General features: G+C 44.4%; 1 protein-coding gene across 3 annotated transcripts; it reads right to left on the bottom strand.

The window, feature by feature from the left end:
- Window positions 1-43196: 43196 nt before the first annotated feature.
- Window positions 43197-128735, bottom strand: NOL10 (nucleolar protein 10; the record flags this gene model as incomplete). Of its 3 annotated transcripts, XM_079721527.1 has the most annotated exons (21): window positions 43197-44032; window positions 49968-50070; window positions 59622-59869; window positions 60134-60307; window positions 68451-68540; window positions 69600-69698; window positions 69899-69978; window positions 73790-73916; window positions 101569-101621; window positions 104171-104237; window positions 106737-106886; window positions 108087-108165; window positions 112998-113083; window positions 115026-115086; window positions 116527-116592; window positions 117550-117686; window positions 118903-118940; window positions 120183-120260; window positions 122981-123079; window positions 124667-124712; window positions 128670-128735. In XM_079721527.1, the coding sequence occupies 21 exons, from the start codon at window positions 128733-128735 to the stop codon at window positions 43913-43915; spliced, it is 2067 nt and encodes a 688-aa protein (XP_079577653.1). In that variant the 3' UTR covers window positions 43197-43912. The 3 variants fall into 3 exon arrangements, with proteins under 3 accessions (XP_079577653.1, XP_079577655.1, XP_079577654.1); XM_079721529.1 differs by lacking the exon at window positions 106737-106886; XM_079721528.1 differs by lacking the exon at window positions 120183-120260.
- Between the last annotated feature and the right edge of the window lie 15444 nt (window positions 128736-144179).

The raw sequence follows: 144179 nt of genomic DNA, 5'->3' as shown, positions 1-144179 counted from the left end.
CAGCAGCCATGGCTCACGGGCCCAGCTGCTCCGCGGCATGTAGGATCCTCCTGGACCGGGGCACAAACCCGCGTCCCCTGCATCGGCAGACGAACTCTCAACCACTGTGCCACCAGGGAAGCCCGCTTTTTGTGTTTTGTTTAAGAAATCCTTGCTAATCCCAAGACTGTGAGGATGTTCTCCTATTTTTTTCTTCTGAAGACTTTACTGTTTCACCTTTCACATCTAGATCTGCTGTCCAGTTGGAATCGATCTCTGTGAATGTATGGAGTGAGGCAGGTGAAGTTCAACATCACTGGAGCCTCTGAGGGTGGGAGAGACAAGGCCCCACCAGGAGGGAGTGGACTCGGCCTGGTGTGGCCGGGCAGAGTGAGCTCTTTCAGCTCTGCGTGGGTCTCCGACTAGACTACGCTGTTGACCTGGCCACTACCCAATGTGACGGAGGCTATGAAGAGGTGGGAGGGGCTGGGAGCCAGATACTGAGGTAAGCATTGGCACAGGTGGCCTTGGTCTGGCACACTGCTGAGGGAGGCCAGGGTGCCCATGTCAGCAGAGAGGCGAGGGGCGGTCACAGTTGAATGGATTCAGGCAAAGACCCCTCCTCCCTCCTGTACCCTATGGAACTGCCTCCAGGTCAGCTGAGGGAAAACCATTGGACTGTGTGAGACCTGTGCTTGGCAATGATCCTTCAAGGCCATGATGAAACCACTGTAGGGGGAAACTGGGTCAGCTCCTCACTTCTCTACAGCTGGAAGCAGAGTGTCCAGCCCTTTCAGACTGAGTCTCTGAGGCTCTTGGGAAATTGGTTAGATGCATGCTCAGTTGACTAATTTGAATATTAAAAAGAGAGGGCTTCCCTGGTGGCGCAGTTGTTGAGAGTCCGCCTGCCGATGCAGGGGACACGGGTTCGTGCCCCAGTCCGGGAAGATCCCACATGCCGCGGAGCAGCTGGGCCCGTGAGCCATGGCCACTGAGCCTGCGCGTCCGGAGCCTGTGCTCCGCAACGGGAGAGGCCACAACAGTGAGAGGCCTGTGTACTGCAAAAAAAAAAAGAGATATGCCTGAGGAAGTGGGTCACACAGTAATGTATATAAATAAGTGAATCACCCTTCAAGCCATCAAAATAGTTGGTTTTTGATGTGGCCCAGCTGGCAATTCCTGAGGAAGAGGTAATTCTCCATACCAGGCCCACCAATGGAACAGCTGCTTTGAAAAATGTTATTCTGGGTGAGTTTCCACTACGTGGCATAGGCCAGAGCAGGGGATTGCCAGGAGACCTCCCTCTAAGTGCTTCTCATCAGTGTTGAATTGAAGATTGCCTTCCAGAACTTTCCACATGGTCTCGGATGGCTAAGTTAAAACATGGTCTACCAAAGGACTGACAGATCAGTTTAAGCCTTGCTCTCCACTGAACAAAAAGTCCTCCTCCAAGAGACACACCTGGTTTTCTTCCCCCACCTCAACTCTTCCAAGCTACCAAAGGGGAAGCCTATCCCTCTTGCATAGTCTTTGGGAGTACGGGGTTGGGGGAAGGCAGGGCCCTCTCCACTTGCTCTCTCTTCTTTCCTATGACACCTTGGGGGTCTGCCTTTCTCTACCTCACAAAGGCAGTCATAAGACTGGAGGAGTCCTTCTGCTCTGGTAGAAAAAGCGTAGGCCTTAAGATAGATTTGCCTGGGATGAATCCCACCTCCATCACTTCCTATTAACTGTGAGATTCTGGGCAGGTTCTTAATCCTTCTTAGCCTCAGTTGTCCCATCTGTGAAATGGGGACAATGCCTATCCCATAGAGTTGTTATGAGGACTAATCAGGATGATGAATCTCAAGAGTCCATGCATCTTTTTGGAACACAGTAGGCACCCAATAACATTAGCTATTATTATTACATTTTAAACTACCATCTCCCTTGGGTGTAGGTGCAGAGCCCACCCATCAGAATAGTCCAGAGACACATTGTAGAGCTTTGGCCCAAACTTCTTTGGAAATTTACTTCACTTGTGAAGTTCCATTGTGAAATATCGAAACATCGATGTGGAAGAAAGGAAGACAAAGCCCAGACTCTGAATCAACCAGTAGGTGTAGTGTTTCAGAGACTCCACAGGAGGGTGAGCCCAGTGACTCACCATAGTGATCCTTTTACTTTTCCTAGTGACCAATCTGATTTTTCCATTACATGGCAATGATTCACCATTTGCTGTTGCAGTTATGTAACTGGGGCTGTTTTGATCTGGGGTGTCTATATCTGTATTTCGATGTCACCCCGGGAAGCTTTGGGGAATATTCTTTTTCACACACCCTGGTACATGCTATAACAAACCATTGTTGAAATGCCATCCCTGAGAATGAAATCACCTGCCTCCTTGTTCTCTGAGAAGGGAGCAGCTGAATGGTGGATGGCACCCTGGACTGGGACTCAGGAGATCCCGGCCCAGGCTGGCCTTGACACAGATTCCCCCATGTTGCTTACCTTCTCTGGCCTCAGTTTCTCCACCTTAAAGTGAGATGTTGGACTACATCAAACCTAAGCTTTGACATTCAAAGAATTTACAATATTAAACTTTTCTCAATGAGTCTTCTTGCTAGGCAAGAGTTCTCAGAGTGTTTGCTATCAAATCCTAAGTGCATGGCACTACAGAGGTGGACATGGAAATTAAGTTAAAGGGCAGGGTGTGGGAAACAATGGATTCATGCTAGATGTCTTAATAATAAATTATTCTAGCCTTGGAGGAATGGGGTCCCCACAATTTTTCCCATCTCTCCTGTGTTATAAATAATAAACGGGAGAGGATCTGCTGTACTGACACCTCAGCTGCCATGCTGATCATGGCCCTCAGCAGACCTAGGCCAAGAAAGAAGTGAAGGGCTTTGCAGAGGCAGTCACTGTACTTGCTTTGCTCATTCCCTGGCAGGAGCTCCATGTCTTAGGACTGGCCAAGTAATATAAGCCCCTTGGACACATCATTGGGCTACCCTGCCAGTAAGAGACAGGGCTGTCCTGGGCCCTCAAAATCTAAATTTCCTTTTTTACTTTTTTTCTCATCTTTAGCATTTGTTGGGCTTCTTAAATCTATGGATTGGCATCTTTCAACAGTTCCAAAAAATTCTCAGGCATGACCTCTTCAAACAATACCCTTGCCCCTTCTCTGTTACTTCTCCTTGAAGAACTTCAGTTAGATGTATTTGGCCATCCTCACGCTATCTGTCTGGTCCCTGTGTCTCTGTTTCATGATTTTTATCTTTTTGTCTCTCTGTGCTGTCATTTGGACAATTTCTTCTGACCTACCTTCCAGTTCACTGATTCTCTCTTTGTCTACATCTAATTTCCTAGTAAACCCATCTATCAAGTTTTAAATTTGAGTCATTGTATTTTTCATTTATATTTTTAAAAGATCTATTTGATTCTTTAAAAAAATCTGGCAGATCAGTTTTTTATAGTTCTCTATTTCCTGCTGATTTTTAATCTTATATTTTATTTAACATAATAAGCAGTTTTATAATTTTTTTCTATCATTCTGTTATATGAAGTATTTGAGGGTCAGCTTAGCTGTGTTTTCTTCTGCTTATTCTTGCTCTTATTGCCTCATTTCCTTGTGTGTTTCATTATATTTCACTGAGTGCTGCTTACTATTCCTGAAAAATTACTTAGTAGGAATTTTTTTGAGGACCGGGATGAATGTGACTTCTTCCAGAAAGGAGTTGCACTTGCTTCTGCCATGTACTTTGGATCATGTCCCCTCCAGGATCACTTTATTCTAAACTTGCTTCTTGAAGTTTTTTGGCCCCTTCAGATGATGTGAATGTAGGCTACCAGTCTGCACAAGGGTTAGCATGTGGTTACAACTTCCCAGAGATGAACTTTTCCCCTGACCTCCTCCGTGTCAAGAAACTGGTCCTTGTAGTCTCTAAAGTGGGAGAAGAATGGAAGATTTGCTTCTGGTCACACTCATCCTGGGTGTGTAGCCCTTTGAAGATGAAGTCTGATGGGCATCAGTGGTTGTCTTCCCCTGCTGGGTAGATACAGTACCTGTCTTTTACAGGATTTATAGCTGGGCCTGTCCTTGGAGACCTCAATCTGGGAACCCACTGGCGATTGTGCAGCAATCCACCCCCAACCCCCTTTCCACATCCCAACATGGACAAAACATCTCTGGTCTTCAGTCCTGGGGGTCTGGTGAGTGACAGTCAGGACTTCCCAAAGTTGGTGAGTTGGGGTGGGGGGTGGCAGGGTGTGTGGATGAGAAGAAACCCATCCCTGTGAGGATGTTTTAGGGAGAAGGGGGGTGGCTTTCTCCATGCTGGCCACATGCTTTTCTTCTCATTCCTCCTATATGCCACGTACTTCCCAGACCTTGGGCTACCTGCCTAAAATGTTACCTCCCAGCCACACCCTGATTTAAATACTTCCCCACAGCCTTCAGATCTTAGTTTCAACACCAGCTCCTGACGGAATCTCCTGACCAGGTGGGCACTCCTCTCGTTGGCACCCAGAGCAATCACACTTCTCCTTCATAATGCTTGTCACCCTTCAAATGACCATTTACCACCCGGCTTTCCCATTGGATGGGAACCTGCTCAGGGGCAGGAACCACATCTGTTTTATGGCTTCTGTGTTATCAGTGTCCGGCACATGCACAGCTGGCCCGGAATCTGCATTTGCTGAATGAATGAAAGAATGAAAAATCAAAATCCACAAATGGAAAAATAGTTACTGACACGTTAAAGATACTCATGATACAGTGTTAAGCTAAACAATCACACCAGGACTCCCCTGGTGGCACAGTGGATAAGAATCCGCCTACCAATGCAGAGGACACGGGTTCCAGCCCTGGTCCGGGAAGATCCCACACGTCACAGAGCAGCTAAGCCCACGCGCCACAACTACTGAGCCTGTGCTCTAGAGCCCGCGAGCCACAGCTGCAGAGCCCACATGCCGCAACTACTGAAACCCGTGCGCCTAGAGCCCATGCTCCACAACAAGGAGAAGCCACTGCAATGAGAAACCCGTACACCGCAACAAAGACCCAACACAGCCATAAATAAATAAATAAATAACTTTATTTAAAAAAAAATAATAATCACACCAGTAAATGAAGGGGCATGAAATTGTATCTATAATGTGAAACCATTTTGGGGGAAAGGCCCATAGGAAAATACTGGGAGCAAAATGGAAATAAATACAGCAAAATGTTAACCTTAATTAATTCTGAATTGTGTGACTACACGTGATTTTAATTTTTTTGGTGGGGGGGAGTGCCGGGCACTCTCCGGGCGTCCCCTGCGGGTCCTCCTCAGCCTTCTGTCTACACGAGCCTCTGTCCTTCCGCTGTGATGGTACAGCGGCCAGTCACCGTCTCCCCCATGGTCACTGTCTCCACGGATAGTGGATAAACTAATGGATAACCACACCGCGGGTGAGGATGCAGGCTTCCACAGACGTGTTACCGGCCCTGCGGCACACAGTACTGAATTCCTTGCAGGCCCCAGACCCCCGTCCCCCTCCCCACCGCCACGCTGGGAGCTGTTGGACTCAGAGGAAAAGAGCGGCCCAGGCAGCTGGGAGCAGGGCAAGGGGCTGCTGGTCTGACCAGAGGCCTCGGCCCCCAGAGAGGAGTCCTGCGGCCCCAGGACCTCCGTTTAAACTACCGCACCGTAACTTCTTTTCTTTCCACGTCCAGGAGAAACCTCCAGTTAGAGAAGCTCTGACTCTGTGCCACTGACATCTGCAAATCTTCCCCGGCTCCTGTCCCACCAGGTCCATCACACGCTGGGGAAGCCCTGGAGAGAACACCCCTCCCCCTCCCCCTGGCAGACCTGCTGAACAGGATGAAGATACCCCGAGGGCAGAGCTCAAGGGCTTCACACTGCGCCTGGCATCTCCAGCCCACGTGGGCTTGGTCTCGTTCCCAAGGTCATTTAGGCTCACATCCTGCACCCCTCTTCCACCCTCACTCCCAGGCACCTGCACCTTGAAGCGCAGACCCTTTCTTGGTTGCTGGCCTGCAGTTGGCTCCTCCTTTCGTTCATGGGTCATTCTCCCCGGTCCTGGGAGCCACAGAACGCGGGCTGCTCGCTGACTCACGTCGGGGAACCCAAGGCCCAGAGAGCTCCGGTCCTTCGCCAATCACACGACTGGTGAGAAGCGAGGGCCCGTCCTGCCCAGCACCGGTCAGCTGGCCTCTTGTGCTGCGAGCCTGTTTCCCTGGACCCGAGGTTCTTGCCTGGGGCCTCATTTTGGGACCTCTCAGCGGGCAGATCAGGACCTAGGCGGGGCCCACGCACTGGTGTTAATCCTTCAAGCTCCCAGGAGGTGATTCTCGTGTGGGCGGCCACCGTCATGGGCTCTGCTGTCCCCACAGGGAGGATAGGGGTAAATGAGGTTTTATTTCGAATCACCCACAATCGTGATGATTTAGGAACATATTGTGTGTGTGGAGGATGCCTTTGGAAGGACTGGGGGCAAATTGGGGCCGGGGAACCCTGAGTTGACCTGGGGACACGGGGCTCTGTCTAATCAGACAGAAACGAGCAAGACAAGACACATAAGTACTCAGGGCTTTTTTCTTTTTCTTTTTTTTTTTTTTAACATCTTTATTGGAGTATAATTGCTTTACAATGGTGTGTTAGTTTCTGCTTTATAACAAAGTGAATCAGCTATATGTATACATATATCCCCATACCTCCTCCCTCTTGCGTCTCCCTCCCACCCTCCCTATCCCAGCCCTCTAGGTGGTCACAAAGCACCAAGCTGATCTCCCTGTGCTATGCAGCTGCTTCCCACTAGCTATCTATTTTACATTTGGTGGTATATATATGTCCATGCCACTCTCTCACTTCGTCCCAGCTTACCCTTCCCCCTCCCCATGTCCTCAAGTCCATTCTCTACCTCTGCGTCTTTATTCCTGTCCTGCCCCTAGGTTCTTCAGAACTTTTTTTTTTTTAGATTCCATATATATGTGTTAGCATACGGTATTTGTTTTTCTCTTTCTGACTTACTGCACTCTGTAGGACACACTCTAGGTCCATCCACCTCACTGCAAATAACTCAATTTCATTTCTTTTTATGGCTGAGGAATATTCCATTGTATATATGTGCCACATCTTCTTTATCCATTCATCTGTCAGTGGACACTTGGGTTGCTTCCATGTCCTGCTTATTGTAAATAGTGCTGCAATGAACACTGTGGTACATGACTCTTTTTGAACTATGGTTTTCTCAGGGTATATGCCCAGTAGTGGGATTGCTGGGTCGTATGGTAGTTCTGTTTTCAGTTTTCTTGTTTTTTTTTTTGCGGTACGCGGGCCTCTCACTGTTGTGGCCTCTCCGGTTGCAGAGCACAGGCTCCAGACGCGCAGGCTCAGCGGCCATGGCTCACGGGCCCAGCCGCTCCGCGGCATGTGGGATCTTCCCGGACCGGGGCACGAACCCGTGTCCCCTGCATCGGCAGGCGGACTCTCAACCACTGCGCCACCAGGGAAGCCCTGTTTTTAGTTTTTTAAGGAACCCGCATACTGTTCTCTATAGTGGCTGTATCAATTTACATTCCCACCAACAGTGCAAGAACTTCCATCCCTAAAAGTTTGGTCTGCAGCCGTTCAGAGGGTGACACCTGTGACATCCCTCCTAGGGCTTTGGGTGTTGCCGCCTACTGCGGCTTAAACTCACCTGATCTCTTTCCGGCCACAACGTGATGTCTCACTTTCTGCTCCTGATATATGGAACCGACACGCCCTAGGTTTCGGGGGTACGATGAGGTCATGGGTGTGCAAACGTCTTCCACAGGAAGGAATGGCAATGGGGAAGATGAGGAGGCCACCAGTTTCCTTTCTGCAAAGCCCTTCCCAACAAGGCAGACAGAGGCCAGGACTTGGGCCCAGCCCAGCACTGGGGGCAAACACAAGACACCTCTATCTGCTCTGACTCTGGATTTTGGTCCAAGACCAACCTCGGTTCAACCCCTGGTTTTAAGCTCAGTCATTATGTGACTTTAGAAAGTCCCCCATCCCCTCTGAGCCTTCACCTCCTTGTCAGTAGAACTGGGACAATAATCTCCAGCTCAGAGGCTTACTGCAAAGAGCAGACAAGACAGTGGGTGTACAGCGCCTTGCAAAAACTCAACGCAGAAAACGGCATCCCCGGGGCTTCCCTGGTGGCGCAGTGGTTGAGAGTTCGCCTGCCGATGCAGGGGACACGGGTTCGTGCCCCGGTCCGGGAAGATCCCACATGCCGCGGAGCGGCTGGGCCCGTGAGCCATGGCCGCTGAGCCTGCGCGTCCGGAGCCTGTGCTCCGCAACGGGAGAGGCCACAGCAGTGAGAGGCCCGCGTACCACAAAAAAAAAAAAAAAAAAAAAAGGAAAAAGAAAACGGCCTCCCCAGGTGAGCAGCCCCAGAGTGGCGCTGGCTCCAAGGCTGCTGCCTCCTCTGATTGGCTTAGAGCTGCCTGTAGCACCATCGATCAGTTCTCCTGAATAGCTGCAGCCCCAGGAATCTCCACTCTTTGCAGAAGGTGCCTCTAATGTGGAAATACCCAAAACGAGTCTGGTGAGGTACACAGGCAGTTGCGCTGGGTAGGATCCAAATCTGGGGGCCTGACGGTAGGAGGACAATCCTCTCAAGGGGCCGTAAACTGCCCCTGGAAGGGGAACGATGAGAAAATGATTCCCAGCTGTGCTTCCATCGGTGTGTGTGTGCAGGGTCCACGTAGCGTGTCCGTGCAGGAGACAGAGCTTTGCCCATGTGGTACAGCCAGGGCCTCTCCAGGCAGCCCCCGGCCCCCTTCTCCTGCTTCCGGGCCCCCTCCCCAGGCTGCCTGCTAATGAGCGAGCAAGGGAAGGACCCAGGAAACTCCACGGAGACCCCATTAGTAAACCAACTCCTTACATGTTAAAATAAAAAACAAAAAAACTTGTGGTCAGTTTTCATTGTGCATAGAGGCCCTGATGGGTGGAAGGACACCGATGTGCCCCCAGGAGGAGCGGGGCCAGGGCCTGGAAAGGCACCAGAGCGCCACCGCTGAGTCTGGACCCAGAGAAATGAAAACACACGTCTGCACAGAAACCCATACACGGATCTTCACAGCAGCATCACGCCTAATAACCAAAAAAGTGGTTTACTTAGTGTTTATTGTTTAAAATGAGGTTTCTCTTAATATTGAAAACACTTCCATCTGCAGTGGACAAAATTCTCTCCGGGGTTTATTTGTATGATGGCCACACAATGCTCTTTAAGTTAGTGACACGAGAATCCAGAGAAGCAGATACGAAAACTCTGGGACTGCTGGCTTATTTTAAAAGATAGTCTCTCTTTTACTAAAGGATTCAAAAGAGGCTATCCCAGGGCCGTGTGCTCAACCACTGCGTGTGCAGGAGCTTCAGAATTATTTCCAGGGGTCCTTGCTTAGAGAAAAGAGTAAACCAAGGCACGTGAGTGGGGCCCTGGAAGTCCACCCACTGGGACTCCAGGTAAAGGAGGGAACCCAGCAGTGTGGTCTCCGGAGGGAGGTCATTGCCAGGCTTCTGGACTGGAAGGGGTCAGAGAGCACAGGAGAGGGGAGAGCCCTGACCATGGGGTCAGGGATCTGGTCGGCCCTGGGCTGAACCACGGGCACACCCCTGGTCTTCTGGACCCCCATCTCTTCACCTGTGCAGTGATAGGGCTGGACCACCTCAGGGGGCCTCACCCTCTTACACGTAGCCATGGAAACCTTTCTTCCAATGCGCTCATGCCTGGCAGGCTGATAGTCAAAATTGGGGCTTTCGGAGCAAAGCAGGAGTGAGGGTAGGAGCCATCCTTGTTGTCCCTGTCCCTTATCTCCCAGCTCTTCCAGGCACCTCAGTGTTGCCCCTGGGGTCTCTCTCAGAGAGCCATGGGCTCTGACTGGCCAGGAGGTCTGAGCACATCAGGAGTCCCCAGGAGGCAGACTGCATGCTCTGAGTTGTGTAGACCTGATGGGAAAAGTATGTTTGGGAATAGGGCTTCCCTGGTGGTGCAGTGATTAAGAATCTGCCTGCAAATGCAGGGGACATGTGTTCGAGCCCCGGTCCAGGAAGACCCCACAGGCCGCGGAACAACTAAGCCCGTGCACCACAACTACTGAGCCTGTGGTCTAGAGCCCGCAAGCCACAACTACTGAGCCTGAGCTCTAGAGCCCACAAGCCACAACTAGTGAGCCTGTGTGCCACAACTACTGAAGCCCATGTGCCTAGAGCCGGTGCTCCGCAACGAGAGAAGCCACAGCGATGAGAAGCCCACGCACTGCAACGAAGAGTAGCCCCCGCTCGCCGCAACTAGAGAAAGCTCGTGCACAGCAACGAAGACCCAATGCAGCCAAAATAAATAAATAAAATAAAATTTTTAAAAAAAGGATGTTTGGGGACTAAGAAGTAAAACCAGGATAGGAGATTGGGGAAAGAGAAGGACCTGGCAGGAAGCCAGATGACAACGTATTCAGAGGCCAGGGTCCAGGTCCTCTAGGGGCCGAGCAAGGCTTCATGGCTGCAAACAAGCGTCCCTGTAGTCCGTCCCTCCCTCCAGGCCAACCCAAGTGTTTTCCAACATCCACACCTCCTTCGCAAATGTCCCAGGCCCTGGTGGTCCTGCTGCTATGTCTGGTCTCCTGGGCACATGGCAGGAGCTCTGAACAGACCCGAGTCCCCAGGGGTACTTCTGCCTGGGGCAACTGGGTGGCGTTCCTGCAGGCCACCTCTGCTTCTCTCCCGGGCAGGGGATGAGAGTTCAGGCTCTGCTCTCCCAAGAAGGTCAGAAAGAACCTGTTCATACCAAGGATGGGCGCCGAGCTGAGCAGCGGTCTCAGGAACAGAACGGGAGGTTTAGTGGACAGTCAACCAGCCCTGCAGGGCTTCAGAGGACAGAGGTCGGTTCTCCGACTACAGGCCGCAACACCGGGCAAGGGAGTGAGGCCGGACCAGGTCCAGTGCCCACCCAGACCGGCCAAATGGGCCCGAGCAGGACATGGACACGCCAGAGGGCATCCACGAGGGAGCGGCCAGGTGGGGAGCCGTGCGGCCCTGCAGTCACACCGGACCCTGCTCTGGTTTAACGCTCTGTTCCTGAAATTCGTAATAATTTCTGAATAAGGTTTGCACTGGTGTGAGATAGTCTGGTTCCTGGCACACGGGTCCCGAGACCTTTGTGATAAGAGCTCTAGAAGAGTCTTCTGTTCTAATATTTGGCCTTTGATCCCGGTTCCTGGCACGAGTTCTTAAATCCCTTGGAATTTCCTGGGTGATAGCAGGTGTGTTTTGTTCTAATGAGGTGACTCTGGACGACTCCTGGGTGGCTCCTGGTCACCACAAAGGCCAAGCCACAGTGAGAAGCTTGGAGTTTTCATCCCCGCCTCCCTCCACCCCTCACCCACCGTCTCCCAGAGAGGGGAGAGGGAAGATGGTGTGAACGATCAATCGTGTCTGCATGATAAAATCTCCATAAAGATCTCAAAAGTACAGGGTCCAGAGAGCGTACGGTCTGGTGGACACGTGGATGCTGGGAGGGGCAGGGCAGCTCCACGCCCCTTCCCACACACCCCGCCCCACGCGTGTCTTCCATCTGGATGCTCATCTGTATCTTGTATCCTGTCTCTTTATCATACACCAGTAAACATCAAGGAAACCGTTTTCCTGAGTTCTGTGAGCCGCTCTCACAAATCAATCAGAGGGGAGGGTCGTGGGAAATTCCCCTTTAGAGCCGGTCGGTCAGAAGCACACGTGACAACCTGGACTCACAACTGGTGTCCAGCGGGGAGAATGAGTTTTTCTTAAATTATGAAATTATGACATTTTTCTGCAGAGTCTGCAGCTGGGCCTGAGCACAGTGGCGAGGGGCCTGGTCAAAGGCGGACCCCTCGCAGGGCCAGGCCTGTCAACTGGGAGAACGGGGAAGACTCACGGAGAGGAAGGTCGTGTTCATATACCTGGAGCGCCCGGCAGAGAAAAGAAGGATCCGGCTTCCTCCGAGCAGCCCTGGAGGATGGAGCCGAGGCCGGTGGCCGGAGCCGGGGTGGGGAGGAAGGTGCTGCAGGGCTCAAAGCTGCGAGGGCTTCGCACCGGAGGCGGGGACACCTGGCAGGCAGATGCAGGGGATGTTGTGAGTGAGACCTGGGTCCTGGATCTGATACCTGGAACAGCCTTCCTGGACCTTGAACCTCAATTGAAGGCCGTGAGCCACCTGGTGATGGAGAAACCGCCATCCAGCACCCAGAGGGAGGTACGACGATGATGGGGTCTCCTGAGCACAGGCAGCGCCACCTGCCCCGGCCCGGTTCACAGACAGGAGGCCTCGCCTCTCCCAGGTGCTCTTCCCACTGTGGGAAGCTGGCGAGCTCCCAGAACAGGCGCTGGTTGAGCCCAGCTGAGCTGCAGCGGCCAGGCCTCCCAGCATACCCCCCAGTCCCGTCATCAACGTCTTGGGCTGCCGTTTCAGGTTTGGCACCTCTCGGCCCTGGGACTTGACAGGTGCCTCCTGTCTGACCGCTCCTCAGGTATTGAAGATGCAGCCAGCTTTCCCCTTGCTGCCCAAGTCAAGCCCCAGCGGTGGTTCTTTAACCAAGCCTCGCTTGCTAGCTGCTGCTTTCTGCTGTTTGCTTAGCTCTGTCATGACTGGTGGTCCAGCAAGAAAAGAAAGGGCTTTTTCCTACCAAGACCTGTGAGATGCAAAAACAATTGAGCCCAGTTGTTTGGAAATTCCTTGCCTTGGAACCTAATATTCTTTTGGCTTTTCACTTTGATCTTGTGTCTGGAAAACCTTTCTTTCTTGGCCTGGTGAAGGTTATTCTAGCTCGAGTAGCATGTTTGGAGCAGAGAGGCTGTGCGGGCAAACTGGAGCTGGGGATGGTGATCTCCAGAATAGGAGCGGCCTCCTTCCTTCATTTCTCGGGAGTGAGTTGGTGCTGATGCAGGGGCCAAGCTGTCCTGGTTTGCCCAGGACTCTTCTAGCATGGGAAGTCTCACAGTCACCCCAGGCCTCTGGCCTGGAAGGAGGGGCTCAGCGGAGGTGGCGGGGATGGGGGAGGTTACCTCGAGGACAGGGCTCAGAATTCTCTCCCACTCTCCCCCCTCCCCACCGCCTCCCCGCAGCTCTGCAAGGTCGCGCTGGCTTGGAGACACCAGCCCACAGCCAGTGATGGGCTAAGAAAAACAGATTCTGCTTCCCAAGCCCTCCTCTGTCTCCCCCCACTGATGCCCCTCCAGCGGTTCATCCCACCACCATCACTCCGAAGCCCTCCCTTTCCAGCATTTCCTGTAGGCCTCACGTTCCCACAGGGTCCTGTGCAATAGACACCCCGACTGGCCTGTGTCCGCTCCTTGGAAGAGCATCTAAATCCGTGGGATTTCCCACATGGTGAGGTGTCTTGTTCCTGACCTCACCCTACGCAGGGTGAGGTCCTCTGGGCGGTTCTTCCTCTGGGCGGTTCTAATTCATTATCTTGCTGTAATACAAGTGTAACCATTGAGTCTAGCACTTTCCTGAGTTCTCCCAGTCACTTTAGGGAATGATCAGACCTGAGGGAGTCTATGGGAACCCCTGGATTTGTAGCCAGCCGGTCTGAGCATGCAGGTGGTCTAAAATGAGGTCTGTCTCGGGGAGGATGGGGCCCTTAACCTTGAGCTTGGCTGACCCCCGGGAGCGCCCCTTCCTGAGGCCTCATCCTGTCCACACCACCCCCCAAGTACAACATCCCTCTCACGGGGTCCCTGACTCCTGGCTCTTCTTCTCTCTGCATCATCCTTCAACTTGCTGCCAGAAAGACCTTCCTGAAACTCGCATCTTACCTTGATCCCCCGCTTCTTCTGCTCTTCACTGCCCCCCGTTACTTTCTGGGTAAGATCTAAACTCCTTGGCCCAGGGCTCTTGCTGACCTCTTTTTTGCTCAACTCAACCTCAGGAAATTTCCCTCTGGCTTCACTGCCTTCCTTGTAGTTTCCTGAATCTTATTGTCACGACATAGGTCATAACTCTACTTTAATCTTCTAAACTCAGCCGGAACGTCACCTCCTCCTGGAAGTTTATCTTCGACTCTTTTCCTAAGACGCATGACTGACGTAGGTGCCCCCGTACTGGTCCCAGCGCTCACCATCACCCCATGGTACTTACACCCGGCAGCGCAACTCTCTGTCTTTCTGAATTGATGGCTACACTGTGCACTTCTCAAAAGCAAGGAGCGTGCCATTCAACCTCGTGGCTTCAGCCACCTCACGGCATTTGAAACCCCGGAGGCTCCTAGCACATGTTTGTGGGATGAATGGGTGAATGAATCACTCAAACTTGACAATCTTCACTGACTCTGTCATCTGAAGAAAGCAAGATTTACAAATATTTATTATTCCATTGGACACTGGTCCCACGTAGCCCGTATGTCAGAAAGTTGTCCTGCACACAGTATACAGAGAGCTCTCAACCACATTTTGTCCCATATTTTGTCCCTTTTTAGATTTGTGTGACATTTGCACATCACTTGTACCCAGGGGATTCCTATGGATATTTGGATTACATCATCTGATATTAGCTAAAGTGTGTTAAAATGGAGAAGTGGTTTTGAAATATTCAGCAAAAAACCAAAAAAAAAAAAAAAACCCAAAAAACCTAAGAGTGGAAATAATCCTAATATGCAGACCCAAGTGAATAATAGATACGGTATAAAAAAATAAAGATTTGGTCTCTATCCCAGTTCCTGGCATAGAGCTCCTAGAATCCTTGCATCTTCCTGTGTGATGAGTGTCTTTTGAATGCTGATGGGATGACCCCTAGGGGACCAGCTAGATAACCTCAGGATGGCAGTTGCTCACCAGAGAGACCAAGTCGTGATCAGGGAGTTGGAAATTTCAGCGCCAACCCCTGATCTCCAGGGAGGGGAGGGGGCTGGAGATTGAGTTCAGTCACCAATGGCCAATGATTTAATCAATTGTGCCTATGTAATGGGACCCCATTAAAAACCCCTAACCACTGGGTTTGGTGAACACATCCGTGTGCCAGAGGGTGATGCACCCCAATTCCATGGGGATGAGGCTCCTATGCTTCAGGCCCTTGCAGACTTGGTCCTATGCTTGCTGTTCATTTGTAATGAACTTTTATAATAAACTGTGACAGTCAGTAAAGCATTTCCCGAGTTCTGAGCCTTTCTAGTGAATTATCAAACAAGCATTGGGGGCAGGGGTGGGCGCGGGGATGGGGGCCGGGGGCAGAGTTGTGGGAACGCCTGAATTTGTAGGCAATGGGGTCAAATCATGGGCCACCTGGGGACCTCAAGTGTGGCTGGCATCTGAGATGGGAGCCATCTGGGAATTCCCTGGCGGCCCGGTGGTTAGGACTCTGGGCTTTCACTGCCAAGGACGTGGGTTCAATCCCTGGTTGGGGAACTAAGGTCCTCCAAGCTGTGCCGCACGGCCAAAAAAAAAAAAAAAAAAAATTAAATTAAATGGGGGCCATCAGATAGGACTGAGCCTTGCGGGGTCTGACATTAACTCCAGGTAGGTTGTGTCAGAATTGGGTTGAATTCTTGGTCCCTCAGAGTTGGCATCAGAGAATTGGAGAATTAGTTATTGGTGTGGAAAAACAACACGCATTTGGTGCCACCAGCGATGGCAGAAAACACTGCACAATAGGTACCGAGCTCACAAGCATCTAGTAAAAACAGTGCGGATCTAGTGGCCTGTGACAAGAAGTCAGCCATTCTTTAAAGCTACCAAGACCATTCGAAATGTAGATTTATACTGATTGCTCTTACTGACAGGAAGCCTCCCTCCAAGTTTGTGTTCATGCATTGCATTGTGCCATGCCGCTTCAGTCAGCAGCACATTTATTTATTTATGGCCACGTTGGGTCTTCGTTGCGGTGCGCGGGCTTCTCATTGGGGTGGCTTCCCTTGTTGCGGAGCACGGGCTCTAGGTGCGCGGGGTCAGTAGTTGTGGCTTGCAGGCTCTAGAGCACAGGCTCAGTAGTTGTGACGCACGGGTTCAGTAGTTGTGGCTCGCGGGCTCTAGAGCGCAGGCTCAGTAGTTGTGGTGCACAGGCTTAGTTGTTCCGCAGCATGTGGGATCATCCCGGACCAGGGTTCAAACCCGTGTCCCCTGCATTGGCAGGCGGGCTCTTAACCACTGTGCCACCAGGGAAGTCCCTCAGCAGCACATTTAAAAACTAAGCCCCCAGAGCCCAAGACACATCTCAATACTTTTCTCTATAAACTTTAGTCAATCCGGTTCTTCACAAACTCTTGCAAATGAACTCTTTCCACTCTTGTAGTGAAAAGTGTCTAGAAGCTTCTTTTGAGCTTTATTTTAATAGAAAAAGCCTAAGAGGCATTACCAGTGTGCAAACACTTAAATGGATGAAATAGTGATATATAAGAGGGTAACAAACCAAAACACATTCCTTTGTCAACAAATACTGTTGGAAAATGCCTAGAAAACACAAGTGAAAATCTGAACAGACAATCATTAGAACACATTATTCAGTGGGGAGTTTGCTATATACAGTTGGATAAAACTACGGATATTGTTACTGTGTCTGGAAAAGATTATGTTTCAAGATCGCAGTGCACAAAGGACTACTATTTTTTTCATGAGCCACCAAAAGAAGGCATTTTCTCAACTCTAAGTGACCTCTTCAAAACAATGTGTTATTGAAAACCTCTGTGAGCAACTGGAGCTTCATTTTCCTTGGAATTAAAAAAAAAAAAAAAAAGGAATTCAGAATCAGGTTACAAAGCGGGAACTCATTGCCTCCGTCGCTGAGGAAGGCAGAGTGTGATGCCAAAGAGCAATGCGACCAGAAGTGGTTAATTTTAGAAAAACAACACTTTTAAACACAGTAGGACCTTTTCAATACTTTGCAATAAGATAGGAGTGAAGAAAATCTCTCATTCCACAGAGGTCCAAAGGTGACCTCGTGACAGGACACTTAAAAGACGCACTGAGCTGAGAACAAACAAAAAACAAGTGCTCCAAACGCAGGGAGCCTTTCTCGGATCACGTGACCATCACCTAGCAGATACTTTAAACATAGACACCGGCCCGCACACGATCTGTCCCTTCAGAAAAAAAATGACATTCTGATAATTCTAAGACAGTACTTGCTTTAGTTTGTGCACTGGAGCATTTGAAAAATATATTTGAAAATGTTCCCATTGTCGTGTGATTTTTTGAGGGGGACCACTGGTAATCAAGGTGTCAATAAAAAACTTCCATATCTGCACACTCCAGAAACTTGGGAACAACAGCAAAGACACTTGGGAACATAATTCTCTGTTTCCAGTTCATCCCAATAAAAAGTCTTGGTGGGTTTTGAATACCTTTATTAAAAATATCATAAAAACCTCTGATTAGTTTGCAAAAACAACAGGGAAGATGGAAAGTTATTAGCCAGATTTTTTTTTTTTTTTTTTTAATAGTGTTTATTTTTACTTGTTGACAGTTTGCTTTATCTATTTATTTATTTTTGGCTGTGTTGGGTCTTCGTTTCTGTGCGAGGGCTTTCTCTAGTTGTGGAGAGCGGGGGCCACTCTTCATCGCGGTGCGCGGGCCTCTCACTATCGCGGCCTCTCTTGTTGCGGAGCACAGGCTCCAGACGCGCAGGCTCAGTAATTTTGGCTCACGGGCCCAGTTGCTCCGCGGCATGTGGGATCTTCCCAGACCGGGGCACGAACCCGTGTCCCCTGCATCGGCAGGCAGACTCCCAACCACTGCGCCACCAGGGAAGCCCTATTAGCCAGATTTTAATGACAGAAAGAAGATCTTTGTGTAATTGGTGGATTTATTTATTTATTTATTTATTTATTTATTTATTTATTTATTTTGCCTGCACGGCTTGTGGGACCTTAGTTCCCTGACCAGGGATAGAACCCGTGCCCTCGGCAGTGAACGTGCAAAGTCCTAACCACTAGACCACCAGGGAACTCCCTGTAACTGGTGGATTTAGAAGAGAAGCGTGATTTAGTCAGAGTAGACAGGTGACAAGGCCCTTATTTTTTTGTTTGTCCTTTATTATTTATTTATTTATTTATTTCACTTAGCATAATACCTTCCAGGTTCATCCACGTTGTACCACGTGTCAGAACTGTACCTTCCAAACTTATCTCCCTCTAGACCCCGCCACGACCTCTGCTGTTCCAGCCAGGCTGATCTATTGTTCCCCAATACACCTTCCACATGTCTGTCTCTTACCCATAGCTCATCCTATTTCTCCCTTCTGGAATGTTCATCCTTTGTTCTCACCAACTCAAGCCCTGCTCATGCTTGGAGCTCAGCTCCAACCTAACTGTCTTTACGAAGCTTTCTGAATGACCCATTTATCCTCAGAGGAGGCTTTCTCCTGGGGTCCCTCAGCACTTACAACTGCACCCAGCACACTGGGCTGTCCCCTCTGTGTGTACCCTGCTTCCCAGCCTCACAGGAGGTTCTTGAAGGAAGAGTTGGCCTTGTGTGTCCCTGGTACCCCTATGAGCTCCACACCAGGCCACTTGCACAGCAGGTGCCTGATAAGTAACTGCAAAAATGTATGGACCGCGATGCATTTTCCTAAGTACCCTCTGCACCTGTAGGTCAATTCAGGAGCCACTTTCTGTGTCTGCCAGCCCAGTCAGCGGTCAGGACCGCCCCGGCCTGGAGCAGGCGTGGCTCAGCTTTGAAGACCGACAGGCCTCAGCTCACACTCCAGCTGGGCCCATCAGTGGCTGGGGGACCTTGGTTGGTCAGCTTCGACTTCTTCATCTACAAAATGGGCAGACACTGTGGGCTTCCTGGGGTCAGTGTGCACAACAGTTGGATCCCACGTGCGAAGCATATCGCCCACAGTATCCAGCTCTTAAAGGTGCGAGGTCCACAGTGGCTGAGGGACCTGGACACCGTCCATGGTGAGGGCATGCCTTCCCTACCCACCTTAACCTGGGTGGGTAGGGAACACGACACTCACCCCAAAGCTCTGCCGTCATTGGCCTTTTCTGACAGAAACCCCACTTAGTGGCTACAGGAATAAACTGAGGGTGGAAAGAAAGAGATTCCGTGGGGTCCTTTCACTGTGGACGGCCACGTGACGTTCATGACCCCCTGGCTTCACCCCAACCCAAGCCATGTGCCCACCACTGCCATCTGGCTCTTTATTTCACAGGAAGAAAAGAACTGGAAACAAAACTGAGTGTGAGGCTGGGCTCTGGGTCAAGGGACGACAGGGAGGTGTTGGGACCCGGGACCCTCCTGGTGCCCAGAGGACAGGAACGCCGATGCCCCTCCAGTCTGAGCCTGCGGCTACTGGCTTCCATTCTGACATTTCCCCCCAAAGCCAAGTTCTCATAGCAAGTGGAATTCCCAAAGCTTTTCTCACAAGTGACCCCTTGTCTGGTTGACCCCAAGGTTGGAAACAAGTCTCATTGTCAGAGAAGGCTGTGAAAGACATTCCTGGGATTTTATCTTTAATTGTTAATGAGTTCATATTTATTTATTTGTTTGTTTATATTGAAGTATATTTGATTTACAATGTTGTCTTAATTTCTGCTGTACAGCAAAGTGACTCAGTTATACACATGTATACTTTCTTTTTAATATTCTTTTCCATTATGATTATGATATCCCAGGATATTGAATATAGTTCCCCTGTGATATACAATAGGACCTTGTTGTTTATCCATTCTAAATATAATAGGTTTCATTTTCTTTCTTTCTTTCTTTTCTTTCTTTCTTTTTCTTTCTTTCTTTCTTTCTTTCTTTCTTTCTTTCTTTCCTTCCTTATTTCTTTCTTTCTTTCTCTTTCTTTCTTTCTTTCTTTCTTTCTATTGAAGTATAGTTAATATATAATATTGTGCTAACTTTTGCTGTACAGCAAAGTGACTCAGTTATACACATATATACATTCTTTTTAATATTCTGTTCCATTATGGTTTATCTCAGGATATTGAATACAACAGTTTCTTTTTTAGGAATCTGTTTAAAATGTTTCTTTTTCAATGACAGAAGTAGGCAAATAGGCTTTGAAGAACTAGAAATAGTACAAATGTGTACAGAGGAAAATATAAAAGTTCCTCCCTTCTCCCACCCCAAGCTAGGAGGAAACTGTCAGTGTTAGAAAAAGAGCCTCTGCCTTTCCACCCAAAGGAAGCTGGCCTCGTGGCCCCGACGCTTTGTCCTCTTTCAGGCCTGCACAGACGTTTCCTCAACAAGACTGGCGTCGGGCTGGCCCGCTCCCCAGCTCCAGCTATTCTCCTGCGTTTGCAGCGTGTGCTCACTTCTGCTGGGATGGCTCCCATTCCCAGGGCGCCGCAGGCCCCGCACCAGAAGGCCTGCTCCACCCTCCGGGAGCTGCCCAGCCTCGAACAGCTGACCCCAGTACTTCCTTCCTGGAGGCCCTTCCTCTCTGGGACGCTGACCCGCACATTGCCTGGGCCAAAGGCTTCATTCAGCAGCCTCTGGAGGGAACTTCCCATCTGGAGAGATTGGTGCTAAGAAGTGATGTCATCCAGACCTGTCATCCACATAAATTAGGTCAAAAGTGAGCTTGGCATCCCTCAAAAAGGGCCTGTCTGGAACTTAAAATAGGTCGTTTTTAGAGTGAAAAAAGAGAAGTATTCTTGGCACAGCAGGAAGTCACTGTATAGATTTTGTTACTCCTTAAGTAACAGAATTTTAAAAGGTTGGATGAAATCAAATTAAAACACTTATTACGTGCTAGATGGTGAAAAGAATAAAGACACATAAACCCTGGTCTCTCCCTTCAGGGAGATTTAAAGTCATGGATATTGCTGTCATTTGGATATATTAGTCATTTGATTTTGCACTGTGAGGCAAAGATCCAAAGCTCCATCCTTTCATCTTCCAGAAGTTCAGCCCATAGCCTTGCTGGTGTTGGTACAGGAGCTCCACAAAATCACCAGGATCTGGGCTCTTCTCAACTCTCAGTGCCTCGTCCTGGGGTGCGTGCCTTGTCCTCATGGCCCAACACGGCTGCTGGAACCTGGCCATTGTGCTGAAATTCCAGCCATTGTGGAGAAGGCTGGAGATTGGAAAGGATGCTCCCTCCATAAGAAACATTGGCTCCCAGAGTGGCACTTATCACTGCCATTTTCCCTTGTCTAGAACTTGGTGACATGGTCACACCTAGCTCCAGGGAGGCTGGGAAGTGCAGTCTTTATTCCAGAAGGGCATGTGCTAACATTTGGGATTTCTATTGGAAGATGGGGAGAGACGGTACTGGGGGTGTTTTTACTACTATGCAGGAAACATAAAGGAAGTGCTGGGCTTTGGAGGGCTGTGGCCTCGCAGAGAAGCTGGGTGGACAGGCCTCTCGACACCATGCCTAGAGTATGCAGACCACTGGGCCTGTTTGCTCCGGTTAGCTATATAGATTCTGAGACACTCAGGTTGAAAGTCCTGGAGGACACTTGTTCCCGCTTCAAACCCCGTGCTGACTTTGGAGGCCCCTCACGGGCTGACCCTCTTCTGTTTGAACAGACCCGTTGACACGCAGTCATTTCCTTCCAAGGCAGTTCTCATTTCTTGGACTTAGACGGTCCCTCTGTAGCTTGATCTTAAACCAGCTCACGATTTCTACCCAGGAGTAATTAGATTAAATTAAAACGCGAATAAGGTGTGGGTTCCTTGCCAGGCCAGGAGACGTGAAAGCCACTGAGAGGGGAACCCCCGATGTGCACACAGACCTCAGGGCACTCAGGGCACGAGTGTGTGCCCTGTGGGTGGGCAGGAAGGGACCTCCTACCCAGAAGTGAGAGCAGGCAAGGAGCGGGCTGCCCCAGATGAGGGGCCAGACACAGGCTCAGGGCTGGGCTTGAACCCGGGGCCGCTGGTCTGCGAGCACCTTTAGCAATAGCATCCTTTCCCCAGCCCCTGCATAAACCTGTGTGCAAACCCCAAGGGCAGCTCCACTGAGGGAGGCTAGACGGGCAGGGCACCCCCTGCTGGGATTCCCAGGCCCCCATATTGCTGCAGGCAGTGGGGAGCCCCCAAGCACCCCTGAAATGAGGCTGCCCTTGTCCTGTCAGGCCCAACAGCCCTACAGGTCATCCTGACAAAAAGGCCCAGAGGCGTGAGACACCCCCAATATCATGGCCACGTTCCCAGGGGCCGGCCACACCTCAAGGGTCAGGCGGGTGGCCTGCCCAGGCTGCTGGCTTTTTCCATATTTACCCCTGAGAATTCCTCCAAACAATCGAGAGGAAATACTGTCAACCCCAGCTGTCCAGGATACACGTGTCTGCAGCCTTTTTCCAGGGAGGGAGCTGCTGCTCACAGGAAGGAAGCCCAGCCCGCAGGAAGCAATACTGTGGCATCGCTGATTTCTCGGCCACTGCCTTCTCCAGGCCATGAAAGTGGCATTGCACGCATCCCTCCCCAAATGTCGGGTTTGCAGTGGTCCCTGGGGCTGCCACCGTGCTCCACCAGAAAACAAGATGCCACGGAGGTCTGCACGCCGGGCCACGCAAGACTCCCCTCCTACAGACACACAGCCTGGCTTGAGCCCCACTTTGAGAGGTTTGGGGGTCCCTCTAGCCCGGGGACCCTACCTTCTGTCATGAAATACAAGGCAAGCCTCTATCAGCCACTCATGATCTTTCTGTCCGCTATCCCTGAGGACCACGGGAAAGATCGAAAATACAACCTGAACATGCAGTCCATCCCTGTCGAGGACCCGGGCCCAGGTGGGAGAGGGAGATGGGTTCAGCACCACCCTCTCGGCCCCCAAGCCCTACTTTTTCAAACCCAGTGACTCTGTGTCAGCTGTTTGGTTCACTAGGGCTGCCATAACAAAGCACTACAAACTGAATGCCTTCAACAACAGAAGTTCATCAGCTCATGGTTCTAGGGCTGGGAGTCCAAGATCAAAGTGTTAGCAGGGTTGGTTCCTTCTGAGGCCGTGAGGGAGAATCTGTGCCAGGCCTTTCCCCCAGCTGCTGGTGGTTTGCTGGCAATTTCTGGCATTCCTTGGCTGGTAGGAGCATCACGGGGATTCTGCCTTCATCTTCACATGGCCTTCTCCTTGTTTGCGTATGGGTCCAAATTTCCCTCTTTATAAGAACACAGTCACTTTGGATGAGGGCCCCCCCTAATGAGCTCATTTTAACTTGATCATCTGAACGACCCTATCTCCAAATAAGGCCACACTCATGGGTACTGGAGTTTAGGACTCCAACATGTAGATTTGCGGGGGACACAATTCAATCCACAGTAGCAGATAAACTACAGGACCCCTGGTCATATGTGAATATCAGTGTGTCCAATGCAGGAGATGGGATGTACTTATACTAAAAAATTATTGGTTGTTTATCTGAAATTCAGATTTAACTAGGCATCCTGGACTTTTTCTTTTTTCCTTTCCACTGACAACGTTACTATGAGTAAACCCCACCTATGAAAACTGAGATATTCTCAACAGAAAAATGGGATGATTCGTCGTTTTATGAAAAGATTAATCATAGGATGCCTTTAAACAGCAAATTCCTCTGGAGGCGTTAAGGCCATCGGAGTAAAGACCGACATCTGCGCAGGCTAAGGCAGAGCCCCCCTGTCTGTCCTGCCTCTAGGGCTGGGGTAGGGTGGGTCAACTTGGGGAGATGGAGCCCTTCTGGATTTGGGCTCCCAGATGCGTGAGGGTGTCAGGGGTGAGCCAGGTGGGTGACCCTCCCCTGGGCCTGGGGCCCAGGACCATCTTGGCGCGGTCGTCCACCAGACTCTGAGCCTTGGTCTCCTCTCCCGCACACCGGTCTCTTCCTCCCCGTCTTCACAGCCCCTGTGGCAGCTCCCCGCACAGGCCCCCCAGGGCACAGGGCCGTGCCTTCAGTCCTGGGCTTTGGACAGTTCTCCAGGTAGAGCACGAGGGGGAACAAACATGCCAAACTCCAAGGCCAGGTGACAACGAGGACACCAAGGGACATGAGAGGCAGGTAAGTGAGGTAAGGGATGCTCAGGGCAGGGGCAGGTGCCGAAGCCCCCACGTCCAGGGGTCTGGGTCCCCTCGGGGACGTGAACTCCTCTGTCCTTAAGGCGAGAGGCTGAGAGCCTGAGCCCACCCATGCGAGGCTGGCAGGCTGGAGGCTCGCTTCAAGGGAAGTGCCCTTGGCCTGCACCCCCCGGGCCGCCAGGCCCTCCCCACACAGTCAGCTGCTCAGTCGAGAAGATGTGGCCGGTCTGGCCGTGGGCTGCCGGTGTTGGGAGCTTTATCCACCAAGAGAAGGTCTGAGGGGAGCCGAAGCCCATCACTCTCTCCAGGGTTCCAGAAATCCAGATTTTCCATTGTGGTGAGCAGCTCCCCAGAGGTAATGGCAGGAAAATCACTCAGACAGATGGGATCAGATGTGGTTAGAATTCACCTGGAGTTCTCGTGTGCCGAGGAGCTGAGGTGACAGTAAATCACAGGGTCCATCTAAGGGGCATTGGGCGCATGAGTCACCAGCAACTAGACAAGGGGCAATTAGCTGTGCCAGGCAGAACCTTCAGGAGAACAGGGTCCTGGAACCTCTGCCTAGTGGCTCAGGGCTGCCTCAGCCCCATCTGGCTGGCACAGCAGAGCTGAGCCGACGGACAGAGCCGGCGTTCGCTCCCGGCAGCCACGGAGGCCCCAGCATCCCCTCGAGCCGCACTGAGCGTGCCCCATTCCAGTCTAGGACCCGGATCCGTCACATTTGGCTTGCATCTTCCCTCAGACGGGCCGCTCACTACCTCTTCCCAGGTCCTATGGAGTCTCAGGTGTTCACTCCCGGAAAAGCTCAAATCCAAGTGGTGACAAGGAGGGCCTAATCCTTGGAGCCTGACTGTGGGCGGCAAACACCCGTGAGAGGAGGAATTGGTCTGTTTGCACAATTTGAGGAATCTGACAAATAGATTGGGTATGACTCAGATGGGTAAGTCTACCACCTCCTCCGAATGCATCATACCTTGTGTAATAATACTGGCATGGGTTTTGTTCTCTTTTTCCATAACTATTATTTAATATCCACACTCATCGTTTCCCTGAATGATGAAACTGCATCCACAGAGAGCCGTCAAGCATTGCAGACACAATTCCTCCCCCAGAGCGGACGGGTGCTGACGGGCGCAGGGAGACGCACGAGGTACAGGAGGGGAGGCAGGCGCCGTGCGTCTGCAGGTGGCGGCTGGGGGTCACGAGGGGCGACCCTGACTCGCCCAGTGGGCAGCAGGAGGTAAGGAGAGACCGTCCTGGGCGGGAGGGGCCGTGGCTGTCCTCTCTCACGTCACCTTGGCAACCACGTGATAGCTCCACGTATCAGGGTTCAGGCACTTCAGTCAAGCCGCAGAGAAAAGACCGAGAGTCCCAGCCCCCAAATGGGATACCAAGAAGTGGGGTGTTGGGCTTCCCTGGTGGCGCAATGGTTGAGAGTCCGCCTGCCGATACAGGGGACGCGGGTTCGTGCCCCGGTTTGGGAGGATCCCACCTGCCGCGGAGCAGCTGGGCCCGTGAGCCGTGGTCGCTGAGCCTGCGCGTCCGGAGCCTGTGCTCCGCAACGGGAGAGGCCACAGCAGTGAGAGGCCCACATACCGCACACACACACAAAAGAAGTGAGATGTTGCTGTAACAAATGCCTAAAAAATGTGGAAGTGGCCTTGGAACTGGGTGATGGGTAGAGGCTTCAGGCGTTGTGAGGGGCGGGCTGGGAGTACGGAAGTGAAGGGTGACTCCGGTGAGGACGCAGAAGGGATGAGAGCTGGGAGGAAGGCCCAGTCTTCTTGGGGAACATCAAAGCGGCCATGAACAGAACGTGAGCAGAAATGTGGACGGTGTCAGAAGGACCCACTGTGTGGCACAGGGTACTCTACTCAACACTCCGTAAGGACGTATACGGGAAAAGAATCTAAAAAAGAACGGCTATATGTACAAGTACAACCGATACACTTTGCTGTGCACCTGAAACTAACACAACATCGTAAATAAACTACACTCCAATAAAAATAAACAACAAACAAAACACACACACACAAAACAAGAAATGTGGACGGTAAAGGCCATTCTGATGAGGCCGCAGATGGAAGCAAGGAGCATGTTATCCGAACCTAGAGAAAAGGTGATCCTTGCTACGAAGTGGCAAAGAACCTGATGGAACTGTGTTCATGTTCTAGTGTTTTGTAGAGGGCAGAACTTGCGAGTGAGGGAACTGGACATTTAGGAGATCTCTAGGCAAAGTGGTGAAGGAGCTGCCTGGGTCCGCCTGACGGCTTCTGCTAAAATGCAAGAAGAGAGGAATGATTTGAACGCAGAACTGTTAAGCAAAAAGGAACCAGAACCTAAAGATTTGGAAAATTCTCAGCCCACCCATATTGTGAAAAATAAAACAGTGTGTTTGGAAGAGAACACTAAGGGTGTAGCCAGCGACCATTTGATAAGGAGTGAACTAAGACAGAAATGGAGACAGACGGGAGTCTTCTGGAATGTTCCTCGGGAATGGAAGGGACTCTTCAGAGTCTGGTTTTGTTATGTTTTGTTTTCAAGCTCTTTATGTGGTGCTGCAAAGAAAGGCTCGTGTTATTCCAACAAGGTAAGGTCAACTTGTCAACTTCAAGTCAACTTTAGGACTGAAGACATTGGCCCCATGTACTCAGAACTTCCAGATAATAGGAATTTGGCGTCTGCACTCAGGTCTTAGTAGAAAATGGCCCAAGACAACTAGGAGAGCTTGTGTTCAAAGGGCGACCTGCTGCAGTCAAAGCCGCGTCTTTGCAGGAGGTGCCCTGGCCCCTAATTCTTCCTACCTGCCCTCAAGTCAGTGCCTCTTACTGCCAGGCCCTGGGTCTGGGGACCCACCAGGGGTTCACGGCTGAGTAAGATCCGGTCCTGGCCTTGAGGACTCAGTTCGCTCCTGTGGGGAAATATAACCCCCTAGTGCAGCCCTCAGTGAACACGGGAGGGCGGTTCTGGGCACTGAGGGGGCCGCTGTCCTCAGTATCCCCTTGGAGTCCTGTCCAGTGGTACCTGAGTTTCAGAACGAGAGACCAGCCACATCCAGTCCATTTCTATTCCAAGACAGGACTTACCACGGCAGCAAAGGAAATCACCACTTTTTAGAAGGTTTTGCTAGAATGGGTAACTTTCCCCTTAGCTGGCTAGAGAATGGACTTAACTGCCCAGCCATGAGATTCTGCTGCCCCGGACACTTGCTCTCACATCTCGAGATGGAGCCTGGAGCTGGCATGACGTGGCCTGGCTGGTCCTTACTGGCAATGCTGCAAGAATGTCACCTTAGCATTTACACCCATTAGTGAGGCTTTGGGCAAAACCACAATGGCCAGAAGACTGGAGATGACAGAGGCCTTAGGAAAGAGCCTTGTACTTCTCTCGTGTCATGGTCTATAAGGAAGTCGTCTGAGCCGATGGGGCAGCCCAGCTGCAAGAAGTCACTGAGGGGCCCAGGTTCCCTCCCTCCTGTGGCTCTGCCATCTCCCCATGTACGTGGTCAGAGCTGGCCAGCAGCTTATCTGACACATCCCCACCTCTCAGGAAGAGAAAGAGAGGAGGTGCAGGAGAAGACATTTCCCTTCGATCTGGTGACATGGAAGTAACACGTGTGACTTCTGCTCACATCCACTCCCGGGGGCTCGAGGATGCAGCCTTGGGCTAGACTGTGTGCCCAACTAAATCCGGGAGTGTCCCGTGACTAAAGGAGTGAGGGGGAGAGTTAGCAGTCACCTGCACAGCCGGCAGTGATGCGTGGGGCTGGACAGGGGTGGAACCCACTGCAGCCTGGGTCACTGGCCCAGCTCTGGTCCTAACTGACACCCGGACAAGCAGCCTCTGGACTTCCACTTCTGCAAAACGGGGTGGAATTTGCCCCTGGGGTTTCCACAAGTGGAAAAGCACTGGCACAGTGTCTGGAATATTCTAGGTGCCCCGCCAGTGGCAGGCCTTGTCATCAAGCCTGTTATTTATGCTCACAACCTCCCAACTGGTCTGGGCGGTTACACTGAATTAAGATTTATTAATTGCAGGGACTTCCCTGGTGGTCCAGTGGCTAAGGCTCCGTGCTCCCAATGCTGGGGTCCCGGATTCTATCCCTGGTCAGGGAACTAGATCCTGCATGCCGCAACTAAGAGTCCGCATGTCACAAATAAAGATCCCGCACGCGGCAACAAAGATCCTGTGTCCCGCAACTAAGACCCAATGCAGCCAAATAAATAATAAGTAAATAAATATTTTTAAAAAGATTTATTACATGCATATTAATGCATGAAAACCTAGGTGCTCGGAATCTGAGGATCATCTGCAAGCCTGAACCAGAGCTAGAAAGACAACCCCGTGGCAGCAGTCAGACAGATCTGTGCTCACGTGGTTACAGTTCCTTTATACACATTACCATTCACCCCACGTTATCCTCTTTTGGGAGGGAGGAAACAGGCTCCGAGCTTGTGTGACCTGCCCCAGGTCACAGAGCTGACCCTTGATTCCAAGTCCAGGGCTCTTTCTCCACCACGGCCGCCTCCTCCTTCCAAACCAGATCCAGACAACGCTTCCCACCCGAGGGGACTCTCTCCACCCTGAGAATTTTGGGTCCTCTAGACCAGGGGTCCCTGTTAGGAACCTGGCCGCACAGCAGGAGGTGAGCGGCGGGGCAAGCGAGCGAAGCTTCATCTGCTTCTCCCCACAGCTCCCCATCGCTCCCCACGGCTCCCCATGGCTCCCCACCGCTCCCCACGGCTCCCCATCTCTCCCCACCGCTCCCCATAGCTCCCCATCGCTCCCCATCGCTCCCCACGGCTCCCCATCGCTCCCCACCGCTCCCCACGGCTCCCCATCCTTCCCCGTCGTTCCCCATCGCTGCCCATCTCTCCCCATCTCTCCCCATCGCTCCCCATCACTCCCCGTCTCTCCCCATCTCTCCCCATCGCTCCCCATCGCTCCCCATCACGCCCCATCTCTCCCCATCGCTCCCCATCGCTCCCCATTGCTCCCCATCGCTCCCCATCGCTCCCCACTTCTCCCCATCCCTCCCCATGGCTCCCCATTGCTCGCATTACTGCCTGAACCATCCCCCCACCCCCTGGTCTGTGGAAAGATTGTCTTCCACGAAACCAGTCCCTGGTGTCACAAAGATTGGGGACCACTGCCCGACTTAGTAGCCTTGGTCCTGCGGTATGAAAAGCTGCCGTAGCCTCGGCCAATGCATGTGGGTGTGGAATAGAGGGCAGGTGATCTTCCTGGAACCAGACAGAGGCCACAGTGGGAGAGGCGGGCTTCATATTTACTGGGGGTGCCTCTCTTTTTTACCATCAATTCTTCTGAAATAACTGGGGTAACAAGAAAAGCCCTGTGAGCAGAGTTCCCTTGGCTGGAGTGAAGGAGGTGTGGACCAGACAGCCCAAGGGTGTACTGGTTTTACTGGACATGCAGTTACCTTCAGCAGGACTGGGGGCCTGGTTACTGTGCTGACTGGGGTCCGCTCCAGGTGAGGCCCTGTAGACTCATCTGTGTCTGAAGAGTCTTCCAGATACTGCTTTGCAGACATCAGCAGTTGGAGGCCAGAGCTGTAAGCCAGCCTGGGTGGAGACCTCCCCACCTCTTGTCTCTGATTTTCTCTCCTTTCCGTCCATTCCCAGTCTGGCGCCTTGAGACACCTGGTTAACCCAGACATGCTTTCCTGGAGCATGAAATGCCTAAGAATAGCCCTTCCTAGACCACCCAGGTATGTGCGCACCTTGAATTTCTGCTCCCAGGTATGTGTGCACAGACAGATACAAATCAAATAGAACAAGGGGTGGATATCCAGTATATATAAAGAACTCCTACAACTTAACGGCAACAAAAAATCCCAAACAACCCAATTTAAAAAATGGGCAAAGGACTTAAATAGATATTTCTCCAAAGAAGATATACAAATGGCCAACAGGCACACGAAGAGATGGTCAGCATTAGCAGTCAGCTGGCAAATGCAAATCAAAGCCACAGTGAGATACCACTTCACACCCACTAGGATGGCCATTGTAAAAAATAAATACATTTTTTAAAGTAAGGAATAAAAACAGAAAATAACAAGTATTGGCAAGGATACGGAGAAACTGGAACCCTGGTGCATTGCTGGTAAGAATGTAAAATGGCACAGCCACTGTGGAAAATAGTTTGGCAGTTCCTCAAAAAGTTAAACATAGACTTACCATATGACTCAGTAATTACACTCCAAGGCCAATACCCAAAAGAATTGAAAGCAGGGACTCAAAATAGATACTTGGGCACCAAGGTTCACAGCAGCATAATTCACAGCAGCCAAAAGGTGGAAGCAACCCAGTGTCCATCCACAGATAAATGGATAAGCCAAACGTGGTATATACATACAACGGAATATTATGCAGCCATAGAAAAGAATAAAATTTGGATACATGTTACTGCCACAAAGACGAATCTTGAAAACACATGGTTAGTGAAATAAGCCAGATGCGAAAGGACAGGTATTGTATGATTTCAGTTATATGAGGTACCTAGAATTGTAAATTCATACAGATGGAAGGTCGAGTAGAGGTTACCAGGTCAGTGGGTATAGCGTTTCTCTTTGGGATGATGAAAAACTCTGGAGATGGATGGTGGTGATGGTTACACAACAGTGTGGATGTGCCTAATGCCGCTGAAGTGTTCTCTTACAAAGGGTTAAAATAGCAGAATGATTCTCCCCCGTGAATGGCACAGGCCACTGTTACTTGTATGAAGAATGGCATTTTCAGTGAGCAGATGCCCCAGTTCGCGGAGTGAGGCTCGCTGGGCACTGGGGCCTGAGCCAGGGCTGATGCTATGACTGAGCAGGAGCCTGGCCCGGGGCTCCCACTGTGCCGCTTGCTCCACGGTGCAGGCCCAGCAAGCATGGGGGACGGAGGGGGCAAGTCGAGTTGAGTCATCTGCAGGATGTGTAGACCCGGGGAGGGTCTCCAAACTTGGCGGCCGTGGAGGAAATGATTTTCATTTTCTCTGGACTCTCATATAACCTAGACATTCAGCTGGGACTCTGTTTCCTATTTCAACACTTTTTCATACAGTTGTGTTTGCAGAGACCTTCATAAACAGACGTCCAGGGGAAGGAACCAGAAGGAACCGGGCTTCTCTGGGGCTGCTGGTCAATCCCTTGGCCCCAGCACGCCTCGAGGGTTTGAACAGGAACACGGTGGCGGAGCCAACCAAGGGGCAGGAAGACTCTCAGAGAAGCTCTCTGGATTTGACCTCCAGCCATGAAACAACTGTAAACAGGAGTGGGAGTCAGAAGACTTACTGAGCATCTATTTACTGGCTCCTACAGAGCCCTCCACCTGGCTGGCAGAGGAGGCCTGAGCTGGTGCAGTAACGCCGGCCTCTGCCCTCCCGATACGGGTTAATAGTCCCCTTTCTCTTGTGGCTTTTCCAGGGCTCTCAGAGGGAGCTTGAGGACCGGTTTCCGGATGGGGCCTCGGATTGCTCTCTCCTGGAACATCCTTCTTGCTTCCTTCACTCCCCATGTGGCTGGGAGGTGGTCCCCGGGTGAGAGCCCCTTGCGCTTCCACCCCCAGAGCCGAAAGCCTTGAGCTTCTTCTACCTCCACACACCGCTTACCATTTTGCCTGATCTATGTTTTGGGTTTGTCTTTTATTATTTTTTTTAAATACACTTAATGTTTTTGAACAGCTTTAGGTTTACAGAAAAATTGAGAATATGGTGCAGGGTGTTCCCAGGTACCCACACCGGTTTCTACTCTTGCGAGCATCTCAGATTCGTGTGGCACATTTGTTACAGCTCATGAATCAATGCGGATACGTTATCATTAACTCAAGTCCAGAGTTTACTCACATTTCCTTGGTTTTAACCTAACGTCCTTTCTCTGTCCCAGGACCCCAGCCAGGACACCATGTTACATTTAGTATTATGTCTCTTTAGGTTCCTCTTGGCCTAAGTTTCTCATGGATTTTTGTCTCCCTCCTTAGACTGGAAGCTCCTTAAGGACAAAAAGCACTCCCAGCCCCTCACTGTGCCCTGAACGTGCTTTGCCCACCGAGTGCCCCATAAGTGAGGAAGCATCGGCTTGTAGCTGTTTCCTCCCAGCAAATATCCAAACACCAGTAAGATCAAGCGAGAAAAACTAGTGGTTGTCCCTGTAGAGACGGGGTTCTGGGGGAAATTCGCTTTCCTTGTTACATTTCTATAATGTTTAAATCATTTAAAATAATCAGCATGTATTTCTCTTCTAATTAGAAAGAATAAGGGAAAATCGAGCTGCGAGTTGGGGCCTGACGGTTTAAGAACACAGCCTGGGTGGGTTCACTCAGCACTGGAGGTGTCCGGACGTCACCCCCTCAACACACAAAGAGGTTGGTGCCCTGAGATACGGGGTGGCCACCTGGGGTGACCATCGGGTACAAGATGTGCCCAGAGCACGGTGTACTGGTTCCTTCCAGCCCTCACCCACCCACCCAGGGTGCCAGAAAAAACAAGGGCTTCAAAGTCATTTGGTATAAATGACATCCGACACATGCCCGTGACCCCCAGTCTCCTCCTAAGGCATTTAGGACACCCAGGTCCCACTTCTGAAAAGAACCATTGTTGGAATGAGCAAGGCGATGTGGGGATGGAGGAAACAGGGGCTCAAGGTGGCCAAGTCACCCTTGGGCGCAAGAAGCTGCCGGGGTACCCTTGCTCCAGAATCGAGGCCCCGCCCCTCTGGCTCCCGTGCCCCGCCCCCCCTGAGCCCTTTTACCTCCTGGCACATCTGCAGGCCGTCACTCATTCCCTGGGCCAGCCCTGTGCCTGGAGGTTCAGACTCCACTCCCCCAGCTCCCACGTTTCCCCTGCACTCCCCATCCGCTACTCCCACCCTGCATTGCCTTGCCCTGTCACACTTTTCTTGGCTGAATTGTGTCTCCATGCAAGGAGGGACCCGGTCTTATCTGTCTCTTATATGTCCCCGCCTCCCATCCACTGTCTGGGACAATGCCAGGCACACACTGGGGGCTCAGAACACATCTTGCTAAAGGGTTTGAAGAGCAAACTGATTGAACAAGTATTTTCAAGTATAATTGACATAAACCCTGAAGCCTCAAGCCCTGTTTTGAGACCATATCCTAATAAGGGAAGCTGGGAATTCAGGCAGGCGAGCCAAGTCAGGTCTCCAGGGCCTGACTGCCCCCAGCTCCAGGGCCTCCAACCCATCACAGCCATGCCCGCTTGGCTGCCTTCCCGCATTTGCCCTGACCTGGTGACCATCTGCCCAGCAAGGGCCCTGGGGGAGAAATGGGCAAACAATGAGGTTTTTCCACCAGACATTCTGCAGCCTAGAAATGATGGAAATATTTTCTAAAACTGCTGAGCTATAAGTCAGATTTATATATTGTGTGTTGTTACTTAAACTGCAGATTTGCTTTGGGAAGAAGTCAAATATTTGGTACCCAGGAAATTAGGATTCTGAAATCAAAGGCAGAAAGGACAGGGGTGAATGGGTGCAGGGAATGTTCAAAGTTCACCCAAAGCTCAGGGCTTGTTCTCATCCAGAAGAATGCAGGGCAAGGAGCAGCAGGGATGTTTCCATTAGGGGTCCTGGCAACGTCCCAAGCCAGGAAGGAGAGGCCACGGCGACCACCAGGCAGCGGGACAAAGGAGCGGGGAGAAGCAGGAGGAGTCCTCTGGTCTTTGTCCCCAGCATCCTCTGAGATGGCCCCTCAAAGATAGAAGCTGTCTGGCAGGTTGTATCGGGAAGGGGGAGTGACCATCTGGTGGAGATTTGGCTTCTATTGATGAAACTTGTGGTGCAAATGGGGTCAGGCAGTGGGGAGCAGAGAGTAGGACTGCATCAACTGTTTCCATGGTAACAGAGCCTGTGACCCAAGTGTGGAGCCCGCTTCGCTGACATGGGGGCCTGGGACCTCATTTGGGGCTGAGTCTCCACCGTGGTGCCACCTTATCACACAGTCAGATGACTGTCTTGTGGGCAGAACCCACCGGAAGGGTGTTCCTGCAGCGCCACACCTATGTGCCAAGCTGGGTCCACACTGGACCAAACGTGCTGACAAGACTGGGCAGGGAAGGGGGGTCAGATGTTGAACAAGGAACAAGGAACCTACCACTTTCTAAGCACTGTCTGGTTCTTTACACACTTTATCTCATTAAGTGGCCCTGCAGCCTTGTGAGGTAGAAGGAATTATGCCCACTTGACAGAGAAAGAAATCCAGGGGCTTTTTTTTTTTTTTTTTTGCGGTACGCGGGCCTCTCACTGTTGTGGCCTCTCCCGTTGCGGAGCACAGGCTCCGGACGCGCAGGCTCAGCGGCCATGGCTCACGGGCCCAGCCGCTCCGCAGCATGTGGGATCTTCCCGGACCGGGGCACGAACCCGCGTCCCCTGCATCGGCAGGCGGACTCTCAAACATTGCGCCACCAGGGAAGTCCACAGCCATGACTTTTTTATGTGTGTTTTTCAAACAAATCTGTTGTCATGGTAACCCTCTTAAAACAAGATGTGACCTGGTTTAAAGAACCAGAGCTAATTACAATAGTGCTTTATATTTAGTTACACCTTTCTTCTGAGGAGTTTAATGGACCTCATTCATTAAGCTCCATCCTTTGAAGTCTTTAGGGGACAGACACTATTAAACCCATTTTATAGACACAGACACCAAGGCACGGACGGGTTAAGTGACTCGGCCGCTGACTGGCAGCTTAACCACGAGCAAGTCTGGGCCAGACCCAGGTCTTCTCTTGTTTCTGTCTGTCTTCTCTACTCATCAGGCTCCATTCTGGGTTTTGAAGCCCTTCATCATGAAAGGCTCAGAGTTTCCCACAGTGTGGCTGGGGGACCCCAGATCCTGCTGCCATCCTTGTGCAGAAAAGGCTGCCCAGCCAGGGGACTTAGGGGCACAGGGAGGGGAGAGAGGAGGCCAGCCCTTCAGGGGTCTGGGGGCCAGAGGTGCTGTTCCTCCAGCATCGCACTGCGTGGGCTCACAGCCTGCAGAGCCCGCATCATCCCGCACACTTGGCCAGATGTTCCCAGGGCTGGTGGGGTGGCAGGGGCACACAGCTGACACCAGGCTGCTCCTGCCTCCATGCCAAGAGTCTGACACCACACTGGCCAACAGGCCAGCCACAGCGGCCAACAGGCTCTTCCTTCAACCTCCAGGCAAAAGCCTGCCCTGGGGCCTCTGCTCGGTGGCTCTCAAAGGGAACCCTGCTATGTTAGAAACCCGAAGTTTCTGGCCCCATCTCAGACCCGCTGAATCAGAAACTCTGTTTCCCAAGATTTCTGGGGGCTTTTCAGTATCTCTGCCTAAAATGTTCCTCCCCCAGCGTCCTGGCCACCCTTCCTCCCCTCCTTTGAGCCTTTTCTCACATCTCACCTTCTCAGCAAGGCCTATCCTGACCCAGCCTTGTTGGCTCAGAGATGGGCTCTGTCCCGTCCCACCTCCCGCTGACCCAGCCCCCATGGCCCTCTTCAGCCTCACGACGTTTGTGAGATAGTGTCTGTCCCCCCATGAAAATGGAAGCCCCATGAGAACACGGCCCTTTGCTTGGTCACTTGCACAGTGTAATCCATCGATACTGATACGAACCATGATTTTTGACTCAAGGGACTGGATGAGCAACGAGGAAGAGGAACAAGTACTTGGGCTGAGGGTTGCTGGGGGCAAGGGGTCGATGCTGTGTGTCTTGGGCGAGGTGACCCGAGGCACCAGAGAGCACACGGATGAAAGGTGCAAGAGGCGGTCGTGTGAGAGGAGGAGGAAATCCCGGGGCACGTCCGCACCTGTGCAGGTACACCAGGATCAGCCAAGGACCAGACAGCGCCCCAAGTGCAAAGGAGCCAAGCAGGGTGGGAGAAGAGGGTCTCAGATCCAGCAGACTCGGGAGGTGAGCCTCCCCATCTACAGGGCTTCAGTGCAGGAATGGGGGGAGGGCAGGAGGGCGGGGCGGGGCCACCTGTAGGCATTCAACTTGCCCTGCAGAGACCCAGGAGGCAGACCCAGCAGGGATGGGAGGAAGGGTGGGGGAAGGGAGGTTTCAACTCCCCCCGTTTTCACTCACAATTGGAGCATCTGAACCAGGAGGAAGGCCGTTTGTCAGCTGGGTATGTCAGCAGAAACTGGATGGTGAGTTCAAAGGGACAGGACAGGGGAAATCCAATCAGGCAGGTGTGTGGCCAGCTGAACTGGAAGGTCGTCCCGTCAAATCCCGAGAGTCTAGGATTCATGATGCTGTCCTGAGTCTGAAAGAACCCAAGGCTACTAGAAAAATACACTTGGCCTCCCTCCCACCCAACAGGAAAGCTTGTGGCCCTATAACTTTGAAGTTCCATCTGGGTTTACAAAATAGTCTCAGAGTCTGGAACCCAGCACCGTCAGAGAATAACGACTTCCTCCTCAATTAAGATGTGTGTGTGTGTGTGTGTGTGTGTGTGTGTATGTGTGCGCGTGCGTAGACAGGAAGACTGGAAGTGTATGGGTGATTTCCAGCCCCTGCAGGGCAGCTGGGCAGCAGGCCGCCCCACAAACACCCTGAGCTGTGTCCTTCCTGAAACCTGGCTCCAGGCCCATCATATCTTTACAGGCAAGAACAGAACGTCTTCTAATACATTTCCATTCACCCGGGATGTGCTCATGATAAAGGTTACATGTCCTGAGTAGGAGGCGGCACCCTAATTCCCAGGAGAATTCATTCAAATGTCACAGACTTTTTATTGCATAATTTTGGAAAATTTACATGTGGATAAAACATGAATTTCAGGAATAAAAATCATTAGGACTGGAATTTCCCCTACGTGTCCAAAAAGGTGTGCGGTATCCTAAATCAAGCCACTTAGATAGGCCTAACTATAAGGACACTCCAAATATAAGGCAACTCCCTATTTTCCCAAAAAGAAGACAAAAATTTATGCCAACTTGGACAGGGATGTCAAGGAAATAATCAAGTATCTACTTATAGTATTTATTTATACATATACTTTTTCTAATACTCTGTTGTCCTCTTTCAGTTTTGAGTAGAATTCAGCCACTTCAAGACCCAACAGGTTAATTTACTTTGGACTTTCCTTGGATTAAAATACATTACTTTTAGTATTCTCAGTGCAAATGAGAGATGAGTTTTCTATCAGATAAGAAATATGGAGGCAGGTCTTTTACAAAGAGTAGAATGGTTATGTAACTACCATCATCTACATTTGCTTAAGAACAGTGACAGCATAAACTCCAGGATTTTGTTTCAACTTCATGGCTACATAGGTAATGTGAGGTTTAAAAATCATTTCAAGGGGCTTCCCTGGTGGCGCAGTGGTTGAGAGTCTGCCTGCCAATGCAGGGGACACAGATTCATGCCCCGGTCCGGGAAGATCTCACATGCCGTGGAGCGGCTGGGCCCGTGAGCCACGGCCACTCAGCCTGTGCGTCCGGAGCCTGTGCTCCACAATGGGAGAGGCCACAGCAGTGAGAGGCCCGCATATTGCAAAAAAAAAAAAAAAAAAAATCATTTCAAAACCAAAAACAATCAGATATTTAATGCATCGAAAGTTTACCTAAGAACCATAAAATCTTTTAAATTTTCTTATAAAACCACCCTAACTGTTCTTCTATAAAATCTATTTTGCATTTAATTTATGCTGAAGATAGAGCTTTGAAAAAAAAGAAAAGTCACTGGGGCTTCCCTGGTGGCACAGTGGTTGAGAGTCCGCCTGCCAATGCAGGGGACACAGGTTCGTGCCCTGGTCCGGGAGGATCCCACATGCCGCGGAGCGGCTGGGCCCGTGAGCCATGGCTGCTGGGCCTGCATGTCCGGGGCCTGTGCTCTGCAACGGGAGAGGCCACAACAGTGAGAGGCCCACGTACTGCAAAAAAAAAAAAAAAAAAAGAAAAGTCACTGAAATACTCATCTTGTGCATTCTGTCAAAAAAAATTCTCATGGAAGCTCCAGCAAAATGTCTCACTACACAATTTATCACTATTAGAAGTTATAGCAACAATTACAGGTTTGGGGGACAAATTTTAGGGGGTTTTGCCAACATGCTCCTGGAGCAAGAAGACAAACCCATCTGTTAGGGGAGGTGGCAATTTCCAACTCGGCGCTGGAGCCATCATTACTGGGTCATGTAATCAATTTAATAGGTGTGAACTTATTTGGGGGAGGATGGTGGGGTAAAGGAAACGTAATAGGCCAGAACAGAAAAATGCCAGCCTGCTTTATATACTGGGAGGTACAGTTTGTAACACTTTTGATACACATGTTCTGGGTCAAGTGTATTTCTTACTGTGGGACATGGTAAAAAAAAAAATTTGAAAAACACTGAGGTAGGATTCTGGAAACTCAGAGAGGCAATAAAATCCGAGGAAAAGCAAAAGCAGAGTCCAGACTTCTCAAGTCTTATGTCCTGTGTTTTGTTACTCTGAGGAAGCAATTGGTGTTCTACAAAGATGCTCACGGTGGCTGGAGGGGCAGGGAGGAGAGAAAGGAACGGGATGGACAGTCCCTGGGGATTAAGAGATTCAGCCAGAACAAAGGGTTCTGAATCAAGGGTGAGCTTGGTGTGTAAGCACAGACGTTCAAGACGTGGTGAGCGGGGGAAGAAGCTCACCTTGGCCCAGCGAGGAAACAGAAGCTATTAGAAGAGAACGTCCACCTGCCTCCCTGTCGCCTGTCTGAACCCCAGTGGCCTCCGCCTGTGTGTCTGTGTGAGGTCGGTGTCTCTGTGCACTCTATCCCATTCCCTCTCAGGCTAGTGTGTGGGTGCTAAAATTTGTCTACAGATTCTTTCTAGGGTTGCCAAATCTAGCAAAAAAATATATATATATAGATAGATCATCCATCACATTTGATTTTCAGATGAATGATCTTTTTTTAATGTAAGTATGCCCCATGTAATACCTGGGACATATCTATACTAATAAGTTATGTTTATCTGAAATTGGGTGCCCTGTATTTTATCTGGCAACCCTACGGGATACTCCCTCCACTCAAAAGATGGTACCCAATTCCTCTCCCACTGTGAGTGGGCTGTACTTAGTGACTCACTTGTAACAAATCAAAGAAAGGGTAAGTGATGACGTGCCACCCCTGACACCAGGTCATAAAAAGCATAGTGGCTTCTGTCTTGGTCTCTCTTGCTGTCTGGGATCCCTTGCTCTGGGGGAGGGAGAACACTCGAGCAGCCCTATGGAGAGGCCCATGGGGCACGGAACTGAGGCCTCCTGCCCACAGCCATGTGTGTGAGCTTGGAAGAGGGATCCTCTGGGCCCAGTCAAGACTTTAGATGAGACTGTGGCCTTGGCGGACATCTTGATTGTATCTTCACGAGAGACCAGGAGTCAGAACCACCAGCAAAGCTGCTCCTGAATTCCTGATCCACTGAGGCTGCTGGATAACTGTTACTTTAAGCCACTATGTTTTGGGGCAATTACACGGCGATAGCAACTGTTACACCTACTAATGGATAGCACTCCAATAACTGTCCCCTGTCTCTCTGACGTCACTGTTTCCTTTTCCTGGCTCATTCCCAGTGGTGTGCAGCCATGCTGGATTTCTCCCACTTTAAAGAAACCTCTCTCTTGATCTCACGTTTTCTGTTCTCCTGTTTTCCCGAATGCCTGCCAACTGCTGTCTACAGTCACTGCTTCTGACTCCTTTTCCCCTCTTCTTTCCTGAACTGATCAATTAGGCCTTTCAGCTCTGTAAAAGCTCTTGTCAAGTGAGAACCACCCTCTGCTATTCAAGCCCAAATCTGATGATCTTCCGTCCACATCTAACTTGACTCAACTATTCATTTGATAAATACTTTATTAAGTAGCTACTATGTAACCAGGCATTGTACTAGGTGCTGGATATACAGCAGTAAACAAAACAGACCAGAAAAGAAAAGAAAAAACAATCTCCTCATCGTTATGGAAATCACATTCTGGTGTGGGGTGGAGGATGGCATAAACAATAAACAAGTAAAGCGCTACGAATATTTCTTGTAAAATGATACGATGTCTGGGATCAAAACACTTCAAAACAAAGGGCCAATGGACAGGAGCAAAGAGGAAACAGGATGAGCTTCTGTGGCTAATTACTGAAGCTGGATGATGACTGTGAACATGGAAGCTCATTAAACTGTTCTCCACTTTGTGTTTGAAATTTTCCATAGTAATACGTTTGTTTGTTTTTCTTCTCTTAAAGCACATTGTGGTGGGTATCGGTGCTGGGAGCAGGGGTGGGACGATTCTACACAGGGTGGTCATGACCTGAAAGGTGAGACAGACATGTCGTGGGCCGAGGAGAGAGTACTCCAGGCAGAGGAAAGGGCAGCTGCGGGGGCCCTGGCTTAAGAGAACGCTCTGCGTGTTCCAGAAACAGCATCCCACGGTGACGAGGAGTAACTGAAGGGGGCACAGGAGGGCCTGACCACGTCACGCCGTGGAGGCTCTGAGGATCTGGGTGTTTGCTCCGAGCGTAGCCCTGCAGGGTTCTGAGAGGAGAAGGGACCTGACCGGGTCTGGTTCGAGTGGAACCCATCCTCACCCACTCAGTCCCACACCAGCTCCGTCCTCTGGGTGAGTCAGCGACAGCTCCATCCCCGCCGGGGCTGGGGCCGCAGCCTCCTCTCCCCCTCATGCTCTGCCGCCAGCCCAGCCCACATCCTGCCAACGCACCTTCAAAACAAACCAGGTCCCACCACCGCCTCCGCCCGTCCAGGCCCGCCCGACTCACCCGAGGGCCGCGGCGCTTCTGCCCAGTCTTCTCACGGCAGCTGGAGGATAAGTGAGGCAGGTCTTCCATGAGGTGGAAACCCGTACAACTGTCTTAGGAACTTTAATCATTTCAGTTGCAGGCATAATAAGACGTCCATGAATGGCGCTTGAACAGCACGTTATAGTATGAGGACATCACAAATAGCACGATTCGTTGGTATCATGGTAGGTATGGTGAGAGTATACAGTTGTTCATAGAACAGAAAAATATTTGAAAAGATACACCTTCTACTGTTAGTAGTTACGGATTAGTTGGGAATTTGTTATCATGGGTACATGTGACTTTGATGAAATAATTCTGTTTCTTATGACTTTAAGTGAAGTATAACATGACACAGAAAAGTGTGCAAGTCATGAGAGCAGCTCAGCACCCAGGTGAAGGACTGGAATCAACCAGGTGCTATAGACGCCCCATCATGTCCCTCTTCGACCACTTTCCCCTCTCTCCAAAAGGAACCGCTGCCCCAGCTGCTGGAAGCAACTTTCTTTTAATAGTTGGACCAAAAAAAAAAAATATTAGGCATCAGGTCGAGGGTGTCAGAGAACAAAGGGGATCTGGTACAGGCAGGCTTAGAGAAGTCGTGACTCAGTAACCGCAGGGTGGTCCAGAGGTAAAACCCACACCCCCAGCTTTAGGCTGGGCCTCTCCTACTGGCTCAGGAACCCCCTGCCCTGGAGAAGCACGGCCACATCATCGGGCTGCTGAGGAAGCTATCAGAAACACAGGGAAATTATGGAGCACGAAACCCGTGTTTAACATTTTTAAAACAGAAGACTTCAAAGAAATGGGGGGATTGTAGCAGGTGCTTCAGGAATCGCCACTCTGAAGAGGTGGGGCTGTTTAAGGGGTCGCTAGGGGAACAGCAGGGCCTGGAGGATGCGCTCTGCAGCTTTCTATCTATCCAGCAAGTTTTACTCGAATGTCCCTCACAGCTTCAGCTCAGGCCCTCCATCTGCCCTTTCAGGAATCCCCCAGAACAAAAGCTGAGGGGCACCTCGCTCTAGGAACATCTTGATATTAAAGAATATATTGAGGGACTTCCCTGGCGGTCCAGTGGTTAAGAATCCACCTTCCAATGCAGGGGACGCGGGTTCAATCCCTGGCCAGGGAACTAAGATCCCACGTGCTGTGGAGCAACTAAGTCCGCGTGCCACAACCACGGAGACCACGCGCTCTGGAGCCCGCACGCCACAACTAGAGAGAAGCCCACATGCCACAACTAAGACCCGACGCAGCCATACATACATACATACATACATAAAATAGTACAAAAAAAAAAAAAAAAGAATATGTTGCGTTCAGAGGGGCGCGTGTGCAGAGGGGAGGGGGCGTGGCTGCTGGGCGAGCCCTTCCTGAACCCGTGCGAGGCACTCGTGCACGTACGGGCCGCGTTCACTCCTCACCGAGATACAGCATCAGGCCCACTTACAGGAGCAAACGAGACTCAGAGATGTTACGGTCAGTGGGTACGGAACTGGTAGCAACAGGCCTGGGACTCCACCCTGGGTCAGGCCGGCCCCGCTGCCAGCGTCCCAAGCGTCCAGAATGGGTCCACACCATCCTCCTGGCCCTGGCGATGCTCCGGACTCAGACGAGCCCTAGCTTCACAGGGCGAATGAGGCCCCTCTGCCAGCTGCAGCACTGCTTCTGGAATCTGGCACGTGGTGTACTGGCTCCCCACATCACACGGAGGACCCCGAAGAAAGAAGGAAAAGGGGGGCCCGGGAAGGCCAGGTGTATGTACGGAAGAGCCTGACCCCAGGAAACAGGTCTGGAGCACAACCCTCAACCCCTGGGGAAAAACTCCAGCTGGCAGTGTCCTTCTTTAAGTTCTTCTCAAACTCCCAGCTCCTGAAGACAGCAGCGTGGGAGACAGAAACGCGAGCCACAGAAAGCTGAAGCCCTGTGAAGAGCTTAGGGGACGAGGTGAGAAAGGAACGTACCGAACAGGTGGGGGACCCTCTGGTATCACAACACAAGTTGGGTTGGCTGCCCATGTAACCAGAGTCTCTTTCTGGTGACCGTGTCTGTGTACACACACACACACACACACACACAAACACACACACACACACACACGCCTTTTTTCTGGAAATGTACTCTCTCAGACCACAGAGGTAACAGTGTGAGCCACGCCGTTCCCTGCCTGGGGGAGCAGGCAAGTCTGCACAGAAGCGGAGGTACAACGGGGAGGGGGTGTAGAAGAGAAGAGGGGAGACCTGAGGAAACAGGAGTAATGTTGAAACAGGAGGGAGAAAAGAAGGGAGGGCAGACCGGCCTGGGTTTGGAAGGCCTGGATCCAGGTGTCCCGAGGCAGTTAAGGCTCGACAGCCTGGCTGTGTTAGTTAATTGACGCCTTTGCCTTTTTGCTCACAGCATTTCAAGTTAGATTCTATCATTTACAATCCAAAGAGTCACTATCCCAGTTGTACATAAAGAAACGCATCTCCAAAATCACATTCATACACAAAAAACTAAGGAAACCAAAGTTATTTCTCAAATTAACTCAAGGAATGGGTCTCTCTCCAAGAAGCTGTTAAATGAAAGCATTTATTTTTATAAACATTTTCTCCAGCCAGTATGTCTCTAATTACACTTAAGAAACAGAATAATAAAAAAAAAATCTGTATTTCATCCTGTGCCAAGTTAAAAGAATATCCAGTAGCTTCCACTTCTTGTTTTAGGCTGTTATTACCATTACTTTATATTCTCTTGGTATAAAAATATGTTTAAAAAAATCCCAAACTAACACATAAACAAGCAACACAGCTACCAGCAAGCATATCCTTATAAACATAAACACGACCAACGCTCACAAGTCAGGCAAGACAGGAATGGCACCTCGGGGTGGTTGATTCATGGAGGGCGGCAGGCAGTGCCAGGAAGTTTCTGGAAGACCGTCAGTCCTGGTTTTCAGCACAAGAGAACCTCTCGTGTCACGGTGCACGTTTCACAATATTCAAAGACAACCACCTCGTTTACGTGATTAAAACCGGGGAAAGCGACAATGTTCTTGGGGAGCCACAAGGCACAGAAGCGCCCTGGGGGCACCGCACGGCCAGTGGGCGCAGCCCCGCAGTCTGACCAGAGGCCTGGGACCGGCTGCCAGATGTCAACCCCTGCAGACGCAGCGAGGGTTTCCGCGGGGCTCCGGGAGCGCGCGTCCCCGGCGCAGACAACACCCTCTAACGATGGTCAAGTAGGGGAGACGAGCTCCTCTGAACCACACGTGGGATCGGTTCCAGACTCAGTGGAACGGCCGTCCTCTCCTGGGCCTGGACTTCAGGTGACCGGCTGAACGGCGGAGGGTCTTCCTCTCTTGTCGGTGCAGTTTCGCAGCCTCCTGCTGCTTCTTCTGCTGTTCCGACTAAAAGAGGAAGTTAAGTGAGGAGAGGGAAAGAGAAAGGAGAGGCCAACACCCCTTTTGTGTGACCATCAGAACGCCAACAGTACAACCACCAATTACTGCCTGCTCCGGCAGGAACAGCAGGACGAGGGCCAACCTTTACGGTCACTGTGAAACCTGAAGTCCTAAACCCCTGGGGAAGAGAACGGCCTTGACACACGGGTCTAAACCACACGGTCTGAGGCTGGCTTTCCAACTCCCCACACAACACGGCCCCTCCCAGGAGAGCCAATTTTAAGAGGACGCTATTGCTTTCAAGATATCCACGACTTCTCGTGTAGAACTGTCTTTCGTTTACAAGCCAGAGCCATTCGTTAGTTTACTCACACTGTCTTAAAGACAGAAAAATACTTCTGTGCCCTGAAAGCGTATAATAACCCACCCATGATTAAGCGTTCAGTCTCCAGAGTTGGTTCCAAAGAGTTTTTGGCTATTTCCAAAAAGTCAGACTCCCCTTGAAAGGCAGAGATCTACCATTAAATGCTGATAAAGGCTCGGCAGACACATCAGTCACAAGTTCATGGCTGGAATGGGTGCGTGGGCTCCAGGCGGGCTGCTTGAAAGGCACCGTTCTCAACACTCGGGCGAGAGCCAGACCTTCTCCAAACAGTTTCACTATGTTTAGCAGAAATTCTTAAAAGAGAGGAGTTTCAACGCAGAATCCGCGAAGAAGGTACAAGCGATATAGTTTTAAAAACACTTTTGGTGGTTGGGATAATACAAACTCCTAACCATGAAGCTCAAAAAAATATTCTTAGCCGGTGGAACTGACAGGAGGTAACTGTGAAAGCAGTGGCAGGGACAAATTTTTAAAGGTTGAAAAACACTGCCTTCTAGACACTTACGTACGCAGCCTGCCTGCCGGTGACCTGTATTTTCCATGCACCTGAAAATACTCCCTTGTATTTTAGTCTTGAAGAGAAAGTCCCTGTGTTCACTTCCAGCTGGTATGATTCAATATTTTAAAGAGTTGGAAGGTGAGGGAATCGTGAGAAAGGAAAGCAATTTATAAGACCAAAAAGAGATGAATCGCCCCTATTCTAGGAGACTCTTAGAGATTCCGAATAATCACTTAAGTTCTTTTTCTGATTCTTACCATCTTTGCAAAGAATAAAGCCTGCCCTGTGTACTCCTCCCCTCGGCTCTGCCTCGGCCCCGTCCCAGCCCGGGGTGCTACCCGCACCCCACGGGCCCCGCACTGCAGGGGAGGAGCCTCCAGCCACAGGACTTTTAAAAAATAACCACAGTATGTAGTCTTCTGCTAACTAGAACGTTTCAATCACTTTCCACGGCTCTTAGGACTGAGGTTAAAATTGAACACGACCTACTCACCAGGCCCCACAGGACAGCTCTACACGTCTTTCTAGTTACACCCGAAGCCACAGCTCCCCTCCCCAAGATGGCTGTTCCACACGCACAGGCGCCTTCAGATCCCCGAGCGCGCCTGGAACCCCGCCTGCCCCACCCAGGCTCTGACTTGACTCTAAGATCCAGCCTGTCCGTCACTCAACTGCCCCGCACTCCAAGGTCCAGGCCAGGCCCCTGACACTCACAGCCCCGGGCCTCCCTGGGGGCACGTCCCACATTACAGTGATGTGACTGTAGGTGTATCCCCCTCTATAGCCTGAGGACTGCGGTGGCAAAGACCAAGTCTGTCTTGTTCTGTGTATCCCCAGCATGTGGCACAGAGCAGGTATTTGATACATATTTATTAACGGAAAAGTCAGAAACCCCGAGGGAAGCTGCATACTCCCTAGCAGACCAAATAACGGTGTCACCAAGACCCCTGTAAAGTCAGTGAATTTGTTTTTTCATGTTAAAAAGTATCCCCAGGGCTTCCCTGATGGCGCAGTGGTTAAGAATCCACCTGACAGTGCAGGGGACACAGGTGCGAGCCCTGGTCCAGGAAGATCCCACATGCCGTGGAGCAACTAAGCCCGTGCGCCACGACTACTGAGCCTGAGCTCTAGAGCCCGCGAGTCACAAATAGTGAGCCTGCGTGCCGCAACTACTGAAGCCCGTGCACCTAGAGCCCGGCTCCGCACAACAAGAGAAGCCACTGCGACGAGAAGCCCGCGCACAGCAACAAAGAGTAGCCCCCGCTCGCTGCAACTAGAGAAAGCCCGCGCGCAGCAACAAAGACCCAATGCAGCCAAAAATAAATAAATAAATTTATTAATTTTTTTTTAAAAAGTATCCCTAAAAAAAAGTGCTTCTTGTCCAAATAACTTTGGGAAAATAAAATAAACATGAACAGGGTGTTCTGGTTGGGGCTTTTAAGTCAGGTGCTGTTATGCGTCTCTAATACAGACATCAGTAGTAGATTTCCCTTATGTGTCCGGTGGCAAAGCCCCTTTCCACGAGGCCCTGCCCACTGGTCCCCACAAGGCAGGAGCCTACGCAGGAGCTCGTATGCAAGAGCGATCGTCCTGCAGACAAACTCCTGTCCAGAAAAACCTCTCATCAGCCCCCTTCTGAAAAGAGGCTGTATTTGGAAGACGTCGCCATCATGTGACCCATTTGCTATAACCGAAGAGCCACTAGCTCACTCCCCTCCCTGTTCCCGTCCCGACTCCTTCCCCTACAGCCACAGCAGCCCTGTCACAGAGACAGGGGACGATGAACACAAAGCCACACCCTCGCACTAGCAGCGACCCAGGGCCCCTGAGGGACTGAACTACAGGACATTTGAAACAGGATTTGGGACCTAATCCCAGTTTTGCCATCTCACAATTTTAAATAATATTAAAGCATAAGTTTTCCCCCTCAATTTGATTCACATATGAAAATACTGGGAAAACTCGAGATCTTACCTGGCTATATCGTACCCCTAGTATAAAAAGATCTGTATAAACAAATACACAAACAATTCCCTAAATACTCTTAAGTAAAACTAAGACTTAATAGTTAAAATTTTGTTAGTCAAATGATAAAACAGGCATAAGCCAAACACCAACTGATGCATTCCCCAAAATAGTTTCCAAGCCTCTGCTAGACTCAACCACGAGGTTGTTTTAAGTATTTTTTACTTAGTGCTTCTTTTGTTTTCAGGGGGAAAAAACCCCAAGAAAATCAGAACCATCTTATTTTCACTTTACCACGAATACAAACTGATATTCAACTCAGTACCTTCCAATTCAGGGGAAAAAGTGGGAAAGGAGTGTGCATGCATCCTCCTTAAGCTCACTCCGTGCCACAGAGGGAGCACAGGGCCAGGGCAGCCGCGGGCCTGAGGTCCTCCCACAGCTGCCGCGCGCCTGATGCCCCCTCGGCCTCTTGGACTTCAGAGGGAATCGGGAAACGTTTGCCGGTACACAGAGAATTTCTAAGAAACTAGGTACAGGCACAATTAGTTCATCTGAACACACAGCCAGCTTTGGCTTATTTAAATGAGAAGTGTAAGAGTGCAAATTTGCTCTAAATGGAGGCAGATTTAACTGAAAAGCTTCTTACGCTTAGAATAAAGACGTTCTGGGGGGTGGGGTGGGAGGAGGGGGGACTTGGAGAAAGGTGGTCAAAAGACATAAACTTCCAGTTACAAGATAACTAAGTCCTAGGGATGTAACGTACAGCGTGGTGACTACCGCTAACACTGCTGTATTATATTATACACATGAAAGCTGTTAAGACAGTAAATCCTAAGAGTTCTCATCACAAGGAAAAAACAATTTTTCTTCTTTTTTTTTTTTTGCTTTTTCTTTTTATTGTATCTATATGAGATAATGGATGGTAACTAAGGAAAACAATGTCCTTATCATTTGCCAAGCCTCCTGATGACACCAAGAGAACTGTCAAAGAATCAGAGATGAATGGGAGAGGATGTGAACAGACATTTCTCCAAAGAAAATATACAAATGGCCAATAAGCACATGAAAAGATGCTCTACCCTCATTAGTCACCAGGAAAATGTAAGTCAAAACCACAATGAGATACCACTTCACAACCACTAGGATGACAACAATAAAAAAGAGAATAACAAGTGTTGGCAAGGATGGGGATAAAATGGAACCCTCATACACCACTGGTGGGAATGCAGAATGGTGCCATCGCTTTGGAAAACAGTCTAGCCGTTCCTCAAAAAGTTAAACACTTATCATATGGCTCAGCAACTCCATTCCTAGGTATATACCCAGGAGCAACAAAAACATGAGTCCGTGCAAAAACATATGCCTGAATTTTCACAACAGCATTATTCATAATAACAACAACAAAAAACCCACCCCAAATGTCCATCAACAGATTAAAGGATAAGCAAAATGTGGTATATCCACACAATGAAATATCAGTCATAAAAAGGAATAAAGTTCTTACACATGCTACAACATGGATTAATCTTTAAAACATGCTAAGGTGAAAGAAGCTGGTCGCAAAAGAAAACATGTTGAATGATTCTATTTATATACAGTGTTTTAGAACAGGCAAATCCATAGGCAGGGGAGATGTGAGTAGGGGGTGACTGCACAAGGGGTCTCCTTTTGGGGCGATGAGGATGTTCCAGATTTAGACAGTGGTAATGAACACCCAACTTGGTGAATATACTAAAAGCTCTGAACTGTACACTTTAAAAGGATGAGTTTTATGATACGTGAGTTAGAACTCAATCTTAAAGAAGAACCAGAGGCGGAGTCTTTGTCACTCTTTCCCTCTTGGAGACAATGTATATTAAGGAAGATTGACTAAATGAGAAAAAAAATCTGAAAAATAAAACCATGTAGCAAAAACAGAAGTGAAGTTTTCCCTCTCCTAAGAACAAAGAAAAATAAAGGGAACAGTGAACAGGCTAGAGAAGAAACATAACCTGGCCTGAAAGAGTTCATCAATCCTAGTTTTATTTTAACTGTTACTAATCTGTAGTGTCTGTAGTTAGATCTGTCCTTCACAAAGCTAACCTGTCACCCCTAATCCTGTGTAATTTACATTCTGCACCTGGTATTTGCTCCCCCTGTAACCTCTTGTAGCAAATCACCCCTTGTAGCCGTTTGCACTTCAGAAAGGAGGTCACAGACTGATAACCCAGAGACTAAGGGACCCAATTACCTGGTTGCCTGACTCCAGTGGGGACTGTTTTGAAATAATGCAAGAAGAAGAAGAATGTGAGACCTTCACCATTTTGATCCTTATCACTCCCTTCGGACTGCGAACTCCCCTATAAGAATCCCTGTTAACTCCCCAGGAAGGGGGGGCACGGTTCTTGAGGCGCTAGCCTATTGTGTCTTCCCTTTGCCTGGCAAAGAAAATAAAAAGCCTCTCTACTGCTTATCTTCCAAATCTGTCTCTGTATTTGTATTCGGCACCGGTGCACAGGGAACCAAGATTTGGCAAGAGCTTCACCCGTGAGTTACTGGCAAATATTTACAGCAGTTTATTCATCCTTCAATGGGTGCCAGGCATCATCAGAGCCGGCTAAAGAAATGACTGTTATAAGTCAGTTTAGAATAACCTACTACCGGCAGAAACTATGTACCCTGGACAAGCTGATCTTACTGCCATGAACATATCAGAACTCACCAGTTCTTGATCTCCTTTAAGTCCACGTGAGCCTGAACTATTCCATTACACCGCAGGAGGTCACGACTTGTGCTTCTATTAGAAGAGCCCATTCAGGTGGTCCAGCCACCCAGAAACCACATGGTAGCTCCTACCAACAGTACCAAGCCTGGGGTCCCTGAGGCCCTGTCTTCCTCAGGACACCAGAAACATGCCAGCTCTGCCGAGGCTAAGCAGTGTGCTTGCGGCCCAGGACGCGTCCTGGCTGCAGGAAAAATGCCTGAAGAGAACACAGCTCCTCAACAGGGGAAAAGCCTGGGAAGGCAGCTCTGAGGTCACACACACACAACACTACTGGAGGCCTATTTTTCTTCTGTAAATTAAAAAAGAACATTAAAAAGCAACTTACCTTCTTTAATGTAAATGTCAATTGTTTGCTGCCAACCGTGGTGTCCGATACACTCAGTGTCCCATTTTTCGCTTCGAGTTTCAACCGGTCTTCAAGGGTTTTACTGCAGGAAATTTAAGAGAATGACATATTAATTAGCATTTCGTTTTGATTTACCATTTGAAACAAGTTTTAATTAGAACTGATCACACGAAGAATGATCTTTCACAAATTTGGTAAAGGCAGAAAATGGCACTCGTTTAATACAATCCATGGGGAGAATTGCGGGCACTCAAACCGTCATTATTCAGACTCAGCAGATCCCTAGTAGAAACAATGGCTGCCCCAAACACCCGCTAATTTAATATTTTAAGTGGTGGTTCCACATACTTCAATGGTTGCTACTTATCTTACTAAATCACATTTCTGAAGCCAAAATGCAAAGGAGCAATATTTCTGAAGCCTGTAATTTACTGTAATGGTCAGTGGCACTTACGCTGCTAAAGCATTTTATATGTGATCCAGGCATGAGTTAGGTATGTGAGCATCTCAGCAACCCATTCACCTTCTACAAAGGACTGAACACAAAGGAAGCTCTCCAGGTCAAGCCACAGAGAAGTGCTGTGAGAATTCTGATTTGTCCTTCACTCGGTCTTAGCTCATGGACCACACTCATCAACCACAGTATGACCAACTTGAAACATGAATACTCGGCTGATTACACAGAGAAAACGAAAGCAGTTACACTGAGGGTAAATTCTATCTGATCCAGCCCTATTCACTGCTACTTCTCCAAGTGTTTTCCTTTCAATTTCTTACCTGAATTACCCTTTCTGACACAATTTGCCCAAATTTCAATTTCATTTCATTTCTTGATCATGTTTCTAAGGCCTCTTTTTATAATCTTTGTCCCTGTTATGGTTTGCTGTGCCCGGCAACTGACTGCCATCTACAACAATCAAGACGTTAAATTTGAATTTTGTACCAGTTATATAACACTTCACTGAATGTTCTTATAATAATGTATTATTATAAAATCAGATAATTGTTAAGCTGGTTTAGAGGGAAAAAAACAGAATTAAGCCTAAAGACAGACATTTTGAGTAAGTTTTAAAGTTAGCTCTAGCCCTCCTAGAAAAGGCTAAAAGCAACACCCTCATATCCCTGGGATGAAACTAGGAGGGGAAAAGAGAGGGAACAAAAAACAAGAATATAGTTTTCTCTTCTATTTGGTTCCTTCCTCAAAAAAAAGTAAATATAGGCTTTCCTGGTGGCGCATTGGTTGAGAGTCCGCCTGCTGATGCAGGGGACACGGGTTCGTGCCCTGGTCCGGGAAGATCCCACATGCTGCGGAGCGGCTGGGCCCGTGAGCCATGGCCGCTGAGCCTGCACGTCCAGAGCCTGTGCTCCGCAACGGGAGAGGCCACAGCAGTGAGAGGCCCGCGTAACGCAAAAAAAAAAAAAAAAAAAAAGTAAATATACTTCCCTTTCCAATCCTCCTTGCACCAACTTAAAACTGCACCCTTTTTAAAAGTTAATATGAAAAAACGTGGTTGAATTTAAAAGGGTGTGTGCGCACTGTGTGAAAGGGTCTTCTTTTTCCTGAAATATGATCTTTGTAACTAATTACTGAGTAGAACACAGCTCCTAAATGATCCATTAGACAAAGTGATGCTCCTTTGAAATTCTGAAGCCAATGTTTGATGTTTACACCTTTGAAAGCCCTACCTCTAGTTTATGACTACTAGTTAGTACTAAGCATACATGATTTGAGACATAAACGTGGTTAGCATAAAAGTGGCACTGTTTTCTAAGCAATAATGTTATTAAGAAGCACTTTTAAAGTACTTTTCATCTTCAAAGTTCTTAACAGACTAACTAATTAATCCTTTCAACATCCCTGAGACAGAAGCGTTTATCCTCTTATAGATGGCACAAAGGGAGGCAAGATGTTCTAGGACTTGCCCCAGGCCACAGAAGGATTCAAGCCTAAAACCAGGATTCCACGTGAAGAATTTCTGGTTTCCAGGCGTGTGTCAGACCATGCCTGATTTATAAAGGTTTGTTCAGGAAATGTGTCCACTAAGTATTCTAAATGACAAGCTTCCACATGACAAACTGAAAGAGAAATTAAGGTTTGGTTTCGCCTTTTTTTCACTTGAGCAGAACTCAAAGGTGACGTGTAAACTGACTCCAGCGCGCCTGTGACTCATGTCAGCTCTGCAAATTCCTCCAACCCTTCACTGCACTTTTGTTCTTTCCTTTCAGAGCTGTAAATGCTGAGATTTTAAAGGTAACAGGAGTTCTGAATAAGTATGGGGCCGCTGAGACAAGGTGGTACACAGAGAACACTAATTTGGGAAGAAAAAGACTTTTCAAGTAAATTGTGGGAAATGACTACTCTTTTCAGGGTGACCTATTTCCTGCAGATAGGGCAGAGAAGCTCCGGTCTCCTCTCCGTGTACCTGGCTGGGCACCTGCAGAAACTTGTTCTGCCTCGGCTGCTTGGAGAGACTTGGAGAGACCTGAGCTTTAGGAGGAGCCCTGGCAGAGGATCAGACGCAGGGGCCGAGGGCAGAGGCTCCTGCAGTAAAGCAGGTCCCACTTCCCTCCCTTTAAGTCGGCTCGCGGAAAGCGGCTGTGAATCACCAGTCCCGAAGCCTGAATTCCTGAAGTGTGAATTCGCTCAGAGGTGTTTGAAGATGCAGTCAGGCCCCTGAAAACTGTCTCCTGTAACCGAAGAGGAAAACGCAGAACCCCCCCTGCCCGTCCTCCTCACGTTCGCCCAGCACTGGCCGGCCCTCCCTGTCCTGTTTCTCTTCCTGTCTAGGCTTCGGGTCGCGGGCCTCTGGCTGCTTTGTAACTGACGGTAAAGTTAAGAGGTTTAGGGAGAAAGTACCCCCCTGCCAGTCACAAGACGATCAAAACTCCCCCACATCTGCGGGGACTGCTAAGAAGACAGACATGGGCTGCAGAAGGTGGAAAGTGACAGGAATGACTCAGTATGGGATGGAGACGGTATGGGGGGAAGAACCTAAACGATCAGTACGGCTGCATTAAAAGAAAGAAGAAAAACAGGCATAAACTACGAGGGGAAAAAAAATCAAATTAGATATTTATTAGATGCCCCAGGACAGCCGAATGATTTACTTCTCTGAGGCTTTAAAACACACACACGCTGGGCTTCCCTGGTGGTGCAGTGGTTGAGAGTCCGCTTGCCAATGCAGGGGACGCGGGTTCGTGCCCTGGTCCGGGAAGATCCCACATGCTGCAGAGCGGCTGGGCCCGTGAGCCATGGCCGCTGAGCCTGCACGTGCGGAGCCTGAGCCTGTGCTCCGCAACGGGAGAGGCCACAACAGTGAGAGGCCCGCGTACCGCAAAAAAAAAAAAGAAAAAACAAAACACACACACGCTAGTATCTATTTCCTTAATTAAAACTAATTAAAAATAATGCTCCTCACAGGGAGATCAGCTCGGTGCTTTGTGACCGCCTGGAGGGGTGGGATGGGGAGGGTGGGAGGGAGGGAGATGCATGAGGGAAGGGATGTGGGAACAGATGTATATGTATGACTGATTCACTTTGTTATAAAGCAGAAACTAATAAAAAAAAAAAATAATAATAATAAAAAAAAAATAATGCTCCTTCACAGAGTTTTTAAATCACTCTGTGAGGAAAGGGAGGTAGGGGAGTGGAAGACATACCTAAAGGCGCCTGCTTTAGTACAGCATTGAGAAGAGCGAAATGAGCTTAACAGAAAGGAATCACCCCACACAGTCTACATCAAAGGGAGTAAGAAGAGAATGGAGAAACAGAAGTATTTAAAATTTAAGTACTTCGTTTTAAATACATAACTTTGACAAATATTTACATACACTGTCAAGGTTATTGGAAACTATTTCAGTGCCTTCAGTTTGCATTCGTGGCTTCAAAGCCTCTATCTCAGCAGATATAAGTTCAAGCAACCATGGAATCGGTGATCTCCACTTGCAGCTCAGTTAAAATTTTAGAAGCTCCCTAACATCCACTGTTGTTGCAAGTGTGGGGAAACAGGCACCCTGGCAAGAGCGCAAAGGGCCCAAAGCCCTTCTGGAGGCCGATCTGGCCAAATTGATCGCACACCTCTTTTGGCCCAGCAAATTCCATCACTAGGTAAGACAGTCTAAAGAAATTCTTGCACGTGTATATATTTATAACTGTGAAAAAGGAAGAGAAAAACAAGAAACAACCTAAACATCCAAAATTAGATAGCATGGCCCATCCATCTTATGAAATATATATATATATTTTTTTTTTTGTTTTTGTTTTTTTTCTTTTTTTGTGGTAGGCAGGCCTCTACTGTTGCGGCCTCTCCCGCTGCGGAGCACAGGCTCCGGACACGCAGGCTCGGCGGCCATGGCTCACGGGCCCAGCTGCTCCGCTGCATGTGGGATCTTCCCGGACCGGGGCACGAACCCGCGTCCCCTGCATCGGCAGGCAGACTCTCAACCACTGCGCCACCAGGGAAGCCCTTTATGAAATATTTATGCAGCCATAAGGCAGACCTCCATGTATTTACCATGAAGAAATTTCGAAACCTATTGTTCAGTGAAAAGAGCACGTGAAACAGTAACAAGGTTAGTGTGATCCTTTCATGTCAAAGGCAGAAAAGCTACAACTGTACACGTGAGTGTGTGCATATATGGGAGTGACTGAAATCTAAGAAAGTGCCCAGAGCAGGACCTCAGGAAGGGAGTGTGGGTAGGAAGAGACTTTAACCTTTCATCCTATGTTCCTAAGTACTACAATGATAATATGCTCGTGTATTACTGGAGCACATATTACTGGAGTAATAAAAAGATTCTCTTTTTTTTAAAGTGAAAGTTTGGAATTAAACGGCTTTCAAAATTAGATTTTAAAAATGTTTATATTAAAAACGAGACTGCATTCTTTTAGTTCTTATCCACAATCAGTGAAGAAAATTAGCTGAAGAGTAAAAACTGGCCATAGTTATTTAATTTAAAGTGGATAAGGTTGCAGACATGATAAGCAGCTCACCAAGAGCTACTAAAGTAGCTGGTGAAGAAGATGAGGTCGTCAAAGGTAAAAAATGTCTTAAAAATCTTTGAATTTCCAGGACCTACCAGAGGGTAGGTGCTTCAAAGAATGCTTTCATGAATTGGGCTGAAAGGGCCACCTAGCATGTAGTATTTATTACCCAAGAAGAGGAGCTATCCTCAACTACTGAAATTTAGCAAGTTATCCCAAGGACTCTTTCTCTGGGGTTTACCAACAGACACCTCCAATATTTACATCATGTGCCGTAGACCAAGGCTGCCCCAGGTAACTGAAGAGGCTGATGTGCCCAGATTCCTGACGGAGGCCAGCCGGAGTGAACTCCGTCTTTCTACCTAGAAACACAATCATCTCCACCCATCCTGACTTCTCTCCCTTGTCTCTGAAGATGTACCGGTGCTCCTGGCCCCATTCACTCCTGACTGCTCACTTATTTCAGCTCTGCCAATTCAGTCCAGTCTCTCATTTCTTCACTCTCCCCTTCCTCTCTGCGTACTGATAAGTCACATCTCTCAAGCCTAAAAACCTTTTCCTATCAAGTTACTGGCTCTGAATTCCTTCCTTTCACTGCGAATGTCTTGAGAGGACCATCTATGCTAATTGTTCACAATATTCTTTTATCTCCCATTCATTCATCAATCCTGAGGAATTCATCACAATAAGACACTCTTCCTGCGGCCTTTTTCCAACCTCCATCCCGGGGACTCCCGTGCTCTGCCCGACATTTGTGCCCGCCCCTCTCGGTGAAATTCTCTCCAGGCTTGGCTCCTTCGTTTTCCTCCCGCCTCCTGAGCAGCTCCTTAGAGTAATGTTTACTGCCCGTATTCTCCTTTACCAGCCCTCTAAATCAGAATTCTCAGCCCCAGCCTAGCGATATATTCCCGACACCTCTAAAATCATATGTGTTACTTTGCATGCACTTGTATGCTGTCAGAGAGGTGTACGGTTTTCATCATAGACACAAGAAAAATACTTGTTGTTCCCAAGGGCTCCACTCTTAGGCCTCATCGCGCTCTACATAATTGTGGGAAGTTTTTTTTAGACCACAGTTTCGGTCCCACAATGAAGCTGGGATCTCTTACAGCAATGTCTCTAGCCCGCCTCCTACATTTCCATCTGTCAGCTGGACGTTACCAAGAAGACATCTGGGTCTTGCAGACTTGATGTGCTGAACACCCAGCTCAATACTTCAGCCTTAACTTTGTTTTTCATTCTGTAGCCCTTAGCTCGGTGGCAACACTGCTAGACATTTCAACACCACCCCTGACTCCTTTGACATTAAATTAGTAACCAAACAACGCTGCAGTGTGTGTCTTCTCCTTAGACATGCTTACGAATACTCATGCTCCTCTCCATCCCACACTTCAGGCTTTGGTCACTTCCCGCTGGGACTGCTGTGCAGTGTGTGAGCTCACCTCACAGGCCCAGTTTCTCCCTGCATTTTCTCTCTTAAACTGTGGTATTTCATAACAGTCTCTGGGAAATAGGGACTTTTCCGCTTATGTTTTTATTTTTATTTTCTACAACAAACGTGCTGCTTTTACTGTGTAAGTATTTCCATCGTTGGGAGGCGGGGCGGAGCAGATCTGATCACGTCCACCTCAGCCCAAACCCTTCCCTGGCCCGCCAGGCCCTGGGTCGGGCCTAACAGCCTCTCCGGCTCACCAGCTGCGCCCCTGCCGCTCACTCTGCGCCCTTGCTGCACTTGCACACAGCAGTCCTCTCTCCACGCCGCTCCCTCGGCCTAGAACGCCAGCTTTCCCACCCTGCTTTCTGTGCTCAGCTTTTTCTTTCAAGAGACCAGTTTTAATATGACCTCTAATAAAGACGGCCTCAAATCTCTAAAAACTGACCCGCTTTCTTCCTTGTACACGCTCCCCAGGCCTCTGAACAGCTCACAGTGTCAGCGAGAATGGGAACGCTACGGGTATGTGAGCTGTGCTTTTCCTTTCCATCCCCCGGGCCTAAAACAGCACTTTGCTCACATGAGGCACCCGATGAATGTCTGACTGATGAATGGGTGGGTGGAGAGGCTGACAGGTGGATGAACAGACACACAAACAAAGCGCAGCAGACTGGAAGGCGTATGAAAAGGTGCTGACAGACATATGCATTTATCTAAAGCCTTGTTACTACGTCAAGCAAAGGACTCACTCAAGCACCCAGTCAGGATTCACTCTTCACTTTTCCCTTTATAGAAATGGTTTTAAGGTTGGGCAAGTCCAAGTGAACTTTTAAACATAATACACTCGCTTCTGATGTTGTGTTTTGTTGACGGCCTTGTGGTAAGTCACAGAATAAACATAAGGAATCACTACAGCTGTCTGAAGGATAAATGGTTCAATGCTTCATTAAATAACATTAAAATATGACAAGTTCAGAATTTGCCAGAATAATCCAGTCAAGACCAGAGTTCAATAAGCAGTATGTGCCAAAATGCCAGCAAACTGCAGGCTATTCATACCAAAGGGTTATTACTTTAAGCAACTGGATTTGGCTTTTAAGCTTGTGTTAAGTATTATCACTCACATAGCTCCTCTTCTCAAAACAATTGTTTAACTTATTGACGTTTAACGTAGTAAGAACGTTTAACTGCAGTGCATTAACTTAGCTATTATTTATCATTAAATACTAAATTTTCATCCCTTTTGTTTTTTACATTAATATCCTACTACAACCCACAGGCAAAACAAGAATGTCAGTGAGTTTAGTCATGTCTCCCACCCCCAAATTGTGGCTTCCTGTTACCATGGTTACCCTGAAAACAACTGCTCCCAGATTTTCCTGGGTTTCAGGTAAATGAGTTCTTTTTCAGCAGATCTTGAAAGGGTAACTTCCAGAGTTGCCTGACATGTAGGCAAGGCATAGAAGATTCACACTCTCACAAGGATTTATCAAGTGCCTACTCGGGTCTAGGTACTGATCCAGGAGCTAGGGGTAAATAATGCAAGACAAAAACAGCAGTTAATCTAAAAAGAAATTCACTCCACGGAATCAGAATACTGAAAACAAGCAGTCTTCCCTCTGCTTCTGAGTAGGACTCCAAATAAAAATCTAAGAATGACAGCTACATAAAAAGCGAGGTTGCACATAGTGCTGATGGAACGTAAAATGAAGAAGCCTCTTTGGCAGTTTCTCAGAAGGTTAGACATGACGTTACCATGGGACCAACGATCCCACTCCTAGGTATGCAGCCAGGAGAAATGAAAACATATGTCCATGCAAACACATAGACAAATGTTCATAGTACCATTATTTGTGACAGGCAAAAACTGGAAACAACACAAATATCCTTCAACTGATAAATGGATAAATAAAATGTGGTATATCCATACCCTGGAATATTAGTCGGCAATAAAAACTAATGAAGTACTGACACATACTACAACATGGATGAACATGTAAAACATTATGCCAAGTAAAAGTAGCTGGACAAAACGCCACGTACTATATGATTCCATTTGTATGAAATGTCAGGGACTTCCCTGGCGGTCCAGTGGTTAAGAATCTGCCTTCCAATGCAGGGGACGTGGGTTCGATCCCTGGTCGGGGAACTAAGATCCCACATGCCGCGGGGCAACTAAGCCTGTGCGCCGCAACTACTGAGCCCCCGTGCTCTGGAGCCCGGGCACCTTGACTGGAGAGAAGCCCGCGTGCCCCAACTAAGACCAGACACAGCCAAATAATAAATAAATAAACATTAAGGAAAAAAAGAAATGTCAGAATAGGGAAATCTATAGAGGTAGAGAATAGATTAGTGGATGCCCGGGGATGGGGTGGGGTAAATGGGGGTGAATACCAACGGGGTAAGGAATTTTGTTTGGGGGCAATGAAAATGTTTTAAAACCGACTGCGGTGGTGGTCGCAGAACCCTGTGGATAGGCTAAAAACCAACGACTTACACACTTTAAGTACGTGACCTGTATGTTATACAAACTATATTTCAAGAAAGTTGTTATGAAAAAAAAAAAGTGAGGTTGGTAGGTAAAGAAAATTTCTTCAAAAGATATTAAGCCTATTACTAGATTCTGTCTACCAACGTCTCTTTTGTTAGAACCAGAATTTCTAGGTGCTCCTGGATCTAAGTTGAAGGGTTTGCTCAACATTTGGTTTCCCAGATATTTGCCAGAAACTGCTGAAATAAAGATGAATAGGCATATCTCCATTCCAGAAACAAGTCAGCCTGTCTCTCAATAACCTCCCCACCTTTTCCCCCTTCCTCCATCTGAAAAACCACCTTTTTCAAAACAGGAAGGTGGGGGCTAGAGAAGTACAGGGTACAGAGCTGGTATAGCCCCTGACCTAATGCCTCACCTGTCTGGCTTGGGTTGCTACCTCTTAATTACCACCATAATTTAAGAGTGTGGCTTCTGCAGTATAAAAGTGCTCCAGCGTATATATTTACCAATACTCATGGGGCCACACCTTGCACCTTATTGTATGTAAACTATACCTCAAAAAATTGTTAAAAATAATCACAGTAAAGACCAGTGTATTTCCCCTCAGGCCTTGTGGTGCTTCCCTCACATTAACTCCAAAGATCCAAATGCCACCTTTAGGGCAAGGAGAAAAGCAAGGCTGGGACAACTTGATGAACCATCACTGAAGGCTGTGCTACTCACTTCATCAGCTTCTGCTTTGTGGCAGAATCTCTGAAGCTTCTGAATTCTTCGCCTGCTTTGATCTCATAAAACTGGGGCTTGAGGACCGTCTGCCGGTCCTCCCTGAGCCGTTCCTGCCGCTTCACTTTTTCCTCCTGTTGGAGAAGTCGGCGCTGTTTCCTGACCTCTGCAACCCAGTCTTTTTCATCATCCGAACTCTCGGAACTTTCTGCATCACTTGGTTTTCCTTCCGGTTCTTCCTCCTCTTCCTGAAAATAAAAATAGTAAGAAGCAGCTCCTCTCCCCCAACCAAAAACACAGACCCACTGTTTTCTTTTAAATAGCATTAGCCCATCGGAGTACGTGACATTGCATGCATCAGAAAAAAACATCTTTAATTAAGTAAGATATATTCCTAAGCTGAAGGTCAAACAAATTACAGCTCAAGTTTGCTCAAAGACTCTTTCAACTTACACAGAAAACTTTATTTTAAACAAACAGGAGCAAATTCTAAATGATAAAGAGTACATTACTTTTTCATGAAGTTCCTGTTGCTCTAGGAGTCTTAGTTTCTTCTTCCTTTTTTCACTAATTTTGGAAACAAGTGGATTCAAAAGCCTAAATTCTTCACTCTCTTCGTCTACTTGGAAGTCAGGGTTCTCAAACATAACTTTAAATCGATCATCGGTGAGAATATTAGGAAGGCTCTATAAGAAAGAGAACGTCAAAATTTACAGTTAATATTGGAATAAAATCTGACCAGAAAGGTGGCTTAAAAACATTTTAATCAATAATAAATTAATAAGCTACATAAAGCACAACTTATTAAATTATTATGAAATTGTTAAAAGAATCAGTTTCCAGAACTTTCTAATTGCTTATCTCTTACCCACAATCAAATTCTATTCACCTATTTCACAGAAAATATGTATTAGTTGGCCGTTGCACACAATGAGCTAAGACTGAGTCTTTTGGCCTAACTTTATGCTTAATACATTAGAAAGAATTTTCTTCAACTAACATTTTTTGATACAAAAACATTTTTCAAGAAAATACATGTTTTTGAAACATGGCTTTTTAAGCATAGCTACTATACTGAATGAAAATTAGTGAGACTTTCAACTTCATATTCTAAAACTGGGAGAGGAAGTTGCATCAATCGTAAGTCAAGAATTAACAAGATGGGGAGCTGGTGGTGTAAGTTTACTGACTCTGAGTTATTCGGAAACCTGAGGGATATTTCCATCCCTCACAGGACAGCCTCATCGATCCTAGGCCATTTAATTGTTCTCAAAGGATATAATGTGAGACTCTACGATTTTGACATAATAAAACTTTACTATTGAGACCCATTTTGGATAGCTCAGGACTGACAGCTGCATTCCCTTTTATTTATACCACTCTGAACAGAAACATTTTCTAGACTGTACTGTAAACTTATCTGTTCACTTAAACAGATGATAATCTTATACACCCAGGGCTCTCCTATTGTTCCTTATCTGCAATAGGCTTGGAAACTAGATAAATTAACCTACTTAACATGGTTTGTAAAGTAAACAGCCTAAGCACAGGCTGGAAAAAATGAACCTGTTTGTGGTAAACTATGGCTCTACTTAACAGACTTTGTTTTACTGGCTGCTTCTCCACTATGGGGAGTAAATAAGGTAGTAAGTAGCTGAGCTCAGAATGTTGTATAACCGAGCTACACAAAAAATTGGTAAACCATGAGGCATTAAGGAACTTGGGCTGTTTATTACCTGTATGTACCTAAAATCTGACAAACCCTTACTAAAATTCTATGATATACTGAATATATATTTGAGATATATCGAAGTCTTCCCTAAGTATCATTTCCAAGACAGACTTAGGTTCAAGGAAGAAACAAAGATAGGTAAGTTCTAGTTCCTGATCCCAAGGCATTCACAACCTAATGAGCAAAAAACAAACAAACCTCTATGCTACAAGGCACCTTAAAAAGGATGCTAAACAGAGTTGAAAGTGCTCTAGGAGCAGAGAGGTAAAAAGTAATTCCAACAAGGTACACCTCAGAAGGGTTCACAGGGGATTTGCATCGGGGAGGAAGCTTAAAAGATGGGTAGTTTTCAACAGATAGAAATTTGGGAAGAACACTTCCAGAACACTGAGGAGTGGTGAACAGTCTGATAATGCAAGGATAATGGCAAAATTTGAAAAAGCAGTTCTTGATCAGGCCAGACCGTAAAGGATTTTAAATACCGTGACATTATTCTGCAGGTAAGGGGAAACTACTAGGGAAGAAGAGGGTAAGGAGGCGAAAGATACAGACAGAAGAGTGCGTCAAGAATCTCAGATGACAGGGCTTCCCTGGTGGCACAGTGGTTAAGAATCCGCCTGCCGATGCAGGGGACACGGGTTGGAGCCCTGATCTGGGAAGGTCCCAAATGCCGCAGAGCAACTAAGCCCGTGCGCCACACCTACTGAGCCTGTGCTCTAGAGCCCACGAGCCACAACTACTGAGCCTGCGTGCCACAACTACCGAAGCCCATGCGCCTAGAGCCCGTGCTCCACAACAAGAGAAGCCACCGCAATGAGAAGCCCACGCACCGCAACAAAGAGTAGCCCCCGCTCGCCGCAACTAGAGAAAGCCCACACGCAGCAACGAAGACCAAACGCAGCCAAAAATAATAAATTAATAAAATAAATAAATTTAAAAAAAAAAGACAGAAAGAAACCTGCTTTGCGATTCCACAGCGGCGTGCTACATGATGGGCTGTTGAGGGAGAAACCAGAGTCATGAGGAAGATGAAGAGGCCTCTTGAGGAAACCGGGAAAAGAGACAGGGCCTGAATTAGGGCAACTGGAATCTAAGGGTGTTTTAGGAAAGGATGATAGTGAGATACACGTCTAAGTTCGAACTGATAGATACAGCTACAGATGACATGGGAGGAGGAAGACGGAAAAAGAGGGTTAAAAATTTTTCTCAAGTGTCTAGCTTAAGTGACTAGAAAGCTGGTGATACAGTAAGTCAGGATCCATCACTGGAGATGATCAGAAAAAGAGGCATAGGATGGAATAAAGGACAAGAAATTATGTACCAAGAAACCAAGACATCCCCCAGTAGCTAAATAGTAAGTACACCGTGGTACATTCAGACAACTGAGTATTATTTAGTGCTAAAAAGAAATACAGTTTTCAGCTACAAAAAGACATGGAGGGACCCTAAATGCATATTACTAAGCAGAAAGAAGCCAATATGAAAAGGCTACGATACCAACTATATGACACTGTAGAAAAGGCAAAACAATGGAGACAGTATAAAGATCAGCGGTTGCCAGGGCTCAGTAGGAAGGGATGAATAGGTGGAGCACAGAAGATGTGAGGGGACGTGAAAATATTCTGATGCTCTAATAGTGGATACATGTCATTATACATTTGTCCAAAACCGTGGAATGAACAACACCAAGAGTAAAGCCTAATGTAAACTGTGGGCTTCAGGTGATCATGATGTATCAATGTAGGTCCATCGATTGTAACAAATGTTCCCTCTGGTGGGAGATATTAATGGTGGGAGGGGGATTATTCATGGGTCGGGGCAGGGGTATATGGGAAATCTCTGTACCCTCCTCCTGGTTTTGCTGTGAACGTAAAACTGTTCTAAAGTAAAAATTGTCTTAAAAAAACATCCACTGCATGAGAAAAGTTAAACAGAGAAATTACGTTCCATATGTATATGTATAACTTATTCACTTTGTTATAAAGCAGAAGCTAACACACCATTGTAAAGCAATTATACTCCAATAAAGATGTTAAAAAAATAAATAAATAAAAAAATAAAGTCCAATTGTTTAAAGATCAAAAAAAAAAAAAAGAAATTATGTTCCATTTAAGACTGGTTAACTCAGTCTATGGCTCAAGGAGAACAACATCTGGATTCTGATGGACACCATTAGGTGCCTGAAGTCAAGGCACCAGGACTCAGGAGAGAAGAGGGGGATAAACTGGATAAATTTTGGAGTCACCTGTAAACACAGGATACATAATACTGCCAAAGACCACAAGAATAGCTACTGGCCTGTTATACATTTTCAGGTTTCATGTATGTATATATATAAATCCCAAGGGAAATCTTTTCTTTTTCATCTTACTGTATTATTAAATAATCACATTTAACAAATAACTGAGAAACGTGTTAAAAAAGGATACGTTGGCTAGTATTCTTTTTTTCCCTTAATTTAAAACAAATAAGTTGCATTGCCTAAAGACAAGTATGCCTCAGAAGAACAAATATAAAATAAAAACTCTTCTAACCCAGCTGTAAAAATATTTCCATCAGAGAGTTTCCTAGTCTAATTGTTTGTTTTCACAGCTGTCTTACAAGAAAAAAAAAAAGTAGGATGAGATGTAGTTAATGATGTTCTATAGTAGTTCACGAGCGTCTGGCTAGCAATCTGCCCTATAAATACACACGTACACATGCCAAACACTTGCCACTGGAATTTAGGAAACATCTTAAAGTACTGTTCATACCACAGCCCTGTCTCGAAGAAGTATATTATGTGTAGATCTGAGTAGGATGCTTATGATCGATATTTTGTCCCAACACAGTGACATATATGAGAAATACTTAACATTTAAAACAGATTAATTCTTTCAATGCTATGATATCTATGAAATTAAGGTGATGCACACTTCTGAGTAAAGATGGTGGTTTGAACATAAGCATCTTCTAATCTCTGCTAAAACCCCACTAACACAATAGAAAAGGGGCTTTAAAAAGACACAAATCCTTAAGGATGAGAAGGATAGGAAAGGAAACGGGAGCGATGAGGTTGCAGAAGCAAGAAAGGAAGGAGTAGCACCTGCGGTCTCCAACTGGAGGGAGGCTTCGCTGGAGGGGAGGACGTGGCCAGCTGGGGCCACAGCCCGGGGAGGCAAGGGGAGCACCTGGCACCAAGGGGTGCAGGTGAGGGGCCGAGGTGCCACCCACCCCGACACCCCAAGCCCTCCTGATGGTAGTTCTCAGCCCTCAGAACGTTGGTAGCCAGGCCACCACCCTCCAATCAGGAGACTCGGAGCGGTGGAGAGGAAGGCTGAAAGGTCCTGACATTTGGCGCTTCCCCAAATAAACCGTTTGGCCAGGTCAGCACACAGGACTGATGAGCCCTGTCTCCACCTCAGAGCCTCCCGTCAGCTTTTCAAATCTTCCACTCTTAAATTTGAACAAATGACCATGAATCACAGCAGGGAAAGACTAATTAAAAAAATTTTTTAAGAAAAATTTCCCAGTACTGTAGAACTTAAGTTCCTGGATTGAAAGAATAAAGCTGAAAGAATAAATGAATTAATTCTTAATTAGAATTAATACCACCAAATTAATTAATACCAAATTTCTAATACCAAATACCACCAATTAATACTACCAAATTTCTAAGTTTGGATAAGGTCCAGATAATGTTTCTCAACATTATGCGGTGGGTCACTCGCCATTGCAGATCCAACATCAACTGAAAGGTAAACATCTTATTAGACTTTAATTACGTTCTCAGTGGGAGCGGTATCTGGGAACATATTTCACCGTTGGCCTCCCTGAAATTTCAGCTGGAGCCAAAGCAGAACATAACTGCACGATACTGACTTTCAAATCAGAAGTTATCAGAGCTATTAAAGTTCCTGAGGGTTTAAAGAGCTGAATTCAAAGACAAGACTAATGAACTGCTGATGGATTCAACAATTCTTTCAAGTATTCTTTACAATTACAATGAAGAAGTCTTTCCTTAATTCAGGAATGGTTTTTAAGGTCTTTTTTTGCGGGGGGGGGGGCGGGGGTACCACACCACGCAACCTGTGGGATCTTAGTTCCCCGACCAGGGGTCGAACCCAGGCCCTGGCAGTGAAAGCGCGAAATCCTAACCACTGGACCGCCAGGGAATTCCCCAGGTCATTTTAATTAGATAAAACTGTTAAACAAATCATACAAACTGTCTAATAACAGTCTAAGATTTTTAGATGACTATATTTAAGTATTTCTGGAAAGAAACTGAGCTCTGGTAATGGAGCCTGACTTGGGTCAACAAGCCACTAAGAGCAGATGAGGAGCACACTGTACAAATGCTGCTCTCTGGCAGGGTTCTATAGTTCACACAGCTACAAACACCGTGCTTCCAGCTTCCAACAGCTGAAGGGAAACTGCTTGGTGGAAGAAGATAAGAACTTCCAAGGTTCTTCCTCTTTGCACTTGCAGTAGAAATAGCACACAGTCTGATGATTCTTTATAAGATAACCCTACAAATGTTTTGACTAAAACTGTTTTAAAGGCACAGACAACCATGATGTTCCCATTGACTCTACAGATCACTTTGCATGTTTTCAGCTCCCAGGGTCGTTGTTACCATCCTGCACTAACGTGCACAGCAAGGGCCACCTGTGTTCTCCATCTCTTCCAGCCGTCCCTAACCTCAGTGAAAGTCTGTGAGGCAGAGGGGGGATGGTGAGAAAAGGGCACTTCCCCCACATCTCCACAATCATAAGGCCTTTAAAAAGGATCCTGAACTGTGTATACCGTGCTGCACAAAGTATCAAAATTAAATTTTAAGTGTCCTACTCTCTATAACATTAAATGTAATAAAGACTCATAAGCATAAAACATAGAAAAGAATATATCTGCAGCCTAAATTAGCTTCACTCCCTCCCTACTGAAACTTTAGGGCATGTAAATCCAAAGATCACTTCCATTAAGCTTGCAGAAGGACATATAAAGCTGAAAGGTTACCTCCCTAACCATCCTCAGGCTGGGCTAACAAGGCAATCAATGTGGGGACTTCCCTGGTGGCACAGTGGTTAAGAATCCACCTGCCAATACAGGGGACACGGGGTTGGATCCCTGGTCCGGGAAGATCCCACATGCCGCAGGGCAACTAAGCCCATGCGCCACAACTACTAAGCCTGTGCTCTAGAGCCCGTGAGCCACAACTACTGAGCTTGTGTGCCACAACTACTGAAGCCCGCATGCCTAGAGCCCATGCTCCATAACAAGAGAAGCCACTGCAATGAGAAGCCTACACGCTGCAATGAAGAGTAGCCCCCGCTTGCTACAACTAGGAAAAGCCCGTGTGCAGCAACGAAGATCCAACACATATATAAATAAAAATAAATAAATTTATTAAAGAAAGAAAGAAAAAGAGAGAAAGAAAGGAAGGAAGGAAGAAAGAAAGGAAGAAAGAAAATAAATGTGACTACTCTAAGGAGAAAGTCAAGGTAGCAGGAAGCACTTACATTTTAAACATTTTAAGATATACATATATACTTAATACATTGATGTAAATTAGGAAGGTGCACAGCCATAGCATATAGATGTATAAATTCATATAATAACAAGTTTAAGTCATTGTTTCAACATTGGTATACTATTCATGTAATGAAAATAGAAACATAAAAGCCATCTATGTACTTACTTGTGTGTGTGTGGGTGGGATGAACTGGGAGATTGGGATTGATTCATAGACACTAATATGTATAAAATAGATAACTAATGAGAACCTGCTGTATAGCACAGGGAACTCCACTTTGATGTACAGTAGAAACTAACACAGCGCTGTAAAACAACTATACCCCAATAAAAAATAAATTAAAAAGAATTGGAAAAAGAAGGGAAAAAAACCAGCATATTAAAAGAAGCTAACAGACCAGGATAAGAGGATGCAGAAAGGATAAGGAGGCCAAGGATGACAGAGGGAACAGTGAGAGTGAACCCATTCACAGCACCAAGAACGCCCCTCGCTGGTCCTATTCTTGCATCTTATAGAAGAACAAGCTATGACCCAGTGAAGCTGAGGGTCACCCATGATGACACAAATAGTTAGCAAGGGGGCCACACACAAGACCCTTTAGTTGCAGTCCCTTGACGTCACTGAAGAGAGTGGTACAAAAATAAACACATGAAGAGCTCACTTATCTCCCGTTCACTTAACCTGGCTCAAAACTAGAGAGAGAACCGAGAAAGAATAAACAAGCAAACAATCCCCTCCCGAGAGCTCAACACAGCTGGCCCAGATACGAGGTTCGGCCACCTATCTACCAGGCAGGTCCTGCAGGCTTGCAGCAGAGATCGGATCTTTACACCTCATTCCAGAGAACAGCCCAGCTTGGCCATCTGCCTGCCTGATCTAAGCAGGTGAGAAAACAACACCGAGGAGGAACGAGGAAGCCTTCGCATATCGGGGAAAATTAGAGAAATCTCCTCCTGTCTTGACAACATCAGCTAAATGAAGCACTGACCCTTATTTAGTTTACAACCGATCTTTCTCTATTTTACATTAGGAATGGAATGTAGAGAGCAGTATTCATAGGAGTGCACAGTCCCAGTGATGCCAAGTCTACATGAAAACTGGTTACTTGTGAAGTTAGAAACAAACCTAGTTAGTACAGAGAAAAACAATAAACAAACTCAATATTTAACAATAAAAGGATTATAAAATACATGCACAAGATAAAATATGCAGCTCTCAAAAATATTTACGAAAGAATTTTTAATAAAAATGGGAAGCTATGTGTGTTATTTTATAGAACCAGGATAAATATTTTATATATACAATAGTATCCTGCTATTATAGCTTATAATTTTAAGAGAAATAAGACAGGAAGGAAATTCACTAAAATATTAATGATGCCTTTGGATAGAATTATATGGGTGACTTTCTTCTTTATATTCTTTTCTATTTTACAAACTTCCCATATTGAGCACATACTATCTTAAAAGCAGGGAAAATAGAAAACTAAATGCATTTTTAAAGTAAAAAGAAAAAAGATACAAGTTACTGTCAAGAAAATGGAGAAACAACTTATCAGTATTTTCTCTGCCTTATAAAATCTTACCTTAACCTTCTTTTTCCATGTAGAATTTTGCTTTTCCTCCTCTTCCTCAATTAATTTAAGTGCCAGCTCTTTGTTAACTTTTGGCAATTTCTAGTAGAGGTGGAAAAAAAAAAACTGTAGTGAAATACCTACAATTTAGCTTTAAAGGTTAAAGCGAAGAGCAGGGACAGGACTCCGTGTCCGAGTCTGACCCGGCCAACATACACACACACGCACTGCTTTTAAAAACTTCACAAAGAACCTGGAAAAAGGAAAAACCTGTCACTAGTCTTTTGCACTGAAAGTGTGCGCATGTGTTTTAAACAATGTCCAGTTAGAAATCATTGTATCACTTGGTGGCTGATCTCAGTCGGGAAGGCAGAAGGAGATGGGGTTTGCGCTTCCCCTCTGCTTGCCGTTGGTGTGATGTCACCCATCAACGCCTCTTTGTCCTGGCAGCAACAGGGGGCTCCAGCAGAGCAGGGAGTCCACTTTGTGGTTCTCCCACGCTCCCGGGAACAGCCTCATCCCACCTCGAGAACCCCACCGCCAGCTGTCAGCCCTCCACGGAGGTCTGAGTCCCAGCTCTCAGGCCTGCCTCTCTCCTGCCGCCCAGCCCTGGAGTGTCAGCTGCTCCCTGAAGCCACGGCCTCTCTTATCAATACCTCAGTATTTTTGCCTTTTCAGTTCTCTAATACCTGGGTAACAATTCTTTACATTAAATTCCCTCTGTTAATAGAACTAGTGTGGCCTGATTCCTGTCTGGGCCCTGGCACAGTCTAATGACCATTTCCCATGATCCAAGCAGCTAGCCTAAGACACTCCCAAATGTCAGGAAGAAATGGGGATGAGCAAAGCGCCAACACTCCAAAATCTAAATCCCTATTTGAAAACAGCATCATGTTTTCCTGGTAGGACTGACACTCTCAGCTCACCTGGCATTATTTTCCACAATACCATTACCATAGTCTATAATGATAAAACTGTAAAGAGTATCCACCCTCACAACAAATAAAATATACCAAAAATATTAGTAAAAGATGTAAACTAAGGATGGAAAAACTAAGAAATGGATGGCAGGTTTCTCTGAATAATAAATAAAATAAAAATGAAAAAATAAAAAATGAAGTAACTTTCTCTAGTAGATTCAATGATGACTACAATACTTACCTTTAATTGGACTCTCTGTGCTCGTGTTTCTTCTATCTTCTGTCGGATCTTATCTTTCCTATATTCTTCAAAAGCAAATGGATTTACCATCAATTTCACCTTTTCAAAGTGGAAAAAATTAAAAATAAGAGAATTGTATTTAGCAGCATGTCTCATATACAGCATGACTATCATGCCAAAGAACAGACAGATCGCTTACAAATCTTAAGTATGTTTTATAAAAATGAAAGTAAGTAGAGAAGAAATGGCTACAGAGTGCTTTTATTTATCACCTAAAATAACTGTAGTTTTGTACTTACCTTGTGGTAGAGTCTTATATCCATGAAAAATCCATGCATATATGCCCGGAGAAAAGGTGACCCAATGAGATGGGTGAGCCCTGGGGAAAGTTAATCAGAAGAGGGCAGATCTTTATGAAATCTTGATTAAAATTCAATGATCTTTCATGACAACAATTTGATTTTAAGTTCACTTCTGAGTAAAAATTTAAGGATCAGAATTACTGATCTTCTTCAATAATTGCAAAGAAAATTTTACTCTGCTTCAGCAATATCATCCTTACTTATTTTTAATGCAATACTAAGCATAAAAATGATGGCAAGGTCTTTATGAACTATGACAGATAAGTAAAGAAGGGTTCCCTATACAAGTGGTTCTCAGAATTTTGGATTTCATGAGCTAGTTTAACTTTAAAAATAATACTGAGGGCACTTCCCTGGCAGTCCATTGGTTAAGACTCCACACTTCCACTGAAGGGGCACAGGTTCGATCCCTGATCGGGGAACTAAGATCCTGCATGCCGTGCAGCGTGACCCCCCAAAAAAAAGCCCAAACAAACAGAAAATGCTGAGATCAACACTAGGTTGATCAACTAGGTTGTCAACTTTCAAACTGCCAAGTAGGAACAGTGCTGGGGTTGGGGGGAGACCATTGTTATGGCACATAATTTCCAAAAACAAAGGACACTGTCACAACAATAATGTAGAAAGGGCATGTTTTTCCCCAAAAAGAACAGCTTTTGGCAAATTTGTACCAACATATATATTATATACAGACATACTTCATCATGGATGAATTAAAAGTTCAATGCCAATCAGTGTTTGGAAGCTTTAAACAGTATTTCACAGGGTTTCCTAGATTTAGATTTCATTTACAATTAGTGGTGCTGGTGGTCACATAAGGATGCTCTGCCTATGTCACAGAAATTATTTATTAATTGCAAATATTTGCACAGAGAAAGGTTATGAGAATATTTATCTTCAGAATAAGACCAGCTATGATATACTCACATAAACGGCAGCTTTAGTTGGTATAATACTAAGTGACTATGTTTCCAAGGAAAACATTACCCTGATTTCCAAATTTTAGAAATAAACATCCCTCCAGACCTAAAAATCACTTACTAGGAAAATCACATAGATGTACAAAACAGTATACATTACAGAACAACATCAAAAGGCAAAATTAAATTTAGGATAATCTCATAAAGTAATAAGACTTGGTCAGAAAAATACTTTCCTAGAATTCATTAGGTTAATAAAACCACAGGGTTTGGATTTGCACAGGAGAAACTCAAAAGGTGGTAGGGGAGTGGCGGGGAGGGAGGGCTGAACCTTAATGAAATGCCCAATGCATAACAATCTGCATTCAGGTAACTGCACATGTGTGTTCCTAAGTTTTTGTTTCCTCTATTAGGTATACAAATTTTATATTTATGGCCCAGCATTACTCCCATTTCAGGAGAAAGCTTTTCATATTAAAACAATTCTACAGAGAATCTGGCAGGAGCAGCAGCTTTTCTCATCATTAGCTCCACAGAGCACTAGTCCCAAGAGATCTTTGAGGAAGAAGAGGTTCTATGATCAAGTTAAGTTTGGGAACTGTTTCATATTTTCCTCCCACTCCTGGATATTTATAGTGTATGATGGCATTAAAGGCTCAAAGAAGTCCATAAGTAGAGGAACTGATTTATCTTGGCTTAACCTAACATTTCTCAAACTTACTTGCCACAAATCTCTTAAAATGATAGGTAACATTTATGTATTATGTTTCAAAACTGTGCTGAGTACTTTTCAAGCATAATCTGATTCATTCTCCAAGCAACCCTATGGGTAGGTAGCATTACTATTGCCATTTTATAGATGAGGAAACCAAGGCACAATGAGGTTACATAAATTAGACAAGTCATAGAGCTATAACGTGGTAGAGGTGGGATGTGAGCCCATGTCAGCCCATCTCTAATGCCCATGATATCAGCCACAATGCTACCCATCCAGCACTGCATACACAGTGGCCCATGAGACACGTTTTGGGAAACACTATGGTATAGGACCTCCTAACGGCCATAGTTGGGAAATGTCAGAACTTGCAAGTATTCAATGCTATCATCTTAAGAAGTAAGGGAAATTAGTTACATGGCCTTACTTTTACTTTAACATAAATTATTTTAAAAGGTTTTATATATGATCGTTAAATCTGTTAAAAATTATAACCAATGGCTCATTTAATATTAAAAGATATTACTAATTTACATGAAGATGATTTCTAGTATAACTTATTTTGTTGAATATTATATCTATTTCCATAGTTTTAAAAATAGGCAGTATGAATGCATTTTAACAAAACGTATCTAAACCTTTATCACTGCCTTCCTCACCCAAAATAAACACAGTGAAGAGACTGAAAAAACACCCCAAATATACTAAACACAGTAGTTTTTAAAAATCCACAAAATAGCAATGACTTTTTAGTCTCCAATTTAAGAAGGTAGGTGAGTATGACACAAGCATACTGTAAAAATTACGTTGGAGATATTTAAGGAGGCACTTCAGTAGGAAGACTTAGTTCACCCTATTTCATCCATAAGTCATATTTTTAAAAGGCTAAATACAACTCTTTTCTTTTTAAAACATTAAAATTTAAAGAATTATTTTGGTGGTAGCCGGCAGAAAATAATTCTGCCTGGATTAACTGTGCTAAAAGATATAGTTTAAAAATAGAGTTTAAGAATCTCTCTTCTAATCTATTTGTTATATGATTGTATTTTCTTTTAGCATTTAACTGCTATAGTACCTCTATTTGTTTTAAAGACAACTAAGCTGCCTAGGCTTGTGGAGAATGGATCTTCTAAGTTTTCCCATTCTCAGTAATTTGCTATGTAGCCTTTTCCCAACAATAGAACAAGATTAGCAAAACCTACTCTTGTTATCCTACAAACCAGTACTAGTCAACTAAGATAAATATGTTCTTCAGAGGGGTCAGTATGGCTGAGGTTAAGAGCACGGACTCTAAGTTTAAACTCTAACCCTCACATTTAGCAAGCACTGAAGCCTTTGGGAAGTTGCTTTAATCTTTCTGGGGAAAAAAAAATCTTTCTATGCCTCAGTTTCTTTACCTATAAAATGAAATCATAATAGTATCCACTCCATAGCTGTGAGGATTAAATGAGTTGTATATAAAACATTCAGGGGCTTCCCTGGTGGTGCAGTGGTTGAGAATCCGCCTGCCGATGCAGGGGACACGGGTTCGTGCCGCGGTCCGGGAAGATCCCACGTGCCGCGGAGCGGCTGGGCCCGTGAGCCATGGCCGCTGAGCCTGTGCGTCCGGAGCCTGTGCTCCGCAACGGGAGAGGCCGCAACAGTGAGATGCCCACGTACCACACACACAAAAAACATTCAGAATACCGCCTGGCACATGTAAGCCCTATTTTAAATGTTGGCCATTATTAAGAAGCATTTCTTGGTTTGTATTCTTTAAACCTAAGTAACTGTTAAGGTTCTACATATTTAAGGATTCAATCTATGGGTTCTCAGTTTTGGATTAGGTCTTTTAATAAGCAAACCTACAGGGGGACAAAAATCATTTCCGTGCAGTCTCTGAGATTTCTCAAAATTTTATTATATTCAAATACTACTTGAAAGTCACTGCTCCCTTGGCTGATATTTTTCCTATACATAGGTGGTAGGTTAAAAATATTATTCCTCATTTAAGATACAAAAAAGTCTCAGTAGGTTGAGTTTATCTGAATCTTTTTCTAAGCAGAGATTATATATACTAAGTTTAATGTCTGATTTGTCAGAAAGAGATTTGGAAAATCAGATAAATGTGACTCCATCACTTCTAATGTTCAAAACTCAAAACAAAGACAAGTAGAAATAATCTTATAAACATTTCATCATAATTTTTTTTACCTAAATTTTCAAGGTCTTTCTTGGTGACAAATTTGTAATCATCATAAACTGTGCTTTCTGGATTCTCTTCCAATTCTTCTGTCAAGTTGTCTAAGAAGGAGCACCACCTGGGAGCAGGACCCAAAACCTGCCGGCGTTGATTAGAAGGTTAGCAGATGTACATTCTAATCATGTCAACTAAGAGTTATTTTACAACCAGATTTCATATTATATTTATATAATTTAAAAATCCTTGATTCTATCAGAAGTACTGAGAAACAACTGCAATCTGCATGATCAAGTCTATAATGGAAGAGAAAAAAACAGAGTAGGGAGAACTTAGGCCTATAAGGGAAAAATCTCAGTCTGGGACACAACATATTAAAGAACATTCTTACATGAGAACTATGAAAATATAAATAATAATTCAGGTAGTAATAGTAACATCCATCTATAATTCTATTATCTCTTTCATTCAAAACAGTACTAGAATCTACAAAAGCATCCTTGGCATACCAGACTTTTTGTTTGCCACTCAGGACAGAAGTCCAAAATGAGAATTACCCTTTTTAAGGGTTTTCAACTAATTACTTGATAATTACATTCTATCTTGTATGGTCCACTTCATTTAATTGATTAAAAATTAAAATTCTGTATACAGAATTCTTTAGATTTAACCTAAAATGGGCTGCCAGGATCCACAATCAGTCCCAATAAAAGGCTGAGGAATAAAGGATCGAACAGAATTTATAACCAAGTAATAAAATAGGAATGTTTCAATTTGTAACCCAATCACTTCCATAAAACACCGTGATTGCTTCTTACTCTTTTGCCCTTGGTACAAATCTTTCCCAGCAGACGCCTCACGCATTGAGGTCAACGCTTATCCCAAAGGAAATAACACTCAGTGGGAGAGCCAAGCTACTGAAACCCTCTCTCGTGGTGGAGGCTTTCAGAAGAGAAAACTCTGGGCTCTTACAAAATGGAATTTCCAATGACTTCTTGCCTGTGTATTTTGACAGTAATCAATCATACAGAGGGAAAAAAACCAAAACTCATAATGGAAATTATTAAATCTAGCTTAAACTTTTTGGAGAAGGGAAGGTAGGAGGAAGAGAGTTATAACAAAGGAAGACAGCCCCCAATACCCTCTTCAACCATTAAAAAAAAAAAAAAGTTAATGTAAGATACAGCCATACTAATTAATTCTATTATTTTGCCTGATTAGAGAGGGTGATCCCACTACTCCTGCCAAAGGCTATGGGGCTCATGAGCATGAAAAACAACTCTTAATGAGCATTAAAAAGTCCCATGGAAGGCTTCCCTGGTGGCACAGTGGTTGAGAGTCCACCTGCCGATGCAGGGGACATGGGTTCATGCCCCGGTCCGGGAAGATCCCACATGCCGTGGAGCGGCTGGGCCCGTGAGCCATGGCCGCTGAGCCTGCGCATCCGGAGCCTGTGCTCCGCAATGGGAGAAGCCACAACAGTGAGAGGCCCACATACCGCGAAAAAAAAAAAAAAAGTCCCACGGAGAATTTTCTTACTTGCATAATCTGTACAATTTTAAAAACAGAGGTAAAGGTCTTGATACGCTAAGTGGTTTGACTAACCATAAAAGACAAACCTTCAAGAAATGAAAGGTATTTAAAAAAAAATTCAATGTAGACTACTTTAAAGAAACTGCTGTGATTTTAAGCAATTTTAGGACAGTAGCTTGAAGTCGACAAATATTGATAGTAATTGCTACTATATATAAAGCACTGTGCTAAACCAAAGTCCCCGACTATGCTCTTATTCCCCAAGGAGTTAGAAACCTAACTGCAGCAGATGGTTTGTGCATGCACACACACGTGCACATGAGCACACACTCAGCCGTTTAAAGCAATGAACTGAGATTGTGCTGAATCCACATGGAAGACGGGTGAGGGCTAGATGAAACAGGCCGGGTTGGGATACTCAGTAAGTATATTTGAAAGGACTTCCGGTTAGAATGAACACGTGAGCAAGCTAGGAAAACCCCGGGGGGCACCTTCTGAGAGTGAGAGTTCAGGCACCTGCAACTACAGGGTATCTGCTTCCCATCAGTCACAAATATGCAAAAGCAAAGCTCGACCACGTACTGGTGTATGACCCAGGACAGCAATCGTCTGCTCTTTTAGAGAGGAAGAATGTACACTAGCTCTTAGCACTTTTCTAGAATATAAGATCCTCAAGAAATTGTTCTCATGGGAGGGTTTAAACTTCATCTGTTTTAAGTGCTTAATTTCCAGTACCTAGAACATTGCCTGCCAAGTAGCAGGTGTTCAATAAGTGTTTCATAAATAAATCTAGTCACACATAAAACATGTATGAAGGCATTCATGAATCCCACTGCACAAGGCATGAAGACTTAAAGGGTCTAGTTTGGCAAAACTACTTTTTAAATCGTCTAGTTGTCCTTACTCAGATAAAAACATTCAAACACCTCACCATAAAATTACTGGATATAAGAACACTTTTTAGTGAAAGTCAGATTTATTTTGCCTCCTATGCAAGGGGGCACTGGTACCAAAGGACTTCATAATAAAGTAGTTTCACCGTTAAACCTTAAATCAGTCATAAACATGGGCTTCAAAGACAATGAAAAGATTACACTGTGTTTACTGACTTTTCTTGGGGGATGAGGGGTAGGGATATTAAAATATCAGGCCAGATCTGAACTTACTTTCACATGGTCCTTTTTTACAATGTTCCACAACACTCTTTTTGATAGTTATCTGGATTCTAATGAAACTGTTTCAAATTGCCTCTCCAGGGACAGCTCTGGTTATGAAAAATAATCTCTGCAATCAAATTCATGGCCATTAAATTTTACAGGAGGAAATAGTTCCATCAAAAACAAAACTAAGTCTAATGGGCTGATTATTAATCACGTTTCCCTACTTCCTACTCAGAGGAAAAAAATATCAGAATAACCATAACAAAGTTCAAATTACTGATTTAACTGGTATTCACTGAAGGTTTTATCCACATTAGAGCTTTCCTCAAAGGTCTACCACTAATTTGCAAAAACAGTGGTTGGCTTAACTAATAAGGGTTTAACCACGTGCACAGCTCTGATGTACCTAAAATGACCATGATATAAATTCATGTGTAAAAATTCCTCACTGTCTTTATTCATAAAATATGTTAATCCTTCAACTAATATGTAAAAATATATTAATTTATTCTTAAATTTCAGGCTTTACAACTTGAAGAAAACATCTTTTTTAACAATTGGTGTACTATTACTACTATGTCAAAAGTTTCTAGGTTTTCCGTAGTGTCATCATATTGCTATATTCTATACTGCAGTCAAAACTGATTATTGCTTGATTATCTACATTTTTATGCACCAGAAGAGTTTTGTTTCAGAAACTTGGTGAAGACTGTTCTATTTTAAACTTCAGTTATCTGTTAATGACTTTCCACTTTTTATTTATAAGAATTTCCTAAAGTCACAGGTCAGTAAAAGTAGAGAATTGGAAACGGACTCATCAAACTGCTATAAAGGGATACCGTGGGTCCCTGAGCAACTTTAATGACAATCATATCAATCAATTTAAACAGAAATACTTGGTCCTCCAAAATAGGAAAGAATCTTTATCAGTGTGCTTTGGGAAGGCCTTGACTGAAATGCAGCCGAGTATCTACTTGCTCTAATCCGTTTGGGCAAAAGAACCAATCTTAAGATACATGAAAGTACATGCCACGTGCCCAGGCTCATCTGCCTGTACGATTACAATCTACCTTTAAGATGTTAATTACATATGCTTAATTTAAAACCTCAAAATTCTCATATATTCTGGTAATGGACAACAATGACCAGGAGTGGGGAGGGCAGACAATGAATATTAAGATCCTTATGGACTTGACAGAAGAGGGTATCCCCTCCCCCATTCTTTGGAAAAACCACTGTGCCACATCCTAAAGCTGGGTTAAGGCAGAAATAAGGATTGAGGATTACTGGATGGATGGTTTTAACAGATCAAGGGTGACTAAAATAACAACAAAGCATTATTAGTATCATTAGACACAAAGAACCAAACTGCACTAATTCAATATAGATGCCATAATTTTTCCCATTTACCTATAATGCTACTTAGTATTTCCTATTTATATGAAAATCACTGATAATATCACACAGCAATTAAATATGAAATTGTTACCCTGACTTTTTAAAATAAATTTATTTATTTTTTGGCTGCGTTGGGTCTTCGTTGCTGTTCACAGGCTTTCTCTATTTGCGATGAGCGGGGGCTGCTCTTTGTTGCGGTGCGCGGGCTTCTCCTTGTGGTGGCTTCTCCTGTTGCGGAGCACGGGCTCTAGGTGCACAGGCTTCAGCAGTTGTGGCACATGGGCTCAGCAGTTGTGGCTCGTGGGCACTACAGTGCAGGCTCAGTAGTTGCGGCACACGGGCTTAGTTGCCCCGCGGCACATGGGATCTTCCCGGACCAGGGATTGAACCCATGTCCCCTGAACTGGCAGGCGGATTCTCAACCACCGCACCACCAGGGAAGTCCCTTCACTTTTAAACTAATGATTTAAAAACAATTTTAAAAACCTTAGTAACTAAGAAAATTCTTAATTACTCCATTTGGTAGTACTGTATCAACACACAATAAATAACTTCTTTTTTCACAATAACTTTGAGCAAAAATGGGAAACTTTAACTGTATGTAATATATCCAAGTGTTCTAACATGTATCAGTTAAAGTTTCCCCATTAGAATTTTAACCCACATCTAATCTGAAATCTGTTACTCTCACTATAAGGCCATAACCCTTTATCAGAAATTACCAGGGCCAGGGACTTCCCTGGTTGTCCAGTGGTTAAGAATCCACCTTCCAGTGCAGGGGATGCGGGTTTGATCCCTGATCGGGGAACTAAGATCCCGCATGCCATGGGGCAACTAAGCCTAAGCACTGCAACTACTGAGCCCACACGCGCTGGAACCTGGCACTCCACAACTAGAGAGAAGCCCGTGTGCTGCAACGAAAGATCCCGCGGTGCCGCAACTAAGACCCAACGCAGCCAAACAAATAAATAAATAAATAAATATTTTTTAAAGAAGAAGAAGAAGAAGAAACTACTGGGGCCAAAAAGCATTTGAAACCTTAGAATCTTCTGCATTTTCAAAAGGTAACACAGTATGTATACTGCTTTTATGTAAAATCTTCAGTGAGGTCTGGGTCAGTGATCCATAATCAAACACATTAATAGTTCTCTGCGGCAAAATCTACACATCTTCATACCGGTGATCTGGATAAATAGACTAGAAAGAGCCTCACCAGTACATGTCAGATTTGAGTCCTAATGAAGCAATTCAGGTTTTGCCACTGATCAGTTATAAAAAAAAAAATTCAGGGCTTTTTGGATTTCAGAATTGCAGATCAGAGATGATGGGACTATACTATAATGTAACTATCGTTAACCACTATTACAATTAATCATAATTTTTCTAAATGTATAGCGTGTATCTCCAGAAGGAGAACAGGATTTTGCCAACTAAAATGACCAACTCTGCAATACATAAACTCAAAGACAAACTTCCTTTTCAAACTTTCCCTCTATTATTAGTTGAACAGCACCACTAGTACCAGCATGTATTTTCAAATTCTGACAGCTGGGGCTTATTAATAACCGGTCATAAATAAGCCTAAGAGAGGAGAGACAGCTGGGTGAGCCAAGGGAGTGGCCACGAACTTAAGCATGTAACTGCATTTGCAACATAATGAGCTGCCTAATTGTGTATCCAGGTTTACATGTATTTGCGTGAGTAATTATGAGTCATTTAAAGGTATTCTACTTGTAGTGCTTTGTTCTCTCATTCCTAAAAATCAGATCAGCAAAAGAGCAATTTAATTTCAACATTTTAAAATATTTATTTTAAAAAGGAGAAAAATTATTATCTGCCATGATTTCAATTTTTTTCAATCCACTTTTTGAAAAGCAGTTTAGGCACTGAAATAAAATGATAATAAAATAAGGCCAGGTGATAAAGAAAAAGATCACCTATGCCATTCTATCCGTATCAGCCGACAAACCAATAGTTAATCTATGCAATACCCTGTGAGTACAAATAAGCATGAGATGGAGCACCTATACTCAAGGGTTGGGGGAGGTAGGACACCCCAAGCAAACAATTAAATGGCGCACTAACTATATATTTTTATCTCCTTTCCCTCCCAAGCCTACTTAAAATGATAGTAAACTAGTATAAAAGGTACTACCTTCAAGGACAAAAAGAACAAAAGAAGAAAATATAGTGGTTAAAGGATTTAACACAGTATAAATGTTGGGTACGGGCTTCCGTGCTGGTGCAGTGGTTAAGAATCCGCCTGCTAATGCAGGGGACATGGGTTCGAGCCCTGGTCCGGGAAGATCCCACATGCTGCAGAGCGACTAAGCCCGTGCGCCACAACTACTGAGCCTGCACGCTAGAGCCTGCGAGCCACAGCTACTGAGCCCATGTGCCACAACTACTGAAGCCCGTGCTCCACAACAAGAGAAGCCACCGCAATGAGAAGCCCGCGCACCACAATGAAGAGTAGCCCCTGCTCGCCGCAACTAGAGAAAGCCCAGGCACAGCAATGAAGACCCAACGCAGCCAAAAAAAAAAAAAAAAAAATGTTGGGTGCTTACAGAGGTAAGTATCAAAGACGAGACTAGATTCTTTCCTTAGAGTCCTTGAGACCCAGCACTTCCAGGCTCCATGTATATGGGAAGATGGGCCCAAACAGAGGGGAGATGATGGAGTTGATGAATATCTAAAGTCCCACCACCCCTTAGGAAACCAGAGGATGATTTTTTGGAGAAAGTGAAGGAAAGCTGTTCCACGTGAGTGGATACCTGGCAGAGGTGACTTGAGCTGCGGGGGCTGAAATTAGCAAACTAACTGGCAGCCTCCATATCAGTGTGTGACCCTCAGCTCCTTTCGCAGCTCCCAGAATGCCAGAAGCCAAACACATGTTGCTGTGCTTCCATTCCTGCCAGCCTAAACCCCTAACACTCCTGGTGAGGAACTGGGGGATTCTCTATAGAAAACGAAAGATCCCCAAAGACAGACTTCCAGATGCTGATATCTGGGAATCCTCCAATATAGGCACAGACCTCATTTTATTGCACTTCGCAGATATTGTGTTCCTTACAAATTGAAGGTGTGTGGCAACCCTGTGTTGTCAGATGGATGACGGTTAGCATTTTTTAGCAATAAAGTAATTTTAAATTAAGATATGTACATAGTTTTTTAGACATAATGCGATTGCACACTTAATAGACTACAGTATAGTGTAAACATAACTTTTATATGCACTGGGAAACCAAAAAATATGTGACTAACTTTATTGCGACATTTGCTTTATTGTAGTGGTCTGGAGCCAAACCTGTGATTTCTCCAAGGTATGCCTTTGGTCATTAGCTGAAGAGTTAGCATGAAAATTACCAGAAGACAAGACCACGGCATACAAAGAGTTTCCAATCAGCATTTAGTATTTCATTCTTTTTTTTTTTTTTGGCTGCGTGGGGTCTTTATTGCTGCACATGGGCTTTCTCTAGTTGCAGCGAGAGGGGGCTACTCTTCATTGTGGTGCGCGGGCTTCTCATTGCAGTGGCTTCTCTTGTTGTGGAGCATGGGCTCTAGGTGCACAGGCTTCAGTAGCTGTGGCACGCGGGCTCAGGAGTTGCGGCATGCGGGCACCCTAGAGCACGCGGGCTTCAGTAGTTGCTGCACATGGGCTCTAGGGCGCGTGGGCTTCAGTAGTTGTGGCTCACGGGCTCTAGAGCACAGGCTCAGTAGTTGTGGCACACAGGCTTAGTTGCTCTGCAGAATGAGGGATCTTCCCAGACTAGGGATCAAACCCGAGTCCCCTGCATTGGCAGGCAGATTCTTAACCACTGCACCACCAGGGAAGTCCCTAGTGTCTCATTCTTAAATAAGAATAGATTGCCAAAGATCACCATTCATTTATTCAACAAATAGTTATTGTCAAGCATTTTTCTCTTCACTGTAGATACAGCAGTGAACAAAACAATCAAGAATCTCTACCTTTAAAGAGCTTTCATTCTGGAAAGGGAAACAATAAACAAACAAAGGAAAGAGTATAGAGTATGACAGACAGTGATAAGAGCTATGGGGAAAATAAAGCAGTGAAGGGTGATGGAGAACACAGGGGAGGGGGAGCAGGGGTGGACAGGGAAGCCCATGTTGAAGTGACAACTGAATACAGACCTAGAGGAGAGGAGAGAATAAACCATAAGAATATCTGGCATATGCAAAGGTCCTGAGATCAGAACTGCTTGGCATGTTTGGGGATCAGCAAAGAGACCAACCCAGTATGGTCTGAACAGAGGGAGACAGGAAAGGGCTACATCAGGTAGGGTCTTGCAGGCCACTGCAGGACTTTACCTTTTCCTTGAGTGAGATGGAAGTCACTGGAGGGTGTGAGCAGAGGTGTGACATGATCTGACTTATGTTTACAAGGATCCCTTTAAAAAGGATGGGAGACTTACTAGTTCCAGGAAAGCTCTGTCATTAGCTGAATTAAGTCAACTAAGCAGACTTTGGTGACCACACAGAACAAAGCTATCAGATTTTACAGACTTAATCCAGCAGAGACACTAAACAACCAAAACGGCAACAACAATGAATTCAGGGTGGGGGTCATCTGAGTTCCATAACTCCCAAATTATATTATCTAAAACATCTAGTTTTCAACAAAAAATTACAAGACGTGCAAAGAAAGCACGGCCCATATACAGGGGATAAAAAGCAGTCAACAGAACCTATCTTTTGAGGAAGCTCATACTTTAGACTTACCAGACAAAGACTTTAAATCAGCTATTATAGATATGCACAAAGAACTAAACAAACAGATCCATGCCTAAGAACTAATGAAATGTATGAGAACACATGTCTCATGAAATAGAGAATATCAATAAGGAGAGGGAAATTATAGAAAAGAATGAAATAAAAGTCTTGGAGTTGAATAATACAATGATTGAAATAAAAAATTCACTAGAGGGGCTCAACAGTTATAAATCAGCAGAAGGAAGAATCAGCCAATTTGAAGACAGGTAAATTGAGATTATCCAGTTTGAGAAATAGAAAGAAAACTGAACAGAGTCTCAGACACCTGTGGGACATCAAACAGACCAACATACACATAATGGGAGTCCCAGAGGAAAAGAAACAAAGGGGCAGAAACAGTATCTGAAGAAATAATGGCCAAAAACTTCTCAAATTTGGTAAAGGGCTTCCCTGGTGGCGCAGTGGTTGAGAGTCCGCCTGCCGATGCAGGGGACACGGGTTCGTGCCCCAGTCCGGGAAGATCCCACATGCCGTGGAACGGCTGGGCCCGTGAGCCATGGCCGCTGAGCCTGCGCGTCCGGAGCCTGTGCTTCGCGACGGGAGAGGCCACAGCAGTGAGAGGCCCGCGTAACGAGAAAAAAAAAAAAAAAAGTGAAATTTGGTAAAAAGTATTACACTGCACATCCAAGAAGCTCAACTCCAAGTAGGACAAATTCAAAGAGATCCACACCTAGGCACATCATTGTCAAACTGTGAAAAGACAAATGTATCTGAAAACAGATATTCATACCACTCCTTTCCTTTTTTAAACTTTTAAATTTGAGGTATTGTAATGTCAAGAAAGCTTCTGGGAAACCAAAGTAACAATGTACTGAAAACTAAACACATACATCCACTGGAGATCTACTGACTGTGAGCTTGGCAACATTCAGGACATGCAAGCTTACACCAAATAGTCCTGCTAAATTGAGGAAAAGGGGAAAGAGAATTACTCTCAAACCAGTGCAACTTAAGAGAGCAAAAATCTTGTTCAAAACCATGAAATTCCCTCATAAACCAAATCTCTTAAAGTTCTCTTGTAAGTATTCAAAGCTGTATTATACTTAACCTAAGTAATTCTAATTTGAGTTAGAATGAAAAGCTTTACATTTGTCTGCTTTTCCTGAAAATTACAAACAGTGCATTAAATAGCATGAAAAAGTCCTCCGCTTCCATCTTCATTCAACTCTCAAGAAAAAAGAAAAAAAATATCTTCATATGGTCCCTGTCTTTTTCAAAGTCCACTGTTAGTTAAACAGGACAAACATGGTTGTTCTAAGGTCTCCCCTTTACTCTCTCCTGAAGAGCCTGCCTCTGCGCCTCTGCTGCAGATCACCATTGGATGTTTATCATCATGTTACACCTGAAATCCCATGCAGTCTCCCCAAGTTCACATCCAGAGTTTCCAGTTCCAATGACTCCAAGCAGCGCTAAAGTCCTCTACTTCCAGGCTTTTCCTGTCCCAGTTTCCTAACTACACTAAAAATGCTCAACCTTGACAGCTCTGTCTGCACATATGCATACACACAACAGTCCCATGGGTGCTAAAGGCACTAGGCCAATTTTATCATTTGAGAATGTATTTATCTTTTTGATCACACATCTGGTAATGTGCACTCTCCAAGATCTTGTTTGGTCATTTTATTCCTGCCAAGAGTTACACAGATGGTTTTAGTGTGTTATCCTGGTTACCACATCAGCAGTTTCCTGGTTCTATCCTACTTCCTCACAGGCAAAGGAATTTATTAATAATTTTTCGGCATATTCTTAAGTCTTTGTAAAAACTAAGGGTATCCTAATATTTAAAAATATCTAGGGATGGAAACTTGGCAGAAACAAAGGAAGAGTAAAATGTTTTTAAATGAAGGTTATACACTTCAACAGTGCTACTCTAGAAGGGTCGAAAAATATTTTGCCACCATTTAGCAGTTAATGTTTATCTACAGGGGGCCACACATGGAACTAGGAAATCCTGAAGAATACATTTTAAATTCAAGCAAAAGAAGATTTCCATATATTCCCAAAGAAAGCCAAAGTAGAGCATTATACTGGCAAAACAAGAGGGTAAAAGAACCCAATTTTGACTCATAATTGAATAAAATGTAACCAACCATAAAGCACGTAAGTAATTTTCTACAACCCAGGTAGAATGTCTGTTTCAGATTTTAAATACATATATTTCCCACTGTGATGATAAATAGGATTCATACACATGACAATATTAATGGCCCTATTAAGATATATGATGTATGTGTGTGCAGGGTTGTGGGAGGGAAGTAGTGCGTATATTGTATTTATCTTTTTTTTAGTGAAGTCTTAGGATAGATTCCAAAAACTTCATGTAAATCTAATCATTTTCAAAAAGAGAAGTGCTTTACAAGGAAAACCACACACATAATGAAATCTTTAAAGTCAGAATGAAAGGAAAGCTATATGGTTTGGTGGGAGGAGTGATGAAAGGGAAAAGATTACCTGCTGTAGCAGAACCAAAAACTGAACTTTGGACTCCATGGCAACCAAGGCAAAAGAGATGCATAATGAGGTAGAAAGAGATCATTTACTTGATAAAGGAAGCATACTGATATGTCTGGAAAGAGAAACTCTCTTTTGGAACTAAACTCGAGAAGCATTTCATAGATCTCCCTCTAAGGAACTCTAACCCTGAACAATACTTCTTTAAAAGAGGTTTACAAGAGAAACTTTATATGACTGTTAAACATCAAAGAAACACCATTAAACTGTAATTTATGAAGGTCCAAGTAACGTGATCCAAGCAAGCACCTTGATGACCTAACTTGACTCTGACATAGTTTAGAGCTGTGCTGTCCAATAGAGTAGCCACTAGCCACATGTGGCTACTTAAATTAACTAAGATGGAGTAAAATTTAAAATTCAGTTCCTTAGGCACACCAAGCACATTTCAAATGCTTAATAATCATACATGGCTAGCGGCTGCCATGTTGGACAGAGCAGATCTTAGAATATTTCCATCAGAGAAGTTCTACTAAACAGCACTGGTTAGGGAACTGAAAGAAATGAGTGGTGAATATCCATTAATAGGAAACTAGACAAATAAATTATGACATATCTATATAATGAAATATTGTGCAACTATTAAAAAGAATGGGTTTGCTTTATATTTATCTGATCTGATGAGAACAACATATCGTTAAGTGACAAAAACCCCTTTCGAAATTGTATGCATCATGAGACCCCAATTCTGCTAAAATGCACATGCTAGTGTTTGGGGGGTTTGAGGGGAGGCATGGAGGGAGAGACAACTGACTTGACTCTGTAAAGAGTATGCACCATCCTGTTAAGAATGGTAGTGGGAGGAGGGGCGGTTATGAAGGACTTTTTCTTCCTTGGTTATATATCTTTACAATGTTTGATTTAAAAAAAAAAAAGAGCATTTTTCCTAAAGTAATAAACAACATCTCCAAAGGGACAGAGGCACAGACACAGACAGAGTTACCAAATGATTGACAAGCCCCCTACAACACCAAACTGAAATTTCAATTGTTTCAGAGCCTATAATTCAGGATTGAGACCCTTTAGTGAACATCTGGATTAGTATTTGTGATACTGACTGAGAAGAGACCTTTAAGAAAGACAAAAGGTCCTTTTTCTCTCTAGAAAATTCAAGAACTTAACTCACTCACAACTTTTGATCCTTTCCATAGAGATAAACCAAAAAACCAAAAGATCAAAACTCCCTCCCAGGGCTTTCCTGGTGGTGCAGTGGTTGAGAGTCCGCCTGCCGATTCAGGGGACACGGGTTCGTGCCCAGGTCCGGGAAGATCCCACATGCCGCGGAGCGGCTGGGCCCGTGAGCCATGGCCGCTGAGCCTGCGCGTCCGGAGCCTGTGCTCCGCAACGGGAGAGGCCACAACAGTGAGAGGCCCGCGTACCGCAAAAAAAAAACAACTCCCTCCCAGGAAGTAGCTTGCCATTCTCTGAAGCTTCAGAGTTTTAAATCATACACCTGGGAGAGAAAATTTCAAGTCACCTCAACACTTCCAAAGCTCAGCTTAGCACCTACCCCACCCTCTGCAGCTTTTATCTCTGTGAACGGCACCATGGTTCATTCAGTTCCCATCTGCCTCCTAGCCTCCACTCCCAATGAGCACCAAGCCCTAAGCAGGCATTACCTCCTCACTGCCTCTTCTATCTGTCTCTTCCTTCACCAGCCGCGGCCACTACCTCAGAGGGCGCTCTCAGGACCTTTCCTGATCAGTTACGCTCCGTCCCAACCCCTGCTTCCAAAGCCACCCACTCCCTATGGGCAGAATAATCTTACACCCATATCTGATCGCACTCCCCTGAATAAAACCCTTCAAAGGCATGCCGCTCCACTTCAAATCAAAAGCAAAAACGCTAACACAGTACAAAAGGTTTAGATTTAAGGCCCTTACATCTCTCCAGTTTTATTTATTTCTTGCCCCTCCCTGCCCCTGGAAAACCTAAGCTCCTCCCAGGCGCACAGAACAGATCTGAGGCTCTAGCATCTAGTTTCAACTCCCTGTGGGTAGAAAGATCTCCCTGATTCCACCACCTTTCTTTCTACCTCTTTGTTGGTTAATTCCTGCATGTCCTTCAAGATTCAATTCAAATGTCTGTACTCCCCCTGACTATCCCACCTATGGGAAGATGGCTTCCTAGTGTGCTCCTACAACTGTAATGTTTGTTCCTTTACAAAACTATAAGCTCCAAGGCAACAAATAAAACGTCTTTAATATCCCAGGCCTTAGTGCAGGTGCATGAAAGGTGCCTACTAAGGATTTGTCCAATGATCCTTACTCCCCCAAAAACTCAAACTAGAAACTAGTCAACAGAGACTATCTAGTCAAGCCCACAAAGGCAAAAAACAAAGGATTGGATTTCCTTCAGTGACCAATATAAAAATTAATGTACTTACAAATTAAAACAATGAGATACCACTGCACACCATTAGAAGAGCTAAAATCCAAAACACTGATAGCACCAAAAGCTGACAAGGATATGGAGCAACAGCAATTCTCTTTCATTGCTGGTGGGAATGCAAAATGGTACAGACACTTTGGAATAGTCTGGCAGTTTCTTACAAAACTAAACATACTTTTATCAGACAATGCAGCAATCACACTCCTTGCTATTTACCCAAAAGAGTTGAAAACTTATGTCCACACAAAAACATGCACATGAAGGCTTAGAGCATCTTTATTTATAACTGCCAAAACCTGAAGCAACAAGTTCAACAGGTGAATGAATAAACAGACCGTGGTACATCCATACAATGGAAGAGTATTCAGCAATAAAAAGAAATGAGCTATCAAGCCACAGAAAGACACGGAGGGACCTTAAAGGCATATTACTAAGTGAAAGAAGCCAATCTAAAAAGGCTAAATACTGTATGATTCCAACTACGTGACATCTGGAAAAGGCAAAACCACACAGATAGTAAAAAGACGAGTGGTTGGGAGGGGCTTGGGGGAAGAGGGAGGGAGTAATAGGTGGAGCACAGAGGATTTTTCGGGCAGTGAAACCATTCTGTGTGATATATAATGGTGGATACATGTCATTATACATTTGTCAAAACCCACAGAATGGACAACTCCAAGGGTGAGCCCTAATGACTTTGGGTGATAATGATGTGTCAATGTCAGTTCATCGACTACAACAAATGTACCCTCTGGTGCAGGATGCTGACAGTGGAGAAGGCGGTGTACACTGTGTGTGTGGGGGGGTGTGAGAGAGAGAGGGGGTATGTGGAAACTGCACTTTCCACGTGATTTTGCTGTGAACGTTTTGAAAACTGCTCTAAAAAAATAGTCATACAAATAAATGACTGAATGAATGATACAACCATGTGCAAATATGAAAGAAGCATAAACAGATCTAAACTTCCTTTCAATACGTCTCACTATTATCATTTACCCATTATTTGTTTCCAACCAAGAATAATGTTCTGTTCCTCAAGAAGGTAAATACACAGCCTAACTAAAGATTTGTGCCAATGTGCAGGTCAATTATTCATTTCCATTTAACAATTTTCAACAACTTCTTTCTACAGCAATTTAAGCTGCTACTAATACGAGTCAAACCCACCACCACCCCCCAAAAAAGCATGGGGGGAAAGCACATGATACTGAAGCAAGGAGATGGATAGATGGGGGCTCTTTATATTTCTCTTTACTTTTATGTATATTTGAAAATTTCCAGAATAAATTTTTTTGTGTTTTTTTTTGCGGTAAGTGGGCCCCTCACTGCTGTGGCCTCTCCTGTTGCGGAGCACAGGCTCCAGACACGCAGGCTCCGCGGCCACGGCTCACGGGCCCAGCCGCTCTGCGGCATGTGGGATCCTGCCGGACCGGGGCACGAACCTGTGTCTCCTGCATCGGCAGGCGGACTCTCAACCACTGCACCACCAGGGAAGCCCCTGCCTTCTACTTTTAAGGAAAAAAACCCAAAACACAACAACAACAAAAAACATAGTAGGTAATGGGCATATTAATCAAAGAAAGTGCCAGAGGATTCAAGCAGTCAGGTAAACTCAGAGACTAAAATCAATCCCTGGTTGTGAGCACTACATTCTACCACCACCAACTAGGTGACCACACCAACAGGACAAAAGAATACTAGATGTACTTCCAACTCTATCTTGTCCAAAACAAGAATGGTAAAGAGATCAACCTGGTAAGCATGTAATCACCAGGGCTGGGAGATAAGATCTTTGGTCAATATTTGATTCAGAACTGAAAACCTAGCACCTGAATAGGAAGTTGTTATTTACTTTCAAGAAAATGGGCATGCCAGATGTGTAAACATTTATGCAGAAATAAATATCATCTAACATATTAACATAATAAAATAAATGTCATACGTGCGTCAAATGTTTCCATATGGAAATTACATTCATTTTTACCTCGCTGGAACTGAAATTAACTTTTGAAAATGTGACAGGATGCTCAGAAAATTACTTCCTGAGTGTCACACATTAACGCTTTCTGTATGTCTGCTATTCTTGTGACCCAATAAAATGTGATGGGAAATGGAGGATTTCCTTTGTTGAGAAAAATGCCACAGATACTATGTTACTGCCTGAAAGTGTTTAGATTAAAATAGGAAGTCCCCATTTCCCCTTTGTAAAGACACAAACAACTTGTTTGTATTAGATCAGAATACTTTATTAGCCACCTGACATTTATGCCCTACTTCCCATTTCCCAATTATGAATATATAACTGAAAAATTACAAACAGAACACAACACCTTATAAAGCGATTTCATGCATAAGATAAAATTCAGTTACAGTAGATCTGCTGTGAGCTTGGGTTAGAAAGGAAGCTCACTAAAAAGAAATGCATCTGCTTTTCATCCCTCTCCTTTTTTGTTAATTAGAAGAAGGTAATGAAAATACATGGAGTTTGGAATCTAACTTTTCCACTAACTTGCTGTTCTGACTTTAAGTGCCTCACATTTTTTTCTCCATAAAAGTAGGTCTATCACCTTCCGTAAGATGTTTTATCCCTCCAGATCTTTCTTATGGGCTTGGCTGTATCTTTTAAATGCTTTCTTTAGAGAACAAAATACAGCATATGTCCCGTCTGCATTATTATGAATCAAGACATCTAAAAAATATGCATCTTTGAACTCAAATTAAGATGGATCATGTTTTTCATTCAAATTTGCCTTTTTCTTCCTTTTAGAAGCTCTGAAAGGTCAGTCCTTCAGTCCCTCCTGTATTCTGATTGCTCTTCCCACACTCTCAATAATGAAAATTTTCTTCCTTAGTCTAATGCCCCATCAGTTTTTTGTTTTTTTTTTTACCTCACAAAGGGTGACTTTCTTTTATGAACTTATTCTTTTCCTAAACCCTAAAAACATGCGTTCTCTAGATGCTGCCTGATAGCACAATTCCTGAACTCTTTTCTGAGCCTTCTCTAATCCTCCATCTGTGAAATATTTCTCAATGAACATTCACGTTAACAGCCCCACGATGGCCCTTTCACTGTACCCCCTCGTCCTTCCCCACCCCCGCTCACCTGTGGAATCACTGCCAACATTCTGCTTAATTTATGCCTTTGATTTAGAGGTGAACAAAACCCCTGGATCCCTTTTTCACAGATGCTGCTGCTAAGCTCTATCTCACTCATTCTGAACTTGCTATTAACTATATTTTTTAAATCTTTCCCTTTCTCCTACTCTGTCCATTGCATTGAAAATTTCTGAATTTCATTGGTTTAACCTCTTACATAGAGACCAGGTTCTAAAGTCAAGCAGCTAAGACTAAATAAAGTGTAATCAAACTGGAAAAATCCCTTCGGGATGTCCTTCAGTATGTCTAAAAGAGCATCTATGCCTCAGGTGTTGGACCAGGACCAGATACAGTGACCTATAGCCAGGAGCCTTGTCATACCAAAACCCCTTACCTTAAATTACCAGAATCACACTCCGTGTGGCAATGCTGTGAGAGGTACTGGGAACAAAAATCTTTTGAAGAAAACATTCAAGCAGCCTTTTTTGAATGGCGTTCCTCATCTCAACCACATAACGCAGAAAACGACTGTTTTCTCAAGTCTCCCAAGAATGATACGTAACTAGTACCTTCCTAAATGCACAGATGAGAAGGTGACCGACTACATTCAGTGGATGCTTTAGAGAATTAGGGCTGATTTCTGTTAGTTGAGAAACGATCTTCCACCTTAAATTCAGTCCTAGACACAGGCCTGCAGCATGAGATGGATGGAGACACATCGCTCCCCAGCACCCACACCTTGAAAGACTTCTATTTAAATTTACGTAAGCTAAGTGAGCGTAATTATAGGATTTAAGTGAAAATGTAATCAATAGCCACCAAGATGTTCCCAAATGCGAAGAAAATGTAACAGAAATATTAGCAAGAATGCCTTTGACTTGGTGAGACTATAGTTGGTTTTTTCATCTATTTAAACTTTTTTAAAAACTATATATTATTTTTATATTCACACACAAAACCCACTTTTTAATGATCTCTAAGAGCTTATGATAATTTGGGGAAACATTAATTAAGTGGGAAAAAGGCAAGATATTAAACCATATCAACGTTTCAGATTAAAACAATGGAAAAAATAGAGCCAAATGTTAAAATGTGTTTGCCTTTGGATGATGGAAGAGTGACGTTTCTACTCGTCTTTATTTGATGTTTTCTATAAAGAGTGTGCTCTGTTTATATAAGGTGGAGAAATGGACTTCACTTTTAAAAATCAGATTTTTAATTTGAGCAACCAGATTTCATCACTGCTTTCTGTTTCAATAGCTAACGGCAAAACCAATGGCATTCAATAGTTCTTTCTCAATCTCTATTTTATATGATCTGTAACAGACCGAACAATCTCAAATCATATTTCTGAAGTCATTTTCCTCACTCACACCTATGATTCTGTCACAACCTTTTCAGTGTATCTTTATTTTGCTCAGTATCACATTCCTCCTAAAAGCTACATAAAAGCCCGTGTCCATGTAATGCTAAATATAAATAGTCTTTGACACTGGACTCATCAAATTTTACTCATTGCAAAAAAAGTCTAACAGTAACAATCCACTGAACATCTATCAGGCACCAAGCACCATGATAAATGACTAAGTACCTACTGTACATAGCTGCCTTACAACATCATTCTTCCTTTGTAGCTCAAGAAACCAAGGCTGAGACAAGATAAGTAACTTATTCAAAGTCACCATATTTACAAGTAGCAAAGCTGGTATTCAAACTCAGGTCAGACTAATTTTGAAATTCCTTCCATAAGTAATATGGAATGAAGAAATGCCTTCTATGATTCACTTTGTTATAAAGCAGAAACTAACACACCATTGTAAAGCAATTATACTCCAATAAAAATGTTTTAAAAAAAAAAAGAAATGCCTTCTAGATCCAGCTCTGTGACCAACTTGTCATTTGACCTTGAACAAATGACTTGATTCCGCCTATAAATTAAGGGGCTAGACTAGATGACCTCAAAGTTCCCTTCCTGCTCTAGTGTTCTGTACTTCAAAAGCTTCCCCTGTTCCTTTGCAGCACGTTGGAAACCCTTTATCGTGGAAAGCCATTTCAGCAATTATTTGTCCAGTTTATGTTCTGTTTTGTACATCCCTTGTATGTTGGCAAACTCCCCCAAGGACAGTTTTCTTTGCATCTGGTACTACCTCCCTAAACCAAGAGAATATGTAGCAACTGGCACTAGAAAATAGGAATTTCTAAATCTAAAAAAACAAAACAACAACAAAAAAGGAATTTCTAACAAAATTACTTCTGTCACTACATCTAACAGATCTCTGCTTAAATAAGCATCTTAGAGGAAAACGTGATCCATCACTTTTAGGACTCTACATGGACACTAATATATTCAGGGCCATTTCAATATACACTAGTGGTCTGAAGAGATCTCACATCTGGGGAATCTCTGGTATCAAATTAGTAAACATAAATGCCTTCAGCCTTGGCTTCAAATCGAAATAGATCAATGGTCCAAATTCAAAGCCAAATCTTAGGGAGCAGCACGCACAGGACTTCCACCAGCTCCAGCTAAAGCACAGGAAGAAAAACAATGGCATTGTTTCCAATCTTTAAAACACGTTAAGTCCATCCTGAAGCCAACTTTTCCACAAATTTCAAAAAAGGTACAACAAAAGCTAAATGCCCTTACTTTCACATTCTCCTTTTGTATTTTTCTAGGAAAGAGTTCATCTTAACAGCACCATTAAATCTTTTGGACAAGGCATTTCTTTTAGAAATCTGTCAGCATTCCCAAACACAATGATTGCATCGTCCCAAGATTCTCTGATTCTGCTGCAGAACATACTGTCAGACCAAAGGAACTGATCCTTACCCTACTGTATAAAAATTATGTCTAACACTTATGAGTCATGTTCTCCACTTTTTAATTTCACTAATGGTAGGAGAAAAGGGCAGATGTTAAATTTGAATTTGGTATAACAGCTAAAAATCATTGCAAACCAGCCATTGTCAAAACATGCAAATGTTATCCAAGATTCTTCAAATTACGGTCATCATATTACTCTCATATGTATTTGTTTTATTAATCTTCAGCACATATTAATTCAATGTCTACAGTATAGTAGACACTGCTTTAGGTCCTGGGAATATAACAGGGAAAAGAGCAAAACAATATCCCTGTGTCCATGTTTTACATTATAATGAGGAAAGATATACATTTATTATTTATAAATGTATTCATATATTTATTATTTATAAATGTATTCATATATTTATTATTTATATAAATTTATAAATAAGTAAATAAATATAGGAAGATTTTGTGTTCAATGGAAAGCTACGCATACTCTAGAGTGGGGGCCACAAACTTTTCCTTAAACGACCAGGTAGAGATTTTAGGGCTTGCAGACCACAGGGTCTTTCTGTTGTAACTACACAACTATGCCTTTTTAGTCAGAAAGCTGCCATAGACAACACGTAATAAATGAACGCGTGCACTGTGTTCCAGTAAAACTTTGTTTACAAAAACAGGCAGCTGGTGCTTAGGTGTTTAGTTTGCCAAACTCCTGGTCTAGAGATTATCTGATTCTGATTCCGTGGGATATATTTTACAACTCTGTAAATTGCACGTAACTGACAGCAATGCAAGATCATTGTCTACAGTCATGCAAATGCATTCTGTCCTGGACAGATAACCCTCCATAACTTCAGAAAGGCCTATCTATTTATTTGCACATTCCCAATTCAGTATCACTTTATTCCACGTAAATCTGTGCTATTTTAGACTTCACCTTTGATGACATGTGCCTGATTCCCTTATTTAATTAATAAGTTAAATGAAATTTTCAACACGTATTCATTTGATATCTATGTGAAAATCATGACTTCACATTTTTCTGAAAATTATCCTTTGACAGTTTTAGAGGTCTCACCAAGATGCACAATGGATTCACCTGACGGTGTCAGGGCAACTTCATCACCAGAGAAGCACAGCCAAGCACAGCTTTTCTTCTTGGCTCCATATGAATCCAAAGGGCAGCAGAACTTCGGTAACTCTGTTTTTCTAACTTTAATTTTCCTCTCTACTAATTTTGTGTTTGGGTTTTGGTTAATTTATGGTCTATAAGTTATTCCCCCTTGCTGGCAGCAATGACTGGGGATTTGGTCTTATGCTCTAACCATCTGGTGATCCCTGTAAATGGATAAATGGCTTACAGAGATCTAGTCTCTAATGGGTGAGAGAAAATGGAGACTCTGGTGTTTTAGTCTTTTCCTGTTTGTGGGACATTTTAAGTTACCACAGGAGTTAAGATGCTACGCTATGCAAAATGATAAGCCTTTGGAAGGTTTAGGAAGAATGATAGACTCTGATTTTTATTTTTATATTTTAAATCAACCTGGCTGTTGTATGGAAAACAGAATGCAGAGAGAGACAAAAGTAAAAGAAGAAAGATCAGTTAAGAGGCCACTAAGGTAATCCAGATGAGTGGTAGGAGCGGAAGTACTGAAAAATGGCTGGATTTGAACCAACATTGGAAAACGAGTTGATGTGACATTCGGATGGACTGGACGAGGAGGCGTGAAGAGAGGGGGAGGAAACACGGTGGTGCCTGCGCTCTGGGCCTAGAAACTGAGGAGACAGCGGTGCCTCTGCTGGAACGGGAGACAGGCAGGGGCGGGGCGGGTGGAGAGCTGGGACCCAGACTTCTGCCGCAGGCACCTTACTACAGCGCACCAAGTGGACGGCCAGGTGGTGAAGCCCAGTAGCCCGTGGATATGTAACTCTGCAGCTCCGAGAGGAAGGAAAGGCTGGAGACAGAAGTTTGGAAGTCAGCAGCACGCAGGTGCCTTACAGAGCCTAGGGACAGATGAGCTCCCTGGGGGAGAATAAACAAAGAGACAAGCACTAAGCCCCAGGGCTCACTAACATTTGGGTCAAGGGGAGAGAGCTGAGGCCCAAGCACTGGGCCATGCCAGCAGGAGAAGCCACCAAAGAAGACCAACTGGGCGATGGGAAGAGAACCAAGAGAATGTGGTGTTCTAGAAGCTAGGCACAGCCTGGTCAACTGCGTCCAACGTCAACTAGAGATAAAGTTAAGCGATCTGCATGTGAGATGTGCTTTAAAGGAGAAAGCGCGTCCAACTCTCCAGGAAAAGCAGAACCTTCTCTGTTGGCCAAAATTCTCTCTGCTGTTTGCGTTGTTTCTAGAGACTGTGGGACAAACTTGTCATTCATTTTGCCCCCAGGTGTGTGATGTGATCATCAGACAAAAAGAAGACCAAGGGACTTCCCTGGTGGTCCAGTGGGTAAGGCTCCACACTCCCAGTGCAGGGGGTCGGGGTTGAATCCCTGGTCGGGGAATTAGATCCCGCATGCGTGCCGCAACCAAGAGTTCGCATGCTGCAACTAAGAAGGCAACATGCCACAACTAAAGATCTCGTGTGCCGCAACTAAGACCCTGTGCAACCAAAATAAATAAATTAAATTAATAAACATTAAAAAAAAAAAAGAAGAAGGGCTTCCCTGGTGGCGCAGTGGTTGAGAGTCCGCCTGCTGATGCAGGGGACACAGGTTCGTGCCCCGGTCCGGGAAGATCCCACATGCCGCGGAGCGGCTGGGCCCGTGAGCCATGGCCGCTGAGCCTGTGCTCCGCAACGGGAGAGGCCACAACAGTGAGAGGCCCGCGTACCGCAAAAAAAAGAAAAAAAAAGAAGACCAAGTCTCTAACCCTAAACTTTAAAATTAAAATGGAGAAGATAATAGCTATATAAAAAGGAGACATAAAATATCTGTAAGACACTGTCAAATCTAATGTTAAGCTAAAATAACTTATTTACAAGTTGAACAGCTGATAAAAATGTTATCTATGGTGAAGGTAAGGAATAATTGTTAGAAAACACTATATAACTATGTTCTTAAGCCTTCTGGAAAATTATGCCAAAACATACCCAAGCAGTAATATTTGAAATACTGGCCTTGAAAAAAGAGGCCATCTCTGAGGGATGCCACAGAAATACCTCGATAATGGATAATCTAATATAGTGGCTGAGTTTAGAAGTAGACTAACAAGTTCAATTCACCACAGACAGAACAGTCAAAATTGTTCATATCTAAATTTCTTTGTTTCAGTCACAAAAGCCCATAGAGAAAAAAACACCAGTGAAAAGGTTATGATATCCATTTTTAACTCTTTACTGAGCAACAACAACAAAATCTGCCCAAATGCAAATATCCATATATCTACTACAAAATTTTTCATCGCACTTCTCTAAAACTGACTTCCAAACATTACAAATGTATTTCAAAAGCACCCCTCTGACCACCCCCAAACCAGGCGGCACTCGCTGACCTCTTGTCTCCTGGAGGGCTGAAGCACAGGTGTTTGATCTAAATCAGACTAAATCCCTCTGAACAGGAGCAAGCGAACCCAGCTATGGTATCTGGAGACCATGGCTCTTTTGAAGACCTTTTGGGTTGGTGAGTGATAACTCACTGAAATGAAGAGACTTAAAGACATTCGCTAGACTGAATCTTTTATTACATTTCACAAAATTTGACTAAACTTCTCTAATTTTTTTTGCACTTCCTTTGGCTTTACATGCCTTTGGGAGGATATGTGCGTGTGTGTTACAACTAAGTGAAGCAAGCGTTCTTGAGATTTTATGCTTCTTAATACGTAGTCATCTCTCTCTGCAAAGATAGAGTTCCGGAGGTTTCATGCATTATGCTGGATAAGTTCAAGTGCTATTTTCTTAAAAGAAACAGAAGCACTGGTGCAAGTTAAATATAACCCTTTATGTTTTTAACTCTGCCCTATTTGCAGGTACTCTGGCTCCAAAAGTACTTTCCAAATTTAAAATATAATTTTAAATTAAATAATAAATGTTAAAATATTTAATACAGTTTTTTGATTCATTATAAAGAATAAAAACATCTCAACAAAAACAAGTATTTTGGGCTTCCCTGGTGGTGCAGTGGTTGAGAATCTGCCTGCCAATGCAGGGGACACGGGTTCAAGCCCTGGTCTGGGAAGATCCCACATGCCACAGAGCAACTAGGCCCGTGAGCCACAACTACCGAGCCTGCACGTCTGGAGCCTGTGCTCCGCAACAAGAGAGGCCGCGACAGTGAGAGGCCCGCGCACCGTGATGAAGAGTGGCCCCCGCTCGCCGCAAGTAGAGAAAGCCCTCGTGCAGAAACGAAGACCCAACACAGCCAAAAATAAATAAATAAATAAATAAAACCAAGTATTTTTTTCCCCAAATGTTTTAAAATAAAACACCTAACTGCCAATACTGAAAGATGGGTTCAGTGACATTGCATATAATCATTATAGTGGCTTAAATTTACATGTTCAGGAAAAAAAAAAAAAACCCAAACCATACGTCCTTAATCAACTGACTTTTATTCTTCTAATTCAAGTAACTTCCTAAACAAATAATAATTCTCTTTTTCCCAAGTTTACGCATCCATACACATTAGCAAACACGCAAGCCATCAACTATCCCGTCATGATTGGTCTCTGGAGCTCACTGACCCACGGGGGCTTGGAGCCCAAGGAGCATTTCCAACAGAAACAGTATGCAGCACACTGGCAGGTTTGGGGCTGGGTGCCACAGGACCTGGATTCCCTCTGGAGTCTATACAGTTGCCAAAGGTGTTAATTATGAAGAACTAACCTACGATTACATTACGTTTCAGAGGAAACCCAACTTGAAAGACTATTTCTGGCATTAGTCCTGAAAGCTGCAGCTGAATTAGGCCCTGGAATTTAAAAAACAAACAAACAAAATAACAGATCCTGGTCTCCGAGAGGGGAAAAAAAGAGAGTACTGAGAAAATGGGGGAAGGGCTGGAGAAAATCCATTTGGTCATAAAAGACTAGTTAGCTATTGGGATACGTAAGTAGCAGAGAGTATATAAATCAGTATTTGCATTTAATCTAAAAAGACTTCAAGTATTCAAGAAAGATGGTATCAGGTAGAAAGGCAAAAATTAATAAGCTAAAAGAACATTAAGCTGTCTTCATTTTTAGCACAGCCCCAAAGCAGGGAAAAAGAGTTTTCATACCTGGTTTATAAGATGTTGATACAAATCACAGTCCCAACCTCCCATATTTGGCGTGAATTATATACTAAACACACACTTCTCTGTTTCTTTAGGCCTCAAATAAACCTTTCTGCCAAATATCAGCTTGGCGAGTTTGATAAAATCTTATGAAAGATGGCAGGCTTTCAGACCCCTGGGCTCTCTCTGCTTTGAAGGAGTGTCACAAAGAACAGGTTCCAAGTAAAGACAAGCAGCTCTCGAAAACCTCACTCCATGCGAGGCAGCAGGGCAGAAAGGCAGGTCAGGAAGGAACACTTACCTACCAGCTGCAGCACAATGCTTAGCTGCGCAAGAACAACCCTGCTCTCACTGTCCGCACATGCAGTCACCTGGGGGCAGCCTCTGGATGCTTTCTCACAGCGCTCAAGTTAAATCTGAGCTACAGAGTTGAAACTACAAAGACCTTATAAGATAAGCTAACGTTTGTCAAGAAAGCAGTTTCTCACCACCTGGCCAGCATCTAGCCCCTCTCACACGTGCAAATGAAAGTTCCCAGAACTTGGAACAAAAAAGCCCACTGTGAGAAACAGACCCAGAGAAGCAGAAGGGAATAAGGGTCTCCTCCAGTTCTAAGAGTCTATCACCCCCTTTCTCCTCCTGGATTCAGGGAGGGACCTCCTCGTCTGCATGTTCACCAAGCAGAAAGCAGCCGTCACCTTTGGTTCCTTCCTCTCCTTTCCTCCTCACATCCAACCAATGACCAAGCCTGTCTTACAACCTGGACAATCTTTCCAATTCTGTCCCCACTGCCACCATCTTAGCACAAGCCGGTAAGACAGCCTTCCCGCAGAAGTACTCGGAACTGCCCTCCCCGGCTCCACACCAAGGGCCTCTCAGCCCACGGCTGCTCACCAGTTGAGCAGACCCCCAATGTGGCCTCCACGCTCTATCTCAGATTCTGGTGGATTCTACACACTTCTGACGGGAGGAAGGGCTCTTCCATTCAAGACATCGATGCCTTATAAGCAGCTGCTGACGATCAAAACACAGTAAGCACTCCTGAGAGGAAGACGGAAAGAGACCTCCACCAGGAGAAGTAAAGGGAGGGGCAAGCTGATTTATTCTGCCTCTCCTGACGTTCCCACAGGGGCTGACGCTGTGAGAAGACTATTAACACTGGACCAAGGGAAGGCTCTTCTCGTGATCGACACAAGTCTTCATCAGTGGACACCTCCGGACACACCACCTGGCTATGCATGGGTAACAAACCCTGAAATCACTGCCCACCAGATCAGACTTCTTTCAAATTACCCCAGGACCCCCAAAGCTCCAACTACTAAAAAGGGAGGCCTGGCCAAGGTAACACAGGGACCATGATCTCTCCTGTGGACTGCTGCAGCCTGTTCTTGCTGCTTCCAGACTGGATCCTACTGAATCCATTCTCCTGATGGCAGCCAAAATAATCCTTCAACAATGCAAATCTGACCACAGCACTCTCCCGCTTACAACTTTTCCAGGAGTGCCTGCCCTGCACCGGCACACCTGGCCTACAAGACCATCAGAGCCTGGCTGCAGAGCACCTTTTCAGCCTGAGCTACCGCCAGTCCTCAAGCGCTAATGCTTGGCCATGTGTGTTATCTTCTCCCTGATCTTAGCACACAACGTTCCCTTTACTTCCAAGATCCTTCTCCCATTCTGCACCCCACCCTCTTCATCCAGGAGACAGAACCAGCCTTCTGGTCTCTCCCTGGAAATCAATTCCTCTGGGAAGGTTTCTCCGAGTATCCTCCACATTTCCCACCAGTTTCCAGCCCCATGATGGGTTCCTTACTTCTGTTATAGCATTCTTCACACTGACTGGAAATTGTCTACTCTCTTGTTTTATTCCCTGATAATGAACTCCTTGAAGAGAGGGGCAGTACCCTCTACACTGTTACACTGCCAACCTACAGCACTGTGCCTGCCACACAGCTGATACAATCACTTATTGATCAGATGAAGATAAAGATATATAAAAAGCAGTATCTGTGAGACTCCGGGGAGAAAAGGAACAAATGACAATTTAGGAAAACGGAAAAGCTGCTGTTTGAATAGTCTTCATTTCACTATCAATCAAAAGAAACAACTCAAAGTGCTTTCAACAACATATCAGGTTCCTGAAACCACAGGAAGGCAACATCAACAGAGTACTTTTTTTTTTTTTGAAATACACACATGGTTGAGCTATTTCAAAAAACCATCATCAATATAAAGAACTTTCATAACTGGAGGCTAACAGGGATTACAGAGAGTTCACCGCCCTAAAGATCTGATCTTCAACACCCCTCATGCTCCTCCCCAAATCTCAGAGAAGGAGATGTTTGCTAACCGTAATCTAATGCCAACTTTGTACTATATGCTTTTCTGTTTAGGTAAAGGTAGGGAAGCTTCTGGCAAACGTAACAGAAGAATTCTTTAAGGAAGAAAAAACGGCACAAGATTGCAAACTGCATGTCATCACTGATCATGGCAATCTAAGATAGTTTCTTTTATATAAACTCATTTTTAAAAGACACAAACTACAAAGAGATGACTGGAAGAGAACCAGACTTTTATTTTAGAGGATTAGATCTCATCACTAATAGCTGAAAGTTTAAGATTCTGGAACGCTTTGAAACAAAAAACAAATGTAGATCTGAAGAATAAAGATGAATTTCTACTATTTTAATGGGATATTAAGTAGTTTCCCATAAACAATGGTTAAGCATTATTTTACTGGTTCCAGGAAGCACAGGGAATTGACAAGTGAGCCACTGTGTCTAATTTACACAGCCACATGCAGACCCAAAGTCCCTCGACACAGCCAGCTTAAAAATACAGTAACTTTTCTTGTCCTATTTTTATCATAACTCCTTTCTGTATCACTTACCGGAATGTAATAGATGCCCATCTTGGGGGTTTCATTGGCAGTAAGAAGCATTCCTAAAAATAAACACAATGAAAAAGGTAAACACATGGGGAAAAGAAAAGCTCCCTTTTCTACTTGTTTTACGTTTTGAAATGGGTGAGGTGCTCGGAACACGGCGAACAGCAGAAGAGCCAGACCAGCAGCCAGGCACCCTCGGGGTCAGCTTGTGGCCTGTGGTCCCTGACCCTCCCAGACGGGGCACCTTAAGTATCAGAAAGACCAGCTTCCCCATCTGCAAAACACTTAGGCTGTCGGTACTAGCTAAGTGACTGAGCAGCTCCCACCATGAAGTGCTCAGGTCTATACAAAGTTCGCCATCATTTTTAAGGGGGAAAGTTTTAAGCTTCAGACACATAGATAAAATGTAGTTCTGATGCACTATTTATTATAATAATAATAAGGAAGTCAAGAAGAAAGGTTTCTCTCTGTTAATCAGGAATCAAAGAACCAAGGTAAAGTATTTTCCACCAAATGGCACAGCAAAGTAGTTCCTAATGTTTGAATTAAACTTTACACCTTAATAGAAAACAAAATGGCTTACAGGGAATGCTATGTGCAGCTACACTAGAAAAGACCCATACAGAATCTAACAGCCTGGGACTTCCCTGGTGGCGCAGTGGTTAAGAATCCGCCTGCCAACACAGGGGACACGGGTTCGAGCCCTGGTCCGGGAAGATCCCACATGCTGCGGAGCAACTAAGCCCACGCACCCTAGAGCTTGTGCATTGCAACTACTGAACCTATGTGCCGCAACTACTGAAGCCTGCGCGCTCTAGTGCCCCCGGGCCCCAACTACTGAGCCCACGTGCTGCAACTACTGAAGCCCCTGTGCCTAGAGCCCGTGCTCCACAACAAGAGAAGCCACCGCAATGAGAAACCCACGCACCGCAACGAAGAGTAGCCTCTGCTCGCTGCAACTAGAGAAAGCCCGAGCGCAGCAACGAAGACCCAACACAGCCAAAAATAAATAAATAAATAAATTAATTAATCAATTAAAAAAATAAAGAATTTAGCGTCTGCAGACCTGCTTTTCTCGAGACCACACTATTCACTGTGCACGGGACGTGGCTCCCAGGGTGAGGCTGTGGATCAGGGTGGGGCTTCACAGCCACTGGGGAAGCATGTGAAAAGTAACTCATTTCGGGGCTCTCCCCCAGACGCCGAGTCAGTACCCCTGATGTGTGTAGGGCCAAGCAAGCCGTACTTCTAAGACGCTCCCAGGCGATCCTAGGGGTGGCCAGGCTGGAGACCCTCTGCCAGACACTGCCACTGCCCCCTGCCTCCTCATATTCAAAGGCTCAAAGAAGAAAACCTAATCTTTCTCTCCAAATTTGCTCTCTCTCCTGTGCTCCCAATCTCGGCTCTGAGCATCACTTCCTACTCATCTTAGTTCAAAACGGATCTACCTTTTACCTGGTGGACAGAACCACCTCTGGAAGCAGGGTCTGAGTAGGTCCTGACCACAAACAGCACCCAGCCACTCAGCAGGTCACTCCTGGGCCCGCACCACCCGGGCACCACCTGCTTCCCACCCCATTCCTCCCAGAGCTCCTCCGTGCACCGTGCTGTGCCCCCGCCCATCCTTCCTGCCCCTCTTACACTGTCCCCTTGTGGGGATCACCTCACCTCCCAACTCCACCCAGCACCCCAGGCTCAATGCAGACAAAGATCTCCTCTACGTTCTCCTCTCATTGCTTTCGCTGATCTCTCTCTCGATCTCTCTCTCTCTCTCTCTCTCTCTCTCTCTCTCTCTCTCTCACACACACACACACACACACACACACACACACTCTCTCTCTCTCTCTCACACACACACACTCTCTCTCTCACACACACACACACTCTCTCACACACACACACTCTCACACACACTCTCACACACACACTCTCTCACACACACACACATACTCTCTCTCTCTCTCTCACACACACACACACACACACACACTCTCTCTCTCTCTCTCCTCTCTCTCTCTCTCCTGCCATCTGTACATACATAACACAACTCTTCCTGCTTTGCCTTGTATCCCTCTGTCAAAATTATCTGTGTACATGTCCTCAGAATACAACCCTGCTTGAGCTTGGGAAGTGTTCTCATTTTCCAGAGTTCTTCACAGATTTGCCTTGAAGGGGTTGTTAAATCTTGAAATCTGACAGGTAATTTACTGAACAGCCTGCAACACAGAATATACGAAAAGCCGTGGCTTTATGAGCCTGTGTATCATCATCAGGGAGCTCCAGCCTCCTCCAAATCCCTACATACGATTACCAACCACATAAAACAGCTAAAGCGCACACTAAATAGCACCTCACCTGCCACCGACCTATGGACTGCTACCAGTTTCTACTAATAGCTAGGCTGGCTGAGGACTAAGTCACTGAGAGGGTCATTTTCGCAATCATCCATGCCACTTCCTGCTCTTAATTTTTCAAGTAAATACAATATCCAAGAATTGTCCCCACCAAGCCAAACCCTGTCTTAAGAAATAAAATGAGTTTAAAACCCTATAAAGCATAACCTAGATTCATCTCGCAGAATGGCCCGTTGCTACATACCGCATACCTGAGTTGGGATAGAGGCAAACATCATTAATGTCATGTTCTGGCTCCAAGGAAGTAAATATTTTCCCCTAAAAGAGTAAGCAAAAAGGAATTATTAAATAGTTAAAGGAAGACAACTTTTGGCAATGTGATATATAGAGAATAACCTGGAGACGTAACTCCACTACACTCTGCTGATGTGAAAAAATAAAATCACCTAACTGAAATCACAGAACTTAAGTTCAAAAAAATCTTAGAGAATTTGTTTTATCAATTTATCAAATCCTCTCATTTTAGAGAGGAAGAAACTGAGGCTCGGGGGGAGAGGTGACTTTCTTGGGAAAATAAGTACAAACTTTTAAAGATAATGTCTAAACAGGAAAGGGTAAAGTCTAAAATAAAGTTGTACATCAACTTTAAAAAATTCTCATAACCTGGGAAACACACCCTAGGTAAACTTGTCCTCAAAGAAACCAAAGATGAAGAGACAGTCAACAAGGCAGCATGAGGATGGTATCTGCCACACCTGCGTCACGAGGGCCTGAGGGGGGTCAAGTAAGATGATGAATATAAAGTAACTTACAAAACGAAATCCTATAAATACATAAAGTGTTAGCTATGACACAGCAAAGGGTAAAAAAATTTTTTTAACGTGGGGGGAAATATACTATAGTTTTAAAAATTAAAAGAAGTAAAAGAAAAAAGACAAAGTAAGTAGGTGGGAGTGGAAAAAGGTGACGAGAAAGATAAACAAGGAAAGCAAGTCAAGCAGAACCAAGTAACTTGGGTGTTGGTCAAGAGGACGTATTTAGTCATTGCAACAACGCCAAAATAAAACTTACTGTAGCAACTACAACCTGATTTCAAGAACTGCTGTTGAAAATGTCTGCCAGCTCCTGCATTTATTAACCCGTTATTAGAGGCTCCGTGGCAAAGTGGGGGCAGTAGTTAAAAAACTAATTTTGCACTCAGTGAAAAACAGCAGCCAGGTTCTAATTCAAGACAGACAATGGAACTCACACAGCTACCTCCCTTTCGTCTCAAGTGCCCACTGAACCAAAAAATGGAAAGAGGGAAGGAAAAAGGAAGGTGAAATGGGAATAATAATAGCATGGGACAAAAAAGAAAAGGGGCCACAGTTCATAGAAATCCATGTTGGGGAAAACTATGCAGCAGTTAGAGGGCCTGGGAGGATGCATCCAAATTGGTAAGTTTACCATTAGGTAGGATGGAAGCCAGGTCAAGGAAAACTTCTACTTTACCAGTATGCTATGACCCTTCAAAAATAAAATGTCTGCATTTGGAGTATTAAAAAGAAATACTGCTTCAAAGTAAACTAGTTTGGATTATCAGAAAAGGGCAGAGAGAATTCCAGCCTAAGACACCACGTATCTTCCTAAGAAAGCCCTCAAAACCCTCCAACTCAAAGCAGCACAGTCGGTTCCCGGGCAATCGTCAGGGTAATTCTTCCAGGAATTGAGAAAAGTCGGAAGCCCTTCCTCTTCTCCCTAACAGAGTCTCAGGAGCTGCAAAGGTAACAGGGCTTGAGAGACAGGACACACCCCAAGGATAACTCTGAACCTCCAAGGCAGATCCAGAGAAAAAAAGAAAGGGAGCTAAGTAAGGTCAATACTTTGAGAGTTGAGAAAATGAAAATGAAAAACAAAAGTAATGGTCCAAGCAGGCAGGGATTCTGATCAGTAGCTGAACCATGACGGAGCTGCTGGTAGCATCTCTGCCCTAAACTCGGGCAGCCCTCACAGGAAAGACTGACGCTTGCCCTCTGGTAACTAATGCTGAGGCTGCTGGGCCCTCCACCCACTTCATCTCAAAAACGAAATTTTTTTTTAAAGTAACAGTTTTTGACTAAAGATGCTAAGTTTGAAATTAATAAACGCAAAGACTCTTCAAAGCAACTGCTACACTGAATGAATTTTTTCCCAGTTGATGAACTAATCCTTTACTACTCTCTCAAGATACTTAGGTTTTAAAATGAAAAAGCAAAAGCAGAAAGCAGAATAAAACCAGCAACACAGGGTTTTGTTACCTTTTAAATGATACTCAGAAGGGCAGAGAACATCAAATATTCTGAAGAAAATATTGTTTTTAAGAAAAACACTATAAGAAATTATTGTAAAGGTATCATATCTAAAATCCAATTGTTTGACATGGGGAAAGGGTATGAAATTGAGATGTATAATAATACTGATATGGAAAGATTAGTAGTAGCTCATAAAAACCTTCCTAAGGTTGTAAGACAGCCTCAAAATCTAGGGGGTTTCTCATGGATCAATCTTTTTTTTAAACAATGATTTACTCTCTACCTAACTGAACATGCAAAAATGCATGCCGGTTCTAGCAAATGAGGAAAACTTCTTAACAGGAAGAAAACAATCTTGACTACTTTGAAAATGAATATTATCTATCCCGAAGTAACTGACTTCCAATGAAGTGCCCAAACGGATGCTTAGTATTGATATTTCTTTCTCAAGAACCCACATTGCTCAAAAAAGGCAACAGAAAGAAAAGAAACATTACATGGAAAATAGGCAAATAAGTAAGTAACGTTAACAACAAAAAATACGTACTGAGTTCTTATTCCACATTTTGATAATTCGAGAGTCAGCAGACAAAATCAAATCTAATGAATCCTGGAAATGAACTGATTTAATGGGCAGCCCATACTGGTGATCCTTTACTAGCAATGGCTTATCAGACCGAAGATCATACAACAAAACCTAAAAAAAGAAAGTTATTTCTGTTTAAACGAACTAAATATTTTATCTTGAAACTTTTAAAACTTAGAATAACGGCTGCCATTTGCTTCATTACCTTTTTAATCAACACAATGAACACCCCTCACTCAGGGTACAAAGATTCTAAAGTCAGCCAGCAAAAATACTCCAGAAAAATCTCTTAAATTACCCTTCCAGTATATGGTTTTATGAATTCAACCCTCAGAGTAGTTTTTAGGCACACTAAGATTGAGAACTACTTAGCTATATTAAGGAAGGAACCAAAAGGAAAGTCCGCAAGAATTTGTGTCATTTATGAATTCAACAAATATATACACTGAGGGCCTACTGTGTACCAGGCACTGTCACAGCGGCTGACAGAAACAAGAACAAGAAGCATAATGAAGACAGTCCTGGTAGATTCCAGACAGATGGCGGTGGCAGTGCTATGACTTTTGCGGGGGGGGGGGTGTCTCTTCTGAGCCCTGTCTTGATAGGCAAGGGGCCTGGTGAAGCTGGATCTTAGTCCCAGGTGACAGATGACAGAGGCAGTAATTCTACTGGAAGCAGGGCTCACACCTGTGCTGAGGTCAGAACAGACTTACAAGTGTGTGGGCTCTGCCTTGAAGGAAAGAGAGAAAGGATGAAATTAAATCCCTGAAGCTATTTCATTTGTACTCCTCAGACTAGCGTTTGCTGAGGTATGTCCCACTGACCACTCACTGCACTGGATGTGGGTGATAGTGCTGGGTGAAAAAAAAGCTTCCTTGGGCAAATACATTTTGGAAATACTTACTCAACACGTTTTTTGTCTACAGGAATTCTCCAAGCTTTCAGTATATATTTAAATGCACTATAAACCTCAAAGAGTAGAAATCTGGAGAATTCCAAACTTGTATGACCATGGATCTCTACTCCACACTCTCTAGAAAATGCTGTTCTAAACACAGTCAGGACACCTGAGGCACACCCCACTGCAGCTTCAGCTCGAGAGCCTCTCACACCAACCATTCAGGCCAAAACCAGAATTTCTCAAGGTACCGAAGGGACACAGCATTCTGAGTACCCTCTCCACTCTGGCCAAAACAATAACGCTTCATTTTCTGTTCCCACAGTGAACAGACATGTGGATGTTTCCCATGATACATACACGCCCCTGAAGTAGTAACTGAAGTGTGAGGTTTCCAACTTAAACATATTTACCTGCCCTGTGGATGTTCCAACTGCCATGGTCAAGGCACCATTAAATTTCAAAGCAGAGATCGTTGGTAAACTGTTTATCCTAAAAGGCAAAACATTTGTGTTTCGTGCATATATGGCCAAATCTCCTTCCAAGTAACAAATTCATTATTAATCTTCAATTCTAATGGGGACAATCACATTTCTTAGTCTTCTGTTTAAAAGGTAACTGTAGCCAAACTTTCTTAATCAAAATGAAAAATAACCTTTACTTATAAATGTAATCTACCTTTAAAAATCTGTAGATTATGCTCTTTAAAAATGTGAGAAATATTTTCAAACTAGCTACAAGCAAAAAAAGTTTCTGAAAATATAAAACCAATTGAAAAAGATCAGTATGACAATATCTTTCATTCTGATTAAGCCAGGATAAGGTATTTACAGAAACATGCCCTTTTTTGCTTAAGAGAAAACAGTTTTATATTCGGGCATGGGTATACCCATTTTCATTTTTTAAAAAATTTGTTCATTTTTTGCGGTACGCAGGCCTCTCACTGTTGTGGCCTCTCCCGTTGCGGAGCACAGGCTCCGGACGCGCAGGCTCAGTGGCCATGGCTCACGGGCCCAGCCGCTCCGTGGCATGTGGGATCTTCCCGGACCGGGGCACGAACCCGTGTCCCCTGCATCGGCAGGCGGACTCTCAACCACTGCGCCACCAGGGAAGCCCCCCGTTTTCATTTTTAAAGTTAGTGATGTCAAGCTAAAATAAAGACTAGTCCCCAAACGGGGACCCAGAACCTGTAAACGTAACAAAATGATGGATGTTTATGGCTCTGAATCTGGAGTATGCGTCTCACTGAGTAACCAAGAATAACGCTCTGAGGGGGAAAGGGTCTTAGAAGATGAGTCAGAAGCGGGCCACAGTCCTGATTTCAATACCTATTGTCTCCACGACCTCGGACCAGGACCTTCAGTCCAGGCTGCTGACTCCTAGCATCCTCAGGTCTCTTATGCCACCTAAAGCCTCAGCCTGCAACTACACTGAAGCATCCATGGGAACCTGGAGGTCTCTTGCCTGCATCACTTTCAGTCATTTACCCTTCAAGATGAACGTTGGAATCATTTCTCAGTGCGGTGACATTATTTTTCCTCATTTATTCAAACTTTTTCTTTTTTTTTAAAATTTATTTATTTTTGGCTGTATTGGGTCTTCGTTGTTGCACGCGGGCTTTCTCTAGTTGCGGCTGGCGGGGGCTACTCTTCATTGCAGTGCGCAGGCTTCTCACTGCAGTGGCTTCTCTTGTGGAGCACGCGTTCTAGGCGCGTGGGCTTCAGTAGTTGTGGCTCACGGGCTCAGAAGTTGTGGCTCGCAGGCTCTAGAGCACAGGCTCAGTAGTTGTGGTGTACGGGCTGAGTTGCTCTGCTGCATGTGGAATCTTCCTGGAACAGGGCTCGAACCCGTGTCCCCTGCATTGGCAGGCGGATTCTTAACCACTGTGCCACCAGGGAAGCCCTATTCAAACTTTTTTGTTCCTTAATAAAATTTTGTCCCTTTCTTCAGATAGTCACTTATTAAGCTTATCCCTCGGTATTTTACAATTTTTTGTTATAAATTATTTTGTTATAAATGAGAACTGCTTTTCATTGTATCTTTCTAAGTGGATACTGCTGATAAACATCAACGCCACTGATTTTGTACATTTATTTTGTAACCAATGTACTTAACTCTCATATTAGTGTTTACAGTTTTTCAGTTAGTTCTACTGGGTTTCCTAGGCAGAGCAAGCACATCATCTGCAAAGAACAAAAGCCTGTCCTCCGCCAGCCAAAATGTAACACGTATTTCTTTCTCTGACTGTATTGGCTCCACCTTCCAGAACTCTACCTGTATCAAATAACAGAGGTGACGGCTTGTAATGTTTGTGTAGGAAAAAAATAAAGCTAAGCATAAAAAAATTAATACATAAAATCACCTGAAGCTGAATCAGCAAGCAGAGCTACTTTTAACACTTTGTAACATATCCAGATTTCGTCCCTATGACTGTACACATAAGTTCATTGTTTTTCTTATGAAAATGTGATAAAACTCTATAGGGAACTGTATGATTTGCTTTTCCACTTAACAGCATATTTGGAACATCTTTCCCTAGAAATAAATATGCTTCTGCCACATAATTCTTAAAGGCTTACGTAGGCTATTGGTCAACATTTCCTCATCTGTAAAATAAATACAAAACAGTACCTGCATCAAAGACTGTTGTTGTTTTATTAAATAAGTTAATATATGTAGAGAACTTAGAACACTACCTGGCAAATAGAAAGTACTGTTAGCTATTATTTCTACCAAGCTGTATTTTGATTTGATATCCCGGGCTCTTTCTGACATCTTAGTATTATCGTAATGGGACTAAAACCTTGGGCTATGGAGGTGGGAGAATGTGCACTCTGTACATGTAGGTAGACCTTTAAATTGATGTTACCTTTTCTGTCAGGCAATTTAACAATGGGCACCAAAAGCCTTAAGAACATGTATACTGTTCAAGTTCTTGATACTTTCCCTCAGGAAATAATCATAAAACTGTAAATAGATGTGTACTAGTGAAAAACTATAAGCATGCTTCACGAACCAAGAGTGGTCTGTTACTTAAATTAGACCTGCCTGTATATATGCAGAAGTCATTTTTACTTTCTTCTGTGCATTTTTGAAACTGCTTAGTATCTTCTTACATTAAGTACAAATCATCTTTACAAAATAAAAAAAAAATTTTAATAAATAAAATAACCTCCATCATGACAGCTGAAAAATGCCTCACCCTAAGGACAAAAGAGGCCACCAAAAATGTTTGTGAATTAATATTCTATTAAAAAAAGAAAAAATATTCCCATGTTTCTAGAGACCACAGTTAAGATTATTTTTTAACATCCCTTCCTTAAATTTTGTATAATGGTACTTCTATTGTAGTCATTAAAGTAGAAATAACCTTAAGACATACTGCAAATAACTCCTGCTGGCCTGTTTTCTTAAATGACTTTTCAAGATGAAACAATTAGGGACAGAGTTTGTACACAAGTCTCTTTATTCTAATTCAAACACAAGTTAATGCTTAAGGGTAAGAGAAAATTAACCTCTTTGTTTCCTATAGAGTGAGTAAATACCTTTCACTTAAACCTGATTTTCTACTTTCTAAAAATAAACAAGTTTCTGATTCATTTTCTTTCATACCTATTTGATGAATACTAATAAGCATTTCCATTGCTTTGTTCTATTAACAAATGTAGAGACTCATAATTCAGTAATCTGCACATTAATGTTTTATGTGGTTTTCTGTATGTGTACATTTCACAATAAAAATGTCTAAGTAATTCCAAAACAAAACGAAAAATCAAATGTAGCATGAGTTTTCCATTTTTAGATTGTTTAATACACTATACTCCATACCATGACTAATGAAGTTATTCATTAGTATTACTTTAATAAAACTCAGTAACAATACTCAGGAAAAAAATTTCCTATACTCACTTTCAATGTCATAATTAAAAGATGAAAAAAATTTTTTCTTTACTTATGACAGAGTGAAAAATATATACATTAGAAACAGACATCTTTCCATTCAGTGATTCTTAGCTTTTTTTTCTAGGTCAAGAATGCTTTTTTTTTATTTTTTAAATTTTATTTTATATATATTATATATATATATATTTATTTTTATTTATTTATTTATTTATTTATTTATTTATTTATTTATTTTGCGGTATGTGGGCCTCTCACTGTCATGGCCTCTCCCGTTGCGGAGCACAGGCTCCAGACGTGCAGGCTCAGCAGCCATGGCTCACGGGCCCAGCCACTCCACGGCATGTGGGATCTTCCCGGACCGGGGCACGAACCCGCGTCCCCTGCATCGGCAGGCGGACTCTCAACCACTGCGCCACCAGAGAAGCCCAAGAATGCTTTTTTACAAAGCTGATTTTTTCAAAAGAAAGAACTATATTTCTTCTCTCCCCCAGAAAAATGCAAATCACACAAAATTCTACAATAAATTTAGAGTTAGTCTCTCTTAGCCCACCCATCTAACACTCCACCTCCTACGTGACATGACTGTAGATAAATGTCTGATCAACTGAAAAGACAAAGTAAAATGACATTTCCATGAATAACAAGACCCCAGAGAAAGGGCATTCCTGAGCTGATTACAGCAACTAATCCCATGTCAAGGATCTGACAAAGAGAGTGATAATCTGCATGTGTTAATATGAGCACAGAAAAATGTCTGAAGGGAATTCCCTGGCGGTCCAGTGGTTAGGACTCGGAACTTTCACTGCCGGGGGGCCCGGGTTCGATCCCTGGTTGGTGCAGTAAGATCCCGCAAGCCATGCGTCAAGGCCAGAAAAAAAAAAAAAAGTCTGAAAACATATGTACCAAGCAGTGTAACAGTAAGTACTCTTGTGAGTGGGAAAAGGACAGGGGGCTTATAGGTATTACTTAATTCAAGCTTTAGAGGTTTTCATCCCCCAACTATGATTTACTTTTCCAATTATTTAAAGTGTAGGAATGGCCAAATAGGAACAAGAAAATATCAAAAACATTGCTTCCCTCTACCTTAGAATTCAAAGCACATATTTTTCTTTGTTAAATGGAGTGGTGGACTCCTGGTTCCACTGCCATATCCTACAGAATGGGAAATACAAATTCCTGCAGTGTATTTATTTTAACAAAATTCCACGGCAACTATATAAACAAGGAATTCCATCTGGCTTCCCCACTTAGTGAGCTTTCACAGGAGAGGATTTCTACATAAAACAATCACAAAACCACAACCTCAGATAAACATGTTTTAAGAGTGTCATCCTTTAGCAACTGATTTTAATTTAGTGTTGATACGTTTGCTTAAATCAGAAGCTGATGAGTATTTAAACTGCGACTTCACTCCCACTTACTCTGAATCAGCCGTGACGCTACTTAAGGCGCAATCTAACAGGCCAACTCTGCCACGCGTCCTCGGGTCCCAGCACTCCACTCGGCCCTAAACAAATAAAACGCAGTCATTTTAAGTACTAGAAAATCTTTAGACAAATACCAAAAAAAAAAAAAAAAGCTTCATTAACACTGATTATCTCATGGGGAATAAGAATTTAACTTTTCCAAACTCTTTACCTATACCCTTTTTAGTACTGTTAAATGTTTTATCATTAGCTGCATTTCTTTTATAATTTAAAAGAAGAAAAGAAGGATGGTTAAGAAAAACAAGTGCAAAATGTGATGCATGATCCTTGAATGGACCTTGATTTGGTTGGTGTGGTAGAGGGGAGAGGAGTTATGAAAGACATTTTGGTATAACTGGGAAAATATAAATTTGTAAATATTATTGTATCAATGATAAATGTTTAATATATGTACTACAATAACTATCACAGAAGAAATCAAAATCCAACATATAATATAAAAATTAGGACTTCCCTGGTGGCGCAGTGATTAAGAATCCGCCTGCCAATGCAGGAGACACGGGTTCGAGCCCTGGTCCGGGAAGATCCCACGTGCCGCGGAACAACCAAGCCCATACGCCACAACTACTGAGCCTGCGCTCTAGAGCCCGTGAGCCACAACTACTGAAGCCCATGTGCCTAGAGCCCGTGCTTCACAACAAGAGAAACCACTGAAATGAGAAGCCTGCGCACCGCGACAAAGAGTAGCCCCTGCTCGCCGCAACTAGAGAAAGCCCGCGCGCAGCAACAAAGACCCAATGCAGCCAAAAATAAATTGATTAATTAATTTTTTAAAAATTACTTTAGCTTTATAAGTAATTACAAGTACCAATGTATAAAGACGTACATTATATACCATTAAAAAAAAAAAAGCAAATGAAGAAACATGGTATAATTTCAATTTTGTGAAAAACTTTTAAAACCATATTACTAACACATACGCATACCTGCACATACACAGAAAAACAAAAAAGAAAAGGAGAATACTGCAAGCCATTATAGAGTTACCTCGGGTGTATGAGGATTTGGTAACTGGAAGGCACAGAAGGGTACTTTTTTAATAATATGTTTTTGACATTTTTTTTTTTTTTTTTTTTTTTTTTTTGTGGTATGTGGGCCTCTCACTGTTGTGGCCTCTCCCGTTGCGGAGCACAGGCTCCGGACGCACAGGCTCCGGACGCACAGGCCCAGCGGCCATGGCTCACGGGCCCAGCCGCTCCGCGGCATGTGGGATCTTCCCAGACCGGGGCACGAACCCGTTTCCCCTGCATCGGCAGGCGGACTCTCAACCACTGCGCCACCAGGGAAGCCCTGTTTTTGACATTTTTACCTTTTTTTTATTATGAGTATTTAACAATATTGTAATTAAAAAATGCAAATCTAGAAAAACTTCTGGTAAGCATGAAGGACACTGATTCAAAGGTGCTGTAGTTTAAAATGAAAATGTTGTGCATTTATTGAATGCTACTACAGAGGATGTCCAAATCACAACCCTATATATCTTTCCAGTTTATAATGTTTTCAAATAGGTTCTTTCATGTGATTCTCACCAGCACAGCACCTCTATACAGTTGCCAAGGTAAGTATTATCATCTCCATTTCACTGATGACAAAAACAAGCCTCAGGGAAAGTCAGTCATAAAACTGACAAGCAGCAGAGATCTGGGACTGCCTCCTGTTAAGAACAAGAGTGGCAATCATACTGGAGCTGGCAATCCAGCAGCAACTTCAAGTCTCACCCCCGACAATGACGGCCCTCGCAGACCAAATCAATGCACAAGGGGCACAGTGTGCAGCAATACAGAGATACAGCTGTATCTCTGTGGAACGTGACCCACAGTCCATATGAAAAGCAAATCAGTGGCCTGTGGCTTCATTAGCACCCTGCTCTTAGGAACCAAGCAACGCTGTCTTTAAATAAAACTCCATTCATTATCAAATATAGAGCAAATGTTCTAAAAACTAAAGTCAACGTATGCTTACCTCTATTGTTCCTGTGGCAAATAAGCCATGCACTGAATTTACGTCACAAACATTATTCTCCCTAAAATAGTAAAGCGATAAGGGAGAGAGTTTTAGCATCTACTTTTGCAGGGGGCGGGGACGACAGACACTCAATAAACTTTCTAAACAAACAGTAAACCCAATGCTGTGCATAAGATGGCAGCAGATTCTCTCGCTCATCTGCATATGCGAAGCACCCATCAAAGGGGCCAGTGCACTGTAAACAGTCCCCGCAGTTACAGACCCCAGGGTGACACTCTATCTGCCAGGGGACGAGACAAGGAAGGGCTTTCTTCAAAAACACTATTCCACCATCGCGAGAACACATTTCCCAATATATATTCTCCCAAAGCAAAAAGAACACAGGCTATCACTACACCAATCCTGAGACTTGACCAGCTTGTTGAGTACACTGATCTAGGCTCATTTTCTTTTTCTGAAAAATGGTATTCACCAATCTCATATGGTTGTTGTGAGGATTAAATGAAAAAACTACATGTTCAGCACAGCGACTAGAGTTTACAAGACAATAAATAAAAGTTGTTATTATAAACAGGAAATTCTGCAACTAAAGAGCATATAACTTTTTATTATTCAAGGATGCATCATGACATTACTATAATTTCTTTTTAAAGAAAATAAGAGTATTTCAAATCAATGTGGAAAAGAAACCCAGAGTTTACCTGGTTTTTATCACTACCTGCTCTTCCAACCTTTAAAAATCCCCTTCAAAGCAATAAGGAAAATCCAACAAGTTCATTATATACATAGGTGAGAAGTAATCCAGCTTCCACTCTATACTAGCTGTGTGAACTTAAACAAGCTACTTACCCTCTCTGAGTCTCAGCTGCCCTATCTGTAAAATGGAGATAACAATAGTACCTATACTGTAAAAATTTGTTATAAGTTTCAAATGAGTGAGTATATGTAAAATCCTGAATAATGCTTGGCACATAGTAAGTGCTTTCACTACTGCTGTTGTTACTATTATTCAGTATTAATACTATTATGACAGATTCATTCCTAAAGGATTTCTCTATGAATAAAACAAAAGTACAGACCATAACATATGATGAAAAGAAAACGTGAAAAAATCTTAAATGTCTGCCAGCAAAAGCATAAAAAAATAAAATTAAAAAATAGTACTCCAAGTTTTTTCAAAATTTCTCTATAAAAGAAAATATCACAAAACTAAATCATGAATGAAAATTTAAAGAACATAGCAAAAAACAGTAACTGAATTTCTGGAGTGAGTTAAAAACTCTTCACATATATTAAAAAAAATTTTTTTTAATTTTACGACATCGCCAGGTCTTCTAGTGAATTTTTTGTGTGAGAAAAAATTTAATGTTACTCTTTTACCTAAGTTGCCCAGAGCTCTGCTTAAATGCAACACATGTCATTTGACAACAAATTGGGCGCCTGGCTTCATCTCCTGGCCAAAATAAATACAGCAGGATTCTTATAACAAAACACTCACGCAGCATCAGTCTGTAGAGGATTCAGGAACCGTCCTTGTTCCAAGTTCAATCTATAAACTTCAGAGCTGCCAAACAATGAATAAAGTGAAAAATCCAGTAAACTAAAATGAACGTTTCTTCAAGTAAATATAATTTTTAGAAACATGTATCTGTCATAAAGCATCACTTCCCTTTGTAAAACTGATACAAAAATGCATTCTAAACCTGAAAGATAACCACCTTACTTGTAAGTCTGTTCATGCATAAAAGTGATTTAAACGACCCATGTGCCAAGGAAATATTATGAGGTCATTAAGTAGGATATTATTTACAAATAACACAGAGAATACAAGATCCAAAACGTATCTATAAGTGTATGTATTCAAGACTACAATGAAATAGGGCTTCCCTGGTGGCGCAATGGTTGAGAGTCCGCCTGCTGATGCAGGGGACATGGGTTCGTGCCCCAGTCTGGGAGGATCCCACGTGCCGCAGAGCGGCTGGGCCCGTGAGCCATGGCCGCTGAGCCTGCGCGTCCGGAGCCTGTGCTCCGCAACGGGAGAGGCCACAACAGTGAGAGGCCCGCGTACCGCAAAAAAAAAAAAAACCCCAAAAAAGACTACAATGAAATAACAATAAAATACTAATAAGGGTTTCCTCTGAGTGGCATAATTATGGGTGATTTTTTTTTCTTCTTTATTCTTTTTTATATTTCCCCAATTTTCTAAAATGGATATGTATTATTTTTATAATCATAAAGAAGGTAGCATTTAAGAATAAAAGTTTTAAAATGCATGCGATGGGGCTAAGATACTGACTTCACACCACTGCTACACTACTGGGTCACCCACGTCTCTCTAGATTTAGAGCACCATGCTAACAGAAGTCAAGGATGTAATTCCTAAACGAGCCAGTCACACTCTCTGAGCAACCATAAGGCAGGGATAATGTCTTATCCTTTTAATCCCTCTCCTCAATTTTAAGAACAGAAGTTGCTTGGGGAGGTGGAAAGGAGAAAACAAAGGGTGATTAGACCCCAATACCTCGCGCCAACAAAGTACAAGTCACAAGATGGATAATGGTAAGAAAAATCTCTCCCGAACTTTGGTATTCTGGTTTTGTAGTAGAAACCTGATTGTGAATGAAATTCGATGTATCTATCATTATGCAGGAAGACAATCTGAAAATGAAACAAGAAAATTAGTTTGCTTAGGTTAAAGTATTTATTTCATCATCATCACTGAAACCGGCAAAGCAAGGAAATCTCTGATCTCTCTCATCCTCCTTCTTGCTCTCTGTAAACGCATGTGTATAAACACAACTCACCATGATGGTTAAGAAATGTGTTTAAGAATCAAACCTCTCCATTAGCTACTTAATGCCTTCCTGCATCTTAGACAGGTTTTTTGGCAAACTTTACCTTCTAACTGAAAGACTTAATACAAATGCCCTTCATTTATCTGGCGCCAGCACTTTGTCATGTAGGGCACTGCTCAGTAGCCTCAGTGAGTCAGTTCCTATTTTACTTAAGAACACATTTTAATAATCTCACTATTATCACACGGAGTTTGATAGGCTCCTTGTATAAATTTAACTTAAACGTATTACAAAGGTATCTTAAAAATCTGCAGATGGTATTTAAAAGCAAATTTATCAATATCTAGAGAAAATATACTATAAAATTACAAGTCCCAAAACATATGATAAACGGCTACCACAGGCAAAAGGATAAACTGTACCCCATAGTTTCCAGAACTGAAGACAACATAGAAAGCATGTCAGCTCTGAAAATTCAATTTTCCTTCATGATGACATCTCTAAAAGTTTTTCATTTTAAATTGAATAAGGCACTTTTACTGACAATCTTGCAACTGTTGAAAATTACTACAAGAGTTGAAAGATGCACTAATGGCACCAAAAAAGAAAGAAAAGGAAACATAAATATATTAGCTGTGTCTTGAACTGTTTCAGTATATGCACAACCACTAATTTGCAGGGTTAAGAAAATTAAACATACAACACTGCTACTGTACTTTTCACATATGAATACAAAAACGAAAATAATAAATGCAATAATGAAAATCACACATCTAGAACATAGGATGGTCTAAAAAGATGACTGCTACCAATTCTTAAAAATATAGATAAGGTTTCATTCATACATGCTATGGAAAACTTATTTCAATATTAGATTGGCCAAAGGCTATCTCTATCCCGGTTGTCACAGACACGTGACAAACAAAATATATATTAATAGAAAACAATAGGTTTTATTTTACTATACAGCCATTTTAAATTTAACAATGGAAACATCATAAAAACACTTATCATAAAAACAAATCCCACTCATTCATTTCTTGAGGACAGGCAGTATAAACCAATGCTATAAAGCATACCTTTGAATAGTCATCAGACAAAGTTTCAAAGGTGACAACTGAAAAATAAGAAATAGGAAAAGTACAATTATCAGTCCACTTTTTTAATAAAAATACAAATTTGATGCAAAGATTCTAACTCAACACAAATACTATATACAAATGCTGGGTTTTTCTTCCTTTTCTGCACCTACATAACACAAGAACAAAGTTTCCATGCTATATTGCCCCCCAAAACACCAAATGAAAAATTAAAAGCTTTATAGTTTTATACAGATCAGCTAGATTTTCTACAGAACTGAAGCAAATTAAATAATAAATTTACAAAACATAATGACTTCTAAATTTTGTCACAGTTTTTCTGAGATGGTCAAAGTAAAACAACAAACATGAAAAACTCGAAACTTTTTGCTTTAAAAAGGTAACAGTAACTTTTTACTCATTCATGGTATACCTGCTAAATGAAAATAAAGAATGAAAACAGTTATTATTAGCGGCACATGGAGTTTGTACTGTTTTTTAAAAAGAAGACAGTGAAACAAGTTAAGAGAATTCATATCCCATTAACTTCTTTTCCCTCAATCTCAAACATGGGGCCACCTGACAAAAATACCTGAACTCTCCCATTTCAACCTGCGCCCTGTGCCAGGCAGAATTCTAAGAATGACCCCACTGACCTTCCCCCCGGGGCAGTCCCCTCCTCTGGAGAGTGTGGGTGGACGTTGTCAATGTGAGGAGACACCGCTCTCGTGATTACATCACCTTCTACGGCAAAGGAGAGATTTATAATCACACGAGCCCTTTCAAAGCAGAGCTTTCTCCAGCTGGCGGCAGAAGGGGGTAGTCAGAGAGAATCAGAGCACAAGAAGGATCCAATGAGCTGCTGCTGGCTTGAAGGAGGAGGGGACCAGGTGAGGAGGAATGCAGGGGTCTCTAGGAGCTGAGCATGGCCCCAGGCTGACAGCCAGCAGCAAAGGCATCCCTAGCCTTACAACCAAAACAAACTGCATTCTGCCAACATCCTGTCAGTTTGAAAAGGGGTCTTGCCTAGGGCCTCTGGAAGAGTCCCACCTGGCTGACACCTTGAGGTCAGCCCTGAGCACAGAACAGAGAAAAGCCTGGACGGACTTTACGTACAGAGCTATGAGCTAATAAATGAATCTTTTTTAAGCTGCCACGTTTATTGCAATTTGTTACACAGCACAGAAAACTGATATACAACCCATGCCCATTTTAAAAAGCAGAAAAGCAGCCAAATATAAAAACTATTTTTGTGATTTCAAATATAACCTCTTACTTACCTTCTGAATCTAAACACCTTTCAAACTTCAAGGATAATTGATAGGTGTCATAACATCGAACTCGAGGTTTATATGTTCCTATAAAAAAATTTAATGTGATGTAAAACCTAAAGGCCATACTTTTCATTATCAATATCCTGCAGATATGTTGAGTATACTTTTTGTTTAGAGGTAAGTAAGATTCATTATAAGCATATCAAACAAAAAGAATTTAAAAGCAGCCCTCTCCTAAAATGGATGGCTAGTGGGAAGCTGTTGCATAGCACAGGGAGATCAGCTTGATGCTTTGTGACAATCTAGAGGCGTGGGATAGAGAGGGTGGGAGGGAGGCTCAAGAGGGAGGGGATATGGGGATATATGTATGCATATGGCTGATTCACTTTGTTGTACAGCAGAAACTAACACAACACTGTAAAGCAATTGTACACCAATAAAGATATTAAAAAAAAAAAGCAGCCCTCTCCAACATCCCAAGGGAAAAATGAACAAAGGATATAAACAAGCAAGACACATAAAATGTATACACCTGTGTATGAAATACAAATATGTAATCAACCTCACAAATAATCTAACAAAGTAGATTTTTCAAAAATTAGTTTTTGTCAATATTTATAAAATAGATAAATAATAAGAACCTGCTGTATAAAAAATAAAATTCAAAAAAAAATTCAAAAAAATTAGTTTTTGTCTATCAGATGGCAAAGATGAAAAAATGGTTAGTATCTGCATTGAGGTTGATGTTCAAAAAAAGTTCTCTCATACTTTGGTGATAAGTTTAAATTGTTACAAATTCTTTGGAGGACAATCTGGCAATATCTGTAAAATATGTGATGCTCATACACCTTATATCTGTATTTCAACTTACACAAATTTATTCTACAGAAACACACCCGTAAGTGTACCGAAGACATGAAGAATGTTCACCACAGCATTATTTACTGATGGCCAAAAATTGAAAGCAAATTAAATGTCCACTGATAGGGAAACGGTTCAATAAATGATGGTAAATCATTATAGAGGTTATAAAGAGGGTGACGCAGACCTGTAACTCCTGACATGGAAAGCTGCCAAAACATATTACAAAGTGAAAGGGAGAGTGAGTGCAGCGGGTGCAGTGAGGGCTGCAGAGGGGCACTTATACTGCAATCCGGCTTTTGTAAAACTCAACAATGACAGTGTCAGTACTCTGTACAGAAAGAAGATGGAGGAATAAACACAGTGATATTTTGTGTATTTTAGTGCAATCTTAGAGCCTTTCACATTTTATCTTATGTATTTCTATAATGTTTGCATTTTTTATAAGTTTATCATGAAAAGAAAAAGACTGACTTTTAAAACCACGAAGGATATTTTTAAAAGAAAGGAATGAAGTAGTCCTATGTTTTCTGGCATGGATCAAAGCCCAAGATCTCATTTAAAACCAGTATATAGTACAGTATATATACACACACATACTCTATATACAATATACATGTTATATATAATCTATAATTATAATCTAGATTCTGAACATAAAACTGGGCACTAAAAAATGTGGATAGAGTTAGTAATTAGACAACCATTGACACAGAACCAAAGAGACTAGCACGTGGATGTATAAAAGCTGTCAAATAAGAAAGTGGTTGGAAAAGAGATATAGATGCATAATGTTAAGCCAACAAAAAAATGTAAGTGGACAATACCCAGGATATATGTACCAAATCACAACCAAAAAAAGGTTGGGTAATGCTGTTCTAACTTATAATACATTAAAAGTTCCCTATATTTGTTGACTTTTTGATACTGATGAATACTGCTAACATAAAATCTTAGTGACATAAAAAATACTAGCATATGATAGAGAAAATCATTATGATAAAAATGACCTTTCCTGGAACTATCATTCATCGTTGGTGGGAGTACAAAATGATCTGACTACTGTGGAGAACCATCTGGCAGTTTCTTATCAAACTAAATATATACCTACCCTATGACCCAGCAATGTCCTCAAAACAGACTTGTACAAGACGGTTCATAACGCTTTACCAATAACAGTCGAAGAATGAAAATAGCCCAGGTGTCCACCAAATGAAGAATAAATTAACAAAGTGTGACATATTCCTATAAGGAAATACCATTTGCTAATAAAAAAAGAACACATTACTGACACATATAATGACATGAATGAATCTGAAATATGAAGTCCTAGATGAAATAAGTCTTACACAAAAAAATACATAGTGTATGACTGCACTTACCTGAAGTCCATTTAAAACAGGCTACACTTGTCTGTGGTGAAAAAATAAATCACAGCAGTGGCTGGCTACACATGAGTGGGAGCAGGGATTGACTGTGGGGGGCATAACGGAATGCTCTGGATGAAAGAATGTTTTGTATCTTGGTAGGGGTTTGGGCTACACAGGCATGTGCATTTGTCCAAACTCAGCAATGTACTTATACAAATTTATCTTTAAAAAAAAGGCATAAACGAATACTGAACTCTAGTTAATGATGTACACACTGAGGTATTTAGGGGTGAAGGATACTAATACCTGCAACTTACTCTGAAATGCATCAAAAAACAGGGTGGATTGATGGATGGCAGAAAGATGGATAGACAGATATGTGATAAAGCAAATACAGTAAACTACTTAAGAATCTAGGTGACAGGCTGTTCACTATACAGTTTTTTCAATAATTCTATATGTTTGCAATTTTTAAATAATAAAATGTCAGGGTAATTTTTAAAAAGTGACCTTTCCCACCACATCATTTCCTGCTACGAAGTATATGTAAATCATAACCAAAAAGATGCTTACCGGTTGCTAAAATATACTGTCCATCTTTTGATACCTTAATAGTGGTACAAACAGTAGGCATTTCAAAATCCTGAATAAGTTCAATTCTCCTACGGACATCTACAAAGAAAGAAGATAAATAACTGGTTTAACCGCCACGTGCTTACTCTGTGTCCAGGAAGACAGGATTCAGAGCGGTCACTACCAACGGCAACGTCCCAGTGCTTCCCAGCCTCGGGAAGGCGCACGGACACAGCCCCGCCCATGACACAGCAAGCTTTTCTCTTAGCTCATACCTTATTTTTCTAAACTAAGTATTTTATTTTTATTTTTCAAAAAGGAAAAAGTGTCATTGTTAACTGGAAAAAAAAATGTCCATGATAGTGCATCAAACATCCAGTTTCAAGCCTGGGATAAAGGGGGAACAGAATAAACATTAAACCACTATTGTTATTCAATCATGGATCATGACTAAGACAAAAACCTTTACCATTTTTTCTCCTAAATAATATCAAGTCTAAACCTTTAAAACCTTAAGTTTATATAAGAAGCTGCTACCAAGCTGACTTTTGCCTCTTTGTGGCAGCACTGATCTGCGGCCAAGAAGATCCAGGCTAGAGGAAGCCTTAGAGCAATCTCTGGGTCAAAACACTTAAACGTACTCTCACAAAAACTGGTTCCCTGCAACAAGAAAGTGTGGATTCTTGCTGGCTGCTATTGTAACAATGTGGCCACTGTAAGGACTGTGTATGACTCTCTGGCACATTATTGCCTTGTTCACTAAACCAACCAACTGAGCAGGAGGAGCCCACTAAATTTGGAAGACACATGATAGTTTTGAGATGGGCTGGAAAGGAGTCAATGAACAATTTTTTCCTCTAAGTAATCTGAATCTGTTTTCTTACACACTAGAACACTGGAGTGGAATGAAAGAATCAGATGCAGTGGTTAAGAATCCACCTGCCAATGCAGGGGACACGGGTTCAAGCCCTGGTCCAGGAAGATCCCACCTGCCGCGGAGCAACTAAGCCCGTGCGCCACAACTACTGAGCCTGCGTGCCACAACTACTGAAGCCCGCATGCATAGAGCCCGTGCTCCGCAACAAGAGAAGTCACCGCAATGAGAAGCCCGCGCACCGCAAGGAAGAGTAGCCCCCGCTCGCCGCAACTAGAGAAAGCCCACACACAGCAACAAAAAAAACCCAACAGAGTCATAAATAAATAAATGAGGGGCTTCCTTGGTGGTGCAGTGGTTGAGAGTCTGCCTGCCAGTGCAGGGGACACGGGTTCGAGCCCTGGTCTGGGGGGATCCCACATGCCGTGGAGCAGCTGGCCCCGTGAGCCACGATTGCTGAGCCTGCGCGTCTGGAGCCTGTGCTCCACAGCAGGAGAGGCCGCGATAGTGAGAGGCCCGCGCACCGCGATGAGGAGTGGCCCCCACTTGCCGCAACTGGAGAAAGCCCTCGCGCAGAAACGAAGACCCAACACAGCCATAAATAAATAAATAAAAGTTTAAAATGAATGAATGAATGAATGAATGAATGAAAATTTTTTCTAAAAAAAAGGAAAAGGGCAGGAAGTTTATTTTCCACTACATGAATTCCACTGTGTCTCTGTAAACCTTCAGTTAAATATGATAACAATAAATGAGAAAAGCATTATAACTTGGATCACAAATGTAGCTGAGATGAAAAAAATAATACTCACCGACATCTTTCTTCTGAAGTGCTCTCTTTTTTCTGTCAGAAAGCCACTTAAAGAAAACAAAGAGACTTTATTTTAAAACATATTTACTTGAATTGTTTCTCTGCTTACAAAAATACATGCCCATATTAAAAAATTGAAACTTTATAGGAATATATAACATAGAAAATGAAAATACTCTGTAATCCTAACCCTACTGTTAACATCCTGTTACATGGATTTTTTTCTGGTATATATTTACATATACTAGACAATAAATTTTTAAAACTACCATATTTTACACAAGAAAAAACTAGTCCATCTAATCAACCTAAGGGAAAGGAGTAAGCCTCAAATATTATGGGTTATAAGTAATATATGGAACTTTATTTAAGTGAAATTTTAAAAAGCAAACATTAAATGGAGAAAGTTTCTTAAACAAATGTATTTTTTACAAAACATAAACCTAGATAAATAACTGACCAAATAGCTGACACTTGATAATAAAGAAATGATACTTTTAAAAGTCACATTCGCTGACACCAGATTTTGTTCTGTAATTCCTATACCTTATTTTAGTTTGCAGCATAAGTCCATTGCATGAACAAGCGCCAATGATGAAGCACTAATCAATTACGATTACCTTAAAGCAGTGGTTCACAACCAGGGGCAATTTTGCCTCCAAAGGGCATCTGGCAATTCTTAAAGCATACTTGGTTGCCACAGTGGGAAGGGGTGGGCACTCCTGGCAACTAGTGGGTAGAGGTCAAGGATGCTGCCAAACCTCCTACAATGCACAGGACAGACTGTACAACAAGCACTGTCCAGCCCAAAATGTCAATAATGCCGAGGTTAAGAAATCATACCCTCAGGAAATCAAAGAAAAGCAAGAGAAAAATTAACAGATGTCATTTCTAAAAGCACAAACCCAACGTACAGCCCATGTTAGAGACAGGACATTATAATCTTTAGTACTGTGGTCATGTGGTCCCACTCCTGAATACCCTAAGTGTGACGCCTGAGGCAGTGTCGACACTGGAACAGGTGTCACTCCTTCAAGGGCCTGAGTCTGAGCCAGAGCTCTCCTCCTGCCTTTGTCTTTAGGGCATTGATTTACAGGTCTGTGCTAGTCTTTGTGATTACACTGCTCTGATTTCATTTTAGGCAGAAATGTTTCAATTAAAGGTGATGTTAAACTATATTTCTGGGCACTCGATACATTCTTCTACATCAACCTAATAGAAGCAAAACAAAGGGCCTCTCCTTTAATAGGGGATTCGATTTCCTCTTCTCAGGGAGTTATGCTAAAGAAGGGGGCAGTTCATTCAACAGCTGGTCTCACACATCATGAGCTTGGGGCAAAGAGGAGGGGATTGAGATTGCCTTCTAAATGGGAGCCTGGGACCTAAAAGAGCCAGAAATTCCTTACAACAGTGATGATGGAAAAGAGTTGAAAAATGCTGAAAAACAGTTCACTCTGGAGTTTCTGTACAAACTGACAGCACTACAGGAGAGCACACAAGACAGAGTCAGCACGGGGCAGGAATGAATCAGTCTAAGTTTTAAAAGTTCACCAAAGAACTGAAAGTTGTCACTGATACCAGGCATCCTCTTTGTGTTCTAGAAAATCACAGCTGATAGACAATGTCACTTTACCAATGCCAAATAATTTAACCAGTAACCCAGCAAAAGAGCTCTGGGAATGCTGATGACCTAATTCTCTCACTGGACAGGCACCCCACCATTGTTGAAAAAAAAACAAAAGAAAAGAAAAGAAAAAAAAAACCCTGCTTGATCTTACATTTGAAGTAGGTAAAGCAAAATAGGCAATTTGTTGATAAGTCAGAATTACTTTAAAAGAAGATTTAGAGAGATTCCCTAACAGGATACACATACCTGTTTACTCAACATTTCCACCTGATGTTTATTAGAACATCAAACCTTCCGTATCAAAAATAAAACTTTTCATGCCTTTTGCTCACTACCTTCCCCCGACCCCCAATGCGCTCAGCTCTCCATTTCAGTTACCAGGAACACCGTGTGCCCAGTTACTCAGATCCAAACCCTAAGAGTTCCCTCCTGATTCTTTCCTTCACCTCAACTCCCTACGACTACTCAACCCATTAGCAAGTCCCATTAGCTTACCTCCAAAACACCTCCTTTACCCCACCCAGTCTTAGCATCTCCTCTGCTACCATCCTAGCCCGAGCCACCCGTCCCTCAGCTGGACCACCTAACTCATCCCCACTCACACCCTCCCCAGCTGCAGTAATTTACCAGAGAGCAGCCAGTCTGTCACCTTTTGAATATTTTTCTCATTCTCCCATGCTTTCACTGTACTGAATAAATACCTTTATTTTTTTTTGCAGATTTTTATTATTAAAAATCTAGATTTTTAATTTTAAATATAATTTTTATTATTAAAAATCTACTGTGCATTTTATTATTAAAATGCACAGTAATTTAACACATCCTACAGACAATAATAATGAACATGGATGCCATGCTATACTAGATGCCTGTTCTTGGCAGTTTCCTTCAGGCACTCTGGTTTCTGCTCCCAGCAACAGCTTCCAACAGCACTAAGAATAAAACCCTAACTTCCTGCCTTGGCCTACAAGGCCCACCTCTCCAGCCTCAGCTGTCCCCACCCTCCTGCCCCACTGAGCACTCCACAGCCACAACCGTGCTTCTCCTGTTTCTCCAACGTGCCAAGTGCCTTCCATTGTGGGTCACTGGCGCTTTCTGTTCCCTCAGTACGGAAAACTCTTCCTTTCCCCCATCTTCACAAGACTCGATCCTTTTCATCAACCAAGTTTCTGTTCAAATGTTACCCCCTTGTAGAGGGGCCTTCCCTGAGGGCTTGAGTCCAAACCACTTTCTCTAAACAATTCATCCACAAGTGCTCTCTTATAGACACTCAGCACTCAAAGCACTTTTCAGTATCTGAAGTTGTCGTGTTTGCTTACTTATTATCCTTTTCCCCAACAGGGAACCTTATCTGACCGGTTCATCACGTATCCCAACATTTAGAACAAGGCTGCCTGCAGGTACTCACGTCTCAGCAAATGTGCAGAACCAAAGAACAAAATGACAAGGATCATGCTGTGTGACAAACAGCTGGAGAACGAGGAGTTATTTAACCTGAATTCTGAGAAGAATCTAATCATTGGCTCCAAATCTTTTGGGGTCGGACACAAGGAAGAGTTACACTTATTCTGATATCCAAGGGCAGGACTCAGAGCAACAGCGGCATGTAGAAAGGGGGCGTGTTTTAAAACAACTGTCTAACAAGCAGTCTCAAAATGGAAGAGCTTCTGCCAAAAGTTTCTTCTCACTGGCAGTGCTTCGACAGCAGCCTGACCAGCACTTATGAGAAATAACATCCAAGCTACAGAGCCTAGGCGGATGACTCTGGACAGGTCACCCTTCCCCTCGCTAGATCTTTTGCATATTTTCAACATGGAAAGATTGGAAGAGAATGGCTGACTTTCCAAACGCCTTCCAATTCTGATGTCCTAAGACTCAACGAAATCAAGTTAAGTTCAGCAAGGTTCAAAAACACTGCCGTCCACATCATAAATGCTGCTGACGCAAAGCCCGCATTTCTCTTCACTGCTGTATTTCTAGAACTTGGCATATAACAGGAATTCAACGAAGAGCTGATGAGCGGGCATTAAAATGGGGGAGAAATACCTGTCAACCAATCTGTCCACGTTTTCCTCCTCGGGGTGGCAGTGGCTGTGAACATTATACAAGCCCAAAAGGACAGCGCCTCTGTTCTAGAGAACTTTACCCCCCAAAAGTTCAAGCCAACTCATCAATCCCGATCACCCCTCGGCCCAGGCTCTGGCGCGGTAACAGCACTGTCCTCGTCTCCCAGCACCGACCAGCTCCCCCAGACACCGTCCCTGGACTCTGGGCCTCCCCTAGTCTGGGGCCGGCCCGGGCCCAGCTGAAACTACCAGGGACAGGGAGGAGGAGAGGAGCGGCTGCCCCGCGCAGAGGAGGACCCGACATGACTCACCTCGGGAAGGGACTTGCCGCAGCTGAGACTGTAAATCTTCACTTCGTTGAGGCTGGAGACCTGCATCGCGGCGCCGAGCAGCAGCGACCCCAGTTCCCGTCCAGGACGCTATAGTGCACGAAAGCATCCGAATCTCAGGGACTCCAGGGCGCCTGGGCGGCGTGGGGCCCGGGCGCTGGCGCTGGGTGATGACGCACTTCCGGGCGCCGGAAAAAGCGCCGGTCCCGGAAGTGAGAAAATGGCGGAGCTGGGGAAGGCTGACTAGTGAGGTCCCGGAGGCGGCGGGGCTGGGAGCGCTCTTGATATGGGGAGGGCGAAGACCTGCTTTCCCTTTTCTCAGCAGGGAGGAGCAGGAAGCTCTTAGGGTCGCTGCTCAGGCCGAAGGGTCGAGGTACCCGGGAGGGCGAGGCTGTCTGGGCTGACTGAGGCTTTGGGGGGCCCGGTCAGGGAATCCAGGGAGAGAATGCGACCTGGGAGCGAATTCAGAGTGGAAGTGAGTTCTTTTCTCACCAGTGTTCCTGCAATATTCCATTAGAAATAAAAGCTTTTTAAAAATGATACAAAAAAATACTTTCATCCGGAATTGACATTCATCCTGCAAGGGAGCAAAATTTGCCATCCCAAAATGTCTCTTTGGCGTGCGGATTATTTCTAGCTGAAACCAATCAAGGCCCAAAAGACACAGGAAGAAACTTTGACCTTCCCCTTCACTGTCTAGAAGAATGTAGATAGAGGACCTGTTCTAGGAAGGGCGCTGTCGCCATGGATAACTAGAGTGTGAACTGGGTGTGGTAGACAGGGAGGAACCTAGCAAAGTCTGTTAAAATTCCTCTCTGTGTCCCATTGTCTCTGTGATACCCAGCAAGCATTTGTTTACCAAATATTTGCTTTTTAATCTCCATGTCAGTTGCCTTCCTCACCTTTGAAGTCTCAAACCAGTGCCCCAAATAATCTTTTTTGTCTTTAGCTGAAGATGGTATTTAAGGTGAGGGTTTCCAGTATTTTCGTGCATTACGCAGTTTTCCTGGGTCCCTCCCATGTATACATGTTATTACACTTTTGTTTGATTTTCACATGTTAATCTGATGTCAATTTAATTCTTAGACCAGCCAAAAGAACCTAGAAAGGTAGAGAACATTTTCTTCCTTCCTGGCAACCTCACTAAATAAGGAAAGAAAAGAAAAAGCGTAGTAAGAAGAGGGGGAAAAAGGTAAAAGAAGAGGTGATCAGGGAAGAAATGGATTTGAACCTGATGTTTTTTGAGATGGGCGTGTGACAGTATTGACAGACCCTCACTTAAGTATCATTTTCAGAAAGTTCACAAACTTTCTCTGTTGATCATCCAGTTACTTAGAGACTGTTGCCTAGATCTGAGGACTTAAGAATTCTTGGAGTGGTTAGATGAAACTTCAGCAGAAAGTGTCGGTTAACTGTGCCAAAGGGTCCTTTTGAAACTGGAGAGTAGTACTCACTTCCCTTTCATATAACTGAGGTGGGTCACTTTGAGCACAAGCTATATTGTTCACGGCAGAGTAAGGACTTCTGAGCTTAACAATTTTGTTCCTATTGTAACTGTCCTTACTGTGCCTTAAAGTTCCAGTCCAAATTCTACTTTCCACCTTTTCCAGGCTTTTTTTGAGAAAATATGCAGGACTGCCATCCTCCTTGGGGAGGCGGTGTCCCAAGGGAGAGAAAGATCATGGGCTTCAGAGTGGTAATAAAATAGGCCTTTTAAGCAAGTTGTAAAAATAGAAAATGTTAACAGAAACAGACTGACAGATCTAGAGAACGAACTAGTGGTTACCGGTGGGGAGAGGGAAGGGGGAAGGGACACGATAGGGGTAGGGGATTCAGAGGTACAAACTACTGTGTATAAAATAAACAAGCTACAAGGATATATTGTACAGCACAGTGAATATAGCCAATATTTTATAATAACTTTAAATGGAGTATAATTATAAAAATATTGAATCACTATGTTGTACACCTGAAACTAATATTGTACTCAGCTATACCTCAATTTTAAAAAAATGGAAAATGCTTATTTTCCAAAATATGCAGGATAATTTCCAAGACACTTTGAATACTTTCACACACACAAAAATACTACCTTTATTATTTTTTAAAATAAATTTTTATTTATTTATTTTTATTTTTGGCTACCTTGGGTCTTTGTTGCTGCGTGCAGGCATTTCTCTAGTTGCGGTGAGCGGGGGCTACTCTTCGTTGCGGTTCCCGGGCTTCTCATTGGGTGGCTTCTCTTGTTGCAGAGCATGGGCTCTAGGCGTGCAGACTTCAGTAGTTGTGGCACTTGGGCTCAGTAGTTGTGGCTCTCAGGCTTTAGAGCACAGGCTCATTAGTTGTGGCGCACAGGCTTAGTTGCTCCGTAACATGTGGGATCTTCCCAGACCAGGACTCGAACCCGTGACCCCTGCACTGGCAGGCGGATTCTTAACCACTGCGCCACCAGGGAAGTCCCTACCTTTATTATTTTCAAGAATGTATTGTAAAGACCCATTGAGTGTAAACCACAAGCATGTCTGTCACTTATTAAGTGACATGTGTTAGGTATAATATGTATAGATATAGCCTACTCCTAACTTTGATAATAAAGAGTCCTAGACCATTTCACTTTATCTTATTCAATCCGATTTCCCACTGACTGACCCCCAGATTTGCCATCTACCTCATGAATATCAATTTCATTACTCTGCTTTTGTATCTTGTCTGATGCTCACTTGAAGCCCTCCCCTTGTCCTTATATCCAGAGGCCACCATCTCCTCAAAACTCACCTTTTGAATACTTTTCTCATTCTCCCATGCTTTCACTGTACTGAATAAATACCTTTATTTTTTTGCAGATGTTTATTATTAAAATGCACAGTAATTTAACACATCCTACAGACAATAATAATGAACATGGATGCCATGCTATACTAGATGCCTGTTCTTGGCAGTTTCCTTCAGGCACTCTGGTTTCCTTAAGTCACAACCTCTCAAGGCTAATTAAAATATCATTTTTTAAAATAGAGCCCATAAATCTTCCTTTTTTGTTAAATTTGGGATGGGCTCCTTCTTTAATATTTAAAAATTTTTTTATTTCTATACAATTTTTAAAGGTTACTTTCCATTTACAGTTATTACGAAATATTGGCTGTATTCCCCGGGTTGTACAGTACATCCTTATGCCTGTCTTACACCCAACAGTTTGTACCTCCCACTCCCCCACCCCTGTATTGCCCCCACAACTGATAACCACTAGTTTGTTCTCTATATCAGTGAATCTGCTTCTTTTTTTATATTCACAAGTTTGTTGTCTTTTTTAGAACACAAATAATACATATAAGTGGTATCATACAGTATCTCTCTCTGTCTGACTTATTTCACTTAGCATTATGCCCTCCAAATCCATCCATGTTGCTGCAAATGGTAAAATTTCATTCTTTTTTATGGTTGAGTAATATTCCATCATATACATATAGCACAGTTTCTTTATCCATTCATCTGTTAATGGACACTTAGGTTGTTTCCATGGGGGATGGACTCCTTTTGAACCTGTTCTTCACCCTGTTATTTTCTTTCTCCCTTGTTTTCATTACTCTAGGAAATGTTTTAACATTTTCAGAAGTATAATAGTGTATTGAACTCATGTACATAAAACCCAGCTTCGACAATTCACACATGAACCATTATGTTTCAGCTATAGCCTCACCACTTCCTCATCCTTGGATTATTCTGAAAGATTTGAAGTAAATCCATGGCAGTTACCTTTGTGGTTTGTAATGTACTTGTCTGACCACCCTTTCCACCTAGACTTGATGAAAGTCTGGGCCTTACTTCATCTCTGGGTTCCCTGGGCCTAACCCACTGCCTGGTAAACAGCACACTCTCAGTAAATATTTCTTGATAAAAATGAGTCAATTAATCACTCCGCATCCTGACCCAAAGTCCTAATTCTTTGTCCCATACATTTTGGCCTTTGGAATATTGAAAACAGCACAGCTCTCTGCCAAATGATTGTTTCAAACATGCCCATTTATACATCTTCCTTCTCCAACAAGAAATGTCAGAGAGTCAGGAAACACACTGCAAGGAACGTGGTGTTTTCTGCCAGGTAGAACAAGGTGTTCTTGGCCCTCGGTGCCAGGATGGTGCCCTTCCCGCAGTCACTGGCCTCAGGGTTCAATCCTCTGTATTCTAGGGTTGTTTTCCACTGAGGGTGGAACTACAAAGCAGGTGCTGCTTCTTGGGTGTTTCTAGTTTCATCTCTAACACAAATATTCAGTCCCTAGGCTGTGATGAACTTGAATGTGGTGCTTAATCCAATGCCTGTGCTTGGAGCTAAGGGTACAGTCTTCAAAGCCAGACTGAATGGGTCCAAATCCTGGCCCTACCACTGGCTACCTGGATAGAGGCTGGATAGAACAAGTTCATGTAATCTCTCTGCTTCTGTTTCCTCATTTGAACAATGAGGATAATAATAGAACCTACCTCAGAGGGCTGTTATAAAGATAAAATGAGTGTGTGTTATAATTCACTGAGTCCAGGATACCTATTTTTATCATCCCTGGAATCAGGTGTGTCTTGTGTGTCATGCATATTTAATTGACAGTATTTTCCTTCTAATGGAACATGGGATAATGGTGCATCTTATAGTTAATGGGCTTTTAGATTCAATAAAATACAGTACATATGAAACGCTTAGAACTGTTCCTAACATAGTAAGCACTATTTATTAGTTATTATTATTTACTCCTGGGACCAAAAACATTAAAAACTGCCTAAGAAAAAAATAAAGTTGTAGACTCCAAATAACTTTAACTGCTGTGTTATTAGTTGCCATTCCAGAGACCTTCAAGTAAACATTCAAGATTCCTCTCCCAATTCTTTACGTCCACAGCCAATCCAACTCCAAATCCTTTTGATTCTCCCTTTCGGATGTCAGATTCATTCTTCTCTGTTCCCACTGCCAGAGGAATTCAAATTTCATCCTCTCCCACCTGGCCATCACAATCCTTTTATTCTGGTCTTCCTGCCCCGAATCTGTCTCTCACAGGAGACAAAGTCATGTCTCTAATGGGCAAACCTGATCACATCAACAGTCTAACTCGAAACTCCTCAGTTCTCCCCAAGCCTAGAAGAACACCTTTGCTGGCCCCTCCCGACTTTCCCAGCCACCGTACCTGATGCTGCCCCCTCCCCAGCTCCTCTCTCACCCCCGCTCACTCCCTAGACTCTCCAAGCTGAATTACTCACAGCGTGAAAAATATGAAACCCTCTCTCACACCTCCTTCGAGCCTTTGCACCTGCTCTTTCGACTGCTATTAATCCCACTCTCTGTTCCTCAGTAACTCCCGTTCATCCTTCTTCATCTCCAGGGGGCCTGAAATACCTAGATTCTCATCAAACATTGTATATAATCTCACTGCAGTGTTTCTTATACTGGGGCTTACAGTTGTATTTGCAAAATAACATTTCGGGTTTTTTTTTTCTATTTCAACAATAATTTTTCAACCAACTGATGTAAGCATATCTGATTATCTGTTTGGTGTCTTCTGAAAAGTACTATTGCTCATATCAGCGCCAAGTTTGTATTTAAGTTTAGAGTTCACTGCTCCACGTGTCACTACTTTTATTGTCTCGGTTCAGTGATTAGAGGAGAGAGGATGGCATGAAATAATACAATAGGGACACGTCTCAGCCAAGTGAAAGCCCAGTGATGTCATGGCCTATTATGTGAAAGAAGGTTTTGCAATTGATCACGTAGAGGATGGTGGTGGGAAGAATTAAATCAGGTGGGGATAGAGAATGCAACAGATCTCATGTCCTAGCAGTGCTATGTATTCATCTAGCAAAGCAGCAACTGGTTTTCATCAAAAATATCTATATATCAATTATCATAGTAAATTAATTTGAATTCTATTGGTTTGAAGTTTTAAAGTTTTACATGAAAATAATGTATCAATTTGTTTTGGTGTATAGTAATACAAGAGCTAAAAGCATAATAAACTTATACGAGGTTTACATTTGTGCATCTTTAAATAAAACACTAAAAAGAATTAAGTCCTAAATGCAACATGGTGGTGTCCTGGATTGGATCCTGGAACAGAAAGATGCTATTAGTGAAAACATTGGTAAAATCTGAATAAAATCTGTAGTTTAGTTAATAGTGTTGCACCAATGTTAATTTCTTAGTATTGATAAATACGCCATAGTTATGTAAGATGGGTAGACTAGGGGGAGCTGAGTGAAGTGTATATGGGAACTCTCTGTAGTATATTTACAACTTTTCTGTACAGCTAAAATTATTTCAAAATAAAAGTTTTTTTTGTTTGTTTGTTTGTTTTGTTAAGATTAAGCCAGTGTTGAGAGTCCTCCTGCTAAGCCCATGGAGCGTCTCTGTTTCTTCTGGAAACTGCTTCCTTGTTTTCTCTCCATGAGGCATTACAATAGGCTGTGGATAGATTTCCTAACTATCCACCAGAACCAGAACTCTTGATGCCTTTCACCCCTGGCCTTCCCCCTCCCAATAAACAGGATTATATTCACCAAGTGGTTCACTCTCCAAGTCAAATCCACCGGGAAGTCTACCTGCTTTATCTCCAAAGAAGATTTTCTGGATTTCTGCACTGCCACTGCCACCCACTGCCTGGCTCCCCAAGCTGCCAGCTGGTCTCCCTGCTTTCCCTCGTCCCCTGACCCTCAGCCCTCAGAGCAACCTTTTTAAAATAGTGCATCAGATGGTTTCGCTCCCCTGCTTAGAATCCAGTGCACTCACATTTAAATCCAAACTCCTTCCTAATGCCTAACAAGATCCTCCACCACCTGTGTTCAGCCTATCTCTCTCTCCTCAGTGACTTGGCCACACTGTTTTCTTGCTTTTCTGGCCTCAGGGTCTTTGCACTTGCTGTTCTCTCTGTCCGGAATGCTCTGTCCTCAGCATTTCCACGGCTGCTACTTTGCAGCATCCGGATCTCATTTCAAATGTCACCCCCCACCCCCACATGCCTTCTCTGACCCATAGCAGCCCTGCCCCCGCCCAGCTGCGTCCATCACATCCATGTGCTTTATTGTCTTTCTTGCATTTATTACCTGAAATGACTTTACTCTTTAACACTCGAAGTGTTTTATACTCTGGTTCCTCCGTACTCACTAGCATGTAAGCCCCGTGAGAACAGGGACCTTATCCATCTGACTGCTATACATGTATGTAATTATATGCAACACTGAGAAGAGAACAAATACAAATATTTGTTGAATGAATGAAAGAGGAAGATGTTACTCTAAGTGATCCCCAAAGATAACGTTTCTGTCTTCCAGACTCTTGCTGATCGCGTGGTCTTCTTCTCGCCTGTCAGACCCCACTTCAGAATATTGAAATGCCTGATAGCTAGCCACGCCCTTCCCAGCCCAGGATGCCTAGCTCACCCATTTCCCTATTTCTCTGAATCATTGCTTCGGGTGCCACATAACCTGCAGAGGAATTTTCCACACCTTAAAAATACCATTAACAATTGGATTTGTTTTCTATTGCTAATAGCAAATTACCACAAACTTGGTGGCTTAAAACAGCGTAAATATTGACCCACAGTTCTGTAGGTCAGAATTATGGCACTGGCATGGCTGGGTTCTCTGGCAGAAACTAAGGTGTTGGCCAGGCTGGCTGGTCTGGAGGCTCTGGGGGGAAATCAGCTCCCCAGATCATTCTTGTTGTTGGTAGAATTCAGTTTTCTTCAGTTGCAGGGCTGAGATCCCTTGTTTCCTTGCTGGCTGTCAGCCGGGGGCCACTCCCAGCTCTCAGAAGCCGTTCTCAGGTCCTTCCTCCATGACCCCCATGGGCAGCTCACAGTATGGATGCTTGTGGTCTTTCAAGCTGACCACAGTGGGTCTCAGTGACTTCCCCTCTGCATCCAGCAGAGAAGACTCTTCTAAAGGGCTCATGTGAGTAGGCGGCCCTATCTTAAGATCAACTGATTAATAACCTTAATTATATCTGCAAAATCTTTGTTGCCATGTGATGTAACATAATAGCCTATCATAGTTACAGAGGAGGGAACTATGCAAAGGTGAAGGACATTGGGTCATCTTAGAATTCTGCCTAACTACATATGACTTGCATGGTCATCACCATCACCATCCTCAGCATCAGCATCATCATCACCATCATCATGTACAGGTTGTCTTTCCTGTGGAGGGAAAAAGAGAATCACTCCTCCCTGCATGCGACAGACTCCTGGAGTACAGCAAAGATGTGAGAAATTAAATTTAGTTAAGCACACATGTATTCAGCTACTACCATGTGTAAATGCCATGTTTGAATTGAATTGAAATGCTATACTTACTATAACATTTTTGTGTTATTTTAATACTTAACTCTTAATCATGTGTTCTGTAACCATATTCATTCATACACTCATTCAGCGAATATCTATTGAGTTACTACTATGTGTTCAGACATTTGTCAATATGTCTGCCTTAGGCTGTAAATTTTTAGAAGGCAGATTTCAAGTGAAATTACACACATGAAAATGCTTTGTAGATGACATTATTATATAAAAGTAAGACAATACCATGTAAGTCTTTCTCTGTGGGCTGAATTGGCACACAGATTTCAGAATGTATATGAGATAATGTTAACATTTTCAGGTATGCAAATGCAGTTTGCATACCTGAAATACAGCGTTGCCCTGTATTTTTACACAGCCTTGTGTTACGCCTTTTGTCCATTTTATGTGACTTGAGCAAAAAAGAGAAAGGAATAGACAGTTAATAGTTTTACTGTTAAAAAGATTTACTTTGGGGCTTCCCTGGTGGTGCAGTGGTTGAGAGTCCGCTTGCCGATGCAGGGGACACGGGTTCATGCCCCGGTCCGGGAAGATCCCACATGCCACAGAGCGGCTGGGCCTGTGAGCCATGGCCGCTGAGCCTGCGCGTCCAGTGCCTGTGCTCTGCAACGGGAGAGGCCACAACAGTGAGAGGTCCGCGTTCTGCAAAAAAAAAAAAAAAAAAAATGGAGGGAGGATTGTTTTCGGGGAAGCGGTGAGGACAGGTGGTAGCGGCTCGAAGTGGGAATGGCTCCCACCTGCACACACTGTCCCCAGCAGAGCCGGGAGTCTCCTCCCACCAGGCATGGCTCTTCCTGTCCCCACCCCTCACAAATCTGGGCGATTTTAAAGTTTCAGGCCCTGTCGTTTCTCCAGGGAGAACCCTATTTGAAGTGGGTTTTCCCTGTTACTCTCAATCTCACTACCTCTTTTTATCTTCTTCATAGAACTTTTAAAAAAATGTACATTTCTCATTCTTATTTACCTGTTTACTTGCGTGTGACCTGCCTTCCACACCAGAATGTAAGCTGACTGAGGCCAGGTCCTTGCCTGTCATGGCTCCCGTGGTTACCCCAGCAATGAGCATAGGTTCAAGCACACAGTAGGTCCTTCAACAGCAGGGGAACTCCGGTGTCCCTAGTGGTCAGGATGCGAACACAGTGCTGGAAGTTTAGAAGGAAGGAGAGAGATTGGGGAGGGGGGATGTGTGGAGTGAGGCTCAGGGCCCAAGGAGGGCAGTTTAAAGACAGAAGACGGGGGCTTCCCTGGTGGCGCAGTGGTTGAGAGTCCGCCTGCCGATGCAGGGGACAGGGGTTCATGCCCCGGTCCGGGAAGATCCCACATGCCACGGAGCGGCTGGGCCCGTGAGCCATGGCCTCTGAGCCTGCGCGTCCGGAGCCTGTGCTCCGCAACGGGAGAGGCCACAGCAGTGAGAGGCCCGCGTACCGCAAAAAAAAAAAAAAAAAGACAGAAGACTGTTGAGGGAGTTCCTTGGCGGTCCAGTGGTTAGGACTCAGCGCTTTCACTGTGGTGGCCCATTTAATTCCTAGTCAGGGAACTAAGATCCTGCAAGCCGCATGGCGGGGACAAAATTTAAAAAAAATAAAAAACAAAGAAGACGATTCAGCTTGTTTGCATGCTGAGGGGAAGGATCGTGGAATGACGGTGTGACGATGAAGGATAGCCAGGAGATAACCCATAGGGGAAGTAGAGGGGGGCTTCAGTGATGAGCACAGGGGTGGGGGACTGGCCTCGAAGAGGAGGACCTGTCGTGTTCTCTAAACAAGAAGAACAAAGCAGCTGTGGGGTGAGAGGTACGTAGGGTGGTAAATTCATAGCTTGGCAGAATTAGAAATGTTATGACATCCAAGGGTATCACTTTTCTTGAAGTAGGGGGCAAGGTCATCTTCAGAATGAAGGCTGCAAAGCCCCAGGTAGTAACTGCAGCAGAACAGTGAGGCTGACCCCGCTGAATCACCGTGACGGTCATTTATCTATTTACCGTGTCCCCCCAGCAGCAGGGCAGGTCTCTGAGAGCAGGCACCTGACCTGGCTTTGACCACTCAGCCCCAGGAACCTTGAACAGCCCTGGTCCGTGGTTGGAGATCAAAGTGTATTCGCTGAAAGCATGAACGGGTGAGTGACCAAAGGGAAGGGCCAGCTGGGAAAGGAGGACAAGGGCGGTGCTGGGCAGCACTGTGGGGCCTCTGTGGCACTGCTGAGCTGCCCAGATGTAGGTGGGGAAGACTCAGCATCAAGGGTTTTGCTGAAATGAGCTGAGGAGGATTCACGGGAGGAGTAGGGTACGGGAGAATCAAAGGTGCTGATGAGAGGGAGGTTCAGACCGTCAGGCCTGGCAGGAAAAGAAGCCAGATTGGGAGGAGGTGACAGAGCAGGGGAAGGCAGAGGCGTGCGTGTGTGCCTGTGTGTGTGTGTGTGTACGTGTGTGGGCACGCTGAGGGCAGTGCAGTGGGAGTTGGGCATGAGAGTGGGATGTTGCTAGCTAAGCTTTCAGAGGTGGGGCAGTTTCAGGTGGTGACAAGATGCAGGGTGCGTCCACGGGAGTGGGCAGCTGAGAGGACCAAAGGGAAGGGCCTTGGAGTGGAAGAGCTTAGAGGCCGGGATGGACGTTGTCCATAGGGACACTCAAACCATTCCATTCGAGCTGGAGAGAAATACTGCACCAAAGTCAGGTGCCCGGCCTCACAGAGCAGGGGGGAGGGACCAGATGATGACATTTCCCTCATTCATCTTCATGCATCCATTCATTCATTCATTCAGGAAATACTCATTGTTGATTTCCCTCACAGGGAACCAGGCAGACAGGAGTCTTTCCCTGACAGACCTTGTCATCTCCAAGGACCTACCACCACCATGTATGCAGGTCCCTTCCTAGGAGGGGGAGAGTGCGGTGGTCTGCTGGACCCTTGGCAGGAGGGGCTTCTTCGCGGACACGGAGGCATCTAGTCTTGCAGCATCGGTTTCCCCATGGATGTCCTCAGGGGAGGGCTCAGCAGGAAGGAGGCAGGTTGACATACAGCAAGTGTGTTTGCCCTGGATGGTGTCTCCAGGGAGCCCTGAGGCTCTGAGATCAGGCGAGGACTCAGAGCACCCTGGGAAGAACAGGAGTGAGGAAAGCAGGGCACAGAAAAGCAGTGCTCAGGTGTGATGGATGAGCTGGTCAAAGAAATGAGGGTCCCCAAGGGGCTCCCAAACTCACAGACACACGGCTCAGGGTTACACCCAACCTGGACCCACAGCACTTTCCCGAGAGATTTCATCCCCGAGTTCACTAACACCTGGAAAGCCCTGCTTAGTATGTCAGTAGCTTCCAGAAAGCAGAGACTTGCTCAAAATTCATGCTGCTCCTCGTGGCCGTTATGTGTGTTGAGAATCATTGTTCCTTTAAACATCCTCAGTCAAAATTCCCTAGGATTGCAGCACTCATTTTTCAAATGGGTACCATCATGGCGTCACTCTCGCCAAATATATCCACAGAGAGAGAAGGATGTAGTACAGATCAGTATACATTTTCACAGGGGCTACCAGCAGTTCTAAATGGGAATTTTAAAGGCTCTTTAAGAAAATGCTGGGCAGGAGCCTCATTTGCAGCCAGGGAACCACCTACGCTGTCCTCCAAGGGGCGTGGACTTTCCCCTCGGCTGGCCTCAGGCTCTCAGTGGAATGAAAGGACAAGGAGGACAGGATCGGCCACTTCCTCCACCACTGTCACCTGTGCTCTCCTGTCTCTGCCTGCAAACTTCTTCCTGCTGGCCTGCTGGCTAAGCGCAGATCTCTAAGACTCGTTCAGGTAGGATAGCCCACAGAGCAAGCCTTCCTGAGGACCCCATCCGTGTGGGACACTATGTTTGCAACAGGGGCCCAGAGATGATTCAGAGGCAGGGTCTAGAGGGCCTGGCTGCAGGCTGAGGATGAGAGAGGGGATGGGCAGCTGGGCTGGTGGGTTCAGGGAAGTGCCCGGCCACTCCAGCCACCTACCCAGTGGCTTGCTCCCGAAAATGCTGGCTGCCCAGTGCTGAGGTCATAATAGAGGTCAAGTATTTGGAGAATCTGACATACTTGACCTCTGAAGTTATTAAGTACAGCACGGTTCTCAGAACCACAGATTCAACAATGTTTATCAGATGTTGATGAATCAAAGGTTCATGGCTATGAATATTTATCAAACAATTAAATATCTAATTGACATATTTATTAAATGTCACAATGTTTATCAAGACGATTATGAGAATTCACTCGTTAAACAAACATTTACTGGCAACCTTCCCTGTGCCGGGCACGTGGTGATGCAGAGAAGAGTGAAGTATGACCCTTGGCCTCTAGTAGCCCCAGCCCAGTAATGAGGACAGATGGACTGCAGGCTCCCACACTGAAAGCCGTAAGAGAGGGATGAGAGTTGTCAGGCCGTGTGGGAATCCAAACAAGGATCTGGAAAGGTTTCACCAGCAGGTCATGCTTGAGCAGCCTTGTTTGTTTTCGGTTACCTTTTTGGTAAATGGTATTTGCGGTTGATTTCTCTCTTTTTTTTTTTTTTTCGGTACGCGGGCCTCTCACTGTTGTGGCCTCTCCTGTTGTGGAGCACAGGCTCCAGACGCGCAGACTCAGCGGCCATGGCTCACGGGCCCAGCCACTCCGCGGCATGTGGGATCTTCCCGGACCGGGGCACAAACCCGTGTCCCCTGCATCGGCAGGCGGACTCTCAACCACTGTGCCACCAGGGAAGCCCTAATTTCTATTTTTTAACAACTTTATTGAGAAATAATTCACATACCATACAATTCACTCATTAAATTACAATTCCCTGTTTTGTAGTATATTCACAGGGTTGTACGATCATCACCACAGTCAATCTTACATTTTCATCATCCCTCAAGGCAACTCCATACCCACTAGTAACCACTTTCTATTTTCCTCCAATTCTTCCCCATTCCCTGCTCTCTCCCAAACCCTAGGAAACTACTAATCTGCTTTCTGCCTCCATGGATTGCCCTGTTTTGGATATTTCACATAAAGTGAATCATATAATATATGGTCTTCAGTGACTGGCTTCAATGTTTTCAAGGTTCATCCATATTGAAGCATGCATCACTGCTCCACTTCTTTTTGTTTGTTTGTTTAGTTTTTTTTTTTTTTTTGGCTGTGCTGGGTGGCTTGCTGGATCTCAGTTCCCTGACCTGCGATTGAACCCGGGCCATGGCAGTGAAAGCCCAGAATCCTAACCACTAGGCCACCAGGGAACTCCCCCACTCCTTTTCATGGCCAAATAATATTCCATTGTGTGGATGTGCCTCATTTTATTTATCTACTCATCAGCTGAAGGGCATTTGGGTTGTTTCCACATTTTGGCTGTTATGAATAATGCTGTTATTCACATTTGTGTCCAAGTTTTTGTGTGTATATAGTTTTAATTTCTTCAGTATATACCTGGGAGTGGAATTGCTGGGTCACCTGGGAACTCTGTTTAACATTTAAGAAATTGCCAGGGCTTCCCTGGTGGCACAATGGTTAAGAATCCACCTGCCAATGCAGGGGACACAGGTTTGAACCCTGGTCTGGGAAGATCCCACATGCTGTGGAGCAACTAAGCCCGTGTGCCACAACTATTGAAACCCACGCACCACAACTACTGAAGCCCATGCACCTAGAGCCTGTGCTTCGTAACAAGAGAAGCCACTGCAATGAGAAGCCCATGCACCGCAATGAAGAGTAGCCCCCGCTCGCCACAACTAAAGAAAGCCCGTGTGCAGCAACAAAGACCCAAAGCAGCCATAAATGAATGAATGAATGAATAAATGAACGAATGAATAAATAAATGAAGAAAACAGAGAAAGAAATTGCCGAACTGTTTTCCAAAGTGGCTGCACCATTTTCTATTCCCACCAACAATGTATGAAGGTTCCAACTTGTCTACATCCTCATCAACCCGTGTCCTTTCTAAAATTATAGCTATGTTGGTGCGTGTGAAGTGGCAGCTCATTGTGGGGTTTTTTTGTTCTTTTTTGGTTTTTTTTGCGGTACACGGGCCTCTCACTGCTGTGGCCTCTCCCGTTGTGGAGCACAGGCTCCAGACGCGCAGGCTCAGCAGCCGTGGCTCACGGGCCCAGCCGCTCCGCGGCACGTGGGATCTTCCCGGACCGGGGCACGAACCCGTGTCCCCTGCATCGGCAGGCGGACTCTCAACCACTGCGCCACCAGGGAAGCCCTCATTGTGGTTTTTATTTGTATTTCTCTAATGACTAATGATATTGAGCACCTTTTCATATACTTATTGGCCATCTGTATATCTTCTTTGGAGAATGTGTGTTCAGATCCACTGCTCATTTTTTCATTAGGTTATTACTCTTTTTATCATTGAGTAGTAAGTGTTCTTTATAAATTCTGGATACAAGTCCCTTATCAGATATATGATTTGCAAATATTTTTCTCCCATTCTGTGAGTTGTCTTTTCACCTTCTTGATGATGTCCTTTGAAATGCAAAAGTTTTTGTTTTGATGAAGTTCAATTTATTTTTCTTTTGTTGCTTGCGATTTTGGTATCATATCTAAGAAATGGATTTTTTCCCAACTCAATCACAAAGCTTTACTCCTTTGTTTTCTTCTAAGAACGTTATAGTTTCAGCTTTTTCATTTAAGTCTATGACCCATTTCGAGTTATTTTTTGTATATGGTGATGGGGGCTTGTGGTGGTTTTCTTTGGATTGTTTAAGTTTTCTTAGAGAATTAGCAAAGTCCTCTGCTGAGGGTAGAGATGGAATAAGAGGAAGTAGACATACAGGAGAGAAGAGAGTTTAAAATACTTGTCTGGGAGAGTGGGAGAGAGAATGAATTGGGGAAGTAACATAAAGTACTGGACTCTACCAAGGACTCAACTTAGGTTCCTGGTCATAAATTTAAAGTAGAATTGCAGAAGAGGAAAAACTCTCCTTCACCCTATCTGGGTCTCTGGCCAGGCCTAGGAATTAAACTGACACAGAACAAATTAACAGAAGAGCGTATCATTTTTTTGACCAGAGCAGGAAGCTTTTATATCTTTCAGACAAAGACACAATGAATTTGTGACAAATTGACAAGACAAAGGGGTTTGGACGAGGGGTGGTAAGTGGTGAAGAAGTAACTAGGAGGATAAAGGTTAGTTTAATAAGGTTGTTGGTACAGATTTCTCGGC

The sequence above is a fragment of the Hyperoodon ampullatus genome (assembly GCF_949752795.1).
Source record: "Hyperoodon ampullatus genome assembly, chromosome: 15".
Taxonomy (NCBI): domain Eukaryota; kingdom Metazoa; phylum Chordata; class Mammalia; order Artiodactyla; family Ziphiidae; genus Hyperoodon; species Hyperoodon ampullatus.
The sequence above is the reverse complement of the archived record's forward strand: the minus strand, read 5'-3'. Positions and strand labels throughout refer to the sequence as shown.